General features: G+C 43.4%; 2 protein-coding genes and 1 non-coding gene across 4 annotated transcripts; 1 reads left to right on the top strand and 2 right to left on the bottom strand.

Annotated features, from left to right (window-relative positions):
- Positions 1–4,461: 4,461 nt before the first annotated feature.
- Positions 4,462–4,543, bottom strand: trnas-cga (transfer RNA serine (anticodon CGA)). Its single transcript has one exon. It is a non-coding gene; the product is annotated as a tRNA-Ser (tRNA).
- A 392-nt stretch (positions 4,544–4,935) lies between these two features.
- On the top strand, positions 4,936–54,100 carry timeless (timeless circadian clock). The gene is made up of 30 exons (XM_048523395.2): positions 4,936–5,080; positions 7,563–7,669; positions 10,534–10,687; positions 13,871–13,985; positions 18,792–18,854; positions 19,201–19,302; positions 21,835–21,990; positions 22,707–22,840; positions 24,292–24,379; positions 25,560–25,736; positions 26,894–27,111; positions 27,941–28,044; positions 31,094–31,263; positions 32,181–32,306; positions 33,585–33,736; positions 38,047–38,144; positions 38,235–38,355; positions 38,656–38,857; positions 40,039–40,184; positions 40,723–40,811; positions 41,468–41,591; positions 42,145–42,227; positions 42,568–42,710; positions 43,651–43,873; positions 45,412–45,480; positions 45,810–45,928; positions 46,597–46,783; positions 47,177–47,252; positions 52,001–52,068; positions 52,313–54,100. Exons 2-30 carry the CDS (start codon positions 7,585–7,587, stop codon positions 52,438–52,440), a joined length of 3,720 nt encoding a protein of 1,239 aa, XP_048379352.2. The 5' UTR covers positions 4,936–5,080; positions 7,563–7,584; the 3' UTR covers positions 52,441–54,100.
- On the bottom strand, positions 53,789–114,883 carry LOC125448249 (unconventional myosin-Ib-like). 2 transcript variants are annotated; one of them, XM_048523397.2, is made up of 29 exons: positions 114,782–114,883; positions 106,188–106,322; positions 104,500–104,615; positions 101,062–101,156; positions 98,166–98,270; positions 96,441–96,487; positions 95,347–95,410; positions 85,329–85,427; positions 83,529–83,632; positions 80,443–80,590; positions 78,906–79,024; positions 78,191–78,277; positions 76,013–76,078; positions 74,292–74,396; positions 74,010–74,072; positions 73,031–73,231; positions 72,142–72,368; positions 71,304–71,504; positions 70,508–70,601; positions 69,876–70,025; positions 68,976–69,044; positions 65,128–65,214; positions 61,411–61,485; positions 60,420–60,554; positions 59,103–59,209; positions 58,249–58,381; positions 57,483–57,635; positions 56,570–56,697; positions 53,789–56,266 (listed from the first exon to the last, which is right to left on the bottom strand). In XM_048523397.2, the coding sequence occupies exons 2-29, from the start codon at positions 106,311–106,313 to the stop codon at positions 56,143–56,145; spliced, it is 3,228 nt and encodes a 1,075-aa protein (XP_048379354.2). In that variant the 5' UTR covers positions 106,314–106,322; positions 114,782–114,883; the 3' UTR covers positions 53,789–56,142. The 2 variants fall into 2 exon arrangements, with proteins under 2 accessions (XP_048379354.2, XP_048379353.2); XM_048523396.2 differs by lacking the exon at positions 114,782–114,883 and adding an exon at positions 113,804–114,061 and having other exon boundaries at positions 53,790–56,266.
- Between the last annotated feature and the right edge of the window lie 8,031 nt (positions 114,884–122,914).

Here is a 122,914-nt window from a genome sequence, read left to right as displayed (position 1 = left end):
AAATTAGAACCCGAAATAGATATTGGATATTTATCCAATCACTAACAAAACAAATAGAAATCTGTAGTGCAGAATCAATACATTTGAATACATGTTTGAGGAAGTCCCTGCTTTAGACAAGACAAAGTCTGATTTCAGAGTCCAGTTTTGGCCCACAAGACTTTAAGGGGAGGGGGAGCTGGGAAATGTTTGCACATTCATTGCAACTTCAGTGGAGCTGAAGGATGATTTCATATACCAAATTAAAAACTGAAAGAACTGTGGATGCTGTAAATCAGAAACCAAATTGAGATTGCTGGAAAAGCTCAGCAGGTCTGGCAGCGTCTGTGGAAAGAAATCAGAGTTAATGTTTTGGGTCCAGTGACACTTCATCAGAAAAGTCCTGCGTCCTAACTCTCACTGATCCGGTGTGTCTATCATCACGCTGCTTACTGCCCAACATTTTTTTTTGTTTTTCAAAAGATTCTCCTTGTTCATGAATCACTTTTATGGTGAGCACCTGCTCTTCCCCACCCCCCACCCCCCACCCCCAAAACACACTCCATCTCTAACATCCTATAATTCCCTATTTCTGAAACTAGGACTGAAGGGTTTGAGTTACAGGGAGACATTAAATAAGCTGGGGCTTCTTTCCCTGTATTGCAGGAGGCTGAGGGGTAATCTGGTAGTGGGTTTATAAAATGATGAGGGGCATGGATAGGGTGAATAGTCAATGTCATTCTCCCCCCAGGTGTAGGGGATTCCAAAACTAGAGGGGCATAGGTTTAAGATGAGAGGGGAAAGATTTGAAAAGAACCTAATGGGTAACTTCTTCACACAGGGGGTGGAGCATGTATGGAACAAGCTGCCAGAGGAACTGGTGAAAGTCATTACAATTGCAACATTTAAAAGGCATCTCGATAGGTATATGAATAAAAAGTGTTGAGGGATATGGGCCAAATGCTGGCAAATGGGACTAGGTCAGATTTGAATGTATTGTCAGTGTGGACAGCTTTGGCTGAAGGGTCTATTTAAAGCTGTACAACTTTTATGACTATGACTATTATTATCTCCTACGACCTCCTATCTCTGTAATCTCCCCCATCCCTCCTTATATGTCACCGCCACCTACACCCTTCCCTGTCAACACCCTTCCCTGTCACCTTCTCCAGCCCCTAAAACCATCTCAAGATCTTTGCTCTGGTCCAATTTTGGACTCTTCAGCATCCACAATTTTAATATCCACATCATAGGCAGCTGACGGAGCAGGTTTTGGAATTCCTTCCCCAAATCTCTTGTGTCTTGCTTTCTTTCATTCATCCCTTTTTAAGATGCTCCTTTAAAGGCTACATTCTTGATTTAAGCTTATGGTTACTTGTTCCTCATACTGACTTTGGTGGCTCGGGTTAAATTTTGTCTCATGTCCCTGTGGAGTACCTTGGAACATTTACATTGCACCCCAATATAATTAAATGCAAATTATTGACGTGAGAAGGTGAATACTGGAATGACCCAGTGGCTAAACGCACAACTGAGATTTAGGGAGCTGTGTGGCTACATCGGACTTCAGTATCTTTGGGTAAAGATGGAGTAAATATCAGCTAAAGTTGTCCTGATGTTTATTGCTACCCACCTTTGCTAGCAAACATTGATGTGTGCAGATGTTTGGTGAGGACCAAATTGGATTTGATTGTGATGTTCTTTTCGGGTGACATACCATCAGTACGTTCATACATAAAGAATGGGCAGTTGGGGTAAAATACAAGAGGGGTTGCCATTCTCGGGCTGAGGTTTACTCCTCCTCTTCCTCCAGGGTACTTTGTAAAACCTAGCACTTTGAAGTTTTTGGTTGCCTGAACCTAATCTATGTGACTCGGTGTCAAATTTTGTTTCATCACTCCTGGTGAGTCATTTTGTTTTTACTATTTTAACAATGCTATATAAATTCAAATTATTGTTGCACTTTTCACCCTTCCAATGTAATAGATGTAAAATAATAGGCCAAGGCAAATAGAAGCAGGTGGGTTGTTAATACTGTGCGGTAAATAGGACATCAGATACTGAGTGTCATAGAATGTAAGAAATAGGAGTGGGGGTATAGGTCAAAGGGGGTATAGGTCAAATGGCACTTTAGCCCGCTTTACTAGTCAGTAAGATCCTGACGAACCACCTGTCTCAACTAATTTCCTGTCAGTTTTCCATATCATTAGGTTGCCTGAGAGGTCAAAATCTGTCTACTTCCGCTTGAATATACCCAACAATTGAGCTCTGCAATGGACACTTCCATTGATTCACAACCTTTTGAAAGAAGAAATGTCTTCTCATCCCAGATTAAACAATTAATTCATATTGTGAGTGTAGCCCATTTTCCCCAACCAACAGAAACAATCAGTGTCAACTCTCAAGTCTCTCCAGAATCTCTCTGTTTCAGTGCTATTGACGTTCATTCTTCTAAACTCTAGACAGCATAGGCCCAATTTACTCAGCCTCTTATGGGACAACGCTGTCACCCCCATGTGCTCAGCAATGGGGATAAGATTGGGGAGTGATACCAGGTAAAGTGTTCCTGTGGAGAGCCTGTGCAGACAATACTGATTGGCCTCCTGCATTGTAACTATTATAAGGTACTCCAGATGTGTTCTCTCCAAAGCCCAATACAATTGTGGCAAAGTGACTTTTTATTCTTGTACCTGCCTACTAATTTTGTGTTCGTTTGTACATGCACACCTATCTCTGAACATTAACATTTAAAATCACACCTATTTTTAAAACATCTTCTATACTGAATACTAAAGTGAACAAAATTACACTTACCCCCACATTAATCTTGATCTATTTCCCCCCCCCCCCCCACCCTTGTTGCCCAATTACTTAATCTTTCCACAGTGTTGGTGTCTTCACCGCACTCCTCCTGACCTAGCTTTCTACTGTAAGAAAATTTAGTCGTATTAGTTTGTCTCTTTGTCTAAGACATTAATATAAATTGTAAATAGTTGAGGCTGCATCACTGATATTACATTTGCGGAATTCCACTAATTCTACATGTAGCTGCCAACTTGAAAATGCCCTGTTTAATCCCTATTTTCTGCTTCCTGTCTGTCAACTGATGCTCTTCATGCTAATCTATTACCTTGATCTCCATGAGCTCTTATCTTGCATGTTGACTTTTTCTGCAGCACCTTTATTCAAGTATGTTCTATCTTCTGACTCTCTGTTATGTACCTTTATAACATACAACTTCAAAAGACTTCAATAAATGTTCAAATATGACTTCTTTTTCATAAAACAATTTTGATCCAACTGGTCATGCTACAATTTTCTAAATGTGTTAAGACTTCCTCAACAATAGATTCCAGCGTTTTACTGATGACTGACTTCAGGATAACTGGCCAGTATTTCTCTCTCTATCTCTCTCTTGCCTTTCTCAAAGAGCAGTTACATTTTGCCAACTTCTGATTTGCTAGAATCATTTTAGAAACCAGTATAGTTTGGAAAATCCTAACCATATAATCATTTTCTTTGCATCCACTTCATTCAAAATCCTAGGATGTTCACTGATACCATTGAATTTTTTTTAAAGATTTTAAATGAAGGGCAGGAGGAACTTTTTGTGCATACAGTTGTGAGACTGGAATTAATTTGCAGTCATAAAAGCAAAAAACCACAGATACTGGAAATCTGAAATTTAAAAAAAATTCTGAACAGACTCAGCAGGTTTGCCAGCATCTGTGGGAGGAAAAAGTTAGTTTTGAATTGGGTATGACTGTTCTTTGGAACTATTCTGAAGAAGAGTCATGTTGAATTAGGATAGTGGTTAAGGCAGAAACAATGCCAGTATTTCAGATTAGACTTGATGGGTGTATGAAGGCAAAAAGGTTGAAAAGGATATGGAAATGTTATATAATTGTGTTTGGTTCATGTGGTGGGTTAATGTTGACCCAAGCTGGTGGAATGAAATGGACCTCTCGTGCATTGTTGCATGAAATGTAGAAAAATATGAAACAATGTTAGGTGCAGTGATCCTTCTACCTGTTATGGCAATTAGTTCCATGAATGTTTTTCAAAGTTTCTTGGGGTGACATCACACTCTAAGTGTAGGAGCTGTCCTCCTGACAACCTGGAGTATGATGTAAACAAAACGATTTGAACACTTAACAATCGAGGAAATGGATCTTTCATGGAAGAAAAGCTGAAACACTTTTAAAATTAAAGGCTTCTGTTCAATGGGTAACCAAAAGATCATTTAATTCATCGTGAACAGAACTTGTGATTTTTAATGCAATAGGTAATAAGCTTTTTAGCAGTTTTCTTTCATGGTTTTATTGAGTGAATTTTACAAAGTGTGCAAGATGTGCAGTTTCTACTTTGGTATGCCTGTATGTCGGGACTGCTGTGTGACAAGTGAACGTTCCCAGAAGCAAAACGTGAACGTCAAATTCCTGGCGGTTGTATTTCCCTTTCCCGGGGGGGGGAAAAGTATATCGTCACGAACAGGATTCGAACCTGTGCGGGGAGACCCCATTGGATTTCGAGTCCAACGCCTTAACCACTCGGCCACCGTGACTCATACTAAAGCAATTTAAAGGGGTTTTAATACAAGATTGGAGTGGGCTCACAGTTATTCGGACGAGACAGTGTTATTCTACTGTTCTAATATGCTTTGTTCTGAAATCGCGTATAGTAAAACGTTCTCTGACGATCACCTATTCGGGGAAATCCGGAATATCTGACACAAAGTTAATTTAGCGTTGCAGTTCTCCGCCTGGACTGTTTTAAATGCGCCTCGAGAGGGGTGGCCTGAATCAAGACACATATCTGTTACATTTAGTACGCAGCCCTCTCTAAAATTTACCAAGGAAAGGATAATATTTTAAAGAACAAATACTAATAATACTTTTTCTTGTGTGTTCGCAGGTTGCATATTTCTGCTTTTTGTTTGTTTCTCAGGTCTTCACCCCCCTGCCGCCTCCCAGTTGGGCGGTTCCGGGGTTGGCGGGAATTCTTGGAGCGCGGAATGTTCAGATTTTAGAAGGACAATCGAGTTGAAATATTTCAAGCATTTCAGTCATAAGCACTTGGAAATTGGCTTGCAAAACCTAAGGTGAGCTTGTCTCTTTTATTCCTCCGTTTCAAATCGTTCGGTTCCCCCCAATTTAAATCTTTTCAGTCAAAAACGGGATGATTTTGGAGCAGACGGAGGTCATTCTGCTTGATCGTGCCTGTACCGGCAAATTCACCATTGCGATTTGTCGGTGTCGGGTTGTAAACGTATCCACAAATATTCCTTTTTGGATCCGAAGTTCTTTTAGCCAATTTGATCTCTTGACCATCATCTATTCCTTCCCCCTCCCCCTTCCGTCCGTCCCATATTTTTCTTATTGAAGCAGTACCTCATTTTACTCGATTTTGTGTTTTATATGGCTGCATGACTTTAAAACAAATTTCGAGCCTGAATCTCGCTAATCCATTGAAATCTTAAATTATGGAAAGCTCAGCGTGTCCGTAGAAATCAGCTGACATTTCTTTCTGACACTCCGATGAATGAAGGGCTCTGGGTTTGGGGGAAGATGTCATTTACGTTGGAAAATGCTTCTACAGTTTAAGTGAAACTTCCAAGCACTTCTGCCCCATATTTATGTTTCTCCATGTTGCTAACTCTCTTTCACATATAATTGAAAATTAAGACTTGCTTTCTCCACATTTTTTAGCGGACTCAACAACCATTTACAAGATGCACAAAAATGTAGGTCTTTGATGTCATAGGTTCCCCTGCTTTGTATGGGAAGTGTTGTCACTGGTGCTGTCACATCAGTAACACTCTCCATAAAAAATTGCTTTTTTCCCCTTTTAAATCTTGTGCACTTCCTAACTTTACTGTAGACAACAATACAACTTTTCAAGCCTTACCCAATACAGTTTGCACTGCCAATCGTCCTCAAACTACAGTAGGACTGTTGAGGATAATAGAGAGAGGGAGGATGTTCTGTTAAATTAGCTCATGAGACATTTACTTGAAGGTCCAATAAATAATTGTGTTGCTTGGTATTGCACTAAATGGTTCCAGGTTCAAATTTTAATTACCTAGAATTATCTTGCAACGATCTCTGCCTATAAATTCTTTGACTGTGTGCTTCCCTCCACTTTACCTGACGAAGGAGGAGCGCTCCGAAAGTTTGCAATTTTACATAAACCTGTTGGACTATAACCTGGTATTGTGTGGCTTATGACAATTCTTCTGATCTAATTTTAGAAATTTGGAGTGTTACATTTGGCATCAATGGCAGGGGAATGTGGGCCTTAGGTACAATAACAATAAAAAAAATATTAAAGGTATTACCAATTGATCACAAGTGGAATGGAAAAGATTGAAACTCCAGTCATCCTGCTGACCTCCTGGGGTTGGGCTTGCTTTTTCTTTGGGATGGGAAATGTATTTTTAACTCCACAAGAAGAGATGAGATTTGTTTTCCTCTGAGGGCTGAGAGCCTTGGAATCCTTAGTGTAGGAGCAAGGCTCTTCAAGTCCACACTGACTCTCTGGAGAGCATCCCACCTTATTCCTGTAACTCTGCATTTTCCATGGCTTATCTACACATCCCTGGACATTATGGGTAATTTAATATAGCCACTCCAACTAACCCGCATGACTTTGGACTGTGGGAGGAAACCAGAGCATCCTCATGCAGACACAGGGAGAATGTGCAAACTCCATTCACTCAGTCACTGAAGGTTGGAATTATACCAGTGTCCCTGGCAATGTGAGGTAGCCATGCTAAGGACTGAGCCACCCTTTGGGGTCTTTGAAGTACTCTTCCTCAGTAGTGGAGGCAGAGTCTATGAATACTATTAAGACTAACAAGGGAGTTAAAAGTTAGCATGTTTGACAGGAAGGTGGAGTTGAGGACAAAATCAGACCAACCATGATCATGTTGAATGGCAGTGCAGGCTTGAAGGGCCAAATGGCCTACTCCCCATTCGTATGTTCATAAGACCTCAAGATGTCTACCAGTCCCTCTTTTCAAGGATGCACTAGGCAACTTTTGCCAATCCTGTTAGTCTCAAGAAACTGATGGGTCACTTGTCCAGCATCCTGTTTTGCCATGTCTCTAGTAATGTCAGTGGTGGCGGCACTGTATTTTTCTATATTCCACAGCAGCATGATTAAGACCAGAAATTCTTAGCAACCATTTTGCTATTTTCTGCTATTACCTGAAACTGGACAGCAAATGCAAGCAGCACTTGGCAAGTGTGGTTGTATTTTAAACAGAAATGGAGTTATCATATAGATTGATGACCATTGAAATGTGCAATGGTAGGAGTGTGGGAGTAGCACAACTTTTTGTCCTTTTTTTGCACCGATGTATCTATTTGATTTGTATCTTCCATCCTTTTATAACATCACTTCATTTGCAGTGTACTTTTAAGCAGATGACAAAATAATTCTTCCACACTCTGTTTTACAACTGGAGCAATTACACCCTTTTTTCTCGCTCTCTCTCTCTCTTCTTTTACCCACACCACCACCCCCCCCCCCCACCCCCCCGCCCTTCCTTTGTTTGTCCTATGTCTCGACTGCTTTTGAAGAGTGCACTGTGTGCGTCTGAACATGATGAACTGTGAACTATTAGCAACATGCAGTGCCTTGGGATACCTGGAAGTGGACAACTATCACAAAGAGCCTGATTGTTTAGGTGAGTTGTTTCAAGCCTGTACTCTTAGTCATGCTTTAAATCCTGAGACCTGATTCTTAAAACTATATGAAAGCTGTATCTCACAATTGACAGGGTTTTCTGGCAGTCATCATCCATAAACTTAGGGGGAAACTGGTGACACAGTAGTATTGTCATTGGACCAGTAATCCAGAGTTCAAATCCTGCCAATTAATTTTAAAAGGACTGAAATTAAACAAACAAACTAGGACAATGAAAACTATGAAATCATTTTTGATTTGTTCACCGATGTCCTTTAGGGAAAAATCTGCCATTCACACCTGGTCTAGTCTACATATGATTCACAGCAATGTGGTTGAGTCTTAAATGCCTTCTGGAATGGTGCCGAGCAAGCCACTCTGTAGCTAGCTCCTATACAATATGGTAAAAGGAATTTTTCTTAATTGCAAAAGTATACATGCTCGCTGAACCAGTGGGTTTGGTTGCAAACTTTTTGTCACTGTGCTAGGTAATATCATCAGTGCGCCTTTGGTGAAGCTTTGGTGTTCTGTCCCACTTGTTATTCATATGCCTCAGATTGTTGGGGTGTTTGGTACCACTTCCGGTTCTGTTTCTGTATTTTGTACAAAAACAGGATATAAGGCATATAAACTGCAAGCTTTAGTGCATCCTTCAGCACGTAGTCCTGCATCTTGGAATGTGCCAGTCTGCAGCACTCAGTCACAGTCAATAAAAGGAATTAAATTGGACAGACCAACTAGTATCTGCCAAGGCGTTGGAAACAATGGCAAATGGCCTTGTCAATCTTGCTAAGTTTTCTCTTACTGTAAAGAGCAGTCATCCACACTTGCTTTCTGCAACTAAAAGTTACATTCATCAAAACAACGGAATAGACGTTTCCTTTTAGCAAAATTATCTCCGAATAATTTTGAAGAGATTTTTAAAGAGAAAACACTATGTATAACTCTTCCACTGCTGTCTAGCCAATCAAACCACCTCTAGAAAGGAAGTCCAGGCTGCCAACTGCAGTTTTAGACTTCTGAACTCCATCTTAAAAGCCAGGGCACTTGTATCCCTTGGTTGTTTTGTATTTTAGTTTTACTAATTGAACAATTTCTTGATCCTTTTCTATCCTGTCTCTCCATGTATGTTTGTAATTGTGCTTCTGTTGCAAATCATTTCTCTGTATCTGAGATCATGTGAAATAAGCCCTACTTAGATTTAATTTTCCTACAGTAATGTTGTGTTCCTTACAAAGTTATAGTCTACCCACGGAGTGAATGGGGAAATACACCCCACTGTTTCAAGAGAGGAGAAAAATTTAAATTGCAGTCTGCTTACTGTTACTAGGAGGTAGCAAGAATTGCAGTTGCTGGTGTAAACACAAAATATTGACTTGCCTGCTCCTCTGATGCTCTGCTGTGTTCCTACAGGTCCACACTGTATTGACTGTTTACGCTTACAATCCCAGGTGATGGTAATACTGGACAAGTCAGATCCCAGAGTAAAACCTGACTTGATAGGCCATAGATTTTACTTTTGCAATTTGATTACCATGGTGGTCAGTCACTGGCAACCTCCAGTGAATAGGTTCATTGTGCAAAATAGTGTGTTACTCACAGTAATAGAAAATAAACCAAAATTGTGTAAGACATTCCACGTGATATGATAAACAGCAAAAAGAGCTCTCTGATGAAGGGTCTAGGCCCGAAACGTCAGCTTTTGTGCTCCTGAGATGCTGCTTGGCCTGCTGTGTTCATCCAGCCTCACATTTTATTATCTATAAAAGAAAGATTAATCCCTTTTTCCCAGTGTTGTCCATTCCAGGCATCCAACCCCAGTGAAGTATCACAACTATCTTCACTATTTTCGTACTCAATTGACACGGTTACAAATGTTTCCTTTCGACGACTTACTTGGCATTCACCAGATGTGATTCTCCTCATTTCTCCCTGAGACAAACCGGCTAAGTTAAAGTTTTTTTTTCTAACTACGTTAAGGCTGTGAAAGAGCACATCTGATATAGTTTGTTTCCTCTGAGCTGACTCTGCTTCTTGCCTCTGATCTCTCTTTTTTTTGGCAAGTCATAAAAGCTCAATGTTGTAAACACTTCAGCAATTATCTCTCCAGGTAGCTGGTCAAGTAATTTAGCTTAAGTCACATGATTTGTTGAAAACACTGTTTTGATCCAATGCTAGAAAAAAAATTAGCCTTTTTTTAAATGTCACAGTCACAGAACTGAAAGCCAAAAACCCATTTGCCCCTACTTTGGAATCCAAGTTCTCAAAAAATAATAATCTATTGCAAACCTCCACATGTAGACAGGTGGTGAGAACAGGGAGAGTGATTTGTTTTGAAACTCATAATCTGTCTGTAACAGTGCCGCTCAAGGCCTTACAGACCAAGAAATCTGCAGTTTTGATTCATGATTTGTTCAGTAAACCAACTCCAGCTGACTGTTTGCTTTGGAATGTTAGAGACATGGGAAGGAAATCAACCAGAGCTGCTGCTGCTTCTGATAGAATGTTGTGGCACAGAAAGAGGCATTTGACTCCTAGTGCATGTGTCAGCACTCTGAAAGATCTGCCCATTAGTTCTGCTGTTGCCCCATGGCTTGACAATTTTTTTTGTTGTTTTGCAATTGAAGAATTATTTCTGGAAGGTGCACATGTGGCTATTGGACAGGAACAGAATCAGGTTTGGTTGTGACAGCCTCGTGGTAGCGTATTCAGCCAGAACTTACTCTCTGCTTGTGCCTGAAAATGGCCCCTTGAGTACATGCTCAAGCAAAAGCCACTAGCTTCAGGAAAAGAAGTGGAGCCAGCTAAAAGTGACGTTTGATTTATAAAGGCACATGCTGACTGCAATTCATTCTTGTTTTTCAGAGAGTGTCAAAGACCTAATCCGATACTTAAGACACGAAGATGAGACAAGAGACATTCGGCAGCAACTGGGAGCTGCACAGATTCTACAGAATGACCTGCTGCCCATTATCACACAGTATCCTCAGGAGAAGGTGCTGTATGAAGCAGTTATCAGGTATCAATCAAGTTTGAAAGTGTTTTGCTACATGGAGCATTTTTGCAGAGTGCTCCTTGCATTGAAAAGGGCTGTGTTATCTGCATTTACGTAGTGTCTCAGACCACAGCAGTGAAATATCAATCATCTCCAAATTTTAAAACAGGTGATTTGAGGTAATCGAGTAAATAAGATAACTAAGTATCCATTTGGCTTGTCTAAAGGGACTCTCTTTGGCTCCTTGTGATGAATATTTCAAAGTGGAACTTGAGAAATCCAAGGAAACACGATTCCTTAAAGGAAAGGAAACTTGAGGTGAAAAGGAGGTGGGTGGGAGTTGAGTGATGAAATACTTTCTGGGATGGAAGAGCTAATACAGTTTCAAATCTAGCCTTGTAATAGCAGGTGTTTAGCTTGTGAACAATCCTTTAGTGTGGTAGGGGGAGAGGGACATGCGTTAGAAGGTTGGCTTTGTAATCAAACCCATGCAACAAACAAAGATTGACTGTATATGAACTCAATCAATTAGGTGGCTCTCCCATAGAACATAGAAAAATACAGCGCAGAGCAGGCCCTTCGGCCCTCGATGTTGCGCCGACCTGTGGACTAATCTAAGCCACTCCCCCACACTATCCCATCATCATCCATATGCTTATCCAAGGACTGTTTAAATGCCCCTAATGTGGCCGAGTTAGCTACATTGTCAGGCAGGGTATCCCGCGCCCTTGCCACACTCTGAATAAAGAACCTGCCTCTGACATCTGTCTTAAATCTATCACCCCTCAATTTGTAGCTATGCCTCCTTGTACAAGCTGAAGTCATCATCATCGGAAAAAGACTCTCACTTCCCACCATACCTAATCCTCTGATCGTCTTGTATGTCTCGATTAAATCTCCTCTTAGCCTCCTTCTCTCCAATGAGAACAGGTCCAAGTCCCTCAGCCTTTTTTCATAGGGCCTACGCTCCAGACCAGGCAACATCCTGGTAAATCTCCTCTGCACCTTTTCCAATGCTTCCACATCCTTCCTGTAATGGGGCGACCAGAACTGCATGCAATATTCCAAGTGGGGCCGCACTAGCGTTTTGTACAGTTGCAGCATGACATCACGGCTCCAGAACTCAATCACTCTACCAATAAATCCTAACACACCGTAAGCCTTCTTAACAGCACCATCAACCTGGGTGGCAACTTCCAGGGATCTATGTACATGGACACCAAGATCCCTCTGCACATCCACACTACCAAGAATCTTTCCATTGACCCCGTATTCTGCCTTCCTGTTATTCCTCCCAAAGTGAATCACCTCTCGTTTATCCGTATTAAACTCCATTTGCCACCTTTCGGCCCAATTCTGCAGTTTATCCAAGTCTCCCAGCAACCTACAACATTCTGCCACACTCTCCACCACTCCACCGACTTTAGTGTCATCTGCAAACTTACTAAGCCATCCACCTATGCCTGCGTCCAAGTCATTTATAAAAATGACAAGCAGCAGTGGTCCCAAAACAGATCCTTGAGGCCCACCACTGGTAACTGGACCCCAGCTGAATATTTTCCATCAACCGCCACTCGTTGCCTTCTTACAGAAAGCCAATTTCTAATCCAAAGTGCTAAATCTCCCACAATCCTGTGCCTCTGTATTTTCTCCAATAGCCTACCATGGGGAACCTTATCAAAGGTTTTACTGAAGTTAACTGCCCTTCCCTCATCCACATGCTTGGTCACCTTCTCAAAAAACTCAATGAGGTTTGTGAGACACGACCTGCCTTTGACGAATCCATGCTGACTATCTCCAATCAAATTGTTGCTTGCTAGACAATTATAAATCCTATCTCTTATAATCCTTTCCAAAATTTTTCCTACAACAGACATAAGGCTCACAGGTCAATAATTACCTGGGTCATTCCTATTGCCCCTCTTGAACAAGGGCACAACATTTGTAATCCTCCAGTCCTCTGGTACTAAACCTGTAGACAATGAGGACTTAAAGATCAAAGCCAAAGGCTCCGCCACCACCTCCCTAGCTTCCCAGACAATCCTCGGAAAAATCCCATCTGGCCCAGAGGATTTATCTACCTTTACACCTTCTAGAATTGACAACACCTCCTCCTTACTAACCTTAATCCTTTCAATTCTAGTAGCCCGTAGCTCAGTCATCTCCTCTACAATATTCTCCTGTTCCTCAGTGAAAACATGAGAAATAATCATTTAGCCCCTCTCCAATCTCCACAGGGTCCACCCACAACTTCCCACTTCTGTCTTTGACTGGCCCTATTCCTACCCTAGTCATCCTCTTATTCCTCACGTATCTATCGAAAACCCTAGGGTTCTCCTTTATTCTACCTGCTAATGTCTGCTCATGTCCCCTCCTTGCTCTTCTTAACTCTCTCTTTAAATCCTTCCTAGCTAATCTGTAACTCTCCATCGCCTCATCTGAACCATCTCGTCTCATCGTCACATAAGCCTCCCTCTGATGGAGGGCGTATGATGGACATCATTGATATTTGAATCTTCCATTCTTGTAGTTTCTTTCAAAGTTGGAAGGTTTGTTTTTGAGATGGGGGTGTTTGCTGATGGGATGGTTGTTAGGCTGAGCAGTCATTACACTTTTTTTATTTGAGTCTAGGAGCTGATCATGAAGGCTGCTCCGAAAGCTCCTAATTCTGGTAAGAGGTGAGAGGGTCAATGTAGGACATGTTGAAACAACATTAGGGGCACTATAAATTTATCAAACGTCGACCATTACTAAGACAGGTGTGGAAGACTTTGCATGTCTAGGATAGGGCTTCCAAAAGTGAGGGTCAAACCCGAAGTAAGGTTGTGAGTAGAAATTTTTAGTGTACAAGCTCTGAGGCAGCAATGACTGATCCCTTGCTTTTAGCTTTCCGTCTAACCCCACCCCCACAACACATTGACCATAATTTTCAAACCTGTGAATGGGGGGAAATTGTTTGTGAAACATTTAGTCTAGGAATTCCCTCTGGTGGCCAGAGCTTGGAGCTGCAACAGAACTGTCTCATTAATGGGAAAGTTCCATTAAATCTATGATGGGGCATGCATTAGACCTAGATATGATTAACAATAAAAATCTCCATCACTTTTGACACTGCAGTTTTGAATAGATATGCCAATTTTAATAATTGACTTTCATTTGTAGCACAGTGTAATGTGTGGTGTTTTCCACCCCTATTTTTGTTTCTAGATTGTTGGTAAATCTAACACAGCCAGCACTTCTGTGTTTTGGGAAGGTTCCTGACAACCCTACCTTCAGACATCACTTTATGCAAGTGGTTTCATATCTGCAGGGGTACAAAGAGGTGAGTACGTAAAAATACCACTACAGTCTCCTCAGTTACCTCTTTGAGAACTCTGAGGGACAGGATCAACCAATATTTGGATAGTCAAGGTCTCATTAGGGAGTAGAAGTATATAGTTCATTGAACAAGGTGGACAGGGCGGTGGAGAAGGCATTTAGCATGCTGGCCTTCATTGGTTGAGGCACTGAGTGTACGGGTTGGGACGTTATATTACAGCTGTATAAGTCATTGGTGAGGCTGCGCTTGGACTATTGTATATGGTTTTTGTCACCCTGTTATAGGAAAGACATAGTTAAACTGGAAAGTGTGCAAAGAAAATTAATGAAGATATTGCCAGGACTAGTAGGCCTGAGTTATATGGAGAGATTGGCCAGGAGAGGACTTCATTCCCTGGAATGTAGGAGAATGAGGTGTGGCCTTCTAGAGGTGTATAAAATCATGTGGGCCGTAGGTAGGATAAATGTGCAGTCTTTTTCCCAGGGAAATTGAAAACTCATGGGCATAGGTTTAAGGTGAGAGGGGATAGACTTAAGAAGGACCTGAGGGGCAACTTCTTCGTGCAGAGATTGGTGTATATGGAATGGGCTGCCAGAGAAAGTGGTCGAGGCAGGTACAATAGTGACATGTAAAAACATTTGGATAGGTACTTAGATGGGATGGGTTTAGAGAGATATGGGCAATTGGAACTAGCTGGGTGGGCACCATGGTCAGTATGGATTAATTTGAGCCAAAGGGCCCATTTCCATGTTGTATTACTCTATGATTCTGGGGTTTAGCCCATTCAATCCGGGTGATTTATTCACCTCAGACCTTTCAGCTTCCCCAGCACCTTCTCCTTCATAAGGGCCACTACACTCCCCCCGTCCCCTGACTCTTGATGTTCTGGTATGCTGCTGGTGTCTTACCCTGTGAAAACTGATGCAAAGTACTTTATTCAGTTTCTCTGCTTCTCCAGTCTCATTTTCCAGCAGGCCAGTGACAACTCTTGGCACTCTCTTATCTTTTTAGATATCTAAATAAATTCTTGAAATCTTTTATATTACGAGCTAGCATATTCTCATATTTCATCTTTTCCCCCCCCTTTATTGTTTCTTTTTGTTTACTCTCTGTGCTGGTTTTTAAAAGCTTCCCAACCCTCTGGCTTCCCACTAATCTTCACCACTTTGTACCCTTTTTCTTTTGCTTTTATGCAACCCCTGACCTCCCTTGTCATCTGTGGTTGCCTCATTCTCCCTTGGGATGAATTTCTGCTGTTCATTCTGAATTACCCCCAGAAACTCCTACCATTGCTGCTGTACCATCTTCCCTGCGCAGCTGCCCTTTCAATCAACTCTGACAGCTCCTCCCCTCATGTCTTTGCAGTTACGTTTACTCAATTGTAATACTGTTACATCTGATTCCAGCTTCTCCCTCTCAAACTGTGGGGTGAATTCGATCATGTTATGGTCACTGCCCCTTGGAGTTCCTTCATTTTAAGCTCCTCAATCAAGTCTGCACTCTTTACACATCACTATATCCAGAATTGTTTGTTCCATAATGGGCTGTATCACAAGCTACTCCAAAAAAATCTTGTCGACAATCCACAAACTCCTCCTGTTGATATTCACTACCAACCTGAATTTCCTAGTCCACCTGCATATTGAAGCCCCCCAAGATTATTGTAATAGTGTCTTTCCTACATGTCTTTTTCTATTCCCTGTGTTATTTTCTGCCCAACATTCTGACTGCTGCTGGGAGGCTTGTACATAAAGGTCATTTCCATCAAGGTCATTTTCCCTTTGCGGTTCCACAACTCTACCCACACAGATTCTGTACCTTCAGACTCTATAATGTCCTCTTGCATCAAAGTAATTTCATTTCATTCCTCACTAACAAGACAACCCTACCTCCTCTGCCGGTCCTATTTAGTTCCCAGCCTTGATCCCCTTGTAGCTACTTCTCTGTGCAACCCACAATAGTGTACCTGCCAATTTCAATCTGTGCTACAAGCTCATTTACTTAGTTTCATACAGTGAGTGCATTTAAGTCAGCACCTTCAGTCCTGTGTTGACTGCCCCCCTTCTCATGTTTGTCCTCTTGTCTGCTGTGCCTGAAGTTAGGTTCCTGATTGTTTTTAAACTCTGTCCTATTGCCTGACATGGAAACTTCTCCCTCTGCTGATACCACCTCTTTTCCCCCCCCCCCCCCCCCTCACCAACCCAAAAAAAATGTTTGGTACTAGCCTGCTTCAGGTGGAGCCCATCCCATTGGAGCAGCTCCCTCCTTCCTCAGTACTGGTGCCAATGTTCAAAGAATCAAACCTGTTTTTCTCTCACCGATCTTTGAGCCACGTATTTACCTTTTTAAATCTTTTTGACCTTGTGCCAATTATCTTGTGGTGCAGGTTGTATTCCAGAGTTGATCATGTTTTTGGTTCTGCTTTCTAATTTAACCCCTAGCCACTCGTAATCTCTCAGCAGAACCTCTTTCTGCCTATATCGTTGGTACCTACATGGATCACAATAATTGGATCTTTCCCCTTCATTCCAAGTTCTTCTGCAGCCCAGATGAAATATCCTGAACCCAGGCACTTGGCAGGCAACTCAGCTTTTGGGATTCTTGATCCTGGCCACAGAAAACAGTGTCTATTCCCCTGAATGCAATATCCTCAATTACAACTAAATTTCTCTCCTCCCCATTATTGAATGGCTCCCTGTATCATGATATTATGGTCAGTTTCCTTATCCTCCCTACAGACCCCATTCTTGCTCACACAGGGAGCAAGAATCTCAAACCTGTGAGACAGGTTCAAAGGCTGAGGCTCCTTCAACACTACCTTCCTGGATATCTCTACCTGCTTTGCTCGTAGTCGCGCCCCACCCATCCCTGACCACTGACTGAATTTGAGGTAGTTAATCTAAGCAGTATGACTGCCTCCTGAAACACAGAACCCAGGTGACTCTTCTCTTCCCTGATCTATCTCTGTGTTTGGAGCTCAGACTCCAGCTCATCAGCTCTGAGCCGGAATTCCTCAGACAACTAATACTTGCTACAGATTTGGTCACTGTGAACCACAGTACGGTTCACCAGCTCCCTCATCATGCAGTTACGATACATTGCCTGGCCCTGCATCTCTATTTTAATTATTTAGTTATTATCATGATTTTTATAAATCTCCTGTGGACTTTCGGTTTGTAACCTGTAAATATTCGCCTATTTACCTTCAATCTGAAAGTAACCCAAAATAGTCAAATTACTTGCTACCCCCAACCAGTGAATTTACAGTTTACATGTGATATCAGTCTTGGGCTGGGCCTCAATCCTGCTCTTCGGTTATCCTGTTTAAAAATAACCCTTAAATTATGAGCCAAAAAAAGCAAGCACAAAATACCTTTCCCACCTTTGCATGAAATTCCCACATTGTCACCAAATTCCCAGAACTATACACTCACTCAAGATGTGATCTCTCCTTCCTAACTCTGTAAAGCTTACTGATGGTGTTATACATGATTGAATAGCCTACCAACATTTGCTGCATTGACCCTCATGAAGGCTATACACTTGCACAAGGCAATAACACCTATCAAAGTTCTGATCTAAAATGCTCCCATAATGCAGGAGGAAACAGCGATGTGTCTGTCGAGTACTGCCAGGAGAATTACTGAGCTCAACTGTGGTTTGGTGGATGATGTGAGTCAGTAGCTGGAGCTCTGGTGCTGGCTCACCAAGCGGAAGGAAGGGCAAATCATTCCTGATTCATACTTTGAGCAGCATTCACAACTCGTCACAACAGAGTCCTCCGAAAGACTGACCAGAGGTGGGACACCTGGTCAGGAAGATACCTAACTTGTCAGAAATTAAGAAATCATATTGAGGAATACAGTGACTTTCAGTTGGATTATTTAGTCTGGAAATTGTGAAGACTTTTTTTCTGTATTTTGGATTGTGGACTGAAATGGGTAAGGAACTGCTTTAAAAACCAAGGATTGTGGAAGGCTTTCAAAAAGCAAGCTACTCATGCTACTGTCAATGCTGTATACACTGTTTCTTCAACCAGTGGGGCAAGTTTAGTTGCGGGTGAACTGGCTCAAGGAAGTGTGCACCAGTGAGACTGGGCCAGTACCAAGTAGGTGACTGGTTATCGTTGGACTGTTAATCCAGATATTTAAATAATGTTCTGGGGACCAGAATTTGAATCTTGCCACGGCAGATGGTGGCATTTGAATTCAATTTTTAAAAATCTGGAATTAAGATTCTGATTAAGACCACAAATCCATTGTAGATTGTTGGAAAAACCCATCTAGTTCACTAATATCCTTTAAGGAGGGAAACTGCCATCCTTACCTGATCTGGCCTACATTTGATTCCAGATCCACAACAATGTGGTTGACTTTTAACTGCCCTCTGAGCAATAGTCAGTGACACCCTTGTCCTTTGAATGCATAAAAGAAAAAAAAACTGAAATTTGCTCCCAGTTATCTGAACAGCTTATGGGTATGAACACTCTAGCCTAGGACCATTTAGACTGCAGGAAAGGATGGCTCATAATTGTTAACCTATGACTAAAATCTATTTACTTGTAAGAGATAGTAATTCTTCTTAAGCACAGAAATCTGGTCCTTGCTTTCTATCAACTTGAATCTAAAATGGCTGGTAAATTGAGAAATATTAAGTACTTCTTTAAGATCTTTAACTTTTGTGACATCTGCAAGAATAGCAGGGCTTGAATTCTAGCTCGCTGCCCCAGTGAATTAACTTAATTGAAATTTTTATTTTTGAAGCGCTCCTAATGTCAAATGTAGTTAAACCACTGTTTTTATGTTGTAGGCTTTTGCAGATGAAAAGGTGTTTGGAGTGCTTAGTGAAAAACTCTATGATCTCTTACAGCTGGTAAGTAAAAATACAGCTTTATTTAGAAGTGTGAAAAAAGAAAAATGATCTAGTGGGTTAAAAACATCAATTGCTATGCTCCTCAACCACATACAGGTTTTGTTTTCGGTTGGTATGTGTCTTAGGCAGCACAGCAGTCGGGTTTCAGCTTCTCTGGGTTAGAGAGAAGGAACATGGCCCCATGTTTCTGTTGTTGATTACCATTCGTTGACCCTTGCTGGAGACTCTGCATGTGGATGTCCATTGGAGACAGGATTGAACTGTTTGTTTGCTGTCAGAAAAGAAAAATGCTGCTTGGTTGTGAGGTTCTTTTCTCCCTACTTAACAGATGATGTTTGTGTAACAGGATTGGGAGCAGAGGCAGGAGGAGGATAACCTACTGATTGAAAGGATCCTGTTGCTAGTTCGAAATGTTCTACATGTACCCCCTGAACCTGAGGAGGAGAAGGTCTGTTGTTTCAACTAGCCAATAGCCTTCAAGACCCTTTGTTTTCCTTTTTGGTCCTTTCGTTGTTTGACTATGTTTGTTCTGTTATTCATTACTCATTGGTTAAATGATGGACAAGCTAATATATTAATTTCTCTGTTGTAGTTAAAACAAAACCGTATCCTGTTGTTGTTATCTCCCAAAGAAGTGAATTGGCTGACTATTCCCTGCCTCTTGAAGGCAGTTGCTTACAGGTGCTTTCGGTACAAGTGGCTTCATGAACAGGTTGAAGGACTTGACAATGTGACAAGTTCAATTACCTATCAGCATGATCTGTCCTAAATACCTGTGAACCAATGAGTTAAAGTTCAAGCTGTAGGAACAAGGGAAATCATGTCTCACAAGCTTGATTGAATTTTTTTGAGGACATGACCAAGAGGCGTGGTAAATGTTGTCTACATGGGCTTTAGCAAGGCCTTTGACAGGGTTCCACGTGGTAGACTGGTTAGTAAAATTAAATCACATGGGATCCTAGGATAGCTTGCCAATTGGTTACAAAATTGGCTTAATGAAAGGAAACACAGTGGTGGTGCAGGTCATTTTTCAGACTGGAGGCCTGTGATCAGCAGTATTCCGCAGGGATCAGTGCTGGGTTCACTGTTTGTCATTTATAAAAATGATTTGAATGAGAATATAGGAAGGTGGTTAGTATGTTTGCGGATGACACCAAGATTAATGGTATAGTGGACAATGAAGAAGGTTATCTAAGAGTACAGTGGGATCTTGATCAACTCAGCCAAAGGGCTGAGGAGCGGCAGACAGAGTCTAATTCCGATAAATACGAGGTGTTGCGTTTTGGTGAGCTGAACAAGGCTAGGACTTGTATAAATAATGGTTGGGCCCTGGAGAGCTTTCCATTTGAGAACAATCGAGGGGTTCAGGTACGTAGTATTATGGACTAGACCAGACCAGACCCCCTCAAAATACATTATGAAGGTAGCCTAGACCCTAACTTTTCCTTATTTTAAAGGTAAATGTTGGGTACTGCGTTCCAAATGCAATTTGATTAGTCAAACTACTCGACGTTAAGCAAAACACAGTTTATTCAAGGACTATAGTTAAAATACAACCAAAAAAAAGAAAAATGTGGAATAACAGCTCTATTGGAAAACTTAACAGAATAATAGCTACAGTAACTATTACAAATTAACTGTTCTAATATAGTAACATCCCATAAACATACCCTTGGCAAAAGGCAAATTCAGAAAACAGATTTGTCTCGCCTATAATCCAGCAGCCCTGGAGAGAACCCTCAGCTTCTGGCTGTAATCGAGAGAGCGAAAAATAGCTTCCAATCCTTCAAGACCCAGCAGCAACTGTTACTGAAAACTAAAAATTAAAAATCCTTGATTCTGTGGATGGGAACTTGACAACGCCCATTCAGGATGCTTCGAGTGTTCCAGCTTTCGGGGGGGGGGGGGGGGGCGGGGGAGGAGAAAAACAGCCAAGGCTTCACTGCACCCCCATAACATTTTATCCCTTTTTTTGAGAAAGAAATACAATAACCTCGTAAAGCCACAGCAATGTTAGAATAGTTTTTTGAAAGTGGCATAACAGGCAGACCGGGTGGTGAAGGAGGTGTTTTGCACACTTGCCTTCATTGGTCAGAGCATTGAGAATAGCAGCTGGGGCAATACAGGACGTTGGTAAAGCTACCTTTGGAGTACTGCATACAGCTCTGGTTGCCCTGCTATAGGAATGATGTTGTTATATTGGAGAGGGTGCAGAAAAGATTTTACCAGGGTGTTATCGGGACTGGAAAGTTTGAGTTGTAGGGAGAGGCTGAAACGTTTTGTTCTGGAGCATAGGTGTTTGAGGGTTGACCTTATAGAGATCTGAAATCACGAGAGCCATAGATAAGGTGAGTGCAAAGGCCTTTTCCCTAGGGTAGGGGAGTTTAAAAACTGGAGGGCATAATTTTAATGTAAGAGCAGAAAGATTTAAAAGGGACCTGAGGGAAAACTTTTTCACACACGCAATGGTTCATATCTGGAACAAATTGCCAGAAGAAGTGGTAGATGCAGGTACAGGTCCAACATTCACAAGACATTTGGAGAGGTATATGGATAGCAAAGGTTTAGAAGAATACGGGCCAAAGGCAGGCAAACTAGTTTAGTTGTGGGAAACTTGATCGGCATGGACGAGTCGGGCTGATAGTTCTGTGTCCGTGCTGTATGACTGTAACTTGAATGATTCTGATGAAAGGTTGTTTCAGCCTAAAACATTAATTCTGTTTCTTTCACAGATGCTAACTGTTGATTTTTGGCATTTTTCAGTTTTGTTTCATAGCCGGAACTACTTTGTTGCTAGGTAAAAGGTGAAAATGGCAGAGATGAATTTTTAAAAACCGAGCACGCATGCAACCTAAGAGGCAGACTCTATTCAACATCATAACATCACATCTCAATTATATTTTACTACTTGAGTGATCAATCTTGAGTGTAATTTTGTAAACATTTCCTGTTGTTTGTGCCTGCTTTTGTTTCCAAAAAGAATATTGATGACGACGCCAGCGTGCATGACAAGGTATTATGGGCAATGCACATCAGTGGGATGGATGATCTCATTAAGTTTTTGGCAACCTCCCAGGAGGAGCAACAGTGGGCCATGCACATTCTGGAAATAATCTCCCTCATGTTCAGAGATCAGGTCAGTACTGGATATGATCTGGGGCAGAAGGGAAAACAGTCTAATTAGTGAGAGTGCAAAGAATTCTATGGCAAGATTTTAAAGAACCAGAGAGTTATCCCCAGTGCCCAAATTCAATCCCTCAATCAGCACCAAAAAAAACAGATGATGTGGTCATTATCTGTGTTTTTGGATCTTGTTCTATACAAATTGCTTGATGCATTTCCTACTTTCCAACAGTGATTACACTTCACTGGGCTCAATTAGATGATCGGCATTTTGGGACATCTGTAGCACATTTCATGACAAGAATAAATACAAGTTTTTCCTCTGTGTTCCACGTAAGGAGAGAATTGCCCTGAGCTGCTTCTGAGTACCTTTTAGTAGTGAGTGACTTTAACAAAGTGCTGGAAACAGGTTTCCCATGTGGCCCTAGGAGAGAATGTTTGTTTAGTTTATGTTTTTGTTTTGCCATCACCAGATCTTGTTCAGGTACTGAGGCAAATATTTTTTCACTGCCCTTTCTTGAGACTGGCAGTCAAGTATTGAACCTAGGGACCTGCTGTTTGTGACTCCGTAGCATACTTAATTCTGTACGTACCAACTGAGTTACCAGCACAAAAGTCATCATTTTAAGGGCGGTGCAGAAAAAATAAAGTTGTTGGTCACAGTTCGATTTTTGGCAAATGGAGTGAAGAATTTGAACAGAGCGATTAATTTGGGAATTTTTCCTATAGAAACCTGACCAACTTGCCATGACAGGGCAAGCAAAACCTATGGAGCAGAAAGAAAAGGAGTCCAGAGAGCTTGAAATCTTAAAGCAGAGAGAGCTAGCAGCGAAGAAGCAAAGAACCTTTGAAAGAGGAACCAGGTGAGAATCCAGATGGGTGAAATATTACCCAGGTTTTGAGTTGCAGAGGACCCTTTGCACAAACTGGAGTGATGTGCTTGACTTGAAAAAGCACAAGTAGTAGAGTGGAACCACCATGTTAATTTCATGTGTTTTCCCTGCATTCCCTTCAAGTCCTAGCACCGTAGAAATGAGATAGAGATCTGGAGTGGTGCATGGAAGGAAATCTAGAATTTGTGGCCTAGGCAGTTGAATGGCCCCCAATGGTGAAGCAATTACAACTGGGTGTGCAAAAAGGCCAGAATCAAGAGGTGCACATATACTGTGGAGGGTTGTGGGGCTGGAAGAGGTTACAGAGGTAGAGAGGAAGAAGGACATGGATTTGAACACCTGGAGAATGTGTTCCTTGACCAGCAGCCCCAGTAAGTCAGAAAGCATGGGATGATAGGGAAATGGTACTTGCTATGAGTTGAGACATGGGCAGCAGAATTGATTATGAACGTAAGTATTAAAAGTCTGGAATTAAGAGTCTAATGATGACCATGAAACCATTATTGATTGTCAGGGAAAAATCCATCTGGTTTATTAACACCCTTTAGGGGTGGAAACTGCAATCTTTACCTGGTCTGGCCTCCATGTGACTCCAGACCTACAGCAACATGGTTGACTCTGAACTGCCCTCTGGGCAATAAATGCTGGCTTAGTCAACGGTGTCCACATCCCATGGAAATTAGGAAATATCTTTTTCTTAAAGTCTCCTATTGGAAGGATCTTTAACCAAGCTGACAAAATTTTGACATAAGTGATAGTAAAAAATGTTAGCATTGGATGTGAGTTTGCTCGCTGAGCCAGAAGGTTAGTTTTCAGACGTTTCGTCACCATTCTAGGTAACATCATCAGTGAGCCTCCGGTGAAGCGCTGGTGTTATGTGCGGCTTTCTATTTAGGTTTCCTTGAGTTGGTGATGTCATTTCCTGTTCCTTTCTCAGAGGATGGTAGATTGGCTCCAAATCAATGTGTTTGTTGATGGAGTTCCGGTTGGAATGCCATGCTTCTAGGAATTCTCGTGCGTGTCTCTGTTCACGAGAATTCCTAGAAGCATGGCATTCCAACGGGAACTCCATCAACAAACACATTGATTTGGAGCCAATCTACCATCCTCTGAGAAAAGAACATGAAATGACATCACCAACCCAAGGAAACCTAAACAGATAAATAGAAAGCGGGACATAACACCAGCGCTTCGTCGGAGGCTCACTGATGATGTTACCTAGAATGGTGACGAAACGTCTGAAAACTAAACCTTCCAGCTCAGCGAGCAAGCTCACATCCAGAAACTCAACCTGAGCTACAAATCTTCTCAAAACTTGCTAGCAACATTTTCTTCTGTCCCTGCTCTTCCCGCCCCACTGTGAACCTTGTTGCTTTACTTTGTCACCAAATCTTTACCAAATGTAACTTTATTTGTTTTAGGCATTCTCGTTTTGGCGGTACATACCTCATACAAGGCTTGAAGTCAATCGCAGACAGAGATATTGTTTGCCACATGGGTATCCACAAAGTAAGTAAAAATGTTACCTGTATATAGGTGTTTTACAAACTGTTTCCTGTGTTCCCACTTACAGCTACGCCAACCAGTTCAGTAGGGTAAGAGACAGTATAGCAAACAATATCTGAGCATTAATACTTCAGAAAGTTTTGATGCAGTACTCCAGGGTTAGGTCTTTGTTTTTATTTTGATTATAATTAATCTGCAAAAAAAAGAGTTGGTAGCAAACATTTAAAACAAAAATCACAGCTTTCTCCAGGGCAATTAGAAATGGACAATAAATGCTGATCTTGACAGTGATGCTCTCAACATTGAATGAATTTTCAAACTAAGTCAAAATTGCACAAAAGATGGCAATCTTGATTTGATGTGTTGTTGGTAGTGGGTTTTTAAACTGTCTTTGATTGAGAGAAGTACTGGTGACTTATAATTTCAAATCTGAGATTCTTTAAGTGAAAAATCTGCATTTAATATTATTTATATTGCTTGTGGTTGTTAATATTTACTAAGAGTTTTAACAATTCCTTTGACAATTGTTGTATTGTATTATTCCCTAGGAATGTGTGCTGTTTTTAAGAAAAAAAAGTAAAAAGCATAATTGAAGTCCCATGATGCAGATTCAGTAACTGGCATATGTTCCAAAATAATTTTTCTCCCAAACTCTTCATGCAAGCTTAGAAAGTGAGAGTCACAGCTGAACCCAATCCTTACTCACCAGATATGTATGCTGTCCATCTTTATATTGGGTATAACAAAATAATCATTTGGGGCAAGAATTTTGTCTCAATTTTCTTTATCCCCTTTGGCACCCCATTTGATTGGTGCTTTCAGTACCACATTTTGTGCTGTGATTTCCAATATTGCAGTTTTAAAAAATTCAAAAAAATACAATGAATCTGACATCGTAGAAATCTGTCATCATCAAAATTTGCTTGAGCAGGTTACTCAGAAGTTGATCACCAACTGTGTTAAAAGCTGTACATTCTCCCCATAGGAGGGCAGCCTGCTCACTCAAAGTCACGAGGTGAGGCTGAGGCTGATAAAATTACTTGGCCAGAGCCACAGTTTTAGGGCATTGATCATCTGGAACTGAGTGTGAAGAATCCAGGCTAGATAGGAGGTGTTGTACGTTAATTTTTCACTCTACCTGATCAGCTTCAACACTTAATATTTGATTTATGCATTTTCTCAGTTGAAAAATTACAGCCATGACACTGGCAAGAAGACCAACAGAGTGCCAAAAAGAAAACAAGCAGCAAAAGAGGTGGAGAAGAAACATCGTTCTGCTCTGAATGTCAGACTGTTCCTGAAGGAATTCTGTCTTGATTTCTTAGAAAACTGTTACAACCGACTCATGTATGTAGTAAAGGTAAGTTTGCGATGTGAAGAAGCATGAAAACTATTATTTTATAAGAAGAAGACATCTATTATCCTTGTTCTTCTAGGGGGTAGAGTCTACAGGTTTGGAAGGTACTATCTAAGAAACCTTAGTGAATTGCTGCAGTGCGTCTTGGAGGTAGTGCACATTGCTGCTATTGAGCAGTTGTGGAGAGAGTGAATGATTGTAAATGTGGTGCTAGTCAGGTCGATTGCTTTGTTCTGGATGGTGTTGAGGTTCTTGAGTGTTTTTGGAATTAAATTTATCCAGGCAAATGAGAATTATTCCCTCACACTCCTGACTTGTTCTTTGTAGATGATGGACAGGCTTTGAAGAGTCAGGAAGTGAATTACTCACTGCATGATTTCCAGCCATTGACCTGCTCTTGTAGCCCCAGTACTTGTATGGCAAGTCCAGTTCAGCTTCTGATCAATGGTGACCTCCAGGATGTTGATCATGGGAGATTCAGTGATGGTAACGGCATGGAATATCAAAGCGGTGATGGTTAGATTCTCTCTTGTTGGAGATAGTTGTTGCCTGGCACTCATGTGGCATGAATGTTACTTGCCACTTGTCACCTCAAACTGGTCCAGATCTTGCTGCATTTGGACTTGTACTGCTTCAATATCTGAATTGTGATATCGGGAGTTATGAATGATATTGAATGTTATGTAATCATCAGCGACCATAATGGAGGAAAAGTCATTGATGTTGACGATGGAAGAGCCCTGGACACTAACCTTGAGGAGCAGGATAGTAACCTCTCCCTCCTCTGGAAGGTTTATGTTTTAGAAAATATTAGTGAACTGAGAAGTTTTATTTGAAGAAGCTTTGTTTGAGGTCTCTAGCTGATGTGCAAGTTCTGCTATTAGAATTCTTTTTTAAAGTGTGTTTGCTTTGTCCTCACTATTATTAGTGAGATCTAAATAATCTGGTACGGGAAACTGCTCAAAGAGAGCGCTGGATGACGCTATCTAACTCTAACATAAAGAGTACAGTGGACCTTTCTTGCAGCTGGAAGAACTCAGTAACTTGACAAACTTTAAATGTTCCCAGGCAGACATGACTGAAAGATGCACCTAAAAACAGGAATTGTAGATGGATGCAGAGACTTCTAATGTATCAGAATGTACTTCTACCATTTCCAGGACAACCTCATTCGCGAGAAGGCACAACAGTACGATGAAACCTACTACCTCTGGGCAGTGTCATTCTTCATGGAGTTTAATCGGGTGTACCAGTTCCGTCCTGAGCTAGTGTCAGAGACAGTCAGCATTCGAACGTTTCACTTTGTGGAGCGAAATATTACCAACTACTATGAAATGATGTTGACTGACAAGGCAGCAGCTGGTTCCTGGTCAAGACGGTATGGTGGATTAATACTAACTATTGAAATCTCTTAGTTTACCAACCATTTCTATTAATGTTATTGGGGCAGAGATGAAATATTGGGCACATTTAGCTTCTCCTAAGTTCTATTCTTTTGCATTTATCATATTGTCATTTATCTTTTCCTTGTTCAGTTCTATGCCATTTTCACTTAAGTTTTTTGTGGGGTAAGGTCCTGTGCTAGAGATAGTAAGTAGAAGCGTCTAGGCCCAAAATGTCAGCTTTCCTGCTCCTCTGATGCCGCTTGGGCTGCTGTGTTCACCCAACTCCACACCGTGTTATCTTGGGTCCTTTGCTAGCCTTCTTTTACATTACCATGGTGAAAGCCATGACACTTTTTAAATCCAAGGTTGTTCCATCCAGTCATTGTGTTTTTAATGTTGTCCTAATATTGTGAGCACAAATTGGATTTGACCAGGTACTTTCTTGGCCTTTTGCTCAGTTCTACACCAGGCAGTGTGAGTTTGCGTTGAAGTAATGGAGCATTGAGTAATTCTTTTTGACTTTATATTATAACTGTCTCCCTGATTGTATCATCACCTACCATTCCATCCCTTCTAAGACACCTCTTAAGATGGAGCCTTCTCTGGTTGCTGGTTCAAATTATGTGAGAGAAAATCTTGGCCTCAGTGCCAAGAGTGCAATTTCTTCAAATATTTCTACACTCCCAGTAATTGCCAAGGTGACATTGGTGAACCAACTGTCTTCATTATCTGTGGGTCTTGCTACAATTGTTTGTATCATCCAATATGCAACCAAAGAAAGTGACAAGTTGATACTTTAAAACAACTCTCCTTTTCTTTCAGAATGCATCTTGCGCTGAAAGCTTACCAAGAACTGCTCAACACAATCAATGAAATGGACCACTCCAAGGATGAAAATCTGAGAGAGAGTGCCAGAGTTATCAAATGTAGGTTTCCTTTAAGGTGCCATAAAAATTCAGTTTACAGGATGTTGGAGCTGTGCTAGGGACACAGGTTTGATTTCAGCCTCAGGTGTCTGAGGGCAGGGTGGAATGAATGTTCCATTCGTAATTCCATATGCTTGTCCAAGAGTTTACACATTCACCCCGTGTCTGTCTGGGTTTCAGTTGGGTGCTCGGGTTTCCTCCCACAATCCAAAGATGTGCAGGTTAGGTGGATTGGTCATGGTAAATTGTCCCGTAGTATCGAATGATGTGCAGGCAATTCGTAAAGCAGAAGTACAAAGGGATCTGAGAGTGTTGGTCCAGGATTCTCCTAAAGGTTAACTTGCAGATCGAGTCTGTGATTAAGAAAGCAAATGTAATGTTGTCGTTTATAGAACATTACAGCACAGTACAGGCCCATCGGCCCTCTGTTGTGCCAACCTGTCATGCCAATGTGAAGCCCATCTAACATACCCTATTCCATGTACGTCCATATGCTTGTCCAAGAGGGTTGGAATATAAAAGCAGCGATGTGCTTCTGAGACTTTATAAAGCTCTAGTTAGGCCTCATTTAGAATACTGTGTCCAGTTTTGAGCCCCACACCTCAGGAAGGACATACTAGCCCTGGAGCATGTCCAGCGGAGATTCATACGGATGATCCCTGGAATGGTAGGTTTACCGTATGATGAATGGCTGAGGATCCCGGGTATGTATTCATTAGAGCTTAGAAGGTTGAGTGGAGATCTAATAGAAACTTACAAGATAACGTATGGCTTAGAAAGGGTGGATACTGGGAAGTTGTTTCCGTTAGGTGGGGAGACTAGGACCCGTGGGCACAGCCTTAGAATTAGAGGGGGTCAATTTAAAACGGAAATGAGGAGACATTTCTTCAGCCAGAGAGTAGTGGGCTTGTGGAATTCATTGCCACGGAGTGCAGTGGAGGCCGGGACGTTAGACATCTTCAAGGCAGAGATTGATAAATTCTTGATCTCACAAGGTATCAAGGGCTACAGGGAGAGTGCGGGTAAGTGGAGTTGAAATGCCCATCAGCCATGATTAAATGGCACAGTGGACTTGACAGGCCCAATGGCCTTCAATCCTCTCCTATGTCTTATGGTCTGTGTGGAGTTTGCACATTCACCCCGTGTCTGCCTGGGTTTCAGTTGGGTGCTTGGGTTTCCTCCCACAATCCAAAGATGTGCTGGTTAGGTGGATTGGTCACGGTAAATTGTCCCATAGTATCGAATGATGTGCAGGCGAGGTAGATTAACCATGGGAAATGCGGGATTACAGGGATAAGGTAGGGGTGGGTCTATGTGGGATGGTCTTCAGAGGGTCAGTGCAGACCTAATGGGCTGAATGGCCTCTTTGTGCACTGCAGAGATTTTATGATTCTATGACCTGAAAACCTGTAAAATGGAATGTTCATTCCACCCTGCCCTCAAGTAGCTGACCTTTGCTTTTGATATGGTTCTCTGGTGTGCTCTGACACCTCATGCCCATTATTCATGTGTAAACCTAGCCCAGGAAGTTGTCATTGTATGCCTTACATTATGACATCTGTTGGAATCTGGTTGTTAGAGTGACTCATGGGTATGTGCTGGTGTCTGTTTGTGTGTAACAGATTGTCGGCAGTTGGATGTCTTCTTTACATAATTCAATAGGTAACGCTACATGTCTTGTGGTTTGTTACTGCTATTGTAACAAGTTACATCCAGGCCCCTCACAGTGCCTTTACAAATTTGGGGTCAGTTCAATACTCGGTTCTGTCGTTTGGAGTCTCTGAATTGTCCCAGCTCAGTCTGATTGAGGTGCGGCTTTGAAAGGGAAGGGGAGAGGGATGTATGTGATCAGAAGGACAAATAGCCCTTAAGGAAAAACTGCAAGTTGCATCCTTAATGTCCTGGGGAGTGTCTGGTTTGGAATCTTTATTAGTTGGCAGTCCTGGTACTTGTCTTGCCATCAGTTCCAACACTGCTTGCAGATGCGATTCTAGCTGAACCCAGTGTTCACTGAGTTTTCACAGTTGGCAGCCAAAATCACTACAATGTAATTAGAGGTATGACTTTCAGTTATAAATCTTGCCTGAGTTCAGGTTATGAATAATATCACAAAATGCTAATATCCTATCACAAAAGCTTTGGGATCTTGGTTCAGCTGTGATTCTATCAAGTTGAGGCTGATTTGTGTACAATATACAACATCGCACTAGAACTAAAACTGGTGCCGTGTGATATTCATGCATTTTGATGCTCTCACATCAGGGAAACGGTGGGGCTTTTCAGTAGATGAAGGTTGTGGTGAGGGCGAAGGGTCATGTGGAAAGCTTGTAGTTATAACCCTATTGGAAAAGTAGATGTGGTGCAAGGTGATAACTTTTCATCTTGAAATAATGTGATTTTGTTTTGTACATCTGTAGTTCTGGTTTATAAAGATTCACTGGAAGCTTTTGTCTTACTCTTTCACAAGGTAGTACCAGTGCTGTCGTCATTGAGATGCAGGGCATGCTGTCATGGTCCTTTCTTCTCCCTCTCCCTCATTCCTTTACTAAGTTACTTACCTCCATTGTACCACCGTTGGGAGCTTCCATATGGTGTTAGCTAGTTCCTTATGAGGATGATGCCCTCAAATGTTTTTAACAGCTGTATTTATGGTGCCATGGTTGGAGATCACCCAGTGTAAGATGAATGACTATTAGATGGGAGTCTTGGCCTTTTTCTTTTCAGGATAATTTCTTCATTAACAAGCCAATAGTTGATACTTTTTCATTTGTAAAGTGGAGTTTCCACTCCCCACCCTGTCCCACTTAAGCAAACCTCAGTCAACATCATTCGTGAGTTGATACTTAAAACAAAAGACTAGCACAGAAACTAGAGAAACTGAAATTGTTCTCCTTTAAACAGAAAGGGTTAAGGAAAAATGATCGAAACAATTTACATAAAAGAGTTGTGTGGGGGAGGGGGGGAAGCTTGACTATCAAAGGAAATGGGTTTCATTTGGAAATCTGCATATCCAGTTGGCTGATGACTGTACAACTTGTTCCTTTTGCAGGTAATATCTTCTATGTTATGGAGTTCCGAGAATTGTTCTTAACATTGTTCCGAAAATATGATGCAACCAAGCAACCCAAGTCATTCCTGAAGGATCTCATTGAAACGACCCATCTTTTCATCCGGATGATTGAGAAATTCTGTAAAGGCCAGAGCAACCTTTTTGTGCAGGTCATGTTTGTGTTTGGCTTGCATATTGTGCTTTACATTTTACAGAATTTACGCATTTTTCTGAATTATGTGTCTCCTAAACTAATGACTAGCTTTCAGGGCAAGTTTTTAAGCTGCATCCTTTCTTGAAGATGTAGAGTCTCTTCTGGAGTACTGAGTAACATCCTCTGCCCCCTTAAATCATACCAATGGGTTTTGACTAGAGGACATTATAATCAAGCCTAGTCCTGTCGTCACCTGGTATCCATGCAGAAAACTTGGCTTGTTCTTCTAACCAGTAAGCTGAAGTCAGAAAGTTCAGCACAGACCAAGAATTACCCAAATCTACCTCAGTACCACACAGCTCATTGACCTGCAGTGTTATCTGGGGAGCTTATTGTAAGGTAAATTTCTGTACAAAGAATGTGCAACTCTGGAGCTCACCAATCCTTCTCCCATATATTCCTATAGCTTCATTTGTAAGATCGCTGAAAACAAGGATGGAATCAACAGCAGCAACAACTTTAATTGATACAGCACCTATAACATAGTAAAACATCCCCTGGACACTTCACGGAGCTTTATCAGACGAAATATTGACACTGAGTCACCCAAGGAGATATTAGGGACTGGTGATGGAAGATTGGTCAAAGGTTGGGTTTAAGGAGCAATTTAGAGGGGAGAGAGGGGTTTAGCAAGGGCATTATTGAGCTTGGGGCCCTTGCAACTGAAGATGCATCCACTAGCTGTGGAGCGATGGAAATTGAGGGGATGTGCAAGAATCCAGAATTGAAAGAGTTCAGAGATCCTGGAGAGTTGTAGGGGTTGCATATGTAAGGAGGAGTGGTGAGGGACCACGAAGAGATTAGAAATGAAAGGCCTGAGGAGTGTTGTTGCTGCTGACACAACTGTTTAATTATTCCTGTTTGTTAAAACAGAAAAAAAAGTTCAAAAGGAAGAAGTCAAAATCAAAGAAGTTTGCTTCTATTTCATCAGAAAAATCCCAAGAAGAACTCGAGGAAATCTGGAAACGAACATTGGAGGAGCTCGACAAGTGTGCAGAGGTATGTACCTATTATAGTTGAAGTCTTCTTTGATTAGGCAATTGTAATAACCAGTGCTGCTGAAGAGCAGATCAATCTATTTGTTGAGTGGTATGGTTGAGAGTTGGGACATTTCTTCATTTGGTATAAGTTTTCCCCAAAGGCTCTAAAATGTACTGAAGTATGGTGTCACAGGCATTAGATGTCCTTCAGTACCAAACCTAAACAACCATCTTTCATTTATGAATTTAGACAGTAAATGTCAGCAGGATATTTACCAATCAATAAACATAACAGTCCAGTTGGATTGAGACCTCACCTGATGTCCATACTGTACTTTACAGCAGAGATCACTGCTCAGTGATCAGGGCCAGGATCCTCATTGCTGCAATCAATTCAAAGCCAACCAAGGATCAAACTTGTTTTTTATCGTGATTAATGGGCCTAGAGTGAGGAGATGTAGATATAACTAAAAGAAATGAAGAAAGGAATTCCATTTTTTATAAAAGTGCTTTTTCCTATCATATGGTGTCCCGAAGTGTTTCACATTAACTAAAATACATTTGAAATGTAGTCTTTATTTCAATGTAGGGAAGGTAAGTTGTACAAAATCTCAAATATTGTGATCAGCAACCAGGTAATTTGTTGTAGTGATGTTGATTGATAAATATTGACCCCAGGAAAATTGGGGAAAACCCTCCTCAGCGCTTCTTCCAAACAGTGCCATTTGGGCTTTTATTATCAGCCTGAGAAAGAAGATTCTCCTTTTGGTTAATGTTTGGTTTGAAAGATTAACCTCTGACAGTACAGTACCTTCTAGATGCAGTACTAAAGTGACAACCTGGTTGTGTGCTCAAATCCTAACAAGTCTTGAGTCACTGACCTTTGAACTGATGTGGGAGTTTGACTGCTGCACCACAGCTAGAGAGTAGGAGAAAGATGTGAAACCTAAGGGCAATATCTTGAGTTAAGTGTTAACATAGGCTCGGGTTTTTGAACGAAAGGGGGAACAAAGCAATGTAGGAACTGCTTGATTGGACTGCTGTCAAAAGTGAAAAGCTGGCACAATCCTTACTGCACAGCAGTGGTACTTCACTTTTTAAAAAAGTGCATTGAATACTTGACATCCAAACTTTCTGTATTCCTTTTAATGGTTCTTCTGCAAGAAGATCTAAGGTTTTGACCTGCGTAAGTTGTTGACCTCCCCTTGTTCTCATGAGCCATCTCCTCCAATTCCACTCCAGCACACAGAATTGCTGGTTTCCTAAGCTGATGAATTGAATGTGTCTTGTTTTCCAGGGCCAAGACCCTCTGTCTGACGATGTTGTTCCATTTGATGCTGCTTTGGAAATCCCTGTGGAAGAGCAGCGTGCTGAAGCAATGATACGTATTCAAGATGCACTCTTGGCTGGCAAAGCTGCAGAGGCTCTTGTGCTTCTCCGAGCTGCACGGTAACTATGTGTTATGAGCTTTGAAGTGTTAACAAAATCCTGACCTTGAGGATGAGGCATTTTTTTACCAAATGGTGGATTATTGATGACTTGACTATGAATTCCACAATTTGAAATGTTTTTCCTACCTCTCCCTCCTGCTTTCTGCAGTCTGCTGCTTTGCTTCTCACATTCATTTTGAGCATGTGCTTTATTCTCTCATGACTGATCCTGTCCTTTGTCTCCCCTTATTGGTTGCCTTGGACAGTACTAAAACAACAGCCATCATTGGTAAAGTAGTTACGCACCAGATTACCAAGCATCTGCTTGCTTTGTGTGAGTAGAGTTCTTTTTGTTGGGTCTTATTGGTGGTTTTTGTTCTAGAGGTGGAGGGTAAAGCAGGCACGTTGTCTACACTTGAAGCTTAAGGTGCAAGGTTTTGCACCTGTTTGTGTTGTTCCTGACTAGGAAAATTGATGGATTTTGATTAGATCTAATTTAGAAAATGGCACCCACAGCCTTTTAAAAAGCTATGGGTGTTCTGCTGAAACCAAAGCAATATACGGCCACATCATGCAAAAAAATAGGTAGGGCTGGGTGAGGAACATCACCGTCCACTAGAATCCTACCTTCACAGTTTCACATCTGTTTCCAGCAGTGGGTTAACAAGTCAGTGATTGATTGCTATTGGGCTGGCTCTGACAGCCATTCTGAGATTGAGCTGAACTGGAAAAGAACAGCGAAAATGACAGAGCTCCATGGCCCCCAAGCTCTTTGCTGGCCCAACATGAGCTTCTGATCATGTTGGCTGCCAAATAAAGGGGACAAAACTTGACCTCCTCGCTTGCTTTGCTTGGGTTCATATCCTGTGAACATAGGTACAGGCGTATGCCATTTCATCCCATTGAACCTGTCTCTCAGTTCTGTTCCTTTACAATGAGGTAACTGAAAGGTCAGTAACTTGGCCAGATCAGAGGATTGTTAAACTTAGAAGTCCAAAGGTTAGCTCAGCTGCATTCATCTTCATAGTATTTTTACGATTTCTAGTATGTTAGATAATGTGCGAAAGTTAGTTGGTTCAATGATTGCAGTTTAACTTGTTAATAAGTGAACAAATCCAGTATTAAGTAATTAGAAACTGCAATGATTATTAAATGATTGCTACCGGTATTGAGAATCTGTGCCATTAAACTTGCCAGGAATGTGGTCGGATATGGACATTATTCTATCACTTTCGCTGATCAGTTTTGATTTGAGCTTGTCTTTGTTCACTGTGCTATAATGTGTAAATGTTGAAGTGCTGAACCCCCTTAAATGATTTTATCAAAACTGCATTGGTCCATAGTCTTGATAGTAATAAAAGGCAAACGGAATATTAATTTTCCACCCATTTAATTGCACCCACATAAAAAGTCCGAGAAGTATTTGCATTTCACTACAGATCATAAAACTGCTGTAATTACATGATTCTTTCCCACAAAATATTTCAGACCTTTTTGCTTCAGTTATTAATTTTTGTACTACTTTTGTGTTCAGACACTCTTGTCCCTGTGAATCAGGGCTCAAAATACACAGGGCTGGAAAGCAAATTTGTCCCCAGAAGCCATCAAAATGTCCAGGAAGCTGCAAGTGGTAGCAGTGAGGAAATTGCCAGGGGGCCAAGGCTGCCTTTTCCCAAGAATTGCTTGTTTTTCTGGGGGCCAGACCTTTTGGGAAGGGCCATACTTTATCCGGTGGCCACTTGAGCCATCTGCTGGGGGAGCGCTAGCCTCAAGGGGTGGAGGGTGAAAATGAAAGGGTTTTTTTTCTATGTCAACACAAATACGGAAGGTAATGTTACTATGTGGCTACGTTGCCAAGCAAATGAGTTAGTGAGAATGAGAAAGTGACTCAAAACTCAAAGCAGCACTTGAGAATATAATGCATGTTTTATAACTTTCACCTGTTTAAAAATTAACATCTTGCTTTTTATTTTTGAGGTGTTTGGTTAAGATTTGTATTTTTACCTCCCTCTATTTATCTGAACAATCATTCCGGCCAAGAGACTAGACCCATAATCTGCTTCTAGACTAAAACAGCAACCTGTTTTTGTACCACGTTTTCAACAAACCTAAAACATAAGGTGCTTTGGAGGAGAATACATCAGAAAAATCCTTACACCAAAATATCAGGATTGGTGACAAAAGTTTAGTAAAAATATCTTGAGGATCTTAGAAGTGGATTTATGGAGGAAATTCTAGAACCAGGGTAGCACAGTGGCTCAGTGGTTAGTACTGCTGCCTCACAACACCAGGGACCCAGGTTTGATTCCACCCTTCTCCCTGAGGGCCAGTGTGGACTTGTTGGGCTGAAGGGCCTGTTTCCACACTGTAGGGATTTAGGGATAAATAAAACTTGGGGCCCAGCCAGCTGAAGTCATGGCCATCAGGTTGGAGTGATGGAATCGGAGGAGTTGTTAAAATGCATTCTCTCATAGGACGTGGCTGACTAGCATTTGTTGCCCTATCCCTTATTGCCCCTTGAGAAGGTGGTGGTGAGCTGCCGCCTTGAACCACTACAGTCCATGTCTGTAGGTTTACCCATAATGCCTTTGGGAGGAAGTTCCAAGAATTTGACCCAGTTGACACTGAAGGAACAGTGATATGTTTCCAAGTCAGAATGGTGAGTGGCTTGGAGGGGAACTTGCATGGGTTGGTGTCCCTATGTAACTGTTGCCCTTATCCTTTTAGATAGAAGTGGTCATAAGTTTGAAAAGTGTTGTCTGAGGATCTTTGATGAATTTCTGCAGCGCATCTTGTAGTTGGTACACACTGCTGCTACTGATTGTCAGTGGTGGAGGGAGTAGTTGTCTGTGGATGAGGTGGCAATCAAGCAGGGGCTGCTTTGTCCTGGACAGTGTCAACTTTCTTGAATGTTGTTGGAGCTGTCCCCATCCAGGCAAGTGGGGAGTATTCCATCACACTCTTGACTTGTGCCTTGTAGATGATGGACAGGCTCTGGGGAGTCAGGAGGTGAGTTACTTGCTGCAGGATTCCTATCCTCTGACCTGCTTTTGTAGTCACTGTGTTTATGTGGCAAGTCCAGGTTGAGTTTCTGGTCAATGATAACCCCCAAGTTCCATGGGAGGCTGGAATTGGAGCAATGCAAACTTCTTGGAGGGTTGTACAGGCTGGAGGAGATTTGGCGATAGGGAGACACAAGGGTACGGTAGCATTGAAACAAATTAAAAATTGTAATACTTAGGCATTGATCCAAAAACCAATGTAGGTCAATGAGCACAGGTATAACTACTGAAGAACATGACTCTCTGTAATGTTTCTTCTTCACTTTACCTCTTTCTGTCTCTTTTTGTTGTGTTTTCTGGGAGTTGCTAGAATTTCAAGTTCGGTCAGGAACGAAACAGAGTTACTCTGGAACTGGGTTTAATCTTGCTCCCAAGTCCGGCTGTAGAACAAATAGGAGTGGCTTTTATTGCAGTGTCATTTGTGTTTTCCGAAATAGAAAGTGCAACAATAAAGTTATAGTTGGGGCTTTCGAATCACACTTGATGACATTGATATTGTATCAAGGAAATAGTTACGTAATCTAGTTGTTAGTTGAGAATTGACTGCTGTGGATTTTTCTGGTGTGTTTTAGTTCACTGGATAAAATGCCTAAATTAGTTTCTTTTTAAAAAAGAGCTAAGATATGGAATTTGTCCGTGATGTGCTGTATTTTCTGGACTAAAGAGTGTGCTTTGCATGAGTGTTGTCTGCCATTTGCTTAATGGAGAGTTTGCATATGTGTGTCTACTGTTGTTGGGATCATTGTTGCAATAAGGGGGAGTGTGACACATTTTATATATTTCTTATTTTATTAAACAATTTTTCATTTAGGACATTCTTACAGGCACTAAAATCATTGTGTTTATATTGTCTTTTGACTCCTGCTGTATACTCTACATACCAAATGTTGGCTGCTTGGAACCTAACCAGTTGACTCATTATAAAATATGTCTGGCTTTTGCAAATTTGCCTTTTGTGAATTTTTCCAAGAGTCTCACCCCCACAAGTGTTAGGACTATACTGTACGTTAGATTAAAAATATTGGTTTGAAAGAGACGAGTGAAGGAGTGAAGTAGGTTAGCAGGCTGCCCTTTCACTCACTGGTTTGGCTGTAAATCCAGCTGGATGGCCATAAATGATGTGTAATGTGCGTTTGAGCAGTCTAAATCCAGTTCCAAACTGCCTCAATTTTTAATTAACTTGGTAATCTAGATGAAATAAAGTGAATGTTGAACCCAAAAGGATTTCTGTGCACTGGTTGTTCATCTAATGCTTGACCCCCCACAGAGAAGTATGGCCTGAAGGTGACATTTTTGGTTCTTCTGACTTGCGACTTGAGGAGGAGTCTGAGTTACTCAAACAAATACTGTTTGCAAAGTTACCAAGTAAGTATTTTAGCAGCTGTCATTTTGCTGTTAAGAATTTTGGAAATACTTTTTGAAGCCAAATGAAAATCTTTTCTCTGCATCCCACAGGGCAGCCCACTGTAGAGGCTGAAGGAATTGATGAATTCCGTGATGAAGAGATAGAAGAAGAGGAAACTGAATCAGTGAGAGTTACAGAAAATGAATTTAATTTTTTGGATTATCTGAAGAGGTAAAACATTTCAGAAATACCTTTTTTTTTTAAAAATGACTTTCTTGACCACTCATGGCTGAACCCCCCCTCCCCCCTCTCTCTCTCTCTCTCTCTCTCTCTCTTTTTCTCTCTCTCTCTCTTTTTCTCTCTCTCTCTCTTTTTCTCTCTCTCTCTCTCTTTTTCTTTCTCTCTCTCTCTTTTTCTTTCTCTCTCTCTCTTTTTCTTTCTTTTTCTCTCTCTCTCTCTCTCTCTCTCTTTCCACTCTCAGTCCTTCCCACTCGCTCTTTTTCTCACCATTGTATTATCTATTGCTTTCAGGTTTGCTAATGCTGGTGTTGTGAAACCATACGTTCTCCTTCTGAAGGACTACCGACAGAACACTCCTCACACCAATCACTGCATTGTGAAGATGCTGTATCGTCTAGCATATAATTTGAAAATGGATACCCTTCTTTATCAACTGTCAGTATTCCACCTATTCAGTCAAATTCTGGAAGACCCAGCGTCCAGCTTCTACCAAGTAGGTTGAATTGTTGTAATTGTACATTGTCTGCTGATTGGTGATTTGCTAAAGGGCTTGCTGTCTCCTGTCATTGATGTTGTAATATATTGGAACACCATCTCATTCGCTTGTCACCCACTGTCCTTGTTGACCTATAAAAGAAACGTTGTGTCACAAACCTTAAATTTCAAAATGATGAAGTTTGACAATAGGCAGTGTATTAAGCTCCTAAGTAACCAATTTTCCCTAACACTCCTGAATTTCTATTCAGTGTATTTCACTTTTACTTCTGAGTATTTTCCATAATGATTTACTGGATTACTTTTTAATATGGGACAAATGCAGCAGTTAGTTTAGAATTTAGCTGCTCTTGATGCCAAAAGCCCCAAGACAATTTAACTACAGTGCTGTTCCAACTGATATTCTGTGCTAATTTGACCACTGAAAGTTGCATTAACGTTCTTTTCACTCCTGAGTTTGTGAGCCGAGATGGTCAGTGTCAGAAGTGGATGTCTCTCTAAAGCCTGATCCTCCTTGCCTGATATTCAAAAACAGGTCATAACCATTCAGGTTGTTTTTAAATTTTATTCATCCTCCTTCATCTCATTCAATTTGTGAATCACTGGCAAAGCCAGCATTTGTTTCCCATTTCACTTGCTGTTGAGAAGGTGATAGCGAGCTGTCTTCGTGAACCACTATAATCCATGTGGTGTAGTACACCCACACATCTTACTTCAGTGGTTTGCTAAAATTAATTGCTCTCTCAAATGCAAGCCAATTAAATGTGAACCACATTGCTCTGGGTCTGGAGTCCTGTAATTGACCAGAATGAGTGTGGTAGATTTCTTACCCTGATGAAGGAGCTTTGTGAACCCGATGAGATTTTAACAGCAATCTGGTAGATTCATGGTTACTATTACTAATGCTAGCCTTTCGTTAATTAATTAAATCAAAAATTAGACGCAAGTTTCTCCACTGCAACGGTGGGATTTGAACTTGTCTCCAGAACATTAGCTCAGGCTTCTGGATTAATGGTTCAGTAACTTTACCACTATGCTACTGACCCCACAACTGGGAAGTGAGCAGGACTGATACCCTCCTGAGAGTTACTTAGTCATATTGATTCTTAAACCACATCTCTTGGCCATTGGTAGACAATATGCATCTAACAGTTAACTTCTGTTTCCTTTTTGCAATAGGAGCTGGTAAAGTTCTCCAAATATATCTTGAACCGATTCTTTACTTTAGCTGCTAATAACACCAAAGTATTTGCGGAGCTGCTATTCTGGAAGAATATTGCAACCATTCGAGAAATGACTGAAGGTTACAGAAAGGACGAGCAAAGGCAAGTGCATTGATCATGAGAATGTGGGAGGTCTTTGTCTTCTGCGTTGCGCTAAAAGCATCAATTAATCTGATGTTACGTAGAGTCATACAGCACAGAAACAGACCCTTCGGTCCAACCAGTCCAAGCCAAACATAATCCTAAATTAAACTAATCCCATTTGCCTGCTCCTGACCCATGTCCTGCCAGACCTTTTCTATTGATGTATCTATCCAAATGTCTTTTAAACATTGTAATTATATCCAGGGATGCAGAAGCTAGTCTTGTTGCCATTTTGATAGCCTTGGCAATTCTTACTTTGAGATGAACTATCTCATCCGTGCAGACCACAGTAGGACTGAAATGATCAATTGTTGCTAGATGATTTGATTGCCACAGTGGACTTGGCTACTATGGTATAGTGCTTACTGACCGAGTTGTGTTTTTTTTCCCATTATTGAACTGGATCAGTCTGAGATTAGAGAGTAGCCCATAGGCACCAACAAAAGAGTGCTTTCATTTGCAGTTGTGATAGTGAATGATTTTGAATTTTTTGCAGTGGAGTAAACAAAAAGGCTCCAACCTGGTCATCAGAGGAAGAGGAGGAACTTGAAACACTGTATGTAAGATTCAAAGAGGAACAAGGAGGTATACGTTGTGTTTGGGTCATTTCTGAATATATCTCGTATCAAGCATGCAATTAGCTTTTGTTTCCCCAATTGTTCTGTTTAAATTCCATGTAATAGATCTTTACAGTCCAGAGGATGGCTATTTGCTCCATCACACCTATGTCAGCTCTCTGAAAGATCTATCCAATTAGTGCTCATTTCCCTGCTCTTTCACTATCTCCTTAAAATATTCCCATCAGTGGAAGAATTAAAAACCAGAGGGCACAGATTTAAGGTATTGACAAAAGAAGCGATGGAGATATGAGGACAATTAGGTTCATACAGCAAGTGGTTAAGGTCTGGAATGCACTGCCAGAGAGGTTCAATTAAGATTTTTGAAAGGAATTTGGATCACCTTTTGGAAATGGAAAATTTGCAGGGATATAGGGAATAAGCATGGGAATGGCACACGATGCTTTCCTCCTACAAAAGGTCAGCACAGACTCAACAGGCTGATTTGGCCTAATGTGCTGTAACTATTCTGTAATTCCAAGTAGGGTTTATGATCTCGATTTCTGTTGTGCAATGTTTAATTATTCTAGAGGGAATCTTGAATCCCGATGGTTGCAGACTCACATTTGGAAAGCAAAATGTAGACATTCTGTTGCATTGTGATTGTTTTTTTTCTTTTTACAGATAAAGATGTCATTGACAGTATCATGGAATGCATTAAAAATGACACAAGGACCAGGAGGCAGATTGCTGCTAAACTGGTTCAAATGAACCTCGTGGACAGTATAAGAGATTTAAAGCGTGTCAAGTAAGTGCTTGTGGTACTGTTTACCAACTAGAGGACCATAGACAGTGAAATCTTGTTAGCCAAAACATTGAAAAGTGACACCAGGTAGCACATTAGAGAAACTGATCATGAGCTGAAAACCTGCAGTGTTAGTTTGATCACACGGATGGTTATTTCTTCAGATTTGCTTCTTAATTTCTTCATAATTCCCTTCAGTGTGAAGCTTGATATTTTCATAGGCAGTGGTACTGTGCACTGGCACTTCATGGTGGTGAAGTAATACATGTCGTTGCATCCATAAATATTCACATGCAGGGTTACTTGGCCTACCTGTGATGGAAGGGAAATCTAAGGGAAGGTTCACCAAGCTCTTCTTGATCACCGCCTAAAAGCTCATTTTAAATAGAATTGATGGAGGCAGGAGCCCCCCCACCTCACCCTCAACTTTAATCAGTGTCTTCCACCTGTCCCTCTGGGGTATTATCATTAGCAAAGCATTCCAAACCGTGCTGTGGGATATATAATCATCGTGTTTTGAATTTAGTTTGTAACACGTTGATTTTGCTCCTTTAAGGAAAGGAACTAAGATTGTCCTTTGGAGAGAGGAGCAAGAGATGGAGCTTGAGACATTGTTTGTGGAGTTCAGAGAATCTGATGGTAAGTTGAAAGTAGCTAGAATTCATTTGCTTCTGTTGTTTTTGTAAAAAAAACTCATCATAAGATACCCCTCAATTCCTCTGACTTAGCAAATTATTGACATTCTTCTATCGCCATAAGTTATAACTTACTAACTCATTGCTAAACAGCAATCACATCTCCTTCAGTCTGCCAGCCTGTTATGAGTTAGTTCCTCATTAGCTTTACCATTTAAAGCTCTTCAAAATAACATTCTTGTTTTGAATGAAAACTCAATGAATTGTCCATAAACCTAGAACATTGTAATTGGAGTAAAAGAGTCAAATTACAATTTGACGAAATTGATCTCTTTTATCCGAAGATATCCTTGGTAATATCATGAAAAACATAACCACCAAGCGATCCAGAGCCAGGATTGTTGATAAACTGATCAGCATGGGCCTTGTTTCTGATAGAAAAGAACTGTACAAGAAGCGAAGAAAATTAACAAAAGGAGCAAATCAGGTATTCTGTTTCTGAACACTTCCAAAGTCACTGTCCATTGAAAGTGTGTTGTGGTATTATAGTTAGAATTGGGCATGTTCGTCACACGAGAGATATAGTGAAATAACGTTTGAGCTAGTCATATGTTACCTTTAAGCGGTCCCAATAATTGTAGCATGTGAACTGAATGCAATGGTGCAAGAATGAGGAGAAAAACTGCCAAAAACCTTGCTCTTCTGCATCTGTGTTTACAAACCCCGTTTTCTCAATAGGCTGATAAATAAATACTGCTCCTTAACATTTTTTACTCATAACATTTTGTCATAATTTCAATTGATTTTACTTAATCATTCTTAAGAAGCAAAGTAGACCATTCAGCCCCTCAAGCCTGCTTTACCATTCAGTTAGATCATTGGAATTGAGCAATTAACCACCTTGGCCTTGTATCCTTGATAAATTTACCCAACCAAATCAATTCACCTCAGTTTTGAAAACTCCAGCTGTCCCCCAGCCTCAACAGCTTTTTAAGGGAAGACTTCCACACTTCCACTCCCACTCCCCTTTGTGTGACAATGTGCTTTAGCACCTAGTAATGTACATTTGCCCAGTGGACTTAGTTTTTGAGTGGATGTTAAGGAATTCTTGTTTCTCTGTTTTGTTAATGTGGAGGAATTTTCAGTGTCAGTACTTGAAATTGAAGTGACTTCTGCTACTTCTGTTTGATGAGGCGAGCTTGTTACTTGTGCCCTCGCCAGAATTTTTGAGTTGAGCTACTCTGTTTTCAGTACACACTTTCCTAAGCTGAAAATGTAAAATAGTTCTAAAAAGGCTAACAATGGAGGCACTGATCAAGCATCTTAGCTTCGTAAACATGAATTGTCTTAATTTTGTGTTCGCCTAGAAAATAATCTTTTTGTTTTAAAAGGCACCTTGGCGTTTTAACCATGTTTTGTTATTTCAGGAGGAAGAGGAGGACTTCCTAAATGATGTGGGCTATGATGTTATTCAGGGGTTGTCCGATTTAGATAATGAACTGGATGAAGATGAAAGCAGTAATGATGAGACAGGAGAGCTGATGATTAAGTTCAGATCAAGATACACTGCAAAAGGAAATGGACAAAAGATGGGCCTGGGTGAGATTGACCCAGCAATCTCGAATCTGTGCTACAAACTTCGGCAACAAGGTGATTTTTAAAATTGAAACTCTATATTTAATTCTGATTTTTGTAAAGCTTTGAAAAATTTATAGTCCTTGTGTTGGATGGACCAACGGTGGTAATCTGGCTTTATTCCTTCATTTGATCTGCTAAATAAAATCTCAAGGCAAAGAGAAAGAGAGAATAAAATACTGTGCTGTGCACACTGGTCTTTCAGATATAGGATCTGAGTTTGATATCCAGTATTCGGACAATCTTAGCCCCAATGGCGCATGAGTCCATGCCATCAAATTGCTTTAATTGAGACGAAGATTCAAACCATAGGATCGTGGGAGTGAGAGATGGTAAATGCGACAAGATGCAATAGGCAACACAGCTCTAAGAGTGGGGCAAAGTGTGAGCATCAAGCCACGGTACTGCTGAGTGCTTGGCACTGACACTGTGTCTGAATCAGAAATGAGTTCCATTCTACATCATTGATATGGATTGACTTAAGTTACAGAGCTGTCCAGCTCGGAAACAGACCCTTCGGTCCAACTTGTCCATGCTGACCAGATATCCTAAATTAAAGTAGTGCCATTTGCCAGCACTTGGTCCATATCCCTGTAAAGCCTTTCTATTCCTGTACCCGTACAGGTGCCTTTTGAATGTTGTATTTGCACCAGCCTCCACCATTTCGTCCAGCAGCTCGCGCGCACACACCATCCTCTGTGTGTAAAGTTGCCCCTTAGGTCCCTTTTAAATCTTTCCCCTCTCACTTTAAAGCTATGCCCCTCTAGCTTTGGACTCCCCAAAAATTCATGTAAAGAATCAGACCGTGTACAACTGAACACTGGGATGAGGATTTTCCCCGTGCTTGATTGTGTTATATCTATGTAGTCTTGGTAATTGCAGTAATAGGATTTTAGTACTCTACCTAAAATCCTTAAAATACATTATGTATGTCTGAGCGATGTATCCTAGAAGATTAGTCTTATTCGATCATACCATTGACGAATTGGAACTTGGATAGTTTTTCTCCTCTAGGTATGGTCTTTCCAAAAGATTATATCTTGGAAACCAAAGACCATAGCACCTCTCCTGATGAATTCAGTGTGGAAAGACCTTGGTGCAGTTTCCGTTGCTGCTGAGTTAACGGGTTGCTGGAAACATTCTTCAGTTATCGTTACAGTCCTGAGGACAGCCGAGAGAGAAAGAAACTCTTGCATTCCGAAAGAATGTTTGTTTCAACTGCAGGATAAATCACACTATAGCCGATGAAGTACTTTTGAAATATAGTCACTGTTTTATTGTAGGAACTCCTGACATTACCACTGAAAAATCCAGGCCCTATCTATTTTTGGAGGTGGAGAAGAGCATAGATTGCAGTGACTTGCTATTACCAATTCTTATTCTTAACTCATTAGTCCTCTCAAACTTGTTGCTGCCTTTCTTTCCTTCCTTGTCCATTGAAAGGGTGTAGAGACTATTAAAATCTGAAATAAACTTATGCATAGGTTCCAGTAACATAATGGCACTCGAGCTACATTTAGACTGCAAAGGTTCATTTCAGTTTCTGCGTACAGGTCTGTCGGGCCCTCTTCTGTGGCTGCAGAACTGCCTCAACAGAACAGCAGACAAGCGAGAAGATGCTGGTTAGTACTTTCTTACAATTCCTGATCTAAAGACACTTTTTTATTCTGTTGATACATGCACACTGTACTGCTGATGTCCTGTACTTGAACATCAAGCAAGTTAAAACTGATTTTAAGAATACTTGTGATATATTTGCCGTACATGTAGTAACCCACCTGAGCTTCTGTGTGGATGTGGTGCTGGGTGAAGGGAAACTGTCCCTTTTACCTTAACCTGCAGGTGCCTGACTGAGAACACTGACTTTCCTTCCACACGTCACAGAAAAGGATCTCATTTGACTTGCAGAATCTCGATATTTCACAATTCTTTAAACCTGGTTTCCATGCAGGGACCTCGATTGCAGTCCCACTTGTTCCCTTATCTGAAGAAAATGAAGATGCTATGGAGCATGAAATGTTCCAGAAACTTCTGAAAAAAGTTGGAATTCGGCCTCCTGCTAATGAACAGGTAAACTAAGTGACATCCAAAGCAATGTGATTGCTGACTAAATAATAGTCTAAATAAAAATTAGACTGAAAAGGGCTGTGAACAGGCCTTTCCTGTGGAAAGAATTGTATTCTTATCCTTGCTACAGCAATGAAAGATTCTAATAGACAATGTTCAGATTGCCTGCACTGTTATTCAACAGTGTTTAGCACTGCAGCCCAATAAACCCTAATGGATTCTGTCAGACTGCTAGCTATACACTCTGGCTTTAAATGTGTTTTTATACGTTGAACATTCGGCCATGTATATCTGTGATACAGAGTGCAAGCTTTGAATTGTTTTTAAATTCCCTTTCCCTTTTTCTCTTTTCCTTCCCTCCTATTAGTTCATCTATTGAAAGTTTTGTACTGTTGCTTACCATGACAGTTTGGGAAACATACATTCATAATCCTATCACACATTTTAGAACTGTGCTGTCTTTTAGATGAGCTGTTCAACAAAGATCCTGTTTGTCCTTTCTAATGGACAGAAAAGATCTCATTGCCATTGCTTTGAAGAAGGACACAGGCGCGTTCTCTCCCCCAGTATCCTAAGGGCAATATTTATCCCTCATCCAATATCACTAAAAACAGGTTATCTGGTCTTCCTTCTAGTTACTTCTGTATGTGATGCTCTTTTGTATTTATTAGGAATCTTTCTGGCGTATTTCTGCTAACCTGAATGTTCAGCAGTTGCGCAGGATTGCTTCAGTTATCACCCTGGATGATGGTGGAGGGGATGCAGTAGAGCGAGATGAAGATGTTAGTGCAGATCAGAGGTCTGAGGTCTGGCAAGCCCAGATGATGGCCAGTGAGAGGAATGTTATTCCTGCTAAAGGTAATGAAATAAATTTTGAGTGACTTTGCAACTGAAACTCCTGGTTAGTGTTTTTGTTTCAGGCATGTTGTGGATTTATTTTATCTTTTGAAAATTGGTAACTGTGATGATGCTCCATACTACTGTGTGGTGAATGTTAGATGTACACCCACAGGTCTTCAACAACTGGCCTCTAATCCATTCCATGGACTTGGAGAACTCCTGAGTAAGATACTTCCCTCATCCTTCCATGGTAGGGAATTCAAAGACCACTAAGTTTGGTTTATGAAATGAATGCAATGCAACTTAAAGATATTATAAAGTCTAGGGAGAGAATGATTTTTGAAACCTTTTGTCTTGCCTTACCCTTGGTCTACACACTTACTGATATTTTCTTGGTTTTATATTTTACAGTTGGTGATGACGAATCCAAAGGGAGAACCGATCAAGCTGATGACTCCCCCTCTGTATCAGACAGTGAAACGAAAAGGCAAGTTACGAAACATTCCTTCGACTTGTACGCGCAGAACATGGAGTCTGGTGGCACAATGCCAACAGTTTGTCAGGGCACAGCTCTCTGAGGAGGATATAGGCTGCTGAGGAGAAAAGAGAACTTGTGATTGAATATGTGCTGAAGTTGGGATGTTCTTTTTTGTTGTTGACAAAGCTGAGCACTACCCATAGAGAAAATGTTAAGCTGATAGAAGGACCATTTCTCTGGCTAGCTTTAAGAGTTTGAAGTGGATTACATTTGTGCAGCTTTTTAACAGTTGCTGATTGGTCTCAATCCCTACCATCGAACTGATTTGACCATCTCACTGAGACAAACCACAATAACATGCTCAGTGTGGGGAATGTCATGCTGGCACAGCAAGGAGGCGATGGGTGGTCTTCAGGGATTGAGGGTTCAGGCATATTAAGAATATGCAGGCAGTGTTACCTTGTATCTGATCTGTACCTGAAGGATTGATTTTGAGTGTAAAGAGTGAGAAATGGTTACATTTCCTAGTACTGGCATTTGTTTGCAAATGAAACTATTTAGCAATGTTGCCTATGTGTGGAACCACAGGAGATTGGCGGGGGGGGATACTAAACGAGTATTTTGCATTGGTATTTTACTGTGGAAAAGGATATGCAAGATAGAGAACTTGAGGAAATAAATAGCAACCTCTTGAAAAATGTCCATATTATAGAGGTGGTGCTGGGCGCCTTAAAACACAAAGGTGGATAAATCCCCGGATCCTGATCAGGTGTAACTTAGAACTCTGTGGGAAGCTGGGAAAGTGATGCTGGGCCCCTTGCTGAGATATTTGTATTAAGGATAGCCACAGGTGAGGTGCTGGAGAACTCGAGGGTGGCTAAAGTCGTGCCACTATTTAAGAAAGATGGTAAGGAAAAGCCAGGCAACTATAGACTGGTGAGCCTAACATCAGTGGTGGGCAAGTTGTTGGAGGCAATCTTAACAGACAGGATTTACATGTATTTGGAAAGGCATGGGCTGATTAGGGATAGCCAACATGGCTTTGTGCGTGGGAAATCGTGTCTCAATAACTTGGTTTTATTTTGAGGAAGTAATGAACAGGATTCGTGAAAGCAGAGCAGTGGACATGATTTATATGGGCTTCAGTAAGGCATTTCACAAGGATCCTCATGGTAGGCTGGTTAGCAAGGTTAGATGATATGGAATAGAGGGAGAAGTAGCCAACTGGATACAGAACTGGCTTGAAGGTAGAAGATGAAGGGTAGTGGTGGGGGATTGCTTTGCAGACTAGAGGCCTGTGACCAGCGGTGTGCCACATGGATCGGTGCTGGGTCCACTGCTTCTCATCATTTAAATCAATGGTTTGGATGTGTACATAGGAGGAATGGTTAGTAAGTTTGCAGATGGCACCAAAGGTGGAGGTGTTGTTGTCAGCAAAGAAAGTTACCTCTGAGTACAACAGGACCTTGATTAGATCGGCTAATGGGCTGAGCAGTGGCAGATGGAGTTTAATTTAGATAAATGTGAGGTGCTGCACTTTGGACAGACAAATCGGGGCAGGGCTTTTACATTTAATGGTAAGGTCCTGGGGAGTGTCGCTGAACAAAGAGACCTTAGAGTGCAGGTTCATAGTTCCTTGTAAGTGGAGTCACACGTAGACAGGGCAGTGAAGAAGGTGTTTGGTATGCTTGCCTTTATTGGCCAGTGCGTTGAATATAGGAGTTGGGAGGGTCATGTTGTGGCTGTACAGGACATTGTCTTTAACAAACAGGGTCAAGGAGAATTCCCAAGGCTTTTTATGCATATGTTGAGACAAAAAGAGGGTAACAAGGGAAAGAGTAAGCCCACTCAAGGAGGGAAATTATATGTAGTAGTACATATATGTACTACTATATCTATATGTAGGAAGTTGGGGAGATCCTGAATGAGTACTTTGTATCAGTATTCACCGAGGAGAAGGACACGACTGATGTTGAGGTCAGGGGTGAGTGTGTGAATATTGTAAAGAATGTCAACATATTGAAAGAGGAAGTTTTGGGAATCCTAAATTGCATTAAGACAGACAAGTCCCCAGGACTAGGTGGGATCTACCCCAGGTTACTCAGAGAGAGGCAAGGGAGGAAATAGTTGGGGCATAAGCAGATATCTTCACATCCTCATTGACCACAGGTGAAGTTCCAGAGCACTGGATATTACCGAATGTTGTTCCTTTGTTTAAGAAAGGATTCAGGGATAACCCAGGAAACTATAGGCCAGTGAGCTTGACATCTGTGGTGGGGAAGCTCTTGGAGAAGATACTGAGGGACAGGATATATGCACATTTGGAGGAAAATGGACTAGTTAGCGACATGCAGCGTGGTTTTGTCCAGGGAACGCCATGTCTAACCAACCTGATTGGATTTTTTTGAAGAGGTAACGAGGATAATTGATGAGGGACGGGCTGTGGATGTAGGTTATATGGACTTTAGTAAGGCATCTGATAAAGTCTCATATGGCAGGTTGGTACAAAAACTAAAACCACATGGGATTCGGGGTGGCCTGGCCAGAAGGATAGAAAACTGGCGTGGTCATAGAAGACAGAGGGTAATGGTGGAAGGGTGTTTATTCAGAATGGAGCCTGGTAACTAGTGGTGTTCCATAGAGGTCAGTCTGAGGCCTTTTGGTGTTTGTAATGTATATAAATAATCTGGAGGAAAATGTGTGTGGTCTGATAAGCAAGTTTGCTGATGACATGAAGATTGGTGGAGTTGCTGATAATGCCAACAAATGTGAAAATATACAAACGGGATATAGTTAGATTAGTGACTTGGGCACAGAAATAGCAGCGGAATTTAATCCAGACAGATGTGAGGTGATGCATTTTGGAGATTCGAATTAAGGTGCGAATTATACTGTTAAAGGCAGAGCCCTTAGGAACACTAACATTCAGACGGATCTGGACGTGCAGGTCCACAGTTCCTTGAAAGTGGCAACACAGGTAGTCAAGGTGATTTAAGAAGGCATATGGCATGCTTGCCTTCACCGCCTGGGGTATGGAGCATAAGATTTGGCATAACCTGTTGAAGCTATATAAAGCCCGTGTTAGGTCGCATTTGGAGTATTGTGTGCAGTTTTGGTCACCACTTTACCAGAAGGACATGGAAGCTTTGGAGACAGTATGGAGAAGGTTCACCAGGATGTTGCCTGGTGTCCAGGACATTGACTCTGAGGAAAGGTTAAAAAGACTAGGATTGATTTCACTGGAAAGACGGTGGCTGAGAGGAGACCTGATAGTGGTCAACAAAATTGACAGGCACAGATAGAGTGAATAGTCTTTTTCCCAGGGTTGAAGTTTCAATTACAAGGGGGCACAAGGTGAGAGGGAGAAAGTTTAAGGGAGATGTGTGAGGGAAGTTTTTCAGAGTGGTAGCAGTCGGGAATGCACCAGCGGAACAGGTGGTGGAAGCAGGCACATTGGATCTTAAATGTCTTCTTCGAGATGGATACATGAATAGGGAGGGAATAGAGGGATATAGATCGAAAAATGGCAGGTTTGTTTTTAGACTAGTTAGGACATGATGGTCAGCACAGGCTTGGAGGGCCAAAGGGCCTGTTCCGTGCTATACTTTTACATTTATTCTTTGGTTAAGCCACTATTGGAATTCTGTGTGAAATTCTGGTCTCCCTGCTACAGGAAGGATGTTGTGAAACTTGAAAGGGTTTAGAAAAGATTTAAAGGACGTTGCCAGGGTTGGAGGCTTTGAGCTATAGGCACAGGCTGAATAGACCGGGGCTATTTTTCCTGGAGCATCAGAGGCTGAGGTGTGACCTTTTATAGAGGCTTATAAAATCATGAAGGGCATGGATAGGGTAAATACAGAAGGACTTTTCTCTGGGGTGGGGGGAGTCCAAAACTAGAGGGGTATAGGTTTAAGGTGAGAGGGGAAAGATTTAAAAGGGACCTGAGGGGTAACTTTTTCACACAGAGGGTGGTGCATGTATGGAATGAGCTGCCAGAGGAAGTGGTGGAGGCTGGTAAATTACAACATTTAAAAGGCATCTGGATGGGGACATGAGTCGGAAGGGTTTAGAGGGATATGGGCCAAATGCTGGCAAATGGGACTAAATTTATTTAATATCATGCTCGACATGGACAAGTTGGACTGAAAAATCTGTTTCCATGCTGTATGTCTGTATGAGTCTCTATCTCAGTGAAATGGGGTGGAGTGGCTGATGAAGAGTATAAATTAAATGTTTCAGTAAATAAAAATAGTAGAGGAATATTCTGGTGTGTCACTCCAGATAAATTAAGGGATGAGTTTTTCCTGCTTCTCCATCTTCATGGAGCAGACTGATTCCCAATCTCTGAACTTTGGCGCAGACAGTTGAGATCGCACCATTGTCATTTTACTCATTGTCGGATGTGGGCTTGTATCCATATCATTCCCTCACTTGGCATGTTCCCTTCTGTCATCCTGTCCTTGCATTACAAGCAGCGCTTCAGAAGCACTTTATTGACTGTAATGTGCATTGGCACGTCCCAAGAACATAAACGGTGCTGTATAAATGCAAGTTTCTTACACTCAACTATGGTGACTTTGAGTTCAATGTGTACTGCAATGTGGATATGCGTCCTACCATGATGCACGCCGAACATGTCATGCTGTTAGTGTTATATTTGTGAAAGGGATGTTCCAGTGATCAGTAGCTTTGCTCAGTAAATTTAACAATAAACTGTCCCGTGTGGATTAAAAGCAGATTATATTTCATTGTTGCAGTGATGGTGAGAAGAGCAAACATAAACATTCTCTAAAGCGGACTCGCCTGCTTGATAGTGATGATGAGGGTAAGATTCTGTTTTTCTTCAAATCTTTAAGATGTAATATTCTGTTTTGAAGGTCTTCTGGCAGAGGCCAGTGTGCATTGTAGCCATGTGATTTTTGCACTGCAATGGGAGGGCATGGTTTCCCAATAATAGGCCAAGTTGTGCCTCTTGCCCCTGTCAAAAGGCCTGGAATTGGAGAGAATGCATTTTGTGCAAAGGCAGCATTGATTTTATGGTTTTAATGGTCTTGAATGTGGAATTTCAGTGAAAGAACCTGTTGACACGGAGATGATGGAAGAGCCTGAGACTGACTCTGACATGTCTGACTCTGACGTCACCCACAGAGTGAGTAAAAGGCAGCGGCGAGCAATTGAAGATGATGATGAGGATTAATTATAATGAATTTGGTTTTTGAAATGGTTTTGAACACTGGACTGAAGAATCATTTTCATGTTCATCAAATATTACAATTCTTCATGTAAATTTTGAAAGCAGTTTCATTCACTGAGTGAATCAAGTGTAGATACTTTATCCACACAATTTTAAACTACTTGAGCTTGTTCTCGCATTTTAAATGAAATTTTATAATGCCAATAAAAAGTGAAGTACTCTGAGTGAGAAAAAGTTATGGGATTGTACAGGTTTCTTGATCCGTAGTCACCTTTGAAAACGGAGGAGGAGAATCTATGGAGAAACCTTGTATTATCCTGGTTTCTTGTTTGGGTGTAAGTTGACTTCTTATCCATTTCAGTTAATGTGTATGCAACCAACCATCTGTAATCTTTTTTGAAGTATTTGCCATGAAAAGCAATGAAACCTTCGATTAGAACATAAGGTTCTCCTCATTGTAATATTTAGTCTTGTGCAAATCAGTATTTGATTTGATGTTTGGTATAGTGTCGTCTTCATCTTAGTTTGTTTTAAACCTGACGTTTGGGAATTTTCCCTTTGTTTATGGCCTGAAATTCATTACAATTTGTGTGGCTTGAATATTTTAAATTTGGCAGATTTTCCTTGAAGAAAGAACATCTACACAACACACTCTGTATGTACTTAATAGCTGAGTTATTGAATAAAATAGGGCAGACTCAGGAGATTTATCCATTTTATATAATATGCAAGGTAATTTCCGCTGTGCATTTTGGCGATATTGAATTTGGCTTGTCAAAACCTATCCCTCCCAGTTATATAATGTTTCCATTGAAATCCAAATCTCTGGTACCCTTCCCCTTCCCATTACTGCATCTAGCTGTGTCCATTGCTTCTACTCTCCTACTCCACGCCTTTCAAAGGTCTGATCAAAGAAGTTTTTTTTGAAATATTGAATGATGTCAGTATTTTATACGCTATTGTGCTACATACTTCACTTCTTTTTTTCATTTACCAGAGTGAAATTTCCTCTGCTTCTATATTGAAGCTTGATATTTTCAGAGAGAAGCCCCCCAACTAGATTTACATCAAGGAGGTTTCAGTGCTAGAGAAGTTAGATATTAATTTCCTGTTGGCTCTAATTCGCAGATTATAGTAAAATATTGGAACTGCCCAGTGTACCTCACCAGAATATTATCTGTTAGCATGGAAGGGCAATACATTTGCTCTGCAGTTTAGCCCACAATGAATCCCACAGCTATTCCCTTTGTGGATGGAAAATAACTGCCAAGCAATCCGTCATATAAAAGAGTTAAAGAACCAATTAAATGCTGAAATGGGGGAAATCGGTGTGCTTTTTGTGGATGAATACAATTAGCTGGCTTTACTCAGTGGTCATTAACTTGCGATCTGAAAGTGCTAAGACTGTTGTCTCCAACTGATTAGTTAAAGAGATACTTTGATCAAAGCCTTGCATGGTAACTAACTTGTAAGATGGAAATTGGATTATTCCACGAGCATGGTGCTTTATTTTCAAATTTTATTGTGATATTAAAAGAACCTGAACATCTTCGTATTTGATTTGTAATTACAAGTGATTTTTACAGCATAATCCAAAAATAAATGTACAAGGTGTTGCAGTATTATATTTTCAACTTAAAATTAAAATTTGTAGCAGGTATTATTTCCTATTTATGCAGTAGAGTCATCATTTTCATCTGTTCTCTTTTGGAATGAGAGTTGAATGAAGTGTGAATGGTCTTTATTAGTGCGAATGGTCTCGAGATTGTAAGGCCTTAAAAATCTGGTCTAATCTTGGCAAGTTTGAAATTCTAGGGTGTTTCAGTTAAAAACCATGAAACTTCTGAACTTGCTATAGTTTAAGTGTGGAACAGGTACAAGTGAGCAAAATCTGCTCACTTAACTCTACTTGTGTGAGTCACCTGCAGCAACTTTGCATATGCCTTGCCAAACGTCAGTGAGAGAATAACCTCAAATTTGTTTTTGCTAATCTAATGGCTGCTCTGTGTGGTATTTTCCATTTATAATGTAAATTCTACTATAATATGCAGCTTTTTTATATTGGAAAAGTGAGTACTGCCTAGTTTTGGCCTACACTTTTTTTTTAAAATCCCTGCTAAATGGGCACTTTTGCACAGTCTGGTCACTCTTAACTTATAGAAGTGAGTTGAATTCACATGGCAGTAGCTTGCAAGATAGGCTAGAAGCTCTTGCTGATTTTTCCAAGTTCAATGATGTTGAGAGAAGCCATATTCTAATGCACTGTATTTCGTCTGATGCTCGTCCTGTTTTCTGAGGAAATAGCTGAGATGAGATTGAGTGAAGTGCAATGCCCATTTTACACCTGGTGTGTTCTATTAATAGTCAAAAATGGGTGTATCACAAAGCTCTAAGATGTTTTAGGGCGTATGAGGAAAAAGTATCAGCCAGTTGCTCACAAATCCAGCAGGTCTTGCTGGGAAGCTCCTGCAAGTGCTGAGGGAAAGATGGCTGCTACCAGGCTTCTGATCTGGCCTGTTAATGAAATCAAAGAAGTTATCTCAGCTGGATACTATCGTTGGACTCCGACCTCCCTGAAAAGTATGCAGGTAGTTTGGTAAAGCAAGGGCAATGTTTGATTTGGTTATGATGATCACTAGAGCCTAATAGCCCACTCACATCAATCCCAGTTGGGTCAACAGTACAAATACCATGATTTTCCAGTCGGAATTAGTGGAGGAGACAACTAAAATTCTAAGTGCTTGTGTAAAATATTTTGAAGTGTAACTCAGTAAGGAACTTTGTATGTGTAGAGTTTCAGAACATTACCTGTATTGGATGTTCACCGTTACAGTAGGGAAGATCTGATCATTTTAGCCAAATCTGTCAAAAATCAGTTCCCAGTTATCAGAGATAAATAATTTTGTTTCTTTTAATTTCCAACATCCCAATGAGAGAAAATCCCATTTGATGTGATCCCATAATAACATGGCAAAATAGTGCTCAGCATAAGCATTAATTGTCATAAGAGGAGTACAGAAATATACAGCACTTCCCATGATCAGTTATAACAGGGAAGGATTATCTTATTGGCTGACATGATTTAAATTGATCTACACAGAAGAATCTACAATATTTACAATGATCGATGCCAGAGAGTTTTCCCCAGGACAGGATTGACTGCCACGAGGGGTCATAGTTTTAAGGTGTTAGGAGGAAGGTATAGAGGAGACGTCAGAGGGAGGTTCTTCACCCAGAGAGTTGTGAGCGTATGGAATAGTTTGCCAGTGGTAGTCATGGAAGCGGAGTCATTAGTGACATTTAAGCGACTGCTGGACATGCACATGGACAGCAGTGAATTGAGGGGAATGTAGGTTAGGTTATTTTGTTTTTGGATTAGAATTATTCTAGGGCACAACATCGTGGGCCGAAGGGCCTGTACTGTGCTGTACTTTTCTATTGCCAAGCGTTTGAGGATTAAAAGCTCTGCTACTCTAGTCCTGCTCACAAGCTGGGAGCACACATGGCAAAATCTAGACGACCAGTGCTGCAGAATTTTTCTTCTCTGATTCCCACATGAATTAATGTACATATTGCCCAGAACAATTGGTGAATGAAGATTAATCAGAAGTTGCTGTTTGTTTCAAAACTAAACTGCTGTTGCTTTGAGGCCTCGGGTCAGAGTTTCCACAATTCTCAGTAAAGATGGATGTTGAAGCCCCGCAGTTAAGGAACCTGGACCTCGAGTAGGTGACTGTTTTTCTTCTTGCACACTGGAATATTTCCATTTTTCCCTGTTGTTTTTACAAACTTTACAGAGACTGTGCTTTTATTGAACTTGAGAGAAAGTCTGTAAAAATAAAAAGAAAATTTGGGCAAAGCTTTAAGCTGCGATAAAGCACCATGTATTATACCAGAACAATTTGTATGTGACCTTTCTCTGGGAATTTCCTGGGAGTGTTTGATGGGGGGGGGAGAGACAGTGTAGAGGGACCTTTACTCTGTGTCCAACCCCTGTCCCTGTCCTGAATAGATTTGTTTTTCCATTCCCTCATACTAAAACATAATTTTGTCACATTCTTCAGCTTCATAAAGGAGCATCAGTAGATTCAAAGGGATCTTCATCTGCATTAAATTAGTTTGCTGTACTTACTCATCCTGTATCTCAAGGTTTATCCTCTCTTGGGTTGTGTCCAATATTGAGCGATGCAGTTTGGTGGTGAGCTCCACTAGGTGGTCACTGTTTAAGAGGAAGTCTCCCTTGACTCCAACAGAGGAGTTCTGGAAGGTTGAAGAAAAAATAAAATAACATTTTTTCAATTTTAGTCACTTGAGTTGAAAGCAAAATCCCTCTGTCAAAGCTGAACTTTTATAATTTTCAACATAGGGTTACTACTAATTACTACAAGTAATCACTTTCCTGATTTCATACTTTTAAACAACTAATTGAACCCATTCTTTAAAATGCTACCATTGCCTTGGATTTTATTGCAAACATTCGTTATTACTTGTTTTCCTGTGCTTAACATGCCTCATTTATGCTCAACTTACAATGTTCAGAAAGTGTCTGTACTTTAAGCCACAGTTTTTTTGAATTGTAATGCTCAGCCTACCAGCCACAATTATCAGCATCCTATTAACAGTTTGTAAGTATTGGACACCACTGTGCAATAAAAGATCAAATCTGTCCTTTTACTTTAATACATTGATGCTGTAGACCTGGGCTCGGTGCATTTTAATACCCAATTATCCCTTAACTAACCACATTTAGTGTCAAGTAGCTGGATCGTCAGTGTTTTCTCAGACTGGTATCAGAACAACTGACTAGCAAGGAGGTGTCAGGGACAACCTTGTCATCAAACACTGAATTATTTCCAAGCCACACTCCAGCTGGCATAGATCGGATTTTAAACCAAGTGGAGATGGCATCAGACTGTTGTTATCTAGTACAGCTATGTTTCAAATGGGACCAGGGCTGAATAACATGATACACTTATTGTTCTTTGGTACTGTTCATGAATCTTGGCATAGTATCTTAAATGCTGATGAATGAACTCTGTGCTCACCTCCACTATATGTAGTGCAAATAGTCCGTCTCTGCGCGCACTCATGGAGATGCCTTTGATCTCATTCATTTTGATCAGGGTTTTAATTTGAGCAGATTTTACATCAGCCAGGGCGAAGTAGTTGTTTGTCATCATCACAATTCTTGGAGAATGCTAGAATGGAGATTGCACATGTACGTGGTGAATAAAAATACAGGTATGGATCTGTAGAGAAAGCCAGAAATTGTTTTATAACATTACACGCTTTTTTTCTCAACCTTCCTGGCTCCACTAATACTTAACCATCGGCCATGAGATAGTATTTGAAAGCTATTGCTATGAGGAGGGTGTCATTAGCCAAGATCATCTTTGTTCTCCCTCACAAGTTGATTAGATAGTGATCGGGCAGGAAGACGTAGACATAACCAGTGGTGGGGCTAGTGTGGTGCAGTTGTAGTGTCCTTACCTCTGGGCCAGGAGGCCTACGTCCAGTCCCACCTGCTCCAAAGTGTGTCATAACATTTCTGAACAGGTTGGTTTAAAAAAATGAGCAGTGAGCCCCAGAGACGTTACGGAGGTGGGATAGGGAGATGATGAAGTAGAGTTACTGTGCCCAGTAGCACAAGGTCATACACAGCACAGACTAGCCATTATGATCATATGAACTAACCATTGTGTTTCAGCCCCCTCACAAACTCTCTATACCAGCCTCTCATCTTAGTTCTCCCTGTTTTATTGATTGCAACAGCTCCCTGAATGAATGGCAGATTGCCATTTCTCTCCTTACCTTTCCATTCTTTCTGTTAATTTTCATGGCCGTGTCCATCATAAGTAACTTCCCCTCCATGCCATTGGCTAATTTCTGGTATTTGGCCTTTTTCTGAGCATCCAAATACTGTCCTTTGAAGGGCTCAGGCACACTGACAAGGTCACAGAAATAGTGGATTATGGAAACAAGGTCAGGCAAGCACAAGTGAATTAACAAACATGCTAAACTACAGCTAAGGGGAATATTCCTCAGCACAATAGTGAGTACACAACAGTTTCCAGAACTTGGGATTGAGTTAAATAATTCCAAGAAAGAAGCCAGATTAGCTGCCAGTCTTATACTCATTAAAGGGACAGGTATGGACTTAACAGGCACGATAGTTCTCTGAAGCTTGAGATGTTGAACTTGTAATTTCTCCTGCTGGCCTGAAAATGATCATGTGACTGACCTGAAGTGTACATCCGTGAGTAGAGTTTCTGAGAGCTTCTGTCAGTCTCATCCCAAAACTTTGGCAGAAATGCTGAAAAGATGCCAGAAATAAGTTTGTGTGGTTTGGGGTGTGGTGGAGATGGGGGAGTCCCAGCAAGATGCCGGTGCTTTACTCAGCTGGCAACATCAATTAAGTTGGCTGTCTGAATCCTTCAGTACTGCGCTACAACGTTACAACATGAAAGGATGGAACAACAGAAAGAACTGCACTCTAATCTGTAAAGTGAGAGTTTGTCATTTTGCCTCTGATTGCCACATCTTTTTCAATAGCTGGGAATAGTAAACTGTATAGTAGTTTAAAAAAATATAAGCTTGTCAGCCTGCTCATGAAGCATTGGCAGAAACCAAAGTCTTAGAATACTTTTCATAGATCCAACTAATACCTGGAGGCATATGAGGCTTTCTTATCCTTGAAGAGTTCACTGGCATACAACTTCTCTTCTAATTCTGCTTTCCTCTGGTTTGAGATTCCCTCCCTGTATTTCTTGCACTGAAATCATGAAGTGGGAAACAATGAGCAATTTTAACATTTCAGAGATGCAGCACCTTCAATAAGTAGGTTCCACTACAAAAAAAAGTTCAAGCTTTCAATGGGACAGTCTGTTGTTATATTGATCAAAATGTGATCGCCGTTAACAATTTACATAAACATCAATTTCAAAAGTAATGGTGATGCAGTTTTAAACTCCATTCATGTCGTACAGAAACAGGTGAGGTCCACTAATTTAATCCTTTTGCGATATAGACTGGATGGTTGTGTTTAAAGTTGAAGACTTTGAAGCTAGTAAGATCCACATTGAGACCATTGGGTTGTCAAGGCAGGATATGACTATCTGAGTTTTTTTATAAGCAGTGTTAGCTGAAGGTTTTCGGCCTTGGTCTTTATCCACAGACCCTCTTTTGTTTGTACCTTTCATTAGAAATTCTAAGATGCCAAAATTCTTAATTTTATTACTGAAATCACTATCTTTAATGGCATAGCAGGCCAGGCTCAGGGCGAACAGCAGTTTAGCAACAACAGCAACTTGCATTCAGTACTTTCAATACAATAACCCATCACCAGGCACTTCATAGGCGTGTAAGTCAAACACAATTGACACTGAGTTGCATAAAGAAGCACAAGGGAACAGGCTTTTAAGGACAAGATCAATTCAAAACCTCAACAGCAAAATAGCATTAAATTATGAGGATGGGCTACACAAACTGGGTTGGTATTCCCTTGAATGTAGGAGATCAAGGAGGTTTTATATTATTAAAGGGTTTAATGGGGTTGACAGAATAGTTTTTCACTAATTGGGGAGATCAGAACTGAGGGGGGCAGACCCTTAAAATATTAAGAGCCAGGCTTATCTAGGAATCACTTACTTTCATAGAGGTCAGTGGGCATCTGAAACTTCCCACCCCTCAAATAGCTGTTGAAGCTAGAAGTCATTTGAAATCTCAACTGAGATTGAATTTTGTTAGGCAGGGGCATTAAGGGATATAGAAGCAGAGGGTAGATGAAACTTTAAGATACAAAACAGCCATGATCTCATTCAATGGCAAAATAGGTATGAAGGGCTGCGTGGCTTCCTATTGCAACACATCTGTTCTGTGTTCAGCTAAATGGTGCATTATATAATGCTGTTGCAGAATAATATAAGGATAGACTAGTCACATAGAATCTTAGGCTGAAGCCTTCATTGTTTTAACTTTCTGACCTTCCAGAGGTAATAAATCTTCTTCAGTTGCTGGTCAGTTTTTTCCAAGAAGAGATAAGGCAGTGCTGGCCACTTCTTATCTGTTGGAGACATTGAGGGTAGTGACTTCTTTAGGCCAAGAAAGTATTTTTGTATCTTTAAGGATGAAAGAAAAGAAAGTTATTGTATTTTTAAAACATTATTTTCCTATATGCATCCAAACACAATACATTGTGTGGGGACGCCACATTTATTAGGTGCCAACATCTTTCTTCATACCTTAAAAACAATACACACTCCTCTAGATTGTCTAATGTTGTCCATCATATTCCCAAGGAAGGGACAGTCAGACAGCTGACTGACTTTTAGGCTCTAACACTCTAAGTAACTGTCTGGTTCTCTGTACAGGATCACCTATACCTCCCTCTTCTCTCCAACCACATCCAACATGACCAAGATCTCGGCATTGATAAATTGCTACCACAAAACTACTTTCCTGCCACTCGATGACCTTGTATCTCTTGGTCCGCTAAATGCTGATGGTGCAGGATAAAATGAAGGATGTGCTGACAGGCTTATCCACATGGATATCCCACTCAGCAGCATTCACAGAAAGATCCATCACCCAGATACAGAAGGCATCCAAACAGTAGGAAACCCACAAAGTGCAAAGAGGAAACAAAGCTGAGTGATTGTTTCTTTCAGAAATTCACATTTAACCACCGTTATTACTAATTCGGTGTCACTGGACAATCTCATTCACAGAGTTCACCGAAATGTGGAAATGTCCCACTGGTCCAGCAAGCAGTGGTTTTTCTGAATGTGGGTATCAGTTTGATGTCAGGATGGTATGGGTTCTGAAATGTAGCTTGATAAAGGTATACCTGAGAGTGTTCATTGCCAGCATTAGATGCAAAATGGCTGGTGCTCTATTCCCCATCACCAACAGCCTCCCCTCTATGACCTTCATAACTTAACCAACCATTAATTACAAACCATAGCACAAACTTACAATTGAAGACATGATGAAGTTACGGATTGTCTTTGAAGCATTACTTTTGAAGTACTTCCTATGGCTTTTTCGTACCTGAGGTCACAAAGAGCGAGTTACACAAGCTGTGGACAAGTTTTCTGCTCAAGATAAAAATATAGATCTTAAGTTAATTTGTCTTAGCTTCCTAGTGTCATTTGTGGTTCACAAATTCTTTTGTTGAAGAACCCCTTTTCAACTGGATTAACAATCACAGACCTCCCTTCCCACACCTTTTATGATAACACTCTTACAATATATAATAGTTTAGAGTTTGATACCTTATACAATATTTATAGTACACTTCATAATATTTGATAAAACTAGTTTAGAGCATAATATTTTATAATACTGATGACACATGCTGCATGTGAAGCATTCTGGTAAACGCCTATTTTCTTAAAAGCATTATTTCCACATATCTGTCAGGTGGGGTGCCTGCTTTTCATCGTAGGGCCCGTCTAAATATCTAGTGTGGGGGGAGGTGAAAACAGGAGCACAGAGACAGTGGGAGCATGGGGAACAGCACAGAAAACAAGATGCATACAAACTTGTAAAACAGTTATGGACTCCAACATCCATCCTGCAGACTGTTCCTCAGCACCCACCCCTTTTCCAGCCCTCAGATGCCATCACTTTCTGTTGTCCCCCAACCCCAGCCGTTGATGTGTCTCCCAACCTTGGACAGCCCGTTTCTATCTCCTTCCCAAAATCCACAAACCAGACTGACCCGGTAGTCCCATCATATCAGACTGTTCCAGCCCCACTGAGCTCATTTCCTCCAGCCTTCCCTCCACCCTTGTCCAGATCCTGCCCATCTACATCTATGATTCCTCTGATGCCCTCCACCATACTCACAATTTCCAGTTCCCTGGCCCTAACTGTGTGCTGTTCACCATGGATGTCCAATCCCTCTATACCTCCATTCCCCACCAGGACAGCCTGTAAGCTCTTGGCTTCTTCCTCGACCAGAGACCTAGATACTCCCCATTCACCGCCACTCTCCTCTGCCTAGCTGAACTTGTTCTCTCACTGAACAGTTTCTCCTTTAATCCATTTTCACTTCTGTCCTCGGCACACTGCAGGGTTCCAGTGAATCACAGCACAAACTGGAGGAACAACATCTCATCTTCAGGCTCAGCACCTTACAACCTTCTGGGCTCAGTATTGAGTTCAATGCCTTCACATTGTGAACCCATTCCTTCCCTTTCTTTGAGCATCACTTTGTTCCATTCTCTGTCACCTTCTCTCCCCTCCCCACACCCCACTAGGACAGTCTGTCCTTCCCGCTCTGGCAGTTAGACACGCCATTGTCCTGCCATTCTCACATTCCCATCACTTTAGCTCAAACATCAGCATCTTTTCTCCAACAGCACCCTGCAGCAAATACCCTTCTTACCACCCTCCCACCGCCAAACTACAGTACAAATGCTGACCCCTCCACACTTCACGTCAGCTCTGATGAAGAGTCATCTAGACTTGAAACATTAGCTTGCTGTCTCTTCGGGGATGCTGCCTGACCTGCTGTGATCTCCAGCATCTGTTGTTTTCAGTGTGAAATAGGAGCGTTTGGCTCCTCAGCCTTTCGGGCCTGTTCTGTCATACAACAAGGTCATAGCTAAACTATTTCTGAATTCTACATTCCCATCTTCCCCTAGTAACAGTACATTATTGTGAGGCGAGGGAATCAATCCAAGTGTGTCTTAATAAATATTCAATGATTCTGTCTCCACTACATTCTGAGGCAGAACTCCAAAGTCTCATGACCTCTGAGGAAAAAAATTTCCTCATCTCAATCCTGAAAGGGTGTTCCCTAGTCCCCTTGCTCTGGACTCACCTACAAGCAGAAACATTGGCTTGGAGACCGCTTTGTGGAACGCTTATGCTCAGTTCGTGACAAACGACAACACCACCCAGTTGCATATCATTTTGATTCTCCTTCCCACTCCATGGATGACATGTCCATCCTGGGCCGCCTCCAGTGCCATAACGATGCCACCCAAAGGCTGGAAGAACAGTGCCTCGTACTTTGCCTGGGAACCCTGCAGTCCAACAGTCTCAATGTGGACTTTACAAGCTTCAAAATCTCCCACCCCCAACCTCATCCCAAGACCTGTCCGTCTTTTCTCCCACCTATCTGCTCCTCCCACCTCACTGACCAACCCCCACCCCCGCTCCCACTTCCTACCTACTAGCTTCATCCTGCCCTCCTGACCTGTCCGTCTTCCCTCCCACCTCTCCCTCCTCACTGACCAACCCCCCTCCCAACTCCCTACCTACCGTCATCTTTAATGGCTTCGTCCCCACCACCTTGACCTGTCCGTCTTCTCTCCACCTGTCTGCTCCTGTATCCAACTTCTATCATCGCCTACCCGTCTCCCTATTTATTTCAGAACCCCCTTCCCATCCCCCGTTTCTGAAGAAGGGTCCAGACCCGAAACATCAGCTTTCCTGCTCCTCTGATGCTGCCTGGCCTGCTGTGTTCATCCACCTCTACACCTTGTTATCTCAGATTCTCCAGCATCAGCAGTTCCCACTATCTCTGACATTGTTTCCACATCCACTTTGTCCAGACCAGTCACAATCTTACACACTGCTATCAAATCACCTCTCATCCTTTGAAACTCCAGTGGAAACAAGCCCAGCCTTGTAAGACAACCTGCTTACTCCAGACATCAACTGCATAAATCTCCTCTGAACAACTTTCAAAAGATCAAAACATACACTGCACATGAGATGTGGTTTCACCAGTGCCCTGTATAACTGAAGCGTAATGCGCTCACTTTTATGTTCAATTCCTCTTGTACTAAGCCTTTGATAGCCAGAGACTTTTTCCTAGGGTGGAGGTAGCTATTATGAGGGGACATAGTTTTAAAGTGTTAATGCTATACCTCATCCCACCTGGAGTTTAGAAAAATGAGAAGGGGGAGAATCTCACCTGTAAATTCTGACAGAATGAGACAGTGGAGGGGAATGCGGCAAGGATGTTCCCAATGACCAGGGAGAGGAATGGTCCAGAACCAGGGGCTGACAGTATAAAGGAAACAGGGTAGGACTGAGATGAGGAGAAATGTCTTCACCCAGAGAGTGGGGGTGTGAGCCTGTGAAATTCTCTGCCATAGAAAGGGGTTGGGGCCAAAACATTGAAGGTTTTTGAGAAGGAGTTCGAGATCGTGCTTGTGGGAACAAAAGGGATCAAAGGGGATGGGGGGAGGATGATCAGCTGTGATCCCATTGAATGGGGTAGAAGGCTCAAGGGGCTGAATGGCCTACTCCTATTTTCTGTATTTCATTGGCACTTTGGGAAATGGTGTGGTCAGTCAGATAGTTGATGAGGGAGTGAAGAGAATGGCATTGCTCATTTTTGAGATTGTGTTGATTAGATCTTTCTGCAGGAGCTGAAGCACCCTTTGCTTAAGAGTTCACACAGTGTAGCAACCCCTCGGTCAGCACTGATTTATGTTCCAGTCCCTGGAACTGAACTCGTGATCTTCTGACTTGAGTGAAGAATGCTTCCTGGTGAGCCATAGCCAATTGCTAGACACGTAAATATGTCATGTGAAAAATCACATGTTAAGAGGTTGCAAAGACCGCCAGGAACGTTGTTTGAAGTGCAACAAGTAACACAGGGCATGCAGCTTATTAAAGAAGCAGCCGACCAAAAGCAGTATTGCCCCCCACCCCGCCTCACCCTGTTACCTGGTAACCATGCCAATAAGCTGCAATGAGAGAGGCAGCTTCGGCACGCCGCTTCTCCTGCCTGAGATCTCTCTGGGTTTTCCGAACCTGCAACGAGAAACAGTAATCTTATCTCATGACAAGATTGAGAGGGCTGGAGGTGCAGAAAGTGCATCTAAACAAGCTCGTGCAATTAACTATTAGTTAATATTGAAATTTAAAAAGAAAACACAACTTTCGTTTGACAAGTTCTTTACCATTACTTAACATCGTAAACTGTTCACAGGAGTACAAATCAGGCAATAACAGTGACTGGAAGTTCAGGTCATCTGCCAGAATCTCTCCGAAGGCTCAGAGTCAGAGAAACAGGTTTTCAGGAGCATTTTAAAGGAGCAGAGAGAGAGAGGTGGACAGATTTATGATGGGACTGCAGGCCCAAAACGCCATCCCCTGACTAACAGTCTCCCAGGCAACTGAAATTACAGCCACTAATAGTCAAGCGATGGAAATAAGAGGGGGAAGAAGCCAGAATTTGAGGAGCACAGAGATAGGGAAAAGTGTAGGGAGTGGGAGGTGATGACGGATAGGGAGGGGGTGTAGGGTGTTGGAGAAGGTGACGGAGACAGGGAGGGGGTGTAGGGGACTGGAGGGTGTGGTGGAGATAGAGAGGGTCTGTAGGGGGGATGGAGGGGGTGATGGAGAAAGAGAAGTGTCAGAGATGGGGAGGGGTGTAGGGGGCTGGGGAGGTGACAGGAATGGGGGTGGGGGAGGTGAGGGAGAGGGGGAGATGACGAAAATGGGGAGGGGGGTGTAGGGGGAAGGGGAGGTGACGGAGACAGGGAGGAGGGTGTAGGGGGATGAAGGGGGTGACGGGGAGGGGGTGTAGGGGAGATGACAGAGACGGGAAGGGGGGTGTAGGGGGACGGAGGGGGTGATGGGGAGGAGGGTGTCGGAGAGACGGGGAGGGGGGTGTAGGGGGATGGGGTGGACGGTGTCGGAGAGACGGGGAGGGGGGTGTCAGGGTGATGGGGTGGGCGGTGTCGGAGAGATGGGGAGGGGGGTGACGGGGAGGGGGGTGTCGGGGTGACGGGGAGGGCGGTGTCGGAGAGACGGAGACAGGGAGGGGGGTGTAGGGGGTAGGGGAGGTGACGGAGACAGGGAGGCGGGTGTAGGGGGACGGAGGGGGTGACGGAGATGGGGAGGGGGGTGTAGGGGGACAGAGGGGATGACGGGGAGGCGGGTGTCAGGGTGACAGAGACAGGGAGGGGGGTGTTGGGGAGACGGAGGGGGGTGGGTGTAGGGGGACGGAGGGGGTGACGGGGAGGGGGGTGTCGGGGTAACGGAGGGGGTGACGGAGACGGGGAGGGGGGTGACGGAGACGGGGAGGGGGGTGTCGGGGTGACGGGGAGGGGGTGTCGGGGAGGGCGGTGTCGGAGAGACGGGGAGGGGTTGTCAGGGTGATGGGGTGGGCGGTGTCGGCGAGACGGGGAGGGGGGTGTCGGGGTGACGGAGACGGGGAGGGCGGTGACGGAGACGGGGAGGGGGGTGACGGAGACGGGGAGGCGGGTGTCGGAGTGACGGGGAGGGTGTGTCGGGGAGGGGGGTGTCAGGGTGATGGGGTGGGCGGTGTCGGAGAGACGGGGAGGGGTTGTCAGGGTGATGGGGTGGGCGGTGTCGGAGAGACGGGGAGGGGGGTGTCGGGGTGACGGAGACGGGGAGGGCGGTGTCGGAGAGACGGAGACGGGGAGGGCGGTGTCGGAGAGACGGAGACAGGGAGGGGGGTGTAGGGGGTAGGGGAGGTGACGGAGACAGGGAGGAGGGTGTGGGTGACTGGGAGGGGGGTGTAGGGGGACAGAGACGGGGAGGGGTTGTCAGGGTGACAGAGACAGGGAGGGGGGTGTAGGGGGACGGAGGGGGTGACGGAGACAGCGCGGGGTGCAGGGGGACGGAGGGGGCGACGGAGACAGCGCGGGGTGCAGGGGGACGGAGGGGGCGACGGAGACAGCGCTGGGTACAGGGGGACGGAGGGGGCGACGGAGACAGCGCGGGGTGCAGGGGGACAGAGGGGGCGACGGAGACAGCGCGGGGTGCAGGGGGACGGAGGGGGCGACGGAGACAGCGCGGGGTGCAGGGGGACGGAGGGGGCGACGGAGACAGCGCGGGGTGCAGGGGGACGGAGGGGGCGACGGAGACAGCGCGGGGTGCAGGGGGACGGAGGGGGCGACGGAGACAGCGCGGGGTGCAGGGGGATGGAGGGGGTAACAGAGATATTGAGGGGGTGTATGAACTGAAGGTTACTGAGATAGGGAGAAGCAGTTGTAGAATTACTTAGTTCTATCACTCTGTCGCAAATAGTTATGTGTCATATCTCCACAAGGTTGACACCTCATTTCTAGGTACGGCCTGGTGCTGCTCCTGGCGTGCCCTCCTGCAAGTTCCCTTGGCTTGATGGTCATGGTTGAGTGGGGGATATGCCGGGCCATGGGGTTACAGATTGTGCTGGAGTATAGTTCTGCTGCTAATGATGGCTCACAGTTCCTCATGGCTGCCCAGTCCTGAGTTGCTAAATCTGTTTGGCTGTATGGTAGTCACTGCTTCCGGTAAAGATGCATCTGCAGCTGGTAAATTGACAAGGGTGAGGTCAAGTATATTTTTGCCTCTTGGTTCCCTCACTACCTGCCTGCAACCCAGTCCAGCAGCTATGTCCTTTAGGACCCAACCAGCTTGATCAGTAGCACTGTTGCTGAGCCACTCTTGGTGGTGGACATCGAAATTCCCCACCCCGAGTACACTCTGTACCCTTACCATCCTCAGTATTTCCTCCAAGCTTTGTTCAGCATGGAGGAGAACTGATTCATCAGTCGGGGTGGGGCAAGAAGGAGAATTTTGCAAGATTAACCGGATTGGGTTTGCTGTTGTAGGTTGATGCAGGGTAGTCTATCCAATTTCCTTCCCTTCAGATTTTGTAACAATTTGATATAACTAAGTGTCTGACTTGGTCATTGCAAAGGATGGCTGAGAGTCAGCCACATCGGATGTGGGTCTGGAGTCACATGTAGGCTAGACCAGGTAAGGATGGCAGATTTCCTTCCCTGAAGGACATTCGTGAACTAGATGAGAGGTTTTTATGAACATTGACAATGGTTGCGTGGTTTGTCATTGAGGGGTGGCTTCTTATTTAACTTGTTTTAAAAATTGTGTTTTATTGAATTAAAATTTCTGTGGTGGGATTGAAACATGAGTCCCCAGAACATCAGCCTGGGTTTCTGGATTAATAACCTGGGCATTAAATTAATGTGAGAATTAGACATATCTGGGTCTCTGTGAGTTTGTCATGTAGTACCTAAATTAATAATTCCACATAGTCAGCTCATTTGTGACATTATCATAGAGGTTCAAAGGGAAGTAACAACTGTTATCTCTGAGCTTCAGACGTTAAACAATAAAATGCTCGAGTCGGATCTCTCAGGACATGTCACCATGGAATCCTGTGTGGCTGGATTGATTTTAAGTGTACTCTGTTATCATTTCTAATCTCTCACAAACACTCCATGTTGACTTTTTCTGTTAGTTTCCAGTCAGATGCCACGCAGTAAATGTCATAGTTACTGGGTATGACTCATTGCCTGTGAGTGGCTGTCAGTCAAGGCACTGCACAATTAATTAATCTCCCTATGTCTGGCTCAAGACCAAAATTTTGCTGACATTCTCACTCCTGTCATGGAGCAAACAGTCTCTGAAAAGAACACTCTTTCACTGCCCTCCCCCACAAGTCAAACTAGCAGTAGCATATGGACGCCATCATTAACATGTTTCATCCGTCCCTCGATACACTTGTCATCTCCCACAGAAACTCAAACAATTCTCACCTTCCAGCCCCTGGTGCAGGCCTGAAGGACGATGATGGCTTGCTTCAATCTTTTGTATTTCTTTTGTTGCTGTGAGGAATTACACATAAAAAAGATGGAGTTAACAACGAAACTTTTTGCTGAGTTTGGTTTCAATAGGTGTATCCCTTATCCAACACCAATTTTATTCCCTGGAGTTGGTGAAGCAGTAAACATCACCAGCCACCATTACGGTGATCACAAAGCCATCCTTTATGTTTGAGGTTCAAACAGTGATTGTCAGTAGGTTTTCTTTTAAACTCAGGATGGGAATGTCAGTTGAAGAGCTACCTTTAACTGATTGTCCTTTGTTGCCTCGAGAACCCTTTACTTTAGCTGCCTCATAGGACAATTCAGAGTTAGCTGTGAGCACGTGGGCTGAAGTCGTGTATAGGCCCAGACTGGCTAAATAAAAATGGCTGGCCTCCTTTCTTAAAGAGATGTTTGTGGAAGAGTTGGGTTTTTTGTACACTTTTACTGATACCAGCTTTTTGTTCCAGATTTATTAAACAAAACAGTCAAATTTCTCACAAGAACAACGCCCACTTTTGATGCTTCCTCAGTGGTTTTCTTGTTATGTTTTTGACTTAGCCACGCGGGTGTTCCTTTCTAGTGACATTGTGGTGCTCTCTTTTTCTGTGGGAGCTCTAATTTGGGGAATGCTTGCTCCTGAAATGGAAGAAACGATTCAGTAATTCGGGTAAACGCTTTGGTTTTGCGCAAAATCATTCTCAGGTCACCTACAACAAAGGAAAGAGGAAACGTCTTGAATTTGGTGAATCTTGTTCGACTTAAAATTAAGGCAAATCACTGAGGTGGTCTTTGGATGTGAAAATCTCAGTATCTGGTCTGTCTCACTGGCTTTGTGAGACCCAGACTTACATTATGTCCCCTGAAGCAGGCCGAGATCACAATCTGACTTTTCTTCATCAAGAGGAAGTGGGTCCGGCATTTCCAGCCACGGTATGTTTTCTGAATCAAGGTAGCCAGGAATCCTATCTGAATGCGTCGTCGATCTTCCAGGTCAAAGAGCTGAAAGACAGGCAGGAATCATCAAAATGGGTTTCAGTGAGAAGCAACAATCTCATTAAACGTTTCATAAAGCTGAGACTCTGCTCCTGTCAATTATGTCCTTTTATAAAAGCAAAGGGGCAAACATCAAACAGTTCAGATAAAACCACAGAAAACAGAAGCAGGAGTAGTCCATTTGTCCCTTCCAGCCCTGGTGCCCCAGTCAATACAATTGCGGTTGATTGTCCCCCACTCCTTCCCCACCCCCATATCCTTCTATCCCTTTGGCTCCCGAGGAACTATATCTAACTCCTTCTCGAAAACATTCAACGCTTTTCCCTTGAATGGCACAGAATTGCCCGGGTTTACCCCAGGCCCAGTGTTCATGGACTGACACGTCCTCGGGGAGAGCTTTGAGATCACTCTTCCCCAGTCACAGCAGCAACAGTTCTTTTGAAACATTTGGAATCATGCGGTAGTTGTCTTAATTGTCAAATACTCACTGTTCGTGGATTTTTGATAAAGATCTTTGTCTGTCCAAATGCATATTCCTCTCGGGGTATATTTAACTCTGTCAAAAGGGCTCTCACACCATCGCTTTAAAAAAAAAGACCAGAGCATAGAAATGCTGGTAAGCAGGGGATGACAGTATGGCTGCTTAATCTGAAGTTCTGAAGCAGGGTCACTGGACTTGAAATGTTAACTGTTTCTCTCTACACAGATGCTGTTGGTCCTTTCTCTGGCATTTGTATCTCATTTTTAACTTGATTTGAGACCAGTAAGCAAATACACAGTGGACTCCGATTGCCAAATTCTCAGTGGAATTGGGGCCTGGGTCTTCTTCCTGAGAGGCACAGCCGGTTGCTGCTTATTTCTTCACCCAAGCAGAGATTGTTTCCATGTGGTTTGAGTGTGAGGTGCCAGGCATTAAACAGATCAGAGCATCAACATTACCTTCCACCTACAAACACTTGGCAGCAACTTGTCAACCTCAGGGACACTGAGGCTAATGGTAGCATCCAGACTGTCCTATCAATTTTTAGTACGCGCATCATTCTTGGACTCTCTGCTCTATCCCGGGTACTGCACCCACTCATTAAGATATTGGGGGCAGATGTTTTGCATTCTTTAGAATGAAGTTAGAAGTCACACAACACCAGGTTATAGTCCTGGTTAAAATCTGCTCCAAAAGACTATAACCTGGTGTCGTCTGACTTCTGACTTTGTCCACCCCAGTCCAACTCAGGCACCTCCCCTTCATTAGCCTGCACGCCGCAGTTCTGAGGAAGCAGTCCTTACCGGTCATTCCCCTTCCAATTCGGCCATGTCTGTTTGCAAAGCATCTTGTACCGCTGCAGGCAGGGCTTGTAGGAGTGTCGATATGCATAGCCTGCCCTTCGCACCCGCACATTCTCCATCAGGCCCAGGTACCGGACCTGTATCTGCACCAGCTGATCCACAAACTTGTTTGGGGACTTGGTGTCGTTGGGTTTTATGCATCTGTGAGGGGTTAGCACAGGGTAGGGTAACATTTGGTTAACCATTTCAAGAGAACTATGCCAAGATGGTGCAAGTAGACTTGGCACATGCTGTTTATATGCCCTGCAGGGAAGGGTCCCCACTCTCCTGGTCCAGTCTTCAGTCCCACGCCAATGTACCCAATTGCCCTCTGAAGTGATGCTGGCAAGCCACCCAGTTGAACCTTACCACCATTATCGCAGGGCAACTAGAGGATGGGCAGTAAAATGCCAGGCTCGCAAGTTGTGCCTATATCCTGAGAACAAGAAAAAATCCATACGCAGAGGCCCGCAACAGCTTGTTTTGATCAATAAAAACTCTGTTAAAGATGGAGACACAGGCAGAAAGCGTTTTTCTTTACAGCTGTGTTTCTGTCTCTAATTTTAAATAAAGTCAGTGAAATGAGCATCTGAACAGTTCTTCCAGCCTCCTCTGAGCTCAGTGGAGCTGAGGCAGACAGAACAGGAACACTTGTTTAGAGGAGAGAGTGACTGCAACAACCCATGACTAATCAGTCTCCCGCGTGACTGCCGTGATCTTCAGAAATATCACCAAATCAATTGCTCGATTTCTAAATTGACAACCCCTCAACCAAGGGATAATGTGGGAAGAGTCCTACCTGATGTAGTTTGGGTTCTTAGCCAGAAGATTCTTCATGAGGACCCCTACAGATGCCTTGAACTGGAAGCCAGCAGTGGGTGGCCTCTTCAGCAATGTCTCTTTTGGGTTCCCTTCAGAGAAAAGGGACTTGATGAGCTTGTGCTTGGCCTGCCACATGGCCTTGGACAGGTCACGGTACAAGAGGTCATTGTTCTTGTCTATGAACTCCGTAACATTGTATGTTACCTGGAAGAAGAAGAATGAAAATGAATTTGGACATTTTCCTCTGGCTCCCCTTTCCTGAGATTGCTCACTGCTGTCGAGTGCAGTTTCTCAGTTGCCACTCACTCTCTTGAAGATTACCCAAGTAAGATTTGGTCCAGTGGAGAGGTTGGAAATTACACCGGGCGTGATCCTGGCTCATACATTGGGGAGTCTGCGCACATCAGGATTGAACAGAATCCGAAACAAATCCACTGAGCCGGATGGTGGCTCCAGCTTTGAAGATCCTTCCTGGAAACGTGGTGCCAATTCTAAATTTTGGTGCTGAGCTGATGCTGGTCCAGGATAGGTAGTGTTCTGGCACAACAACATGGTGGAACAAATGTTGGCCAGTCGGTTTGTGAGTATGAACGGATCCACAGATCGCAGATGTGACTTAAACACAAACCTCAGGCTGACATTTCAATGTAGGATCAAGGGAGTGAGCTCTGTTAGAGGGTCAGTGCCGAGGGAGCAGGGGCGCTGTCGGAGGGTCAGCGCTGAAGGGAGCACTGCATTGCTGAAAGGGGCATCTTTCAATCGGGATGTTATCTTAAGATTCTGTCTGCCCTCTTGAGTGGTTGAGAGGCAATGCATCAGAAATTCCAAACAGTGGCGAATAATACTGTGTGGAGCAAAGTGCTCACCTTTCCTGCATAGTGTTGTACACGGAAGCAGCTCTCAGTCAGTGTCATGTCAGTGATGAACTTGGAATTCATCGTCTGCTTGCTCTCGAAATGCTGATGGCCAGAAAAGACCTGGTTTAATTTCTTGAGGAAAGTAATTTCAGTGATGAGACCTGGCCGGAGACATTCTTCATCCAACATTGCCAGAATGCCTTTCTTACCCTGCGAAACAACAAGCAATATCTCAGCTCATTTGAAAGGCCAGCATTATCTTCTTAGTGTTACTTGATTCCTTTTCCTGACCCTAGCCCTAATTTCTAATCACACCTCCTCTCGGACCATTGGTATGTACTTGGCTACAGTTTCATGAGCTCCAGATGCTTTTGTATACTTTAATGAAAAGGGTGAGTGGCACGATAGCTCAGTGGTTAGCACTGATGCCTCAGGGTCCTGGATTCATTTCCCCCTCGGGCTACTGTGTGGAGTTTGCACATTCTCCCCGTGTCTGTGTGGGTTTGCTCTGGTTTCCTCCCACAGTCCAAAGGCGTGCAGGTTAGGTGGATTGGCCAGGCTTGATTACCTGTAGGTGGGTTAGCCATGGGGAATGCAGGGCTGCAGGATGGGTCTGAGTGGGATACTCTTCAGAGGGTTGGTGTGGACCCAATGGGCTGAATGGCCTGTTTTGATACTGCAGAATTCTACATATGCATGTGTGATCACAGCCAGACTCAGTCCTGCCCTCACTTTTTGGGAAAGGCCATTGAGGCTGCTAATTCAGCAGTGACCAGTCACTGGATCTAAGACTTTTCTCAGTTGTACAACTTGTTAAACAGGGAGATTGTGTTCAAGGTATTTACATTTACCAACAGGAGGAACGGTGCAGTTTGCGCATTAAAATAATTAATTGACAGAAGAATATACATTGCTGGCATACATACTCATCCACAGTGTGAGGGAATACAAAAATAACAACTAAAGGAGTGAAAATGTGAACAAGTACATTTTCGATCAGGTCACAGATGATGGCATTGTCAAAGTATTCAATCTGCATCCATTCGATCCCCTGAAAAACAGAATAAGAGTCAAGGTATGAGCAAATCACTACAGATGCTGGAATTTGAACTGAAAACAACAAATGCTGAGGACGCTGTCTGACCTGCTGCGATCTGCAGCGTTTGTTGCTTTCAGAATAAGAATCAAGCTCCGTGCACAGTGGGTTCTGGGTCTTCCCATCTTAATGAATATGTATTGCGTACGTAAAGGGAATTAAGGGGTAGCTTACCTCTCGTATGTACTCTTCCTGCTCCTCTTTTAATGTCAATTCAATGAAGATCTGCTGCAGCTTCTCATTACAGTAGTTTATCACAAACTGCTCGAAACTATTGTCCTAAGAGAAGACATAAGTGGGAGGTTTGAAACAGTGTATGAAGCTCCTCGGATAAAGAACTTGCATTTCTACGGCGCCTTTCACAACCACAAGCCATCCCAAAACACTTTGAGTCGGTGCTGATTGTTATCATTGTAGGAAACATGACAGCCAATTTGTGCACAGCAAGCTCCAACAAACAGCAGAGCGATAATGGTGATAATGACAGCAGTATCTGTATCGACTGAAGAATAAATATCGGCTCAGAATTGTACAGTGGTTCCGTGGTTAGCACTGCTGCCTCACGGTGCCCGTGACCCGGGTTCGATTCCACCCTCAGGCGACTGCTGGAGTTTGCACGTTCTCCCCATGTCTGCGTGGGTTTCCTCCCACAGTCCAAAGAGGTGCAGAGTAGGAGGACTGGCCATGTTAAACTGCCTGTAGTGTCCAGGGATGTGTAGGTTAGCTGTTTGACAGGGATGAGTCTGGGTTGGATTAGGTTAGATTAGATTTCCTACAGTGTGGAAACAGGCCTTTTGGCCCAACAAGTCCACACCGACCCACACAGCATCTCAACCAGACCCATCCTCCTATAGCCCACACACCCCTGAACACTACGGGGAGTTTAGCATGGCCGATCAACCTAGCCTGCACATCTTTGGACTGTGGGAGGAAACCCACGCAGACACGGGGAGAATGTGCAAACTCCACACAGACAGTTGCCCGAGGCCTGAATTGAACCCGGGTCCCTGATGCTATGAGGCTGCAATGCTAACCACTGAGCCACTGTGCCAGTTGCAATGCTCTTCAGAGGGTCAGTGTGGACTTGAAGGGCCATATGGCCTGCTTTCACACTATAGGGATTCTATGATGGGACACTAGGGATTCTTCCTCTAATAATGGCTGCGGGAAGGCAATGCATTTGAAAGCTTTCACCTTGAACAATGCAGCTCCTCCTGAGAGCATCAGCCTAGATTTTCAAGACCCCATGGTGAGGTTTTTGAATCTCAAACTTGCAGCGTGGAGGTGAAAACGCTCTCAGACTCACGAGTAAAGAAGGCACATAAGAGAACCAAAGCAATTCCCTGAAAACATGGGGTGGGTATGAAAGCAAACAGGCAATTGCATGTCACTAACCATTCACACTGGCTGCGAGATGGTTAGTCTCTGCTCCTCCAAGTGTGGAGGAATTCTAAGGAGAGAAAAATCTCACGGCTCAAAAATAAACAAACAGAACAGATCACAACAAAATCGATCAAAGTATCAAGCTAACAGCAAAGGAACACCACTCCGATCAGAAATTAGTAGAGCTTGGAGCCACCAAAAAACATCAAGATGAACCTTCAAGAAGGCCAATTATCAGAAGCAGAAATAAAATTCACTCAAAGTTTTCATACCGGGCCAACTCAAATAAATGGGGGAAAACAAACAATGACTTTTTAAAAAAATAATCCCTCCAGAAGGTCCTGGGGCTCCTGGAATCCTATATCGGGGCTACAGGGTTGTCAATACTGTGTAGTATTTGCTGTTATCAGCCCGGTTCCCACCAGCAGTGCTGTCCATCATGCCAAATCTCCCTGGCATTCTGTAATGCTGCCTTGCTCTGGAATTGTTCGACAAGAAAAATGCAAACTCACCTCCAAAATCTCAAATCCATATATGTCCAACACTCCCATCACTTTCTTCTGGATCTTGCCTTTCACCTTCAATGGAAATGATTCTAATTAATCTCATTTTTCATAATGCTGTTTGTTTTGCCTCTTTATTTTTTCATGGGATGTAGGTGTCACTGTCAAGGCCAGCATTTGTTGCCCATCCCTAACTGTCCTGGAACTGAGTGGCTCACTTGGCCATTTCAGTGAGCACAGAAGAGACAACCGCATTGCTCTGGGTCCACAGTCATACTTAGGCCAGACCAGGTAAGGATGGCAGATTTCCTTCCTTAAAATGGAAATTAGTGAAGCAGATAGGTTTTTACCACAATTAATGATAGATTTATGGCTGCACTTGCTGAGGTTAACTTTCTAGTCCAGGTTTATTAACATAACGTTAAATTTCTAGCAGCTACTACAGTAGGATTTGAACCCCATGTCCCCAGAGACTGGATCTTAGGATTTCTAAGCCAGTGATAGTACACCGCCAACTCCTGAAGAATGTGAGACATCTTAATAATCTCTCCTTTTCCATTCCAGTGTTCAACTCCCAATCTCCTCTTCTGTTCTGAAGGCACTCTCTCATACAATAATAAATTCCACTGATATTACTCCAGAACCTGGAACAAATGGCTATCATTCATATGTGAATGATTCGAGATGAGTGGTAGGGATAAACGAGGAAACAACAGACCAGTGAGCCTAACATCTGTGGGAGGAAAACTGTTGGAAAAGATCCTGAGGAACAGAATTAGCCTCTACCTGGAGGGGTAAGGGTTAATCAAGGATAGTCAGCATGGCTTTGTCGGGGGAGATCAGGTGGAACAAATATGATTGAGTTTTTTGAGGAGGTGACTAGATGTGTGAATGAGGGTAGCGCTGTGGATATAATCTTCATGGACTTCAGTAAGGCTTTGGACAAAATGGCACATGGAAGACTGGTCAAGAAGGTAACTGCCCATGGCATCCAGGTCAGTTTGGCACATTGGATCCAAAAATGGTTGCGTGGCAGGAGGCAGAGGGTGATAGTGGAAGGGCATTTTCATGACTGGAAGCCTGAGTCCAGTGGCAACCCACAAGGTTTTGTGCTGGGGCCCTTACCATTTATTGTGTGTATTAATGATTTAGATATGAATACAGGCAGTATGATCTGTAAGTTTGAGAATAACATGAGCATCAACAATGTGGTAAATAGAATTTAATCCTGGAAAGTATGAAGTGATGCATTTCAGGAGCACTAGCAACACAAAGGATTACACGATGGTAGGACTGTAGAAAGTACAGAGCCTCACAGGGACATTGCTGTGCATGTCCACAGGCTCTTGAAGGCAGCAGGACAGGTAGATAATGTGGATAAGAAGGCATATGAGATACTTGCCTTTAATAGTCAAGGCATCAAATATAAGATCAGGGCGGTTATGACGGAGCTGTATATAACATTAGTTAGGCCACTGTACTGAGTACAGTTTTGGTCGCCACACTGTAGGAAGAATGTGATTGTACTGGGGAGGGTGCAGAGGAGATTCACCCCGGCTGTTGCCTGGGCTGGTTAGATTCAGTGATGAAGACAGCTGGATAAGCTGGGATTGTTTTCCTTTAAGCAGAGAAGGCTGAGGGTCCACAGATGGACACAGTTCTGAGGGGCATAATTGGGAGAAACTTTTCCACTTCATAGAGGGGCCAATAACCGAGAGGCATAGATTTGAGGCAAGGGGCAGCAGGTTTAGAAGGGATTTAAGGAAGAACTTGTTCACCCAGAGGGTGTGGGAATCTAGACCTCACTGGCTACGAGGGTGGGAGAGGTGGGAACCATCAAAACATTGAAGAAGTATTTAGATGAACACTTGAAATGCCCGAACGCACAAGAACAAGGGCCAAGTGCTGGGAGCCTGATGGGCTAAAGGGCCTCTTTCCATGCCGTATGACTTTATGATAGCTATTTGACTGTGAGGGGCATCATAGTCAACCCAATATTATCCTCAGTTGGAGTCTTGATACAAATGCACTTTGCTGCAGATTAGCGATGAGTAGACCCACTGAGATTTGCCAGCAGCACTAGGGCCAACTGTCCCATTCTAGAGAGGGATTCAGTAATACAACACTGACATTTGTCCAAATGAGCCCCAGTATGATGAACACAGGACCCCTACTGTGTCCAATTACCTGGATACTTTCATTAATTCGGTTCACCAACCAGTTAAACAAGCGGTTATAGAGGTTTTTAGCCAAAGCATCACGTGCATAGTAACCCTGTGCAAAAAAAACATATCTTTATTATGAGGTTATTGCATGTTATTCATCCTGTTAAAAATTGAGAACTAGTTCAAGAACTGTGCACACAAGTTAAAAACAGAATAATGCTGTAAAATCCTTTGAATTCTTTATGACTTACCGAGGGGAGAGAGAAACACAATATATGCCCTGGAGGAGACACTGGGCCTTTCAGCTCTGGAACTTGGCTTTGTATCCAGTCCAGTTCAGTGGGTGAAAATGTCTCCTGTGCTTATAAAGGTTCGAACTGAAAGCTGTTTCTGCCCAGTTCCTCCTTACAGTAACAGGTGAAGGTGAAGTTACCCTCGTCCCAGAGGACTGCTCTCTCAGTAGAGAGCCATAGCTGGTGGTAATTCTAATCTGACGGTCATTATGCCTCAGGCAAGAGGAGAGGTGGAGAAAGAAGGGCCTTCACAGTAATCTCAGCCAGTGCAGGAACTCACACTGTTGGTAGCACACTGCATCACAACCAGCCTTCCAGCCAACTGAACTATCCAACCCCCAACCATTAAGGAAGCATTACGTTAACAGTAACAGCCATGGCTCTATTTCACTCACTCCCAGGTACTGATCACTCTTTAGATTTCTTTCAAATGAACCACCTCACCTGAGCAATAGATAATGTTGTCATCACTTTATCGCCTTTGGCTTCCACAGTGCGTGAGCACAGCGCTTGGTTGAGAATTGATGGATTCAGACCAATCAAACTGCAGATTTCACCCAGTACTGCGCAGAAAAACAAATGCCAAGACTTTTAAACCGAATACTTCAACTGTCAGAATGTAAGACACATGCAGACATTAGCTGACATCTCTCTCTGTGTCAATGTATGTGCATCTTTCCTACAAGTGATTGTCATGGGGACATCAAAGCCAGATTTCCCTCAGCAGGCTCCATGATTTGCGATCTACCCTTAGAAGGTTCTGGGTGGGGGAGAGCAAAGACAGAGTGGAAAATAAGCTTAAAAAATATTGACTATGAAGGCAAGATACAGCAATTAGATTGTGTGTACCAAGGTGTACTGTTGCCTTGTCTGAGGTTAGACTGCTGCAGTATTATTGCTGTTCCTGTCCCAATATCATGACCTTATAGTACTTACCCAAGAACTCACCATCCTCTCAGAGAAGATATTCCACCTCAGCTCAATCCTTACTGTGAGACTGTGTCCTCTGGTTCTAGACCCCTCTGTCCCTAGCCCAGGGTGGGGAGGAGCCTCTTTCCTGCATCTCCCCCCACACTGAGCCCTGACAGAATTTTGTAAATTTCATTGTGATCCCTTCCCATTCTTCTAAACTCCAGAGAATTATAGGCCCAGTCTCCTCGATCCCTCTTACCATCCCAAGGGTCAGTCTGGTGTTCCTCTGCTGTGCTCCCTCTGTGGACAGTATACCTTCCCTCAGATAAGGGGACCAGAACTGCATGCAATATTCCAGATGCAGCCTCACCAAAGCTCTGTACAACTAAAGTAAGACTTTTTACTCCCGTACTCTTGCAATGAAGCCCAACATACTGGTTGCCTTTCTGAATTGTTTGCCGCGCCTGCATGCTGGCTTTCAACTTCCGAGCATGGATTCTCAGGCCCCTTTGAACATTGACACTTCCTAATCTCTCCCTATTTAGGAAATACTCTACATCTCCATTCCTCCTGCCAAACAGGATAACCTCTCACGTTGCCACCTTACATTCCATCTGCCGTACTCTTGCCCATTTTATGTGAAGAAGTAACAAAGACAGAAATTGTTGGAAAAGCTCAGCAGGTCTGGGAGCATCTTTGGAGAGAAATCAGAGTCAAGTGACCCTTCCTCGGAACAGAGACCCTTTCTCTCCACAGATGCTGCCAGACCTGCTGAGCTTTTCCAGTAATTTCTGTTTTTGTTTCTGATTTTCAGTATCTGCAGTTCTTTCAGTTTTCATTTTGTGTAGAGGTGCGCCCTGACATCACCTTGAATGGCCTGGCTTTAATTTAAAGGTTTTGCCACTTGTTCTGAACTCTTACCTCATCAGAAGAGACAGTTTCACTTTATTGATGTGATCGAATCTTTTGATGATCTTAAACGCCTCAATCAAATCAGTCGAGAGAACACAGGCAAAACCTACAAAACCTATCCTCATCATTGAACCCATTTTAGCCTTGGGATCCTTACCTTTTGTATCGTCAATGTAGCAACATTCCATGCCAGTTGTCTGATGTTCTGACTTCAGCGTGATGTTGCCAAGTTTAAGTACGACTGCAACAGCGTCCATAATGGAGTTCACTTCAGTATTACTGAATCCGATGACCTCCATGGCAGTCTGCAATACAAGTAGTCAGACATCCAATGCAGTAACTGTGGATGATCACTTCATTTTAGCTCAGGGAAACAACTTGGTCAGAGCTCAACGCAACATAGCCAAATGTCACTTAGAACATAGAACATAGAACAGTACAGCACAGAACAGGCCCTTCAGCCCACAATGTTGTGCCGACCATTGATCCTCATGTATGCACCCTCAAATTTCTGTGACCATATACATGTCCAGCAGTCTCTTAAATGACCCCAATGACCTTGCTTCCACAACTGCTGCTGGCAACGCATTCCATGCTCTCACAACTCTCTGTGTAAAGAACCCGCCTCTGACATCCCCTCTATACTTTCCACCAACCAGCTTAAAACTATGACCCCTCGTGCTAGCCATTTCTGCCCTGGGAAATAGTCTCTGGCTATCAACTCTATCTATGCCTCTCATTATCTTGTATACCTCAATTAGGTCCCCTCTCCTCCTCCTTTTCTCCAATGAAAAGAGACCGAGCTCAGTCAACCTCTCTTCATAAGATAAGCCCTCCAGTCCAGGCAGCATCCTGGTAAACCTCCTCTGAACCCTCTCCAAAGCATCCACATCTTTCCTATAATAGGGCGCCCAGAACTGGACGCAGTATTCCAAGTGCGGTCTAACCAAAGTTTTATAGAGCTGCAACAAGATCTCACGACTCTTAAACTCAATCCCCCTGTTAATGAAAGCCAAAACACCATATGTTTTCTTAACAACCCTGTCCACTTGGGTGGCCATTTTAAGGGATCTATGTATCTATTTAAGGGATCACTTGGTGTGATCAGAATCAACTATAGTAATATTATCAGTTTGGCCTCGCTGGTTGCTGAGAATGCAGAAAGATTTCAAGAAATTGTGCCAAATGCCGAAGGAATCACGAAAATGTACAACGTAGAAAGGGGCCATTTGGCCCATCTGGTCTGCCCTGCCTCTTCGAACAAGCATCTTACCGAGTGCCACTCTCCTGCTTTTATCCCATGCCCTTGCATCCCATTTCTATCCCAATAACCATCCAATGTCCCTCTTGAATACCTCAACTGGACCTGCCTCCACTACATTTCCAGGCAGTGCATTCCTAACTACTCGCTGGGTGAGTTTGCCCATCACTTTAAATCTATACTGTCTTCTCTTGTTCACTTTACGAGTGGGTACAACTTCTCCTTATCTACTCTGTGCAGCAGGTAGATGAGAATTTTCCCACAGCTCATTGCAGCAATTCAAATCCAGGAGATAATTGTGAACTGTTATGTTCAGGATGACACAATGCATCAGGCCACACATGCTTATTGATTTATTTTATTGTTGAAACGTTACACATGTGCACAGTGTAATGAAATCATTGCATTTTAAGTATACAACCTTGGGTATGTTTTAGGATGTGTTCATGCATCTCTTTTAGGATCACACTTTACCATTTAGAAGGATATTCACGCAATCAAAAGCAGAAAGAGCTTGCAATTAAATGGCGCCTTTTACATCGTCAGGATGTTCCAAAGCATCTTGCGGCCAATTAAGTCATTTTTAAGTGCATTTTGTACTTATGTATGGCAAAAGCAGCAATCAACTTGCGCACAGCAATGTATCAGAAACAGCAAACAATGATAAGACATTGTGCTTTCAAGATGTCAGTTGAAGGATAAATATTGACCAGAGGACCAGAATTTCTCAGCTTGAACCAACAATTTTCAGACCGGAGATGAGATTGCTAACCACTGGGCCATGCCCTGACACTCAATTATGAAGTGTACGCTTTGATTGCAAGACGTCTGTGAGGTTTCTCAGTGTACCAGTGTTTGCGCAGATCAAGCAGTTTGTGCCACTGGTTTGTCTCTCATCTCTTTAAAGCAATAATTTATCTTCCTATAGGGAGGTGAGATGCAGGTTCATGCCCTCAAAGCTCCACGCTGTTATGATGCCACCCTACTCTGCATACATAAGGTACAACATACAAATGTACAGATCAGAAGCAGCAGTAGGCCATTCGGACCCTTTGAGCTTGCTCTGCCATTCAATAATATCATGGCTGATCTTTTCATGGACTCAGCTCTACTTACCTGCCCACTCACCATAACCCTTAATTCCTTCAGTCAAAACTCTTTGCCTTAAAAATATTCAACGAGGTAGCCTCAACTGCTTCATTGGGCAGGGATTTCCACAGATTCACAACCCTTTGGGTGAAGATGTGACACCTCAACTCAGTCTTAAATCTGCTCTTTCTCATTTTGATCCTATGCCCCCTTGTTCTAGTTTCATCTGCCAATGGAAATGTAAAGTACAACATACAAACATACAGACCAAGAGGAGCAGTAGGCCATTCAGCCCTGTTGAGCCTGCTCTACCATTCAATAAGATCCGATTACACTTCAACTCTACATTGCTCCCTCTCCCCGGATAAACTATCACCCCACCCCTGTCGTTATCAAGAATCTATCAATCTCTGCCTTTAAAATATTTGAGGATCTTTTCAGGAAGATGCCGTCTTGGTGAGAATTGTGGTGCTGGTCTGGTGATAACCACCAGATTCCATTGTCACCCTGAGCAAATCCTACCTGCACAACAGTCTGAATAAAGAAAATCGATGTTAACCGAAACAGCTAGACACCTGCAGATATCACAGATATCTGAAGCAGTACGTATACATGCGAAACACACCACATTCAGTCCGGACACCCTTCATACAAACTGGAAACGCCAGGCAAATCCATTTCAAGAAACAAAATGCCATCTTTGCTTTACTTAGTTCCTCATCTTGCAGGATAACAGAGGGAGCAGTATTTGCACACTACATTTCTATATTTACTTTGGAGGTTTGCAGGATGTTATGGGGAATATATTTTGCCTGAGCCTGTGTACTTTTAATACGCTGCAGTAACCATGCTGCGTAAGGTTATCATTCCCTTTTGAAACACACGTCACTTACTTTAACTGCAGTGAAATTGGTAGCATCGTTGATTCCGTTCAAAGTTGTGGTGTCCGTTTTCAGGTAGGTGTAAAGATTGCAATCTGATAGCACCTTCAGATGCTCTGTGGAAGAGAAACATAGAGGATGATTGCTGTGACAATTTCTACTGAGCACTTGAATTTGATAATGTGGAAGCACAGCAGCGTACTGCAGCTGCAACGCTCTACACCACAGCGTGCAAAAGCTCGGGTTCATCATGTCTATGATTCCCCATTGAGTGTCTTTCCCTTCCTAAGTGTTATTGAGAGCTGCCCCCATCCAGGCAAGTGGTGAATATTCTATCACGCTTCTGACTTCTGCCCTATCTATAAGCAGTGTGTGGAGGAATTGGGAACATTTTGTAGCGAGTGATCCTCATTCTCAATCATAATCCCAGAGTTTTGCTGAAATCACTTGTGTTTTGATGCACATAGATGAGGACAGGACATGGTTACGACCCCAATCGTCCAACCAAATATGTGAAAATCCAAAAGCTTGCGTAAGTCAAGGCTTACCATAAACAGTAGCGACTGAAATGAGGTCCTAGGAAGTGTGGGTAGAACCACGCCCTCCTGTTACTAAGGGTTTTCATGTATGCCTGACAGGAGTAGTCACTGTGAACATCAACAGTCTTTGCGTCATAGAGGTGTACAGCATGGAAACAGACCCTTCAGTCCAACCCGATATTCTAAATTAATCCCGTCCCATTTGCCAGTATTTGGCCCACATCCCTCGAACCCCTTTGTATCCATACACCCATCCTGATGTCTTTTGAATGTTGTAATTGTACCAGACTCCACCTCTTCCCCTGGCAGCTCATTCCATTCACGCACCACCCTCTGTGTGAAAATGTTACTCCCTCAGGTCCCTTTTAAATCCTTCCCGTCTCACCTTACACTTATGCTCTCTAGTTTTGGACTCCCCTATCCTGGGGAAAAGGCCTTGGCTATTCACCCTACCCATGCCCTGCATGATTTCATAAACCTCTATAAGGTCACCCCCTCAGCCTCCGATGCTCCAGAGACAACAGCCTCAGCCTATTCAGTCCCTCCCTGTAGCTCAAACCCTCCGACACTGGCAACATCCTTGTAAATCTTTTCTGAACCCTTTCAAGTTTCACAACATCCTTCGTACAGGTATTGAAAGTACGAGATACCTCAGAGTGGTGTGTAGAAACACCCTGGCCCCGATTTGTGCATATAAAATATTCAATTTGAAATTCTTTGCCCTCAGGCTGTATATCTGACATGGAGTGTGTGTTGGAAAATTCAGACTGTTACAACTGCATTAAGACACCCAAGACTGGAACATGAAGTATGGAGACAAGTTGCGTTCTAGCATAAATTCTGTTATTTTCCAAGTGGAAATGGTTGTAATATACTTTGGCAAACTTTATGAATTAAGTATATTTTTGGGGTAAAAACTGACTGCTTGGAGCAGGGATACCATTCATTACCTGGACAAGGATACACAATGTGGAGATGGCAAGAACTGCAGACACTGGAGTCAGAATCAGCAGTGTGGAGCTGGAGGAACACAGCAGGTCGGGCAGCATCAAAGGAGCAGGAAAGTTGATGTTTCAGGTCGGGACGCCCATTTCTTCAGAAATGGGCGTCCCGACCTGAAACGTCAACTTTCCTGCTCCTTTGATGCTGCCCGACCTGCTGTGTTCCTCCAGCTCCACACTGTATTGATACACAATATGTCCTATCAGTGAACGATTACAAAACGTTTAGAATGAGATGGTTGTACAGAAATGTGATCACAAACAGTACTCACTGAGAAGATCAGGGGATCCTCCAGCCAACAGCTGGTAGAAGATATGAAAATTTCTTTCTCCTTTCAGACGTTTGACAACACGAGATTTCTCTAGAAGATCTGAAATGACATCCAAACCATCAGGACTCAAAGTAAATCCGTACTAAATGATGTTTGCTTTTCTGCCCTTTTCTGTCAGGTTCCCACCAGCATAAAAAGTTCAAACTCATTAGAGAAAATGAGAATAAATAGCATTGTGTTGCAACACTAAATGATAAAGGTCACTGGACAGGTTAGCATGAGGGATGCATTTCAGTTTCATTTTAGTTCATCTGACCAGAAAGACCCAGTGTTTTGCATTGACCTTTTCTCCATCTAGAAGTCTGATCTCCGTTGCCTCCTTTCAAGTCTATGTTCCCCAAGTCTTCCTTCATTGCACAATCTTCTTAACAGTGGAAGCAGCATTTCACAGCCTTCATATTTTCCCATTCACTTATTTAATTTCCTAGATATTTCCCCTTTCCTTAGAAAAAGGGATCAAAACTCTTCACAGTATTCTAGGTGTTGTCTGACTACTGTCTTGTCTAGTTTTAGCAAAATTTCCTGACTTTAAAATAAAAGCCAATATTCCATTTGCTTTACCTGTTACCTGCTGAACCTGTGTGTTAGTTTTTTTGTTACGATTTATGCATGCAGATTCCCAAATCCCTCTGTGCTGTAGCTTTCTGCAGTCTTTCTCTATTTAAATAATATTCAGCTCCTCTATTCTTCTTGCCAAAGTGCATAACCTCACATTTCCCTACATTATATTCCATCTGCCATTTCTTTTTGCCCACTTGCTTAACCTGTCTATATTCCTCTGCAGACTCTTTCATCATCCTCACTACTTACCTTCCCATCTATTTCTGTGTCACCTGCAAACTTGGTTATTGTACATTCACTTCCGACATCCAAGTCATTAATATCTATTGCAAATAATTGTAGCTCCAGCACTAAGCCCTGTGGCACCCATTAGTTGCCATTGTGAAAAGCTCTCCTTATTCCAACTCTTTGTGTTCTATCAGTTATCCAATCCTTTATCCATGCTGATATATTACCCCCAACACTATGCACTCATTTCTTACTAAGTAGCCCTGACATGTGGTACCTTAGCAAATGCCTTCTGAAAATCCAAATATATTAATTCTGTTGGTTCCCCTTTATCCATCCTGTTTGTTACCTTGTCAAAAAAGAACTCTAATACATTTGTCAGATATGTTTTCTCCTCCATGAAACCATGCTAACTCTCCTTGATCACATTATATATCTCTAAATGCTCTCCTATTACAATAGAATGTAACATGTTTGCAATGACAGATGATAAACTAACTGCCCTATAGTTCGAGATAGTAGGAACTGCAGATGCTGGAGAATCCAAGATAACAAGGTGTAGAGCTGGATGAACACAGCAGGCCTAGCAGCATTATAGGAGCAGGGACGCTGACATTTCAGGCCTAGACCCTTCTTCAGAAGGGCCGCCCGAAAACGTCAGCTTTCCTGCTCCTACGATGCTGCTTGGCCTGCTGTGTTCATCTAGCTATGCCCTATAGTTACCTGATTTTTTTTGTCATCTTCTCTTTCTTGAATAAAAGTGTTACATTAGCAGTTTTCCAATCCTCTGGTACCTTTCCAGACCCTAAGTATTCTTGGAATATTACTATCAGTGTATCTATTATCTCCATAGCTACTTCAATATCCGAGGATGTAACCCATCAGGTATAGAAGAGTTACCAACCTTCAGTCCCCTTATATCTCCCAGTACCTTTCCCTCCAGTGACAGTTATTGGTTATGTCTCTCTCCTCATTTTTTGTCCCTTGATTATTTTGTAATTTTCAAATGTTTTTAGTGTATTCCACTATGAAGGCTAATGCAAAGTATTCGCTCAACTCCTCTGCCATTTCCTAGTTCCCCATTATTATTCCCCGACCTCATTCATTTTGCCCTTTCTCTTCCTTTTTATATACTTAAAGAAGCTCTTGCTGTCTACTTTACCATCAAAAGTTATTTTCTCTGATTTTTTGTTCCTATTTTGTTGATTTTTAAAACATTCCCAATCCTCTGGGTTATCGCTAATCCTTGCCACATTGTAAAGTTTTTTCTTTCAATTTGAATCTATCCTTAGCTTTCTTGGTTTATCCCCTTCCTAGAATCCCTTTTCTTCACTGGGATGTATCTTTCTTATGAGTCATGAACCATTTCTTAAACATCTCCATTACTCCTTCACCATCTTTTCTGCTAAGCTCCTCTCATAGTCCACTCCAGCTAACTCTGCCTTCATTCCTTCGTAATTACCATTTTTTAGGTTTAGTTGTTTCAGTTGTTTCCAACCCAAGTTTCTCGCTCTCAAGCTGAATGCTAATTTTCACTAGGTTATGGTCAATGTTTCCTAGGAGATTTTTGCTCAGACATCATTTATTAAACTTGCCTCATTACAGATCACCAAATCCAAGATAGCCTGATCCCTGGTTGTAACAACATATTGTTCATGGAAAGTCTTGAATATACTCTATATGAATTCTTCCTCATGGCTACCTCTGCTAATTTGATTTTCCCAATTTACCAATTCCCAAATTGAAGATTAAAGTCACCCATGATGATTGTACTGCCTTTTTACATTCTTCATTATTTCATTATCTCCTGGTTTATTCTCTATTGTACAGTGTAGCTCCTGTTAAGGGTCTGTAGACTACTCTGACCAGTGTCTTTTTCCTTTGTTATTTCTTACCTCTACATCCACTAATCCAAGATCAAGACCCACACCCAGTCTGAGCAGTTGCTGGAATGAAACTACCTCTTTAACTGCATTCAAATACACAGAGAAACCTAGGGTAGATTTTCATCTTACCAAGTTTTAACAAATACAAAATCATAAGCAGCTTGTGCTCAATTTAGCAATGAAGGCATTTAGCTCACCAAGGGATAAATACTGGCCCTAGGACACCATGGAGAACAGCTCTGTTCTTCTCCCAGTGATAGCCACAGGATCTTTTACACTCATCATACACAGGGGAACAGACAGAACCTGGGTTTATACACCCTGGCATTGAAGAGGAAAGTCCATGCCTACAGCAATTTATAAAATTGATGAGGAAAATCATGTGTGTCATTGGATTAGCTGCACTTGCTGCTGTGGGCATTGGATCATAGCTTTACTGGATTTATTTTTGATAAAGCAATTGGCAGACAACCCAACATTCTTGCCATTACTGCCTGCATTGACTCTGTAGCTGTTTTAAATGCCTGCTAGCCTTGAGTTTTCTGCTGTCATTTGCACATTTATGAATCTTTAATGGGCATGAGGAATAGATTTGTGATAGTTTGCCTCCTGCTTCACTGAGGTTTTCTTAAATGCAAAGTGGTCAATAGAGTAGAAGACAATGAGGAGTTATTTCAATAAAAACAGACTGTACCAAATCCTTAACAACAAAGTGTCAGGCTGGATGAACACAGCAGGCCCAGCAGCATCTCAGGAGCACAAAAGCTGATGTTTCGGGCCTAGACCCTTCATCAGAGAGGGGGATGGGGTGAGGGCTCTGGAATAAATAGGGAGAGAGGGGGAGGCGGACCGAAGATGGAGAGAAAACAAGATAGGTGGAGAGGAGAGTATAGGTGGGGAGGTAGGGAGGGGATAGGTCAGTCCAGGGAAGACGGACAGGTCAAGGAGGTGGGATGAGGTTAGTAGGTAGGAGATGGAGGTGCGGCTTGCGGTGGGAGGAAGGGATGGGTGAGAGGAAGAACAGGTTAGGGAGGCAGAGACAGGTTGGACTGGTTTTGGGATGCAGTGGGTGGAGGGGAAGAGCTGGGCTGGTTGTGTGGTGCAGTGGGGGGAGGGGACGAACTGGGCTGGTTTTGGGATGCGGTGGGGGAAGGGGAGATTTTGAAACTGGTGAAGTCCACATTGATACCATTGGGCTGCAGGGTTCCCAAGCGGAATATGAGTTGCTGTTCCTGCAACCTTCGGGTGGCATCATTGTGGCACTGCAGGAGGCCCATGATGGACATGTCATCTAGAGAATGGGAGGGGGAGTGGAAATGGTTTACGACTGGGAGGTGCAGTTGTTTGTTGCGAACTGAGCGGAGGTGTTCTGCAAAGCGGTCTCCAACCTCCGCTTGGTTTCCCCAATGTAGAGGGAGCCACACCGGGTACAGTGGATGCAGTATACCACATTGGCAGATGTGCAGGTGAACCTCTGCTTAATGTGGAATGTCATCTTGGGGCCTGGGATAGGGGTGAGGTGTGGGGGCAAGTGTAGCATTTCCTGCGGTTGCAGGGGAAGGTGCCGGGTGTGGTGGGGTTGGAGGGCAGTGTGGAGCGAACAAGGGAGTCACGGAGAGAGTGGTCTCTCCGGAAAGCAGACAGGGGTGGGGATGGAAAAATGTCTTGGGTGGTGGGGTCGGATTGTAGATGGCGGAAGTGTCGGAGGATGATGCGTTGTATCCGGAGGTTGGTAGGGTGGTGTGTGAGAACAAGGGGGATCCTCTTTGGGCGGTTGTGGCGGGGGCGGGGTGTGAGGGACGTGTTGCGGGAAATACAGCAGACGCGTTCGAGGGCGTTCTCGATCACTGTGGGGGGAAAGTTGCGGTCCTTGAAGAATTTGGACATCTGGGATGTGCGGGAGTGGAATGTCTTGTCGTGGGAGCAGATGCGGCGGAGGTGGAGGAATTGGGAATAGGGGATGGAATTTTTGCAGGAGGTTGGGTGGGAGGAGGTGTATTCTAGGTGGCTGTGGGAGTCGGTGGACTTGAAATGGACATCAGTTACAAGCTGGTTGCCTGAGATGGAGACTGAGAGGTTCAGGAAGGTGAGGGATGTGCTGGAGATGGCCCAGGTGAACTGAAGGTTGGGGTGGAAGGTGTTGGTGAAGTGGATGAACTGTTCGAGCTCCTCTGGGGAGCAAGAGGCGGCGCCGATACAGTCATCAATGTACCGGAGGAAGAGGTGGGGTTTGGGGGCTGTTTATTCCAGAACCCTCACCCCATCCCCCTCTCTGATGAAGGGTCTAGGCCCGAAACGTCAGCTTTTGTGCTCCTGAGATGCTGCTGGGCCTGCTGTGTTCATCCAGCCTCACGTTTTGTTGTCTTGGATTCTCCAGCATCTGCAGTTCCCATTTTCTCTGTACCAAATCCTTAGTCCACTGTTTGCTACATGTAAGTTGGCTGCTGCATTTCCTACAACAGTGACTATACTTCCAAAGTGCTTCAAATTCACATTTCAGAAACTTCAATCCTGATAATCAAAGAAAGTCAACTTAATGCTGAATGATGGTACAGATTCATATAAAGGATGCTGTATTCACACAATCCAGGTGCCCAGCCTATGTTTGTGATACAGAACCACAACACGCCAGACATTGTCTTTGGGAACACAGGGAAATGCAGTCAGAGTGGCTCAAATTGTGGGAATTGATTGGAAAGTCCTTTCTACCAATTTTAACTTAATTGGCAACTCTTAAACATACACACACACACACACACACACACACACACACACACATTTTTATATATATATACACACACACTTTCCGAGTCAGCACATTCCTAATAGGCTACAACCGTAGGCAGCTTTAAGTTCTGATTGCTGTTGCTGACTTGTATTTATTATCTTTCAAAGTCCACCAATAATCATTAACGTAAATTGCCTTTGGACTTTGAAATAAGCGAAGATTGTTTTACAAGTATTACATTTCTCACTTGCCCCGATTCTGATAAAAGGTCATCAAGCTGAAATGTTAGCTCTTTTCCTCTCACTGCAGATGCTACCAATTTCTCCAGCAGTTTCTGCCTTTATTTCAGATTTCCAACATCCACAGCATTTTGCTTTTGTCCCAGAAGTGGTTCCACTTGGCATAAACTTGAGAAAAATCTTATCGATCAAACTAGAACATTACCTTTACTTATCACCCCACAGATCTTTATTTCCATATAGACTGAGGGGCAGAATTATTGCATGGAAGGTAAATGCTGAGTCTGTTAATGCCTCATAGTCACTTTCAGATTCACCCTTTGGTATTTCAACACCATTGATTGTATATGTAAGCCATCCGATTTTTCTCAATACATTTGTCGATGTTGAATTTCATGTGATCCTGGTCAACACTCCTATAAATCTCATCTTAATTAATTTCGTATTGCCTTGGAACCCACCCCATCCCTGGTTTGATATGATCTGCGAATATGTGTTGAATCCTTGGGACATGTCACTCAGCACTTGCTCCCAAAGAATATCTTCTGTTTCCTATCCTTCAGCCCATTAAAACTTACATGCAGAATCTTGTCACAAGCTTTTTGGATGTCATTTTACAAAGTTTTGAACTGCCCACTTGTGGGGTTCAGAGCAGTAATTAAAAACAAAGCAACTCTGGTTGGTTAGGCAGAAGCATCCCCATTTGAAGCCCCTTGGCAATTATTCATGAGGTTCTTTTCAAGTCCACTAATTTTCCTTTGGTTTTCATGGTTATTTAAATGCATTCATGGATAGCAATTGCTTGCCCAAAACTTGTAATGTGACAACCGATCACATATCGCCCAAAAATAGCAGCAGGAATGTGAGCCCTCTGTGTAAACGGAGAGGTTTACTGTAAAAGGTGGCTATGTTGGCAGTATGCCTGCTGTTCACTGCTCTTCTGATTCTGGACCCACTCTTCTCCAGATCAAAATCCACCGCAGCAGCACAGCAAGGTTAGATTCCTGGAACAGCAGCCACCTGGGAGTTCCTTTACAGTTAGGCTCACAATTCTCAGTGCATATAGAAGATTTTTGTTCTTGCTCTTGCATGACTGGCATGATTTTGCTGCCAAATTTCCAGCCCCTGCTTTGTGGAAATCACTAATCAGATATTTATGTGCCACAACTTGCTGCCATTGCTAATCCTGCCAGTTGTTTGCTGCTGACCATTTGAAACTGACCATCTGCGACCAGCTGTTTGCTGCTGGCTTTTTGAAACTGACAATTTGCAGCTGACTGTTTGCGACTGATCATTTGTTACCAGCTGTTTGCTGCTGGCTTTTTGCTGACTGCTTGCAACTGCCCATTTGCGACCAGCTGTTTGCTCCTGGCCTTTTGCTGATCATTTGCTGCTGACTGTTTGCTGTAATCTGGTTACTGCTGACCATTTGCTGGCTGACTGCTTGGTGCTCACCTTTGCCAGCTGATTCCTGCTGTGGACAGTCAATGCTGTTTTTTTCTTTCTTGTTATTTGCTGATTGTTATCAGACAACTGGACTAGATCTTGCATCTGGTTTTTGTTGCTGTGATTTCCTCATCTCGTGCTGTGAGGACTGTACATATATTATCAAAATAAAAATATGCTTTTTAAGCTGATTCTAGTCCATGGTCCTTGGGGTATTTTCCTGGTTTTGTTTTTTGGCATCACACTGCCAAACAAACCTATTAAAGACCACGAGCATCGCCTAAAAAAGCTGTGCATTTGAAACTGTACAACAATAGGGTAGCATCTGGAATGCGAACACAAAACAGCTGTAAAAATACCAGGAATCCATGACTTGAAAACAGAATTTGACTTCTTCTCAGCGAAACGGTGATTCTCGATTTTATGAAACAGGTATTTCCTCAAAATGTACCTTCTTATCACCAACTCAGTTTTGCCCCCAGTATTGATGGAAGACCTATAGCTGCATGATTATCTAAATTGGATTTGTCAAGACCTTGGGCAATGGTTCTCAAACTAAAAGGCTGTGACAGTAAGGTTGGCACAGAAGCATTACTGAGATGGAAGGTTCACTTGCACACAGTCTAAGGATTAGGTTATAATGGGGACCACAACTTCCTGTATGCAGTCAGGAAAAGGGCTTCCTCCTTGAATGTGCAAAGGATCTAAAGCCTGAACCCTAAACACCTCTTTATAAATCTTTGTCAACATGGTGGACCATGCGCTTTCAATGTGGAGTATCTATGTCCCTGCTGCCTTCCATATTGGACATTTTGGCACCTGTTTTAAGCCTGGAAGACAGGCACAGTCAATGAATTATTAGAACTTAGTATCAAAGGGCCTGAAACTGATCACCTAACTTTCTATTGAAATTGATCATTCACATTGATTGTCCATAACGATTGGATATTGGACAGTTAAAAAAAGAGAATGTTATCAGTTAAGCTGAACTCTGTCTTAACAGTCTGTCAGTTTGTCAAGGTTTGTAGTTATTACAATAGCACAGTAACTGCATGCTGCCCAACTCCATTAGCATTTGGAAAGAGTCTAACAAGTATCATGCACAATGTCAGTAGCATATAGGGCATTCAGGGGCAAGTACTGCAACCTTTTCTCCTAACATTTTAAGTCTTCAGTTTGACTCTATCTTGCTGTGCCGTAGCATCTATTGAATAAGTAGCACTCTGCCACCAACTGAGGCACAGAGTCTTTCTCTGAGAGCCAAAGGTCCCCAGTCTCAAATGTTGGAAGAGCGAGCCCTGACCTTTGGGAACGCAGGCCGCAATCTCCCAATGAGGTCAATATTGGCCTGTCAGGAGGCCGGTACATTACATCTCATTTCACTCAAAGGATTAGCCTTATGCTGAGTCCCTTTGAAACAGAGGAGGTGGGAGCTTCCATCATAAGGAGTCCCCATGTTTGGCCCAGTCAAATAACCCTAGACCCCAACCTCCCTCAGGGTTGACCTTGTATGGAATTGATATAGAACATAGAACATACAGCACAGTACAGGCCCTTTGGCCCTCGATGTTGTGCCGACCTGTCATACCGATCTGGGTTAATTTTGTGTGCTAGAGTGCAAGAGGGAGGTGCATTTTGGTAACTGTAGCTTTCACAGTGCTCTGTGAACTGTCAATCCCCAGAGTACACCATAACTCATACGACAATAATAGACTAATGTAGCATTTTTAGAAAGACCAATCAGAATTAAACAACTCCAATATTTAAACATTTGATCTCTTGAAGCCATCCCGTGCTGAAGGTAGGTTTGACATTTCACTAGCTGACAGGTAGTCAGATAACTCAGCAACACGGAGAGATAAAACTGGGAGATGCCGAAGCTGACTCCATGCCAAGGGGTAATGCCACTGAAGAGTAAGATATAAATGAAGAATAGTAGGGGCCAAGGACAAAACTTTAAGGTATGTTAGAAGTGACTGCGTTGGTGGGAGGAACAATTGTTCCACACGATGTGCTGGCCTTGTAGGGAAAGGTAAGAATCAAACCATGAAAGGGTGGTGTGAGATGGACCGTGAGGAGAAGTGATGGAGGAATGCTGCAGAAAAGGCAAGGAGGATAATATGCCATAGTTACAGTCACACAGGACATGGGGGAGTGACAAGAGTGAGTTGTTGGCAGGACGCAAACCAACCTGAAGCATTTCAAAACTGAGAGTGGTGGGACAGATGGCTGCAATGATGGGTGAGCTTGAAGAAGAAGGTATGGGTAAGCATTTAGGGGTCTAAGATAGGCTTTTAAAGGAGAGTGGAGTAAACAGCAACAACTTGGAAGGTGTTGAGGGAATGGGTCTCGAGGTTTATCAAGTTGAGTCTGAGGAGGACTAGTAGGAAAGGGGTAGATGATGAGAAACTGGGGCTCAGCTGAAAATGTTCCAAAACTTATGACATTTACTTCCTTAACCTTGTAGGTATCACTAACATCTGGGCTAAACCATCACCTCTCCTGTCTGCTCTATTGTATCCTCAACACTCTGCATGTTCTGGTTTTGGTATGCAATTGAACATTCTGCCTTTTATGTATAGGTCTCTTTGACAAGTTGCTAGTGAAGATGAGGTCTCAAAGTATTCATGTTATGAAATAAGAAGACCCAATATCTGCTCTGGACTTTGCGTGAGCCTGGATGAATGGGAGGACACCTTATTGAGGAGGAGATGAATCAGACAAGACACATTCTGTACCCTGCACCTCCAGCCCAAAGGATCACAAGTCTGATGATTAACAGATATCAGCAGGTTAAATCTGCGAGAACTGAGGAATGGGGGCTAATTCTGCCTCTGGTTTCCTTCAGTATTACCGAGGACAATACTTACAGTTACTGATGACACCACCCAATGGATCGCCCTTGAAATCAAACTCAATATCCATGTATTTTCCCTGAACAGAGAAATGTGAAAACTCAGTTTATCAGAAACACAAATGCAGAAAATGTTAGCTTTGTTGCTATCCATAAAAGTCCCAAAGCAGCCCCACCCCATTATAAAAAAAATTCCTCTTTCACTCTTCCTGCTCCACATCCTTTCTCCTCCAATACTGGGTGGCAGGGTGAGCTATGAGGAGGAGGCAGACATGCTTCAGTGTGATTTGAACAAGTTGAGTAAGGGGAAAATGAATGGCAGATGCAGTTTAATGTGCATAAACGTGAGGTTTGGGAGCAAAAACAGGAAGGCGGATCTGAACGGAAGGTTGTCTGAATGGCAACAGATTGGGAGAAGGGGAGGTGCAACAAGACCTGGGTGTCCCTTGTAAACCAGTCGCTGAAAGTTAGCATTGCAAGAGCAGCAGGAAGTGAATAGGGTAAATGGTATGTTGGCTGTCATAACGATGAGATTTGAATACAGGAGTGGGGATGGCTTGCTGTAATTGTACAGCTGCTCCTATTTTCTATGTTTCTATGTTTACTCCTGGGAGAGCCCCTTAAGAATCTTCTTTGTTTCAATGAGATTACCTCTCATTCTTCTAAACTCCAGCAGGTAGAGTCCCAACCTGTTTAGCGTTTGACCATAAGATAATCCCTCCATCCTGAGGATCATCCTAGTGAACCTTCTCTAAACTGCCTCCAATAAAACGGGAAATGTTTCCTTAAATGAGGGGAGTGAAACTGTTTATGCTACTCCAAATATGGTCTCACCCTCTTCCTGTGGAGAACAGGTCTCATCTCCATTCATTCCCCATCATGGTGTGCCTCAGATAGTGAAGGCAGTCAGGACATTCCATCCTGTTGCTCTGTGCTGCCAGGGGCTAGGGTCTAACAGGTGTAAATCACATACTTGCTCCATAATATGGGCGACAAAATGTGAGGTTCTCTGTGAAATGAGGTTTTTAAAAACTTTCTCAACCATTTCACTACACCCAAAAATCCATTGCCACCTGCAGTTGTTAGCTAATAGCCCGTGATAATACGTACAAATCTAGAAGAGTTGTCATTCCGCAGAGTCTTGGCATTGCCGAATGCTGTCAAAGGAAGAAGTAGTAAAATAGTGACATGTGGCTCCAAGGGAAATGATCAACAGTAATATTAAAATAGACACCATGTGGGGTTTGAGTCTCTGGCACCTTCTGGCTGCCAACTTCAAGGGGCATCAGCAGCATTTTTGGCTGAACGTGATTTAAGTTTGTGGTATTTCTCGATTCCTTTAGAACTAGAGCTCAGCAGTGCGTGTGGGTGTCAGGCAAAGGCAGGAGTGGACTCACAATCAAGCCCCCTGTCATGCGATAGATAGTCTGCCAACACTCAGTATCAAAGCTTACATATAAAGAATGGAATGAGGTGGTGGTACTGAAAGGAGATCAAAGTCCACGGAATCCAGATCTCAGAGAGACTCATTGATGTGGAGGTGCCGGTGTTGGACTGGGATGGACAAAGTCAGAAATCACACAACCCCAGATTATAATCCAACAGGTTTATTAGAAAACACAAGTGCTCTGAGCGCAGAGATAGTAGGAGCTGCCAATGCTGTAGAATCTGAGATAACATGGTATAGAGCTGGACGAACACAGCGGGCCAAGCAGCATCAGAGGAGCAGGAAAGCTGACGTTTCAGGTCGAGGCCCTTCTTCAGAAATGGGGTAGGGGAAGGGGATTCTGAAATAAATCGAGAGAGAAGGGGAGGCGGATAAAAGATGGATAAAGGAGCAGATAGGTGAAGAGGAGACAGACTGGTCAAAGAGGCGGGGGTTAAGCCAGTAAAGGTGAATGTAGGTGGGGAGTTAGGGACAGGATAGGTCGGTCCAGGGAGGACAGACAGGTCAAGGAGGCAGGATGAGATTGGTGGGTAGGAGATGGGGGTGGGGCTTGAGGTGGGAGGAAGGACAGGTTAGGGAGGCGGGGACGAGCTGGGCTGGTTTTGGGATGCAGTGGGGGAGGGGAGATTTTGAAGTTTGTGAAGTCCACATTGATACCATTGGGCTGCAGGGTTCCCAAGCGGAATATGAGTTGCTGTTCCTGCAACCTTTGGGTAGCGTCATTGTGGCACTGCAGGAGGCCCATGATGGACATGTCGTCCAAGGAGCGGGAGGGGAAGTTGAAATGGTTCGCGACTGGCAGGTGCAGTTGTTTGTTGCGAACAGAGCATAAGTGTTCCGCAAAGTGATCCCCAAGCCTCCGCTTGGTTTCCCCAATGTAGAGAAGGCTGCAACGGGAACAGCGGATACAGTATATCACATTAACAGATGTGCAGGTGAGCATCTGCTTGATGTGGAAAGTCTTCTTGGGGCCTGGGATGAGGGTGAGGTGGTGGGGGGGGGGGTGCGGTGTAGGGGCAGGTGTAGCACTTCCTGCGGTTGCAGGGGAAAGTGCTGGGTGTGGTGGGGTTGGAGGGGAGTGTGGAGCGAACAAGGGAGTCACGGAGAGAGTGGTCTCTCCAGAAGGCAGATAAGGATGGGGAGGGAAAAATGTCTTGGGTGGTGGGGTCGGACTGCAGATGGCGGAAGTGTCGGAGGATGATGATGAGCGCTGCTCCTTTGTCAGGTGAAGTCATTTCACCTGATGAAGGGGCTGCGCTTTGAAAGCTTGTGATTTCAAAAAAGCCTGGGGTTGTGTGATTTCTGACTCTGTGAGACTCAGTATCTTCAGGGAAGGATGTGAAAAGAAAGCACTCAATGAAGGGCAAGTAAAACTGGATGCACCATACCTTCCAGGACAGGGTTTGACTGCAAAAGCTGCTCCTTGACTTGATTAACCTCTTCTCCTTTGCCACATACTGCGGCAATATAGGACATCACAAGTTTACTGGCCTCTGAAAGAAAGAAGGAGAGTCTGTAATTCACACTTAGCATTCTCTTCGACCTTTTCTGACTTGCAGCTTCACATGTGCTGCCACAGCACCTTCTTCAGTGGTGGCTGTAAAAAGGGGGACAACTCTGGTTTCCCTACCACACCCTTGACATTGACTCTGCCCAAAAGGATTTACCTGGGCTCCTGGCATGCAGACTTCAAAGCGTATGAGTTATTCCTTCAAGCAGATGACTCTGTCTGGGGAAGATGCATAGAGACTGCTAGGCTACCCAATGCCTCCATTGTACTGTTAACACCAGCATTAGAGAGTCTGCTACCTAAAAATAAAAACCCCATGCAACATGTTCTGAAGAAGGGTCACTAGACCTGGAACATTAACTCTGCTTTCTCTCCAAAGATGCTGCCATACCTGCTGCGTTTTTCCAGCAATTTCTGATTTCCAGCATCCGCAGTTCTTTGGTTTTCGGTTTGGTCTTGTTGGTTTGAGGGATACCTACTGGCAAGGGCACTGGGGTAAGGTCTCCTTTGTTGCGCCAATATTGCTGTGGCAGCTTGAGAGGTTGTTCACAGTCTCAGTTTAAGAGTGTGATCAGAGATAATGGGAACTGCAGATGCTGGAGAATCCACGATAACAAACCGTGGAGCTGGATGAACACAGCAGGCCAAGCAGCATCTCAGGAGCACAAAAGCTGACGTTTCGGGCCTAGACCCTTCTGAAACGTCAGTTTTTGTGCTCCTAAGATGCTGCTTGGCCTGCTGTGTTCATCCAGCCCCACGCTTTGTTATCTCAGTTTATGAGTCTTGTCCAAGAGACATAAGAACAGACTTCTTAAAACATGGCCTGCACAGAACAAGAACAGGTGAACGTTTCATTCATACCCTTCAGCTTTAAAGTAACATTAACTCATTGCTCCTCTTCCAGAAGCTGACTGACAGGCCATGCATTTTCAGCACCCTCTGGTGCGATTTCAGAATTCCAGCATGACACGGTGGCTCGGTGATTAGCACTGTTACCTTCGAGCACCACAGACCTGGGTTCGATTCCAGCCGTGGGCGACTGTCTATGCAGAGTTTGCATGTTGTCTGTGCAGATTTCCTCCAGGTTCCTCCCGCAGCCCAAAGATGTGCAGGTTAGCTGCAACTGGCCATGCTGTGTTGCCCATAGTGTCCTGGAATAGGCAGGCTATGTTGATTAGCCATGGGAATGCTGTTACAGGGATAGGGTGGGATGCTCTTCAGAGGGTCAGAGTGGACTTGATGGGCCAAATGGCCTGCTTCCACACTGCAGGGATTCTCTGATGATCTAATTAACATTACACCAATTTTGCAGCTTAATGACGTCAGTGTAAAATCAGCATTACACTTGCCATGACCAACTGAGCTTTCACAACCAGATTTGCAGTAATTTACAACTTTTAGCTGCTTATCACCTCTAAACAGGAAAGTATTAAACACTTCTAGAAAGAAAAAGTCACATCCGTTCTCAGTTTCTAAATGAACAAAACATCCAACCTTTGCAAGTAACCTTGACAGTTATGCACTAAACAACTTTACATGGTAATTTAGCAGAGGCATTGCTGATTATCACCGAGCAACGAGGCAACTGGTCCTGCGTCTTATCTCCCTGTCTAAATCTCAAGTGCAGGGTTTCAATCACACCCACACATTGCATCATTTTACATCCTTTTATAATTCAGTGGGTCTAAGCCACAGTGTTCTAAAAGGGTCACTGTTCAGAACTGAATTTCTCAATGGGGTCGCCAGTCACCCTGTAAAAGTGGAAATGTCTGCAGAGAGGGTTTCAGACCTCATGAACTGGTTATACAGGCAGCGAACTGTATATGACCAGAGTGGACAAACAGCTCCACCCCAAATTCCCATCACTCTGCCACTGGTGACCAATGGACACCTGGATCCCAAGCTCTCAAATAATCTCTCCAAACTGATACAATTCCCTTAAATCCTACTGAACTCTTATTTACCTGTCCTAACAAATCTTTATTTGATTAAGTGTCAAATTTTGACTGATACTACTCCTATAAAATATCCTGGAATGTTTTGTGTGATATTAAAGGTAGTATATAAATGCAAGTTATGTTGGCTTTTGTGGCACAGTGGTAGTGTGTAGGAGGCCTGGGTTCACATCCCACCTGCTAATATAAGTATGTAATAACATCTCCGAAGACCTTAAGACCATTGGAAATAGGATCAGGAGTGGGCCATTCAGCCCTTCGAGCCTGCTCCCTCATTCAGTAGGATCTTGGCTGATCCAGCATTCCTCGCGTCTACTTTCCTGTCCTTTCCCTGGATTTCTCGACTGATCAAGAATCTATCCCAGCATTCAATATACACAACGACTCTGCCCCACTGCCCTCTGCGACAAGGAGTTCCAAAGACTGTCAAACATCAGAGAGAAGAAATTCCTCCTTATCTCGGTCTTAAATAAGCACCCCTTTATTCTGAGGCTGTGCCCTCTGGTCCTAGACTCTCCCGTGAGGGGGAAACACCCTCTCAGCATCAACCCTGTCAAGCCCTTTAAGAATTGTCTATGTTTCAATAAGATCACCTCTCACTCTTCTAAACTGCAGCGATCTGTTTAGCTTTTGCTCCTCCACTAATCTCTCCAAATCAGGGATCATCGCAGTGAACCTTCCAAACAGGCTGGCTAGCAAAGAACCTATAATTGCAAGTTTGTTTTATTTATACTATATCCCACAATTTATTAAATTGCCTGTGGCTCTTACAAGTTGAACAGAGATAAGTTTTGTTGGAAGTGCCCCAGGATACGTTACCTGTCTTTCCCGATCCACTCTCGCCAGTGATGAGAACACATTGGTCCTTGTCCCTATCTCGGAGTGATCTGTATGCTTCGTCTGCAATGGCATAGCTGTAGGGAGAAGTGAGTTCATTGTTTTGTTCATTGTATTTCTACACGCTTCCCCCATTCTGATCTGTGGCTTCACATTTCTCTAAGGAGTGTGTCACCTCAAGGAACCCACATGAAAGCCATTGCCATTTACAGCAGAGGAGGAGGCCATTTGGCCCATTATGTTCATACTGGTCAACAAAGATCCAATAACACTAATCCCATTTTTCAACTCTTGGTCCATAGCTCTGGAGGCTATGGCAATGCAAGTGAAAACTGAAATATTGCTTAAATGTTACGAGGGTTTCTGACCCTATCCTCCTTTCAGAAAGTGAGCTACACACACACACACACACACACACACACACACACACACACACACACACACACACACACACACACACACACACACAACTTCTGAGTGAAAATGTTTCTCCTTAAATCTCCACTTACCCTTCAACCTTACCTGACCTTAAGTCCATAGCCTCTGGTCATTGACCTCTCTACAAATAGTAAAGATGCCTACCTATCCACCCGAGCTATGCCTCCCATAACCTGTTACCTCATATCATACTTTTGCAATCTCCTCCAGTTCCTACACCAATCCCTATGACTGTAATCCTCTCCAGCCCATAAACCTCTCCCTATATGTCACCTCCTCCAGCTCCGACATCCCTCCCTATCTCTGAAATCTCTTCCAGTCCTTATCCTCTCCCTATTTCTGTAATCTCCTCTGGTCCCTGCCCCCTCCCTATATCTGTCTTCTCTTCCAGCCTCTTACACTCCTCCCTATCTCTGTAATCTCCTCCAGCCCTTATCCATCTCTGAAATCACTCTCAGTCCTTATCCCCTATCTCCGTCACCTCCTCCAGCCTCCTACACCCCCTCCCATTCTCTGTCACCTCCTCCAGCCCCTACACCCCTCCCTATCTCTGTCACCTCCTTCAGCCCCCTACACCCCTCCCTATCTCTGTCACCTCCTTCAGCCCCCTACACCCCTCCCTATCTCCATCACCTCCTCCAGCCCCCTGCACCTCTCCCTATCTCGTCACCTCCTCCAGCCCCCTACACCCCTCCCTATCTCTGTCACCCCCTCTAGCCCCCTACACCCCTCCCTATCTCTGTCACCCCCCCAACACCCCTCCCTATCTCTGTCACCTTCTCCAGCCCCTACCCATCTCTGTAATCATTCCCAGTGCTTACCCCTATATCTATCCCCTCCTCCAAACCCCCTACATCCCTCCCTATCTCTGTCACCTCCTTCAGCCCCCTACACCCCTCCCTATCTCCATCACCTCCTCCAGCCCCCTGCACCTCTCCCTATCTTGTCACCTCCTCCAGCCCCCTACACCCCTCCCTATCTCTGTCATCCCCTCCACCCCCCCAACACCCCTCCCTATCTCTGTCACCTTCTCCAGCCCCTACCCATCTCTGTAATCATTCCCAGTGCTTACCCCTATATCTATCCCCTCCTCCAAACCCCCTACACCCCTCCCTATCTCCATCACCTCCTCCATGCCCCCTACACCCCTCCCTATCTCCATCACCTCCTCCATGCCCCCTACACCCCTCCCTATCTCCGTCACCTCCTCCAGCCCCCTGCACCTCTTCCTATCTCCATCACCTCCTCCATGCCCCCTGCACCTCTCCCTATCTCCATCACCTCCTCCATGCCCTATTATGTCCTCTCTAAACCTTTGTTGCTCCACAGAATATCCCAACTTTCCTCAGAGCTTAGAACCTCCAGCCCAGGGGCAGCATCCTAGTAATTTCGAATAGGTGCACTGTTTCCTGACTTCACGCCTGTTATTAACAGCACTGTTTTTAGGCAAAAACAAAATTCCAAATCATGATCAGTTTGAGAATAGAAGCTTCATTTTAGCATTTTGGTTTCTTTCCTATTGGGAGTTGCCACATGAGCAGTGTTATTCCAGCTCTCATGTTCGTCAGAGAGTAATCTATGCCTCCTATCTCAGCAATCACCTCATCCCTGCTTGTTTGGGTCAAATTGAGGTCCCATAAGTGGGAGTAGCACAGAAAGGTGACGTCATTGGAGAAAATATAAAATTTAGGGAGATCCAGAGCAGGAGAAATACAAGGATGAATGCACACTGCCGAAATTAGCAACTTGCTTACAACTGAAGTGATTGTTCATTTGAGATGATCAGAAATAGGATCAGCGTGTTGACCAAATTTTGATTCTACATCACATGTAGGATAACAGCTGCTAAGCTGGATAGAATATTAGATTTACAAATACATCTGGGCACCATAAATCCAATAGTCATATTTTGACAAACTTCCAAATATTACTTCCTCTCCTCTCCTCTCCTCAAGATGCTATGTAGCTCCAAGGCCACTGATAATCCTCACTTTGCCCACCTATCCATTTTTCACAGATGGTGCCTGCTGACCAGGACATTCAAACATCGCACCAACACTGGTAGGGGCAAGTGTATCTAACAGTGGAGAGGGGGCAGGGGAGATTTAACAGGACACTGACTCTGGGAATGGAGTGTTTCAGTGACGGAGAGAGATTGGACAGTCTCGGGTTGTTTTCCTTGGAGCAGAGGAGACTGAGGGAGGGACATGACTGAGATGTATAAAATGATGAGCGGAATTGATAGGGTGGGCAGGAAGAAACTTTTCCCCCCTTGATGGAGGGGTCAGTGATCAGGAGGGTATAGATTGAAGGCAGGAGGTTTAGAGGGGGGTTGTGAGGATTTGTTATTCACCCAGAGGGTGGGGGAATCTGGAACTCATCTATATTTGTTTGAATTTGTCATACATTCACTTTAATTGATCCACATGCTGATTGAGCAGCTCAGTGAAATTTGGACAGTCGCCATGTGGGAGGGAGCCATTCTCCTGTATGTTTAGATCGACTGTATGATATGCATTGATGGTAATTACAACACAAAGTAAGAAATAGATAGCCTGATCAATAAATACATTACCTTGTGTGGTAGAGATGACCAGCAAGGTCTCAGGTTCAATTCCTGGTCTGTGCCTATTTAACTGTTTGAAATGGAGTCAACACAAGCTTCAGTCCCTCTTGCCAGCTGATTGCTGCTGTATGTGTACAGGCAGTGGATCAGGACAGGATTCTGCTCCACTGAGATGCCTTCCACAACCCAACAGTCTGCCAATGCTCACTCTAAACCTGCACATGTACAATGGACGCTGGGGGCAAAATATATGAGTCCTGCTGTTATCGATGGAACAAGACCTCAGCAAGGAGTCTATACCCACTGACCTGCTGAGTGGCTGGTCAAACGAGGCTGGCAATTCTCTGTGGTCATCATGGAAATCAGCAACAAGGGAAGGGATAGCTTTCACTGTTTCTGTTGACTTCAGTACTTACATGTGAGGACTCAACTCGTACAGGTTACAGTTGCGGTACTCATTGATCTTCTCCAGGCTGTAGATAGGTAGCATCATATAGGGATTGATTGAAATAACCACACTCCCAATGTAAGTCTGAGAGAAGATATTAAACAGCAAGAGTCTTTCAGCATCCTAGTGATAGTATTCAAGATTGTCCCAGTTCAGCTTTTGACCCCTGACCACATTACTACACACTTTTCCCAGGTCTGAAAACACTGCTACATCCCCATTCAGTGTCACCCATTGTACATTAGGTAATGTGCAGACACAGTGGTGCTGGCCTATAGATAGCCTAGGAATGCCAGGCTGCTGGGGCAACATAAGACCATAAGACATAGGAGTGGAAGTAAGGCCATTCGGCCCATCAAGTCCACTCCGCCATTTAAATCATGGCTGATGGGCATTTCAACTCCACTTTCCTGCACAATCCCCGTAGCCCTTGATTCCTCCTGAGATCAAGAATTTGTCGATCTCTGCCTTGAAGGCATCTAACGTCCTGGCCTCCACTGCACTCCGTGGCAATGAATTCCACAAGCCCACCACTCTCTGACTGAAGAAATGTCGTCTCATTTCCATTTTAAATTGACCCCCTCTAATTTTAAGGCTGTGCCCACGGGTCCTAGTCTCCCCGCCTAACAGAAACAACTTCCTAGTGTCCACCCCTTCTAAACCATACATTATCTTGTAAGTTTTTATTAGATCTCCCCTCAACCTTCCATATGTTGGAGTGATGGTAGAGGCTCGAACTTCCTCTCCATCACATGGTTGACCAGGAATTTCTCCTGCTCTCATTGTCTGCTATTGACGTGTTGGAAGGATTTATAGGCAGATGTCCAAGCTGTTTGGCTGTGAGATGGACACACCTTCCTTGGTCATAGAGTCCTGGAGCGGGACTCGAAGCTGGAGCTTCTCACTCAGAGGTAGGGATGCTACCCACAGGATTTCCTCAATATACAGTGCACAACAAAAATACATGATCAAACTTACAGACCATTCTCTGCCACTTAACAGATGAGGTATCCCGAGGAACTACCTTAGTCTATCTCCCAATCAGTCACTGCCACATCAGTAGACAATGCTAGAATTTCTGTTTACAGTTAGCTGGACATTCTCCTGCTGTTTAGAACAATATCCGAGGGAATTTTTGACCGCAGATTATTACAAACTGTTTCCAATTCCTCCCTCCCCATCAGCTCCAAAATGTGTTCCCCTCTCTGTTTCTGTAAGCACTGATTCCTGCCAGAAACAATTCCCCAGATTTCCCTCTGATCACTTTCCTATTTGTCATTCCTTGTTTGCATTAGTTAAGACTGACAGATTGGAAATTTCCCGTGTTTTTGGCATTCACTCAGGTGGAGAGTGAATGGGACTTACAGCCTCTCAGACCCACCTTATTGTCAGAGGAATCATAGTTAGATAGTCACTAGATAGCAATCAGGAATTGAAATGATGACTGACACTAAACCAGAGGTGTTACAGTCCCATCTATGGCCTGGCTGAGATCAGCTAACTCTGCACAGACTGGCAGCAATACCTGTTGTCTTCCTGGGGTTCAGTGCCTCACCTGAACAGCACATTTATTCACTGTACAATATGAGACACCCACAAATACATGGTCTCAATTGACTGTTACAAACATCATGAGGCTCTCTTCAATGTACTTACGTAAATATCATTGTTATTGTATCTTTTCTTGAGGTTAGAAAGTAAAGATTCATCAGTGAGGGGGTCTAACAGCACCATGTCGCTCACCCCAACCATATTGTCCAGATAGGAAGACTTCTTCTCCATGGTTAGTTACTGCAAAGAATGACACCAACATTAAATTAATTAAACTATTTAGCAGCACAAACACAATGAAACGGTTGGCACTGCAGGCAGCTATGACCAGATATGAATACAGACTGTCTTGTAGCATTGCACAAACTCTTTTCAAACTCCAATTTCTATCTGTTACTAACATTGACAATAAATATTGCTTCAGTCCACCACCTACATTACCTTTCACTTCCTGCATCACTGCTCCAAGAAATGCGAGCCATATTACGTGAATGAATGGGGCACAGTGTTTTAGAGATGTTGGGGGTCACTCTTCCAGGGTAAGGCGCTAAGTAAATGAAACATAAGGGATTTTCTCTCCATTTCCACCTATTGTTGTAGTCTCCCGATGCTATGACCTGCATCCTCTTAGCTGCCACAACCTCTGATCGAACAGGCCAGAGTCTAGATTTCCTCATCATCCAAACAGAAGATACATAACTAAGCTGACGGACTCTGCGTGTTAGGAGTGATGAGATTAAACCCACAGAGTCCTCTCGTACCTTGTATTTAAAAAAATCCATCAAGCTAAAAATGATCATGAGTCATGAAAACTAAAACTTGCAATGTTTCTGTTGACCCAACCAATTAAGATAAGGGTCTAGGCCCGAAACGTCAGCCTTCCTGCTCCTCTGATGCTGCTTGGCCTGCTGTGTAAATCAGCTCGACACCTCGTTATCTCAAGTAAAATAAAAGATCCTTTATTGAGTGAAAATGCAGGAAAATCATCTGAAATTTTCTTGATGTTCTAAGTTTAGATCATTGATTAAAATTGTGCCTGATTAGCAACAGCTCAGGCTGTCTGTATACTTTGCCATTTTAAACTTTGGTGGATTGAGTTCCTTTGTGTGATTTCTAATACACATTGGCTTGTCTGTAATTCAGTGCTGTGATGTTGTAGCTACAATGTGAGACCAAAATTCCAATCAACAACACTTTTATCTCTGGGCCCCATCCATTAGGAGCTTATTCTGTAAAAACAAAGCAACCCAGTAACTAATTGGTGCATCTATTGGGAGTCGCAAAGTGAGGTAATTAGAATAAAGTGCTGATAAACAAATAGATCTTGAAAGGTTTATGTGGATCTATGGTCTAACACTGTACTTCCCAAACCTTTTCCTACTGTAAAGCTATTTTGAGGCTTGAAAATTGTGGTGACTCCTCAGTGAGAATGGTGAGAGTGCGAGCACGGCTTTCGTAACTTGCGCATAGTTCCATGGCAGCCATAAACGGCCTCAGATCTAATGACCCCACATGGAGTCCCAACCATCAGTTTGAAAAGCACTGCTTTAATAATTCCTACTTCTGGCTATTGTAAAAAATAACAAGACTGATTCAAGTGCAGTCTACTTTCATTTACAGCCAGATTTTCATGCTTTAAGTGTCTGTAAAATGAGGTAACAGAAGTACACTGTGTATACCAATCCCCAGGTTAACATCACAAGTCAGTATGGAACCAATGGGCAGTTCACAGAATCATATAATGCTACAGCACAAAAAGAGGCCATTCAACTCAGTGTCCTCCCACTTCCTACAGACTAAGGGGGTGGCCATGGGCACCCGCATGGGCCCCAGCTATGCCTGCCTCTTTGTAGGTTACGTGGAACAGTCCCTCTTCCGCACCTACACAGGCCCCAAACCCCACCTCTTCCTCCGGTACATTGATGACTGTATCGGCGCCGCCTCTTGCTCCCCAGAGGAGCTCGAACAGTTTATCCACTTCACCAACACCTTCCACCCCAACCTTCAGTTCACCTGGGCCATCTCCAGCACATCCCTCACCTTCCTGGACCTCTCAGTCTCCATCTCAGGCAACCAGCTTGTAACTGATGTCCATTTCAAGCCCACCGACTCCCACAGCTACCTAGAATACACCTCCTCCCACCCACCCTCCTGCAAAAATTCCATCCCCTATTCCCAATTCCTCCGCCTCCGCCGCATCTGCTCCCACGACAAGACATTCCACTCCCACACATCCCAGATGTCCAAATTCTTCAAGGACCGCAACTTTCCCCCCACAGTGATCGAGAATGCCCTCGACCGCGTCTCCCGTATTTCCCGCAACACGTCCCTCACACCCCGCCCCCGCCACAACCGCCCAAAGAGGATCCCCCTCGTTCTCACACACCACCCCACCAACCTCCGGATACAACGCATCATCCTCCGACACTTCCGCCATCTACAATCCGACCCCACCACCCAAGACATTTTTCCATCCCCACCCCTGTCTGCTTTCCGGAGAGACCACTCTCTCCGTGACTCCCTTGTTCGCTCCACACTGCCCTCCAACCCCACCACACCCGGCACCTTCCCCTGCAACCGCAGGAAATGCTACACTTGCCCCCACACCTCCCCCCTCACCCCTATCCCAGGCCCCAAGATGACATTCCACATTAAGCAGAGGTTCACCCGCACATCTGCCAATGTGGTATACTGCATCCACTGTACCCGGTGTGGCTTCCTCTACATTGGGGAAACCAAGCGGAGGTTGGAGACCGCTTTGCAGAATACCTCCGCTCAGTTCGCAACAAACTACTGCACCTCCCAGTCGCAAACCATTTCCACTCCCCATCCCATTCTTTAGATGACATGTCCATTATGGGCCTCCTGCAGTGCCACAATGATGCCACCCGAAGGTTGCAGGAACAGCAACTCATATTCCGCCTGGGAACCCTGTAGCCTCATGGTATCAATGTGGACTTCACCAGTTTCAAAATCTCCCCTTCCCCAACTGCATCCCTAAACCAGCCCAGTTCGTCCCCTCCCCCCACTGCACCACACAACCAGCCCAGCTCTTCCACTCCACCCACTGCATCCCAAAACCAGTCCAACCTGTCTCCGCCTCCCTAACCTGTTCTTCCTCTCACCCATCCCTTCCTCCCACCCCAAGCCGCACCCCCATCTACCTACTAACCTCATCCCACCTCCTTGACCTGTCTGTCTTCCCTGGACTGACCTATCCCCTCCCTACCTCCCCACCTATACTCTCTCCACCTATCTTCTTTTCTCTCCATCCTCGGTCCACCTCCCCCTCTCTCCCTATTTATTCCAGAACCCTCACCCCATCCCCCTCTCTGATGAAGGGTCTAGGCCCGAAACATCAGCTTTTGTGCTCCTGAGATGCTGCTTGGCCTGCTGTGTTCATCCAGCCTCACATTTTGTTGTCTTGGATTCTCCAGCATCTGCAGTTCCCATTATCTCATTCAACTCAGTGTGTCCATCTTTGGAAAAGCTAGCTAAGTAATTCCTCACTCTCATTCTCTTTCCTGATAGCCTTACAAGTGTTCCTTTGCTAGTATTTATCCAATTTCCCTATTAATAGTTATTGTGTATAGGAGTTAGGGCGTCATGTTGAGGTTGTACAGGATGTTGGTGAGGCCACTTTTGGAGTACTATGTAGGAGGAGGAGGAAGCTTAGGGGCATAGAGCATAGGAGGTTAAGGGGTGACCTTATTGAGGTTTATAAAATCATGAAGGACAGAGAGAAGGTGAATGAACATAGAACATAGAACAATACAGCGCAGAACAGGCCCTCCAGCCCTCGACGTTGTGCCGGCCTGTGAACTAATCTAAGCCCCTCCCCCGACACTATCCCATCATCATCCATATGCTTATCCAAGGACTGTTTAAATGCCCCTAATGTGGCTGAGTTAGCTACATTGGCAGGCAGGGCGTTCCACACCCTTACCACTCTGAGTAAAGAACCTGCCTCTGACATCTGTCTTAAATCTATCACCCCTCAATTTGTAGCTATGCCCCCTTGTACAAGCTGAAGTCATCATCCTCGGAAAAACACTCTCACCTAGAATGACCAGGGTCTTTTCCCTAGGGCGGGGGAGTTCAAAGCTAGGGGGCATATTTTTAAGGTGAGAGGTAATGGCAGCTTCCACAGTCTCACTGCTCTCCGAATAATTGTAACCAAGTTCTCTACGTAACTGTAACCCACTTTTCCCTGCTCCCGTTCTAGTTAATCTCCTCTGTACCCTCTCCAAGGCGTCGACCATCTTATCTCAAATGCAGTCCCCTTGCTCTAGGATTTAGATTAAATATTTTGCCAAAATATGGCTCCAAATTCTCTCTCTTGCCATAGCCTTGGCTCCAGGGGCAAACAGGACCCCTCCCTTTCTTATGTTCCAATACTGCAGTCTCCTTACAGTACCCATTATCAGAATATTACACTGACCTTGCAAGATTCCTCCTAAATTAGTAGAAGTAAGATAACAATTTGTCAGATATACATTAACATTGCATCTGCTTGTTGTACTATAATGTTCATTTTTATGATGATTGATCTTTGGAGTATCATGTACTTATCTCAACTAAGGAGTGATATAAATGTTCATATCCTGAGAAAATGCTGACATACTATCAAGCAGACTGAGTAACACAGAGATAGTGAAACCCTGTTAGTTCCATCAATACCAATAGAAGCATCCTAACTCCTTGATGGTTCTGCTGAAGGTTAATGCGCGAGAAGGTCTGCAGTTATCCACACAAATACCTGGCACAGCCAGCACTGACATCTTGTGATTCCTGGGAATCAGCATTACAATGCCAATAACAAATAGTACAATGATCTGACTTGAACATGGTCAACGTTACAGCAGAGTAAGTGCTGGAGGTCTTTAAAAAAAGATACAAGTGGATAAATCTCTGGGACCTGATCACGTGTATCTCAGAACGCTGTGGAAAGTTAGGGACAAAATTGCACAGCCCCCTAGCAGAGATATTTATATCATCTATAGCCACATGTGAGGTTCTGGAGGACCGGAGAGTGCCTGATGCTGTGCCCTTATTTCAGAAAGGCTGTAAGGAGAAACCTGGGAATTACAGGCCAGTGAGTCTGACATCAGTGGTGGAGGGGATTCTGAGAGATAGGATTTACATGAATTTGCAGAGGCAAGGTCTGATTAAGGAGAGTCAGCATGACTTTATGCATAGGAAATTGTGCCTCACAAACCTGACTGAGTTTTTCTAGGACATAACTGAAAAGATTGATGAGAGCAGAATGGTAGATGTTGTCTACATGGACTCTAGTAAAGATTTTGTCAAGGTTCCACATGGTAGACTAATTAGTAAATTTAGATCACAGGGGATTCAGGGAGAGCTGACCAATTGGATACAAAATTGGCTTGATGTAGGGAGTCAGAGCATGGTGGCAGACGGCTGTAATCGGTAGTGTTCCACAGGGACTGGTGCAGGGTCCACTGTTCTTTGTCATGTATATAAATGATTTGGATTAGAATATAGAAGGCATGGTTAGTAAGTTTGCAGATGACACCAAGATTGGTGAAATAGTGGACAGTATCTTCAGATTACAAAGGGATGTCGATCAATTGGACCAAGAGGTGGAGGAGTGGCAGATGGAGTTTAATTTGGATAAATGAGAGATATTGCATTTTGGTAAAATAACAGGTGCAGGACTTATACAGTTAATGGTAGTACCCTGTGTAGTGTTGTTGAATAGAGACACCTGGGGGTTCAGGGACACAGTTCTTTGAAAGTTGTATCACGGGTAGACAGGCTGGTTAAGAAGGCATTTAGCACGCTTGCCTTCATTGCTCAGACCTTTGAGTGTAGGAGTTGGGGCGTCATGTTGAGGTTGTACAGGATGTTGGTGAGGCCACTTCTGGAGTAGAACAAAGAGCAAAGGAAAATTACAGCACAGGAACAGGCCCTCCAAGCCTGCACCGATTGAGATCCTCTGTCTAAACCTGTCACCTATTTTCTAAGGGTCTGTATCCCTTTGCTCCCTGCCCATCCATGTACCTGTCCAGATATATCTTAAAAAGACACTATTGTGTCTGTGTCTACCACCTCCGCTGGCAACGCATTCCAGGCACCCACCACCCTCTGTGTAAAGAACTTTCCACGCATATCTCCCTTAAACTTTCCTCCTCTCACTTTGAACTCATAGCCCCTAGTAATTGAGTCCCCCACTCCGGGGGGAAAAAGCTTCTTGCTATCCACCTTGTCTATACTCCTCACGGTTTTATAGACCTCAATCAAGTCCCCCTCAATCTCTGTCTTTCTAATGAAAATAATCCTAATCTACTCAACCTCTCTTCATAGCTGGCACCCTCCATACCAGGCAACATCCTGGTGAACCTCCTCTGCATCCTCTCCAAAGCATCCACATCCTTTTGGTAATGTGGCGACCAGAACTGTACACAGTACTCCAAATGTGGCCGAACCAAAGTCCTATACAACTGCAACATGACCTGCCAACTCTTGTTTTTCAATATCCCATCTGATGAAGGAAAGCATGTCGTATGCCTTCTTGACCACTCTATTGACCTGTGTTGCCACCTTCAGGGAACAATGGACCTGAACACCCAGATCTCTCTGTACATCAACTTTCCCCAGGGCTTTTCCATTTCCTGTATAGTTCGCTCTTGAATTAGATCTTCCAAAATGCTATGTACAGTTCTGGTCACCCTGCTATAGGAAGGACATTATTAAATAAAAGAGGGTTCAGAAAAGATATACCAGGATGTTGTCAGGATTGGCGGATTTTAGTTTTAAGGACAGGCTGGGACTTGTTTCACTGAAGCGTAGGAGGTTGAGGGGTGACCTTATAGAGGTTTATAAAATCATGAAGGGCATAGATAAGGTGAATGACTAGAGTCTTTTCCCGAGGGTGGGGGAGCTCAAAGCTAGGGGTCATATTTTTAAGGTGAGAGGAGAAATTTTTAAAAAGAACACGAGGGACAAATTTTTCACTCAGTGGCTCCTCTGTGAAATGACCTGCCAGGGAAAGTGATAGATGGAGGTACAATTCCAACATTTAAAAGTCATTTGGACAGGTACGTGAATAGAAAAGGTTTAGAGCAATATGAGCCAAATGTAGGCAAATGGGACTAGTTTAGTTTGGGAAATCTGGTCGGCATGGACAAATTGGACCGAAAGGTTTGGTTTGGAGCCTAGCAAATTGGTACAATTCATGGGAGTGTGGAGGAAAAAGGACTTGTGGTGCCAGGGGAATAATGGGGTGGAGAAGGGAGAATGGGGACTAATTGCTTCGATCTTTCAAAGAGCTGGTTTAATGGGCTGAAAGGACAGTTGTGGGTGCTGTATCATTCTGTGAAGTACTGGTCATCTTTTTTAATCGAGTGGCAGCTGCATTGGGCATTTATCAAAACTGTTACAAACTTTAAAAATAAATATAAAAAGCATCATAACTCTTTATGGTTGGTAAGACAAATCTATTTGCTCCAACTAACCAAGTTGTGGGTTTCGGAAACTTAACACTGATCAGTGTGAAAAAAAACGGGCTTGCCACCCATTGTATAATGGAATCACACTGTGCTGAAATCAAACAAACCATTCATCAGACAAGGAAGTGAAATTGATCTGGACTCAAAGCATCTTTTTAAAAAGTTAACCAATATTCGGATTGTCCAGCAAATGAATTTTGGATCCTGCTATTTTAAACTGGGTGTATTCGCAATTTATTTCCTTACCTTGAATGCAATGTGTGTAAACCTGTCTGGCGTGCAGGGGGAAAGTTGTCTTGCCAAGCGTTATGTGGTTTTAATGTTCTCTCTCTCTCTCTTTCTCTTTCTCTGTTTGATTGTCTCTCCCCGGTTGGGTTTCAGGGTCTTGCTTCCATCCTCCTCTCTTTGCTGATGCTCGGGAAATGCTGCTGTACCTTCAGCCAGCAGTCAGGACTCCCTCTCCAAATCTTCAACGTCAGTACCTCCACCTCTCCTTCAGGAGCTGTATTTAAATTCAGACTAAAAATACACCGTCCAAAGGGCACTGACAGAGGTCATTAATCAACCTGTTCAGGTATGTCGTGACACACCCCTGGAGCAGGTAGGACTTGAACACAGGCTCAGAGGTAGGAACGCTACCACTGCACCACAAGAGCCTCTGGCACTTACTTATAAGCTGATGGTATCATCAGGCACTGAAACATTTTCAAAGATCTGGAAGAAATTCATTTGACACCTTTGCATCAAACGGGCAAATAGTGTCTCAGTACCTGGCTCAATTTCTTTTCTTAGCTTATCTGAGGACACGGTTACCAAATTTCTGTCGGGGGGAACACTTAAAGTGGACACTGTACGTCCTGACTGCTAGCAGTCTTCCAAATACTGCCCTCAGAAGTCACTCTATGGATAGATGTCTGGGAAGTGAGTGTGGAATTCACAGAACACTTTGCAGCCAGTTGTAAAGTAGACTGCGTTGATTACTCGCTGTGAGAGATTCTTCCTGACCTCAGCCCCAAATTCAGCATTCATCTATCCTTTACATACTCCAGACTCAGAACAATGTGCATTTATATGTCACCTTTAGCCTAGGAAAACATCCCAAGGTGCTTCACAGCAGAAATTATCAAACAAAACTCAACAACAAACTGCATCAGGAGATACTGAGACAGGTGAGCCAAAGCTTGGTCAAAGACCAACTATGGTACTTAGAAATAGAGGACTTACATTTATCCAGCACCATAATACTTCCCCAGGAATATCCTCAGATACTTTACAGCCAGTAAATGGATTGTGCGCGTAATGAGTGCAGGCAACGTGTGCCTAGATCCCAAACGGACTAGTTAATCTGTTTTTGGTATTGTTGCTTGTGAGAGCAATGTTGGCCCAGGAGACCAGGGGAACTCCCTGCTCTTTTCAAATGGTGTCATGAGATCTTTAACATCTGCCTAAGTAGGTTGGCGCTTCTCTTCCTTGATCCTGTCAGTGCCCATGTGACCCTGGAGAAGCAGCAGGTACTGCCCATCAAAATACTTAGGTCTTTTGTGACTAGTGGGCAGAGAAAAATCCTTACTATTTAGTTTTGTAAGTTCTTTTCATTGAAGTTTCAGTGGATCAGTTAACAAAAGACATAAAATTTGGTGATATCCTGATTTCATTTTGTGCCAAGCTTTATTTTTGCTTGTTAAACTATTAAGAGTAGACTCCCTCCAAAAGGTTCACTGTTGGTGCTGTTTTATGTCAAATAACATTAGGGCAATTCAGGCTAGAGTTTAAAAGATGAGAGGAGATTCTAATGGAAGTCTGTAAGATGCTAAAGGGGATTGACAAAGTAGGTGTAGAGAGGATGTTTCCTCATGTGGGACAATCTAGATCGAGGCACGATTTAGAATGACTTCTCTCAATGAGTCTTGATTATGTGTGGGGCAAATGCTGGGATCTTGAGTAAATTTAAGGAGGAGTTGGACAGATTTTTAATTAGTAATAGGTTAAAAGGTTATGGACAGTGGGCAGGAAAGTGGAGTTGTGGCCGAGATGAGATCAGCCATGACTGTATTAAATGGCGGAGCAGCTCAAGGAGCCTTACTCCCAGTTCTAATGTCCCGATACCATGTTCTGAAAAAGAGTCATACTGGACTCCAAATGTTAAATCTAGATCTGAAACACCAACTCTGCTTTCTCGCCACAGATGCTGCCAGGCCTGCTGAGTTTCTCCACTATTCTCTGATTGTTTCAGATTTCTAGAATCTGCAGTATTTTGCTTTTACATCAGTACTGTTCCCATTTGTCCACCTGTACTGGGAGAGATGGAGGGGGAAAGAGATGGCAGTTTAACGCATCTAGGAAGCAGCACTTTCTGGCTTGGTGTTTACTCCATATCCATCATCTTACAAGAGTACTTTCAGACTTCTCTCAACACACACTCTGCATTTTGGAAATGTACGCTGCCACTGTTGCTGATGTGAGGAGCAGGTGTCCAGAAGGCGTACCACAGGATTACGAAAATTCAAACTAAAATAAAAATCAACACTGCACATTGCGCACCACTTAGCAACTGAGTCCAGACAACAGGGAGCTTGAATGGTACTTGTGAACCAAACCAACAACAAAGGGAAAGAGGAAGTGTCCAAGAAAAAGGGAACTTAACATCAAAAACAACACTCGCACTTTCTAAATATGAAAAAAAATCCAAGTAATTGAATGAATTTTTAAAACACAACTATAGGGTTCTTAGGTTTTGGAGTAGATTTGTAGCTTGGGCTGTGGGTGTTGAGGTTGGTTGGCTCGCCGAGCTGGTTTCTAGTTTCGCAGACGTTTCATTACCCTGCTGGGTAACATCCTCAGTGCAGCCTCCGACGACTGGGACAACGCCAAGATCCTGGGACAGGCTAGGCAGAGGCAGGCACGAGAATTCCTGGAAGCATGGCACTCCATGAAGCAGGCTATTAATAAACACGTTGAACTCGACCCCATACACATTCCACTATGAAGGAAACCCCGAAGTGAGACAATCCATCTCAATGGACTGCTATAGGGTTCCATATATTTCCTGACACAAATAGTTTTCTGCGCAGTAAATATTCTTCTGTGATGTGCAGAAATTATAATGTTAAATTCTAGAATCAGGGCAGGACTTAGACATTTAATGGTGAGTTCCTGGGGAATGTTACTGAACAGAGAGACCTTGGGGTACAGGTTTATGGTTCCTTGAAGGTAGAGTCACAGGTAGATAGGGCGATGAAGAAGGCATCCGGTACGCTTGCCTTTATTAGTCAGTGTGTTGAGTACAGGAGTTGGGGGGGGTCATGTTGGGGCTGTACAGGACATTGGTTAGGGCCACTCTTGGAATACTGTGTTCAATTCTGTTCTCCCTGCTATAGAAAGGATGTTGAAAGGGTTCAGAAAAGATTTACAAGGATAATGCCAGGGTGGGAGGATTTGCGCTATAGAGAGAAGCTGGATAGGTTGGAGCTATTTTCCCTGGAGCATTGGAGGCTAAAGCGTAACCTTATAGAGGTTTATAAAACCATGAGGGGCATGGACAGGGTGAATAGACAAGGTCTTTTCCCCAGGGTAGGGGGAAACCAAAACTAGATGGGTATAGGTTTAAGGTGAGATGGGAAAGATTTAAAAGGGGCCTGAGGGGTAACTTTTTTACACAGAGGGTGGTGCATGAATGGAATGAGCTGCCAGAGGAAGTGGTGGCGACTGGTACAATAACAACATTTAAAAGGCATCTGGACATGAACAGGAAGTGTTTAGACAGATGTGGGCGAAATGCTGGCAAATGGGACTAGATTTACTTAGGATATCTGGGTCAGCACAGACGAGTCAGACCGAAGGGTCTGTTTCTGTGCTTATCTCTATGACTTTATAACTACCGTACAATGATGCCCTCTGCTGAATATTATAGACATAATCATTTTGCCATTTAGGATCCAGGATTGTATGAAATTTTCTGTGGAGTTCTCCTGCCAGCCTGTCATAGGATCAGTGGAAGGAAAAAAAGGCTTACATTTATATAGTGCCTTTCATTATATCAGGAAATCTGAAAGTCAATGGCATCACTTCAAAAATAACTTCATTGTTATAATGTAGGAAATGTGACAGGTAATTTGCATGCAGCAAGTTCCCATAAACAGCAATGTGATAATGACCAGATTATTAGCTAGATTTTTTGTTTCTTTTCCCATCTAACTTCTCCCTTTCCATCCAACTATGCTTGACTCCTTGAGCAATGCTAATGTTAGCAGGCAACTGAGGTGAATGTCACTGCCTTTGTCCTCAAGGCAGTGCATTGCAACATGCAGTGTCTTGAAAACTGCAATATTTATTTTGTTCACTTGAATCCATCCTACACATTTTTACTAACATGGAAAATCTCTTAGGGTCTGCAAAGGCAGTTTTAATAAAAGAAACCATGTGTTGCTTGTGGAGTTTTAATTCTAAGTGTTTGAGGCTGTCTTATACACTAAAACATCGAGGAGCCCTAGCAAAATTGAATATTCTGACTTTATTGTCATCACAGAATTGTGACTAAAGGGTGACCAAGGCTGGAACTGAATGTTCGAGGATATTGAGTATTTAAGGAGGATAGGTGAAAAAGGAAAAGGAAATAAAAGCAAGATACTGTGGATATGGGAGATCTGAAATAAAAACAGAAGGTGCTGGAGAAACTCAGCAGGATTGGCAGCAATCAGGTTTGGGCTGATATGTGGCAAATAACATTTGCATGACAAAAATGCCAGGCAATGACCATCTCCCCTTGACAATCAACTGCATTGCTGAATCACTGACCATCAACATCCTGGGTGTTACCACTGACCACATACTGCATTGAACTGGCCACATAAATCCTGTGTCTGCAAGAGCAGTTCAGAGGATCAGAATGGCTTCCCTAAGCCAGTCCACCATCTCAAAGGTCCAAGTCAGGATTGTGATGGAATACTCTTCCATCAGCTCTAATAACACTCAAGACAAAGCAGCCCTACTTGATCATCACTCCATCCACCACCTTCAATACTCACTCCCTCCAACAGCGACACACAGCGGCAGCAGCGTTGACCATCTACAAGATGCCCTGCAGCAACTCGCTGAGGCTCCTCCAATAGCAGTTTCCACCTCTACCCCCATTCAAGTTCCTGTCCAAGCTACTCACCAACCAGACTCAGAAATATATCACCATTTCTTCACTGTCACTGGGTCACAATCCCTGGATTCTCTCCCTCAGGGGCACTTTGGGTCGACCCACAGCAGGTGGATTGCAGCAGATGAAAAAAGGCAGCTGGCCACCACCTTCTCAAGGGGGCAACTAGGGATGGGCAATACATGCTGGCCAGGCAGCGACACAAAATGAATACAATAAATAAATAAAAAAGCAGACACACGGGAACAGACCAGGTGCAAGTTCCCCTCTAATCCCCAGGCACCATCCCGATTTGGAAATATATTGCTGCTTTTTCAGTGTCACCAGGTCAAAATCCTGGAACTCCTTCCCGAACGGCACTACAGAGGTGTCCCTGAAATGGGTGAATGAGGTAGCTCACCAGCACCTTCTCAAGGGGCAAATATGGATGGGCAATAAATGCAAACTTTGCTCCCATGTTTTAGGGTTCCTGTGAAACAGTGGTAGTGATGCTATTTCTGGGCCAGAAAATCTGGGCTCAAGTCAAACCTGTACTGGAGATGTTTTATACAGGTTGGTTAAATTTGTTTTTGCTTCCATGTATGGATTCCCCTGAGATAGAATATCCTGATGGTTTTCCTATCTGCTGCCAATATTTCAAGGGACACCCTGAAGAACAGACATGCACAGCTCTTCCCTCCAAAATGAAGATTTTATCAAAGGGGTTGCAGGAGTAGAAGGGCCTGGGTATATATGAAGGTGGCAGCATAGACAGAGACAGTAATTATAAAGCATAAATGATATGCATATACAGGATTACAGAGCTTTATTAATGGGGCCATAGAGTGCAAAGCAAGGAGGTGATATTGAACTTGTACAAGACACTTGTTAGATCTCAGTTGGAGTGCTGTATACAGTTGTAGGAAAGATGTGAACACATTGGAGACAATGGAGACGTGATCTACAAGAATGGTTCCAGGACTGAGAAACTTCAGTGATGAGGATAGATTGAGACTGTTCTCCTTGGAGAGAAGAAGGCTGAGAGGAGATTTGATAGAGGTTTTCAACATCAGAAGTGGGGGCTGGACAGAGTAGATAGGGAGAAGTTGTTCCTGCTCATAAAAGGAAAAGGCATGAGAGGGGCACAGATTTTAAAGTCATGTGCAAACAAAACAAGGGTGAAGTGAGGAAAAAAACTTTTTCTCCCAGCAAAATTAAATTGCATTTATTTCAATGCAAGAGGCCTGACAGGTAAGACAGATGAACTCAGGGTATGGTTAGGAACATGGGGCTGGGATATCATAACTAGTACAGAGACGTGGCTCAGGGATGGAAAGGTCTGGCAGCTTCATGTTCCAGGGTTTAGATGCTATAAGAAGGATAGAAAGAGGGGCAAGAGAGGAGCAAGGGATAGTGATTTTGGCTAGGGATAACATTACAACTGTACTTAGGGAGGATATTTCTGGGAGGTCATCCAGTGGAGTTATTTGGGTGAAACTGAGAAATAAGAAAGGGGTCATTACCTTCTTGGGATTGTACTACAGGCTTTCCAATATCAGTAGGAAATTGAGAAGCAAATTTGTACGGAGATCTCAGATATCTGTAAGGATGACAGGGTGGTAATGGTAGGGGAGTTGAACTTTCCAAACATAGACTGGGACTGCCATAGTGTTAAGGGCTTGGAAAGAGAGGAATTTGTTAAGTGTGTACAAGAACATTTTCTTACTCATTATGTGGATGTAACAACTAGAGAAGGAGCAAAACTTGACCTTTGTTTGGGAAGCAAGGCAGGGCAAATGACTGAGGTATCAGTGGAGGAGCACATTGGGGCCAGTGATCGTAATTCTATTAGTTTTAAAATAACTATGGAAAGGGACAGACCGGATCTAAAAGTTAAAGTTCTAAATTGGAGTAAGGACAATTTTGATGGTGTGAGGCAAAAACTTTCACAAGTTGATTGTCGGAGGCTATTCTCAGGTAAAGGTCCAGTTGGAAAGTGGGAGGCCTTCAAAAATGAGATAACAAGAGTCCAGAGGAGGTTTGTTTCTGTTAGTGTGAAGGGCAAGACTGGTAGGTGTAGGAAATGCTGGTTGACTGGAGAACGTGAGGTTCTGGTCAAGAAAAAGGAGGCAGCATATGTCAGGTATAGAAAGCTAGGATCAAGTGATTCACTCATGGAGTATAAGGGCAATGGCAGTATTATCAAGAGGGAAATCAGGAGGGCAAAAAGGGGGACGTGAGATAGCTTTGACAAATAGAGTTAAGGAGATTTGAGAGAATAGGGCCCCTTAAAGATCAACAAGGCCGACTACATGTGGCATACCACGGGAGATGGATGAGATACTAAACGAGCACTTCTCATCAGTATTTACTGTGGAGAAGGATATGCAAACTATAGAACTTGGAGGAATAAAAAGTGACATTGTAAAAGGGTCCATATTACAGAGGAGGTGGTGCTGGATATGTTAAAATGCATTAAAGTAGATAAATCCCCATGACCCGATCAGGTGTATCCCAGAACTCTGTGGGAAGCTAGGGAAGTGATTGCTGGGCCCCTCGCTAAGACATTTGTATCATCGACAGGCACAGGTGAGGTATCAGAAGACTGGACGGTAACTAATATGGTGCCAATATTTAAGAAAGATGGTAAGGAAATGCCAGGAAACTACAGGCTGGTGACCCTTATGACAGTGGGTAAGTTGTTGGGACAGGATCTACTTATATTTGAAAAGGCAAGGACTGATTAGGGGTATTCAACATGGTTTCATGTTTGGGAAATTGTGTCTCACTATAACTTGATTGAGTTTTTTGAAGAAATGTCAAAGAAAATTGATGAAGGCAGAGCAGTGGATGCTGTCTGTATGGACTTCAGTAAGGTTTTGACAGGGTAGACGGTAGACTGGTTAGCAAGGATAGATCACATGGAATCTGGGGGAGCTATCCAATTGGATACAAAATTGGCTTGAAGGTAGGATACAGAGGGTGGTGGTGGAGGGTTGCTTTTCGGACTAGAGGCCTGTAACCAACGGTGTGCTGAGAGAGATAATGGGAACTGCAGATGCTGGAGAATCCGAGATAACAAAGTGTGAGGCTGGATGAACACAGCAGGTCAAGCAGCATCTTAGGAGCACAAAAGCTGACGTTTCAGGCCTGGACCCTTCATCAGAAAAGGAGAAGGGGGAGAGGGTTCTGAAATAAATAGGGAGAGGGGGGAGGTGGATCGAAGATGGATAGAGGAGAAGATAGGTGGAGAGGAGACAGACAAGTTAAAGAGGTGGGGATGAAGCCAGTAGAGGTGAGTGTAGGTGGGGAGGTAGGGAGGGACAGGTCAGTCTGGGGAGGACGGACAGGTCAAGGGGGCGGGATGAGGTTAGTAGGTAGGAAATGGAGGTGTGGCTTGAGGTGGGAGGAGAGGATAGGTGAGAGGAAGAACAGGTTAGGGAAGCGGGGACGAGCTGGGCTGGTTTTGGGATGCAGTGGGAGGAGGGGAGATTTTGAAGCTTGTGAAATTCACATTGATACCATTGGGCTGCAGGATTCCCCAGTGTGCTGCAAGGATTGGTGCTGGGTCCACTGCTTTTAGGCATTTATATAAACGATTTGGATGTGAACATGGGAGAAGTGGTTAGTGCATTTCCAGAGGACATCAAAATTGGAGGTGTAGTGGACAGTGAAGAAGGTTACCTCAGGGTATAACAGGACTTGATCAGATGGGCTCAGAGATAATGGGAACTGCAGATGCTGGAGAATTCCAAGATAATAAAATGTGAGGCTGGATGAACACAGCAGGCCTCTCCCTATTTATTCCAGTTCCCTCTCCCCATCCCCCTCCCTGATGAAGGGTCTAGGCCCGAAACGTCAGCTTTTGTGCTCCTGAGATGCTGCTTGGCCTGCTGTGTTCATCCAGCCTCACATTTTATTATCTTGATCAGATGGGCTGATGGGTAGAGGGGTGGCAGACAGAGTTTGATTTAGATAAATGTGAGGTGCTGCATTTTGGAAAGACAAACCAGCACAGGACTTATACACTTAATGGTACGGTCCTGGGGAATGTTGCTGAACAAAGAGACCTTACAGTGCAGGTTCATAGTTTCTTGGAAGTGGAGTCAGAGGTAGCCAGGGCAGTGAAGAAGGTGCTTGGTACGCTCGCCTTTATTGGTCAGTGCATCGAGTATAGGAGTTGAGAGGTCGTGTTGCGGCTGTATAGGGCATTGCTGAGGCCCCTTTTGGAATAC

The sequence above is a fragment of the Stegostoma tigrinum genome, chromosome X (genome assembly GCF_030684315.1).
Source record: "Stegostoma tigrinum isolate sSteTig4 chromosome X, sSteTig4.hap1, whole genome shotgun sequence".
Taxonomy (NCBI): domain Eukaryota; kingdom Metazoa; phylum Chordata; class Chondrichthyes; order Orectolobiformes; family Stegostomatidae; genus Stegostoma; species Stegostoma tigrinum.
This window is presented reverse-complemented; position numbering and strand designations above follow the sequence as displayed.

Bases quoted from the DNA above. Each gene is read 5' to 3' on its own strand.
- timeless (XM_048523395.2), top strand. From the start codon at position 7,585: ATGATGAACTGTGAACTATTAGCAACATGCAGTGCCTTGGGATACCTG. The intron at 40,812-41,467 runs GTATACGTTGTG...TTCTTTTTACAG, and splicing joins ATTCAAAGAGGAACAAGGAG to ATAAAGATGTCATTGACAGT. The intron at 42,228-42,567 runs GTAAGTTGAAAG...TTTTATCCGAAG, and splicing joins GGAGTTCAGAGAATCTGATG to ATATCCTTGGTAATATCATG.
- LOC125448249 (XM_048523397.2), bottom strand. From the start codon at position 106,313: ATGGAGAAGAAGTCTTCCTATCTGGACAATATGGTTGGGGTGAGCGAC. The intron at 79,025-80,442 runs GTAAGGATCCCA...TTTTCTGCGCAG, and splicing joins CTACATTGACGATACAAAAG to TACTGGGTGAAATCTGCAGT. The intron at 56,698-57,482 runs GTGAGCACAGAG...TCAACCTTCCAG, and splicing joins TTGCACTACATATAGTGGAG to AACTCCTCTGTTGGAGTCAA.